At 38.5% G+C, this 115676-nt stretch overlaps 1 protein-coding gene across 1 annotated transcript; it reads right to left on the bottom strand.

Moving 5' to 3' along the window:
* Positions 1-9836: 9836 nt before the first annotated feature.
* On the bottom strand, positions 9837-102557 carry DPY19L1 (dpy-19 like C-mannosyltransferase 1). Its single transcript, XM_052638883.1, has 22 exons — positions 102260-102557; positions 83957-83981; positions 83235-83322; positions 79151-79288; positions 76276-76396; positions 75491-75584; positions 61624-61681; positions 50149-50240; positions 47916-48015; positions 45612-45689; positions 39790-39876; positions 37612-37671; positions 36990-37070; positions 31569-31670; positions 27803-27874; positions 26399-26448; positions 22122-22146; positions 21151-21270; positions 20303-20477; positions 19461-19560; positions 17961-18086; positions 9837-10046 (listed from the first exon to the last, which is right to left on the bottom strand). Exons 1-22 carry the CDS (start codon positions 102555-102557, stop codon positions 9890-9892), a joined length of 2247 nt encoding a protein of 748 aa, XP_052494843.1. The 3' UTR covers positions 9837-9889.
* Positions 102558-115676: the final 13119 nt, after the last annotated feature.

Here is a 115676-nt window from a genome sequence, read left to right as displayed (position 1 = left end):
CATACCACATATATTCTTCTACAAATTAGATTTTTTTTTTTGGCTTAGCAATATTTCCCCAAGTGTCATGCATGTTATTGCCTACAACTGTTTACATGTTCAGCGGGATGCTGTAGGATGACTATACCTCAATGTCTTTACCCATTCTGTGGGTGACTGCAGACACAGGGGCAAGTGATCTTCTGGTTGTCTGCTGTTGAGAACATTTGGCAGTGAACTTCCTAGATATGGCTCCTGATGCTCGTGTTTGTTTTTTGCTGGGGTATAAACCTAAGGAGTGGAGAAACTAGGTCATAGTATGTATAATCTCAAATTCATCAGGTAGTGCCATATATTTACAAAAGTTACCATCCGCAGGGAGTGAAGACGACTTCCTGTTGTCCCACCCTTTTCCCAGTCAGACTTCCCTGGTGGCTCAGACGGTAAAGTGTCTACAATGCGGGAGACCTGGGTTCAATCCCTGGGTTGGGAAGATCCCTGGAGAAGGAAATGGCAACCCACTCCAGGGTCTTGCCTAGAAAATCCCATGGACAGAGAAGCCTGGCGGCCATGGGGTCGCAAAGAGTCGGACACGACTGAGCGACTTCACTTTCACTTTTCCCAGTACTTTAAAAATCCAATCAATGTTGTGAATTATAAATGTTGTCACTATGGTTTCATTTTGCATTTCTCTGATTATGAACAGGTCGGATTTTTTTTTTTAAAGATGAGCCATCTGCATTTCTTTTTCAGGAAATGTGATGTTTTGGGCCAATTTTTCTTCGTATTTTTTTCACTCTTTGTTAGGATTTCTTTATTCTGGATACTGATATTTTTTGTCAGGTAGACAAGTTGAAAATACCTTCTACACATCACAGATTGCTTCACTGGTTTCATCGTCTTTTGGTGAACAGAAGTTATTAACCACAACACAGTGACTCATTCACTCCTTTCCTTTTACAGGTAAGAGTTTTAGGAAGTCCTTCTTTGAGGAAATCCTACTTGAGGACAAAAAGACAGTACCCTATATTGTCATCTAGACTTCATTCTCTTTAGGTTTTCTATCTGGGATTTTTTTTATGTGTGGTGTGAGGTATGGAAATAATGTTTTTTCATATAGATAACCAATTGTCAGCTTCATTTATTAAATATATGCACATGCTTGTTTTGGGCTATTAGTCAATTTTGATATTCCTGTGCTAATACTTATATAGCTGTTGTGGTAAATCTTTCTAGATGGTAAGGAAAAATGCCCTTATTTCATGTCCTTCTTCAGATTTGTCTTGATTATTCACCCATGAAAATTTTACATTCAGCTTCTCAAGCTCTATAAAGAGCCCTACTGGTATATTGAAATACAGGTCAATTTAAGGTGAACTAGTATTTTTATATCTTAAGTTCAGTTTATTGCTAGATTCTTGTTTGCATCTTTGTTCATGAATGTAATAGACCTGTGATTTTCCTATCCTGACTCCATCCTACCTACTCTTGTTATTTAATGTTCAGCTCAGTTCAGTTCAGTCGCTCAGTCGTCTCCGACTCTTTGCGACCCCATGAATCACAGCATGCCAGGCCTCCCTATCCATCACCAACTCCCAGAGTTCACTCAGACTCACGTCCATTGAGTCGGTGTTGCCATCCAGCCACCTCATCCTGTGTCGTCCCCTTCTCCTCCTGCCCCCAATCCCTACCAGCATCAGAGTCTTTTCCAATGAGTCAATTCTTCGCATGAGGTGGCCAAAGTATTGGAGTTTCAGCTTCAGCATCATTCCTTCCAAAGAACACCCAGGACTGATCTCCTTCAGAATGGACTGGTTGGATCTCCTTGCAGTCCATTGGACTCTGAAGAGTCTTCTCCAACACCTCAGTTCAAAAGCATCAATTCTTCGGTGCTCAGCTTTCTTCACAGTCCAACTCTCACATCCATACATGACTACTGGAAAAACCATAGTCTTACAGTTGCCCCAAAACTGGGGTTATTTCCTATTCTCTAGGTGTTTGTATGGGATTGATATTATCTGTACCTTAAATGTTTGGCAGAAGAAGTCTGTAAAACTCTCTGGATTTATTATTTTCTTTGAAGAGAGATCTTTAAAAATTATTAATTTGATTTCTTTGCTGGGGACAAGACTCCTAATTTCTATTTTTTCTTGGATTAATTGCATTTCTCTAGAAATTTAACCATTTATCTAACTATTCAAATTTATTGACAAAATTGTCATAACTTCTCCTCCACCTATTCTCTGCAGCTTCTGTAATTCACCATTCATAATTTTTATGTCTTGTTTTCCTTTCCATTAAGAATTTTTTTCAAATAACCAACTTTGGCTTTTTTGATATCTTTATTTCATCAAGTTCTGCTTGTATTTCCTTCAGTTTGGGGATGCGGTAGTCTGCTGTTCTTTGTCTATATGCCTGACATCGATATTTGAATTCATTTTTAGTTTAATATATGCATTTTGGACTATATAGAGAAAAAACATATTCCTAGATTTGCTTTAAATATAGCCCACAAGCAGTTTGTAGTATATCATTGCTCTATTTTCTCAAATTTTCACCATAGATTCATTGATTTGTGGATTATTTAAAACTTTTTAAATTTTATATTGATTTCTCACATTAAGGGGTTTTAATCATTACTTCGAGAATTGCCATGTGACCCCATTTGGGACCACTTCTTTCATTTAACCAATATTGAGCACCCACATATGCCAGGTATTGTTCTAGGTGCCTGGGTTACATCAGTGAAATACACAGACTGAAAATGTTTGCCTTCCTGGAGTTCATGCTTTGTCGGTTCTTGGAAATATCCCACATGCTGGAATAGAAGGTGTATTCTTCATTTGTTTAGTGTAGTTGTAGTATATAGGATCATTACATCAAGGTTCCTTTATTGCTAAAACCATGTATATCCCTAGTGACTTTTTTGTCTGCTTATTACATCAATTTCTAAGTCACATTTGTTATAATTTCCTGCTGTGTTTGTGAATTTGTCCACTTCTCTTGTTTTTAAATACCACCCTAGGAGGCATATCCTTTTTAAAGGTAAGAAGAATGAGTCTCAAATAATACCATGTCTTATCTTACAAGTTTGCAAAGAATGGATCCAGGATTCTAATTTAGTTGTTTCAATTATGGTAATATGAATTGTATGACTGCTGTCATGTTTTGTCTAATATCCTTATCTAGTGATAACATGAGTCTCTCCCCATCCTATGTGAATCTCCTCCTCCCAGACTAATTGAACTCCTAATCAGAGTTCCCAGCTTCCTGGTCAGCAGTGAATGTACACAGCACTGGCCATCATAGTATCCTGGGCCACACAAACCAAACGAGGCCAAAGACAGTGCTTCCTTTGGAGACAAACATATCCATCTTTGCCATAGTGCTTCCTAATAGTTATTGGGTTACCAGCCATTTCTGAATGTATCAAGGTAGCTAGTTAGGATATGGAGAAGGCAATGGCAACCTACTCCAGTATTCTTGCCTGGAAAATCCCATGGACAGAGGAGCCTGGTAGGCTGCAGCCCATGAAGTCGCTAAGAGTCGGACACAACTGAGCAACTCCACTTTCACTTTTCCCTTTCATGCATTGGAGAAAGAAATGGCAACCCACTCCAGTGTTCTTGCCTAGAGAATCCCAGGGACAGGGGAGCCTGGTGGGCTGCCATCTATGGGGTCACACAGAGTCAGACACAACTGAAGCGACTTAGCAGCAGCACGTAGGATATGTTAATGATGTTAATTTTTATTTATCAAAGAAATTTTTCTTCTACATATGATATTAATCTAATCTGAAGAGATCCTGCATTTCCTTATTATTTCATCTCCACAGTTGGGATACATAATCTTCCATTTCTTTTAGTTTAAAAAATTACAGTGCCACCTAGAATTTACTGCAATGTTGAATAAAGCATGTTTTATTTTAAATGATTAAGCATTACCACTTCGTAGGCACTGTGTTAGGAGGAATTGTGGATTTGGAATGGACTAAGACACAGGTCCAGTCTGAAAGGACATAATGCAGTACAAGTCATATTAAATGTGTGGAATTTAGGAGTGATAGGAATGTGGACAGTGGGGACAGTTCACTCTGCCAAGGGGAAGGCAGTTAGGGAAGTCTTCACAGAGGAGCTGACATTTGAGTTAAACTGCATCTTGAAATAAATACCAATCAAGAAAGTATAATCCAGGGAAATGAAAAAAAAAAAATCAGCAACGAGAAGAAACAAGATTCTCCACAACAAATATAAAGTGAATTTTAAATTAGTTTTATTTTTTTGCTTTTGGTTGTTGAATTCCCATTTCTCACTGGCACTCACATCAGGGTTTATAAATAAGCGGTACCTATGCTGTCGCTATCCTGCCTCTCATATCCACCATAGCAACTGCCTCTAACTGAACACAATTCTTTCCTCAGAGAGTCTGCTCAACACTAAGTTCCATGACTAATAAAGTATCAACAGAAACAGTCAATCATTATTAATATAAGAGTGTATATGAAGGAAATTTGCTTACCATTTCTAATTCAACGGGGCAGACACATGGGAAGAATGAACATCCAGACGTAAGGCAGGGAAGCCTGCATTTTTTAAAGGTCCAAATCTTAGGACTCCTCCCAGATTGACTAAATCCTAATTTGTGGAGATGGGGGAAAGGCTTCAGTATTTTTCAAGCTTCACAAATAATTTCCAAAGTATTGAAAAGCTTGAGGATGACTGCCATAAAGGGTCTGTGTTAGAAAAAGTCAAATTAATCACAGATTTAAAAGAGCTGGGAAGATTACTGAATTACAACTCCTAAGAAGAGAATGTTCTAGGGCAAGAGGGAGGTCTCTGAATCTGGACTCTGGTTAATAAGGAGATACCAAGAGTGAAGATCCAGAGGGCCAGGGCCAGAGATGTGAGCTGTGTCTATAAAGTTGAGCTGAAGAGCTGGCCTTCAGGTATCTTTTTTAAAAATCGGTTTTCATGACCTGATGCCAAATCTTAGAAATGGTCACTTCTTATTTTCATTTCTATGTTTTTTTTAGAAATGAGTAAGCACTAAAGCTTTAAGAGCAGTCAGCATCACAACTGAATGAGCTGAATTTTGCCACATTAAACTTTTTTTCAAGGTATTACATTTGCATATGGGGGAGCCCAGATACTTAGAAAAAATCAAGGAAATTACATTATGCTGAATTTAAAAGAACATGCCTGTGTAAACAATACTCCATAGTGCTACTATTTATTTGCAAGTTATTTTGACAACTCATTGTTTATTTAAAGTAATTAGAATTTGGGGTTAGCTAAAAAGAGTATAGAAAGCACTGCTCTGAAAGCAGAGCCATTATCAGTACTATCTGAATCTCTTACCTTTAATTATACTACAATGACTCAAAATCTTAAGCGAGAAAGTCTTCAGCTCTCAAGTTCATTCAGAATTTTAAAATCGCTCTCATGGGAGACAGGAAGGATGAAACAGTTTTCAAGACTTTCCTATACCTTAATGTCTTTTTAAACTTTGAATGTAAAAGCGTGTTTGTACTGACAGTACTGTGAAATAAAGATCAATTCAAGTCTGTAATGAAGTTCAAAAGCACCTCCTCTTTTTCTGCACAGGTAACACTTTTACTGATTTAAATTAGAAACTTCTAGTTGTGGGGAAGGAGAACAGGAAGGCAAAAGAGAGAAAACAGGTGATCTGTGGACCAGAGCTGATCCTTAACTGCTCCCTAATAGACAGAAAAGACTGAGGATTTCTGGAGCCAAACAAAAGTAATGAAGTGGAAAATGAAGTTTTAAAATTCACACACATCACTGAATTTATCTATTTTCTTTTAGGCAAAGTAATTTTACAAAAGTAAATTCAATCTCACATGATTTCACTCCTTTTCAATCTCTGAACTGAAAAGAAACAGGTCTAAGCCTAGTCTATAGTATACAAGTTCAAAATACTTAAATGGTCCATACTACCTGTTCAGCACAGTGCAAGTGAGCTATACTAATGTCTGATTAAAAATTACCTTATTTGTTCTTGGTTAAAAAGCACATTATCTGTTCTTTGCTCCCTGCAAATTCCACTGAAGCATGCTCCCTAAGAGGCAAAGAAAGAACTCAGTAAAATTCAGTTCCCGATATAGGGACCCTCTAGCCTGTCCTGGTGGGTAAGTACTGTCAGGAATGGAGCGCCCCCTAGAGGCCAGTATTCCAGATAGTCCCTTCTCATCCATTAGAACAGCTTTTCTCAAGAAGACTCCCTGCAAGAACAGCATAGCATTACCTGAGAACTAGTTAGAATGCAAATTCTGGGGTCCTATCTGGCTTACTACTTTTGGACTACTATAACAAGATACCACAAACTAGGTATCTTAAAAAGAACTGAAATTTCTTACAGTTCTGGAGGCTAGAAGTCTAAGATCAACGTGCCAGCTGATTGAGTATTTGGTGGGAGCCCACTTCCTAATTCATAGACTGCACCCTGTAGCTGTAATCTCACATGGAGGAGGCAGCGAGGAAGTTTTCTTGGGCCTCTTTTATAAGAGCTCTCATCCCATTTATGAGAGCTTCATCCTAATGACCTAATCACCCCAAGTGCCCCACCTCCTAATATCATCACCTTGGGGATTAGGGTTTTAACAAGTGAATTCTGGGGACACAAACATTCAGATGATGGCACCACCTTAGGCCAACCTTTGTTATGAGTAAGAAACCTTTGTGGTGAGGTGCAGTAGTTGGTTTTAACAAGCCCTCCAGGTGATTCTGATTCTCACACTTTCAGAATTAATCTCCTCAAACATGTCAGAGAATGAAGGTGTTACTGTGTAAAAACTTAAAGAGGCATGAATTAAGCTAACCTGTCTTGCCGCCTAGCAGATTAAAAAAAAAAAAAAAAACTAAGTTGATGCTTGTATCAAACTAATACAAGGAGTTATAATTTAGAAAATGTCATGAGGTCAAATTGTGGTTTAATGTACGAAAAAAAAGCTTTCAGCAACTCTGGAATTACCCTGAAAATATGACTTTAAAGAATGATTGTGTCCCTTGACATAAACAATAAAGTAATGTTAATTGCATATAATGCCATAAACACGAGAAGAGTGTGGGAAACCTCAACAGCTATTCCACCACTGATGAAGAGGATTGAGTAGCTCCTAGGACCTTTAACCCTTTCCCTTTATTCAGGACTGCAATCTTCCATAGACCAGTTCGTGGTTATCTGACTACAGAATGAGGCTAAACATATGTACAGCTAAGAAGGAAATGAAAATAAGAATTAAAAAAACCACTTTCCATATTTTTCATGATCTATTTTATTTAACATACATAGTACATGTAAACAACTGGCATAAAATTCATAAAAATACAATTCCCCTATGCATTATCAATTTACTCTTGATACATTCTTTCATTTTCTCCTTAGTATCACTGTCCTATTTTAACACTACACTGTTTCTGCTAAGCACTTTTAAGAGGCTTATCTTTTTTTAGGAATACTGCCCCAACTTTTTTTTTCCTTTCCTACTGTCATAGCAATAGCTATTTTTATCACTGCCTTGCCCATCCTAACCTTCCTCACACTAAAGCAAAAACATTTTTAAATGCTAAAAATGCATAAAATACTGAGCTCTAATACTGTTTATCATGTGTATCGAACTTACTACTACTCTGTGTTGCCATAAAAGATATTTATAACCTTCAGCACCGGCTGCTACAGATGTGACCAAGGCCGAGTGTGCAGTGTGGCCCAGGGCGTCTGTTCTAAACTGACTGGCCTAAAACATAATCATAGCTTGCTGGTGGAGCTACATGAATAAATACTGCTACGAAAGGAATCTTCTGAAAATAATAATTAAAAAAAAACTCTAATTTGACTAGTTTTACCTTTTCCCAGCATATAAAACAGTTATAACACTCTTTTAATGTTTTTCCTATGTGGAATTTCAAATAATGTAAACTTACTGGGAAGGGAATTATTTAAAGGTGGGAAAAATAGAGAATAACTTTAAAAGTAAAATTTAAAAAAGATAGTAAATTCTGGATGTACAAAACACATTTCTGTGAGAAACAATGGGAAATAAAGCAAAGCACACACTTGTCCTCTCCGCACCCACGGCAGCTTTCATCCTCCCAGGCCTCAAGTGCCCACTTCCCACTTTTCTGCATTGCTGCATCACTGCTTAAGTTCTACTCCTAATCCAAACTCCCCAGATGTTTCCTTGTTTTCTAAAACTGGCTAAAGACCAAGACCAAGAAATAAGTCACCCAGTGAGCAAGAAAGAGGGAGAGGCACCTGAAGTCACTGACCATCTCAGCCAGGAGGCTCCCTGGGAAAGATGGGCTCTGGGGCAGGCTTGGGGCTGCATGTGCCTCAGCCTGGGCTGTCTCGGCAGCTGTCTGTCCTAAGCAAGCTAGTGCTTCCCCCAGACCAGGCTTGTCCTTGGGCTCTGGAGAGAAGGCAGAAAGAGAACAGCTCTTCAGAGGCTCCCTGGAGAGGGCCCCGGAAACCACCCCTGAGGACTCAGGTCTCAAGAACAATCCACAATGAGGTTAATCTGCCTGCGGTTAATAAAGAGAACACTGTGTAACTAAATGTGTAGTCTGCCAGAGTCATGGTTTGCTTAGAATGTTAAATCTTAAAACCATTTCTCAGAACTATGAGGGTTCACTGTTTTGTAGAATCTCATTTCACACAAATTAACTTCTAAGAAACAAAAATTCATACTAGGAATTTAAAGCAGGTTGGAAAAGTTTCAAGATACAAACAAACAGATAAGAAAAAAGTAAAGAGGAAGACTGAATATATTAGTTCCTCATAGTGAAATGATGGTTTTTTAAACCAAAATTATAACATAAGGTTTAAGGCTTCGTCTTATTAAAGACAGGCAATTTTAAAAGTAAAATATAAAAACTCCATTCATTTATCATTATTTATTTACTGTGTGACCAAAAAACTAGTCATATTTTATGGTATCTTAATAATAAAAGAAAAATTACCATATACTACAGTCTTCCACTATAAATTATATCTACTCACATATACATTAGTTGCTAGATGCATCTGTAGTTGTTCAAAATAGCTTTTCTTAAAACAATTATACATGAAAAATTTTAAGTGGTTGAAAGTTATTAAAATATAAACATTCGAATACTACTAAAAATGCGAAAAATACACAATTGTCATTAAACTTTTTAAACCAAGAATAAGTAACTGATAAGCAATTAAATGAGTAAATAGCACTTATTTGACAAAGAATATTGAGAAAGAAACAGACAGGCCAACATACACTAATGCCACATGGCTGGCAGTTATAGGAATCTGGTCCTAATGACTAGGTCCAAGAACTTGCATTTATAAAGGGCAGGAAATGCTTTATTAACAAGGGTGACAGAGAACAGAGAATGTGAAGAAGGGAAATAAATTATAGGTCTACATAGCAAATATCCATATCTGCCCCAGCTATTCTTACTGAAGTTGATGACGGGGGCTGACATGACTGAGGAGCTTACAATAATCACTGAAATGTTCCAAAGACAAGCGCAAAAGGCAGAGAACAAAGCAAGGGGCATCAATAGTCCACAAACTGTAAAATCAGCCCCTACACAGTTCAGAAGTGACTGTATTTTCACATCACCCTTGTTATGACCCATCATATTTTTTTATACAGGTAGCTTTGCTCACTTTAGGGCAAATATTTAAGTCAAGTACAAGCATATACTCATTTGCATAGCAAATTTTAAGGGGTGCATTGAAATAGTAACCAACTGATAAAGGTTTAAGTATTTTTACATTCAGACTGACCAAATAAGACGTTTTCTATTTGAAAACAGTTACCTATAAAAGTTTTGGGAATCTGAATTAAAAACAAGGCATGAGTTATTAGCAAAACATGGAAACCATTACTGGTGGAATTCTCTGTAGGCAGCAGTCACTCCTCTATAACTTCTAAGACTTTGTAAACACTGTTCTGGAATACAGTGGTGAAGTGAGGCTTGGACTCCTTTACTAAGAGGTTACATAAGGGAGGTTTCCCAGCATTAGCAGGATCTTCCACATCCCAGATTTCAGGCATACTGCATCCAGGCCTAGAAAAATTAAATGTGCAGATTAAAAAAAAAAAAATCACTGTATGTTACCTAATGGAAGATAAAGGAACACACTTTGTATGTTCCTACCCTCATTTCTTTTTCCACTTAAAATAAATTAGCTTAAAAAAAAAACAAAAACCAAAAAAAACCCTACCATAGTTATTTTTAAGCTACCATAAATCCTTTCTAGAACAAGGTGAACACAGCAAAGAAAGACAATAAAGAAAGAAAAAGACATATAATACATGTGAGTTCAGGGGGTGGGGTAAAAGATCTCAGTTGAATTCTGCCTCAGCTACTTACCAAAAATGTGGTCTTGGGTAGTTCACTCAATCCCACTCTCCACATTGGTAAAATGGGACATACCCATGATGAAAGGGACTAAAGGAGAGATTGTATCCAGCATGATGCCCAGCACATAACAAGAGGAATACGGATGCAGATTATATGCTGCATATACTGATGCAGAAAATTATACAGGATGCCTCCAAGAGATCCCAGGTTTGGTTCCATACCACCGCAATAAAGCAAATATTAAAGTGAGTACCCAAATTTTTGAGTTGTATTGCCAAGTGCATGTAAACTTTGTTTACGCTGAATTCTATTAAGTGTGCAATAGAATTACATATCCTAATTTAAAAATTCTTTAATGCTAAAAAGTATGTTAATCATCATCTGAATCTTCAGTGATAAGGCTTCATAATCTTTTTGCTGATGGAGGGTCTTGCCTCAATGTTGATGGCTACTGATCAATCAGGGTAACGGTGGCAGATAGCTGGGGTGGCTATGGAAATTTCTTAAAATAAGACAGTATAATGATGCTTGCCACCTTAATGGACTCTTTCTTTCATGAACGATTTCTCTGTAGCACACAATGCTGTTTGATAGCATTTTACTCACAGTAGAATTTCTTTCAAAATTGGAATCAATATTCTCAAACCCTGCCACTGCTGTATCAACTATATTTATGTAATATTCTAAATCCTTTGTGGTTATTTTAACAATCTTCACAGCATCTTCACCAGGAGTAGAGTCCATCTCAAAAAACCACTTTCTGTGCTCATCCATAAGAAGTAACTTCTCATCTGCTAATTTCATCATGAGATGGTAGCACTTCAGTTACATCTTCAGGCTCTACTTCTAAAGCTAACTGTCTTGCTGCTTCCACCACATCTGCAGTCCCTTACTCTACCGCAGTCTTGAACCCCTCAAAGTCATCCAGGAGGGGTGGAGTCAGCTTCTCCCAAGCTCCTGCTAACTCTGAGACTTTGACCTCTTCCCAGGAATCACAAATGCCCTTAATGGTATCTAGATTGGTGAACCCTTCCCCAAATGTTTTTCAATTGACTTTTCCCAGATCCAACAGAAGAATACTGGCTATGGCAGCTATAGCCTTACAAAGTGTATTTCTTAAATTATAAGACATCGAAATGGAAATTACTTGAACTGTGGGGCTGCAGAATGGATGCTGTGTTAGAAGGCATGAAAACAACATTAATCTCATTGTACATTCATTCGAGCTTTGGGGTGACCAGGAGCATTGTCAATGAGCAGTTATATTTTGAAATGAATCTTTTTTCCCCAAGCAGGTCTCAACAGCTTATCACAGTCAGAAACCATATTGTAAACAGTTGTGCTGTCATCCAGGCTAGGAGCACAGGCAAAGTAGGTTTATCATAATTCAGTAGGGCCCTAGGGTTTTCAGAATGATAAATGGAGCACTGGCTTCAGCTTCAAGTCACCACCTGCTTTAGCCTCTAATAAAAGAGATCAAGCTCCAGGAGTTGGTTATGGACAGCGAAGCACGGTGTGCTACAGTCCATGGGGTTGCAAAGAATTGGACACAACTGAACAACTGAACTAACTGAAGAGAGACAGCCTGTTCTTGGAAGATTTGAAGCCAGGTATTGACTTGTCTTCTCTAGCTATGGAAGTCCTAGATGGCATCTTCTTCCAATAGAAGGCTGTTTTATCATTGAAAATCTGTTGCTTAGTGTAGCCACCTTCAATAATGATTTCAGCTACACCCAGATAATTTGCTGCAGCTTCTACATCAGCACTTGCTGCTTCACCTTGTACCCTGATATTATGGAGATGACTTTCTTCCTGAAACCTCATGAACCAACCTCTGCTGGTTTCAAACTTTACCACTGTGGCTTCCTCACCTTCTCAGTCTTTACAAAACTAAAGAGAGTTATGGCCTTGCTCTAAATTCGTCTTTGGCTTAAGGGGATGTTGTGGCTGGTTTGATCTTTCATCCAGACCACTAAAGCTTTCTCCATGTTAGCAATAAGGGTGTTTCACTTTCTTATAATTCATGTATTAACTGGCATAGCACTTTCTTTCAAGAACAATTCCTTTGTATTCACTATGTGGCTAATTGTTTGGCACAAGAGGCCTAGCTTTTGACCCATCTTGGCCTTTGATATGCCTTCCTTACTAAATTTAGTCATTTATAACTTTTGTTTCAAAGTGAGAGACATGCAACTCTTCCTTTCACTTGAACACTTAAAAGCCACTGAAAAATTATTAATTGGCTTATGTTTCACAGCATAGGGAGGCCCAAGGAGAAGGAGAAAGATAGGGGAACAGCTGGTTGGTGGAACAGTCAGGACACACACAGCATTCACCTTTGCCAACTTACATGGGTACAGTACAAGGTGCCCCAAAACAATTACAATAGTAACAGCAAAGATCACTGGTCACAGATCACCATGATAAATATAAAAATGAAAAAAGTTGAAATATTTTGAGAATTATCAAAATGTGACATGAAAGAGATGGGAATACCAGACCACCTGACCTGCCTCTTGAGAAATCTGTATGCAGGCCAGGAAGCAACAGTTAGAACTGGACATGGAACAACAGACTGGTTCCAAATAGGAAAAGGAGTATGTCAAGTCTGTATATTGTCACCCTGCTTATTTAACTTCTATGCAGAATATATCATGAGAAACGCTGAGCTGGAGGAAGCACAAGCTGGAATCAAGATTGCTGGGAGAAATATCAATAACCTCAGATATGCAGATGACACCACCCTTATGGCAGAAAGTGAAGAGGAACTAAAAAGCCTCTTGATGAAGTGAAAGAGGAGAGTGAAAAAGTTGGCTTAAAGCTCAACATTCAGAAAACGAAGATCATGGCATCTGGTCCCATCACCTCATGGCAAATAGATGGGGAAACAATGGCTGACTTTATTTTGGGGGGCTCCAAAATCACTGCGGATGGTGATTGCAGCCATGAAATTAAAAGACGCTTACTCCCTGGAAGGAAAGTTATGACCAACCTAGACAGGATACTAAAAAGCAGAGACATTACTTTGTCAACAAAGGTCCATCTAGTCAAGGCTATGGTTTTTCCAATAGTCATGTATGGATGTGAGAGGTGGACTGTAAAGAAAGCTGAGCGCCGAAGAATTGATGCTTTTGAACTGTGGTGTTGGAGAAGACTCTTGAGAGTCCCTTGGATTGCAAGGAGATCCAACCAGTCTATCCTAAAGAAGATCAGTCCTGGGTGTTCGTTGGAAGGACTGATGTTGAAGCTGAAACTCCAATACTCTGGCCACCTGATGCAAAGAGCTGACTCATTTGAAAAGACCCTTATGCTGGGAAAGATTGAGGGCAGGCAGAGAAGGGGATGAGATGGTTGGATGGCATCACTGACTCAATGGACATGAGTTTGAGTAGACTCTGGAAGTTGGTGATGGACAGGGAGGCCTGGCGTGCTGCAGTCCATGCCGTTGCAAAGAGTCAGACACGACTGAGCGACTAAACTGAACTGAACTGGCATGGAGACACAAGGTGACCTTTTATTATTTACCAAATCCATTCTTACCTCCACTAAACAGTAACTGATATATTATTTTCAAATCTATTATATTACCGGTTTTATAATCACCAATGTATTAATAATAACTGATTCAGGAAAGTGTAAGAAGTGGATGAGTGGATTCAAGAACTACCTGGTGAAAGGCTTTGATTATAAAGGACATTTATTTGTCTCCTTAAAATGGAGAGAGCTGGGGACATTCTTTAATCAAGTTATCAAACTTACCATCACCAATAACAGAACAAAGTGACAGTTATCTCCAAAAGTGACATAATGGAAAGTACACAACACCATCTATACAGTGTTCTTGTCAAATTTTGCCAGACTGAATCTAATAATGTGGAATAAGTTAGACAAATTCAAATGTGGGACATTCTTGCAAGACAACTGGCCTGGACTCTTTCAAATAAAATTTTCCATTTTTAAAATGTTAAAACACAGAAAAACCAAGGAAAAATTACAGAGATATGACAACAGCTTGTGTTTTGTCATAGTTGCTTCACTTTTCTCTATAAGAGAAAAAACCATTTCCAACAAGTCCCTTTAATTCCCAATGGCAGCCCCATGACCCTGCTCTTTACCACGAGGCAAGCACTAGACAGGAATGTACATGCTTTCTCCTTTTCAATAACATCTTTAATTTAAAGGGAACCTTCACTCAAAAGGTGTCAAAATACGAACCTATCAAAATAAACAAGTAGGCACCGTCACCTTCAATGCCCTTCCTCAGAGATGCTTCTGTAAACAATCAAGCATTCTGCTTGACCTTTTTTATTCGTGTTCAGACATACAAACACACAAAAACATAGGCACCGACATTTATATTCACAGGTGCTCCTGGGTTGCTCTTACAAAACTGAGATTAACCTGGGACTCCTCACTTAGCAATAGAAAGTGGTCACTGTCCCATTTCATAAAGACCTACCTTATTCTTTTTCATAGGTGTAGTACTTTTATGTATTATTTAATCACTCTTTTATGGACAGATACCTTGTTTTTCATTTTTGTCATTATAAAACAATGCTGATATAAATAATTTTGTGCCTTTATCTTTCTATAAGCTAAGTTTTTAGAAGCAGTGCTATCACCATGTCAAAACACTATTCAATTTTCACTATGCGTCTATCAAATTATCTTCCAAAAAGGTATTACCAGTGAGTGTTCCCACAAAAGAGTGTTCAGGGCACACTTTTCTTCACACCCTCGCTGATATGAGATTCTATTAACCTATGAAGATATGACTGGGCTTGGGTTTTCTATCTTTTAATTTCCTCACACATACCAAGGCCAAACTGTTATTATACTGCAGGCCAATGATAGTAGAGAATGAAACACACATGAAGCACCAGCTACTGAGTTCAACTGCTTTCAGGAAAAGAAGAGGGCAAAGAGCCGCCTTTGTGAGCTCTCAGTATAACATCCTTTAGTCCTTATCTCAGTTTTCTAAAGTTTCCTGAGGCCAGTCAGCTATGTATTTAAAACAGCATTAGTGAAAATCTCAATAATTTTCTTCTGAATCAATGTATTTTAATTTTATGTCAACTCTATTATGGGAATTAATGAGAAAGAGCAGAGAACTGAGAATAATAAAGGAGCTAATTAAAAACTGAATCTATAACTTGTATTTGAGTATATTTTCCTACTTGTATTTGAACACAGGGTATGAAGTATTTCAAGAATAATCAAGCACACAATTAAGCCACTCTGTGAAGGAGAACACATATATATAGTGCCCACCATGGCAGATATTAGTTCAAGCTCCAGGTGGATTAGTCCCTCTTCCTTTTCTTCTCCTATACTAGTTCCCCATTTGCTCCCCCTGTTTGGGCATATTTTTCTTTTCCAACCACATACAACTGTCTTAGGCTGGCATGACAGAATTGGAGAGTGAGGGCCAAGGCAGTAAGGAAGGTTCCAACTCTGGTTGACAGCTCTGGCCAGAAACTCAGTTCTTCCTACTGTGAAAGTAACAGTACTGAGTATTAGTCCTTCCCTTCCCTCTTCTGAGCCCTCCATTTGCTTCTCTGTCAGCACAGAGAGCTCAGCTGTGTTTTGTTTCAAGCTTTGAGCAGAGTGCACCTGCCTAAGATTTCCTGAGACTTACAATCCTGTAGAAGATGGAGAGTGTCGTTACTGAGGGGTAAACCAGGTGAGAGGAAGCTACTTCCTCTCTTTCCACTCCTGCTGCCCCGAACACAACAAGGGCAATCAGTGCAGCAGGGAAACCCAGCACAAACCTCCACCCCACCCAACTCTCAGCCTTGTCCCTGGAGGTGAGCTCCAAATGAAGATGATCAGAAGCCAGTTAATTCACTGCTGACTTTGTGCAGTGTGCAAGATTTATTGCCATACTTCCTAAATCTGTCTTTTGATCCTTTCTTGTGTACAAAAACCAGTGCTCTGCCCATCAGAACATGAGACTACAGCAATTATGCAACTCCAAGGAGCTCCATCAACATCTAAGAATAAAGGACGCTAGCCTCTGCAATTGTCACATATTCAAATATGCATGGGTCTAGGGGACAATGAAGACTCTTGAATCAAGGTTCATCATTGGCTTGGGGAAGAGAACTCACAAAACAATTTTTATGTTCCAGTAACCTACAGGTGTTTCAGGTCGGCATCACTGAACTGGAGAGTCAGAAGGCAAACCCTGAGACAGTAAAGATCCCAATGCTGGCAGAAATCCCTGCCAAGAAACTGAGTCCTTATGACTGCAAGCATCAGGCCAACATTCATTCATTACAATGTCATCATCAAGTTGTTATGAGAGATGCTTACAACTTTTTGTCCTAAGTTTATACAACAAAGTTAAAGGCTATGTATATAAGTTTCATATATATCCTTATGTTCATAAAGACGTGGAGCATTTTCTCAATTATGACTCAATAACATTTTCTGTAGATCTTGATTAAATTCCAGTCACTTGGGACATATTCACTGGAAAATCATTCAACAATAAACAATTATTTGAGTTTCTTTGTGGGCAACACTTGACAGATACTGCCTCAGAACTATTTTTACTCCTGAGTCAATATTTAATCATTTTATCTTAACACCTTCATGTATCACTGAAATACACGGTGAATGAGATTGATTAAGGCACAGATATAGCAATCTCCTGAAGATTTCTGTTTACTTAAAGAGCAATGAAAATTTTTTTTAAATAATAGTGTTCCATAAAATATCCTTGATTTCTGATAAAAACTACTTTCTATATTCCTTAAGGGATGATGCTTCAGTATTTTAATAACAAGCTATCATCTGCTATCGAATCACCTAAGTGCAACAGTTCTAAACAGTCTACTTTAGAATTTACATTTGCTTTTAAAATCTTACCAACTCTTACTGCTCTAATCTGCTTAGTGAACTTCTCTGTGGAAATGGAAAAAATTTAAAATATAAACCCAAGAGAATAGGGGTTGCTGTAATGTTAATCATTTTCCCACTCAAATAAGATATAAACAGTAAGACAGAAGTTTCACTCTAAGTCAGAAGTTCCCCAACCTTTTTGGCACCAGGGACCAGTTTCATGGAAGATAACTGTTCTACAGAAGCGGGGCAGAGGAGGGTTTCAGGATGATTTAAGTGCATTACACTTATTGTGCGCTTTATTTCTACTACAAAGCTCCAACTCAGATCATCAGGCATTAGACCCAGAGGTTGGGGGTCCCTGCTCTAAGGTGATGCTGGGAGAGGGTCCCCTCTATTCCAGGATAAATGCTGCAGAGATGTGGCATGGACAAAGCTGCTGCACTTCATTACAGTGAGACTCTCCATTACTTGGTTTCAACTCTGCAAGTCTTTTGAAAGAAAATACACCCAACTTTGAATTAGAGTTTTTCAAAAAAAAATCAAAGGCAAATATGAACAATTTGGGAAATTATCAATAAGTGCACATGCAAATCATTATAAGTTAAATAGATATTTATAATGATTTGAAAAGAAAAAAAACTCCAAATATTTATCAGAAAGGTTTTTCGGCTTATACTTTGCTAAATATACAACTAGTAAAGCACTTGCCAGGAGACTGAATTAACTTTAATGTCTTATGAATACAAAGTACTGTTGCTGAGTACTCACTTGGATCTTCTTATACACCACGATTCTTCCAGAATGTAGTAATTCACTTGTAACTTTATCAATTCTCGCTTCACTTCTTCAGCTGATTTTCGACTATACATCGAATATACTATTTTTGTTCTGGCTCTTTAAAGAAAAATAATTGGGCAGAAGATTTTCAAGATCAAAAGAATGCAATCAACCTACTTGGACAGAAGTACTGAATGGAACTAGAAGACTCTATAGAAAAATCAGGTCAAGAGAACATTCGTCACAAGAGTTCCTGGCTCAGGGGCATTGGGGAGGTCAACCAGAAGAGGCACACTAGCACAAGAGTCCTGAGAGAAAAAGTTCAGTTTAATGAATCCTTTCATCTCCAAACTTAGTCTTTTGGTTTGTTTGATTGCTTGTTTTAAATTTTCCATCACTCTATCACTGATAAGAGTATGAGCTACACAAAGACAACTAAAGGACTACTTTAAAGGTGTGTTGTTAACTTTAAAGGTACGACAGTCCTAACTCTGATAACCAACAATTAGTATTAAATGGCTCTCCATTTTATTCATAATTAAAACAAAAAATTAAATTTATTCAACACAATTGCTCCAGAAATTAGTTTGCTAAAATTGATTTTTTTAATGAAAAAGCTTTTTATTTATAAAAGGTAGGTCCCACTGTTACACAAAATAATATATTAATAAGATACACCAATCACTTAGGAAATGACTAGCTGACGAACCTAGAAATTAAAATGAAAGTTTAATCTTTTTCCTTTTCAGACAGAACACGGGCTTCCCTGGTGGCTCAGACAGTAAAGAATCTGCCTGCAATGTTGGGAGACCCAGGTTCGATCCCTGGGTTGGGAAGAACCCCTGGAGAAGGAAATGGCAACGCACTTCAATATTCTTGCCTGGAGAATTCCATGGACAGAGGAGCCTAGTAGGCTACAGTCCATGGGGTTGCAAAGAGTTGGACATGACTGAGCACTAAACATTTTCAAAGAGAATACAACATTCTAACTTATGAAAAAATAGTAGAAACAAAAAACATGATCATTCCAGTAGGGCTATATTGGTGAAAATTAGAGAGTAAAAAATAAAACCTTTCCTTGAATTAGATTCCATTTCAACTGACTCCTCAGAATTCAAGAAAAAATACCCTATGAGAAAACCTTAATAAAAACTATAGGCTAATGAATTTTCTGGAGGAACTTAAAGGTGATGATAACTAATAAGGACCTGGGTGTTTTGGAACCCTGTATAACACAGACACTGTGTGATTTCTTTATGCTGCTAAGTAGAGAAGAGAACCCCAAAGACTGCAGCTTTCTCATCCTATGGGGTCTTAACAGTTTGTACTGAACTTAACCATGTTATCTCAGTATTCTTTGTCCCCAGCCTCTATATACTCCAGTTTACCATATCCTTTTTGAAACACTTCTTGTTATGCTGCTGGTTCCCTCACTCATTTTCTATTTGTATGAAAAACTTGTTCTCAACAATGTGCTAATTGTGTACTAACCTTAAACCCGCATCTTCATAATGTGGATGATTCACAATGGGCCGAAGTGCGGAGAGTTTAACACTTGCCATTGTGGGCATGGCACCTGCAAACACTGCATCTGCAAAGCAGGAACAGAGGTCTTAGGAAGACACCTGCAGGATATGACAAGCAGTCTCCCTCTGGTCAACTCAGTTACTTCCCAGGTAAAAAATTTGAGGCCTGAATCGTGACATAAAGATTCAGTAACAGAACCAGAATGAATTGGGTAGCTGATAAAATGGTGGTCAGCAACCAAGTCTGGATAAAATATTTTCCTTGTAAGACAAAGCCTCATCACTGAAGATTTCTGTTTCTTTCGGTTGTTTGTTTTTAGTATCTTTTCCTGATTCTAAGAAGAAGTAACACATTGACTAGAGAAGTTTTACGGCACCAAGGAATTCTGGAAGATGATTTAATATTCAGTCACTTGATATTCAATGACAACAAAAAGTTCCCTTTGGATACATGAATCAAGTATCATATTCCTTGAGCTTATTTCAAGAAGGAATGTGAAGGACTGAGATTAAGAATTTATCAGGAAAATAAGCATACCATAAATCATTTTAAACTGTGCCATGCAAAACTTTGGAAACATTTTTTAAAATTAGAATTTATGGAAAACAGAAATAAATTATTAAGAAAGTACAACACTTATTTTGCAAATTTCATAAGCAAGATGAACATTTCTCTCTTTCTGGATAATCGAGAAACCGGGTTTCTTAGAAAGATTAAAACCATTGGAAGTAACGTGAGTTGAGGATTGTGCAGGTGTATATAAAACCATCGGGAAAACCACAGCTAAATAATAAGACTTTTTTTACCTGGTTTAGTACTATATTTAATCCATTCTATAAGTTCTTCTTGTGGCAAATTGCTGAATTCCCCTACAATATTCCACTGGGTTTGTAAATTTGCAGAACCTTGTATTGACATTGCTGCTAACACAGCAAAAACAACAGCACCAGGATGCACTTTGCAAAAGAGCCATCCGAATAGCTGAAATCAAATTAAGAACACATTGACAATGGTTAGTACAAAGCAGCCTGCATCCTGAAATAAGCAAAAGTTCTTCCCAGAGAAGAATATAGTCTCTGCTAGCATCCCAGATACAGGACTAATAATTCGAAGGAAAAGTTCCAGAAACAATAACCTGGGGGGTCAAAAGAATTCTACCATTAGCTTTACATAGGTGGGACATGATTTAAGAAATTCTTCTCAGTTTGCTCTCTCTACTTCCAGATTCCAGGAAGGTCAGGCCTACCTAAATAATTTGCCTAACTCAGTGCAAAATAAAAACATGGGTTTGTTGTCTGACAATTTTTAAGAAGTTCAAAGCAGTGAGATAGCAATGCATCAATCTAGGTGCACAGTCCTTCTGAGTGTGGGCCCCTGTGTGATCACTGCTTTCTGTCAATATCTACATTCATGAATTTAGCCTGCACTGAATGAGTGTTTGTTGTATGCCTTGGACCATTTTAGAAGTTAAAAGGATAAATAATCTTCTTTGGCCACTAACCTTTGGAAAGATTATAACAAAACCATGATGAACTTTAATTATAACAATTTAAAGAACTTTGGGCAATTTAATATTATTTTAGAGCCACTTAATAACAAAGCCTGGGGTAAAATGATCATAGCAGCTATAATACCAACATAACAATCATCTCACCTGTCTTGAGCAGATCAAGGAAGCCATAACGCACATGTGTGGTGTCAAGAAGAGTTTTAGTCTCATAATTAAAACACCAAGGACTGTATATGCTAGCAGTTGCAATGCGTGATAAACCAGCTGAAAGACAGAGAACGTATTTTTTACTCCTAATATTCATGAAGTTAATATATTGTTAAACTGAAAAAGAGTAAAAAATTAGAAAAGAGTACTTTTTGTTAGAAACAGTATTTTGATTTCTGAAATAAACAAGTCTTAAAATTCACTTTCAAACTTCTCCATTATATTAGAGGGCTAAAATTATAAAATCCTTAAGGCAAGTGGACCTATAATTCCACTCAGAATCAAGCCTAGGGTTAATAAAGCCAACACTTCTGAACCAGGTAGAAATATGAAATACAGTGTCATCAACTATAGTCACCACGCCATTGCTAAGAAGAGGATCCTAAAAGTCTTCATCACAAGAAAAAAATTTTGAGTAACTATGTATGGTAACAATTTTAACTAGACTTACTGTGGTGATCAATCCACAAAGTATGTAAATTCAAATCATTATGTTGTACATTTGAAACTAGCATTATATGTCAATTATACCTCACTTAAAAATAAACAGGCTGAATCACCAGGAAATGGGAACAACAACCAGTCACATCTCTGAGGCCTCTGGGCAAGGTGAGCAGAGAGGAAAATGATCTCCAATCATATGAAAGATACTCTGCAAAAGTGCCTAAATGGACCCCAGCAGTGAACTGCTATTACCTTGATGATGATCAAAACAGACTGAGTGAGTTTCCTAGCCACCTACTTTAACAAATGAATGGTCATGTTTGCAGTATTCTCATAAAAACACATACAGGCCTATTTTGAAGATGATTAGCGACTTACCAAAAGTGAGAAAATGAACTAGAAAGAAAGTCCAAATATATACAAACATTAAAACAAACCACATTTTGGTGATATTAAGTCTTTACCTCTCCATGATCAAACTGGTGTTTTCTGAAATGGAAAAAGAAATACTACCATTGAATCACCATTGAAGCACTTCAATCATGTGCATTTTTACCTGACAAATATGAGTTTTACAACTTCTATAATATTCCCTCAGAACACATACGTGTAAACCAAAAGAACTAAAAGTTATAAACCAAACTGGTGCTACAGTCTTAAAACAGCTTATTTTGCACATCCTACATATCTGACTACACGGGTATTTTTAGGCCAACAAGACTTGCTGGCCGCCATGTATCACATACCTCACGAGTAACAGCCTGACAAAGGAGAGAGTGGAAAGAAACTCTGAAGCCCTTGCAGTCCCAGAGCCCTACTTCCTGTCCCCAGCGGTCCCTCAGCTCCCACATAAACTATAAACGCCACAGAGACAATGTAGGAAGCCACATGCAAGACTTTTTTACAGCAGCAGTTTTGAAACAAAAAATAGCCACAAAATGCCACCTTTAGTTTTGTTTGATGGTTTTAATTTCCTAAGAAAGGATACATCTTTATAGGCCCATCCTCCCCGCAGCTCACTCTGGTCCCCTTCCCAGCACCCCAACCCTGTGTTGAGTCTCATCACAGCACTGAGAGCAAATTTCAAAAACGGGAATCCAGATATGCCATTCTTTACTTAAGACTTTCTAGGTCATTGTGGGTTTGGGTTTCTTTTTTTTTTTTTGGTAATTACACATAGTCTTCTTTAGATGGTCCCCATCTTTCACCCTTAAAATTCACCTTCTACTGTGTTCCCTCTTAACTAACTGTGCTCCATCACACTAGATTCATTTTACGCCTTAAAACATCAGACAGCTCCTTTGACTCCCTCCCATATTCAGTGCCTCCCACCTTGATCACGCACACTCCATTTCCCTGTTTTATCTTCTCATAGAAAACAAAATGTTCAATTATAGGTTTACTTGAGTATCCTCTGAATTCCCCTACTGAGATGAACCCTTCAGGAGGACAGGGTACAAATCCATCCATCCACTCAATTCCACTGAACACTGAAGACACAGCAGTAAATAAGATTGGGGGTGGGGAAAAACTGTGCCCCAGAGTTTACATATAAGTTGAAGGAGACAAACAGAAAGCAAATAAGCAACCATTACATGGCAATAAATACCATGCAGAAAAAAGGAAACCAGGGAAAAGATGCAGGGAGTACTGCGTGTCCAGGGTGGTATATATTAATCTGTGTGGTCACCAACTGAGTGAACTCTGAGCAGAGCCTTGAGGACCCGAGAACTGGAGCCTGAGGATCCCCAGTGGAAGAGCACTTCAGGCAGAGAACAGACATGACAAAGCCTCATGGTAGCCGGCTCCTTGGCAGGCTGACAGTAAAGACAGCATGATTAGGGAAGAGGGAGCCAGGAGGAAAATGAGCTGAAGAAGATCCCGCAGAAGTGTGCTGACAGGGAAGCACATTCAGAGGCTCAGTACTGCGTTCACAGAACTTGAGATTCTCACCAGACACCCAAACAGAGATGACAAACAGTGAGTGTATCTATAAATCTTAAATTCAAGGGAGAAGTCTGAATCAGAGATACAAATATACAACTTGATAACACATGCCTTCTCTATCCTAAACACTGAAATATTTCAAGACCTAAACAATGCCCAGCAAATACAGTTCAATCTCTTTTTTTTTTTTTGAATGAATGAACAAATGATTCAATTAACCCCTAATCTAGGTAATCTGGGTTACATAAAATCTGATTGGACGATCTGGTTTCAAAAATTCTGATGTACTAGCAAAGAGTAAACATATTAGGCAAATGAAGGAAGTGAATGGGTCCTCCTTTATTCTTCTTTCATTCCAAGTACAAATAATCCATTACCATTTATTAAGCACTTAGAATGTTAATATGACCATTAACATTACATTAACTCTGATCTTACAACTATTTATTATCCCAACTGACAGCTAAGGAAAGCAAGTCACAGGGCTAGTAAGCAGCAAAGCCAGGTCTATATATTGACTGGTTTCAGAATCAATACATTTTCTACTTCACAATGCTATCTTTATCCTCCTTTAACCCCTAAATCCCTGAATAAAGGAGACCCTGGTACTCACATCTTGAGAATTAAAATGTGTATCCTACCCCTCCCCTTTTTATATTTGCATATGACTTTGGTACTTAATGCAAAACAAAATGTCAATGTGCCTTTCTCCTTTCCAAAAAGCTCTGATCCTACCTAGATTGAGAGCCCCATGAAGCTCAGTGTTTTTCTATAATTATTTCTATAGTTGAGTTATTATTGAAAAGACTCTCTTGTTTCTGTGAAAAGTTCCACCTTTCTCTTCTGGATGCATATTATAGTTATAACCTTTAGCCCTTTTCTGAGCTCTTAAAAAATTTTCATCTCAATCGAAGATAAATTTTGGCTTTATGTACTAGAAGCTTTTTCCTTTTCCCCAGCCCTCAAAGGTGTCAGGTAGAAGCAAGGGTACAGTTACAATAAATTGCTTCTAAATGAGAACAAGGATTGTCTCAAGAGTACGTGCAATAATTTATCACTGGGTAGAGGTTAAAGAACAATATATAAGGCTGTGTGTTATAAAAGAAAATATACAGACACACAAATTCAACAATCTCTACTGCCCCCAAAATAATTCCACAAAAGAATGAAACTAGAATTAAAACTTCCTTTACTCCATCCTCTAATCCCATCCCCTACTAATAATTATAAGTTTTATCTTTCCACATCCCTATGTACAAATAAACATATAAAATCTTCATATTTAAAATAAAAGTTTAATCATCCTTTATATGTTTTATAATTTTTAATGCAAGGATGTATGATGAAATATCTCTATAAGGAATTCTACTTTCTGACTGGGTCATAATTAAACCAATACTACTGAATACTTTGGTTGTTTTCATTTTCACATTATACACACCACCACAATGGGCATCTCTATACCATCACCTCTGCATTTCTATGAGAGTTTCTAGGGGACATACTTGCACCAGTGAAACTGCTGGGTTAAAGGACAGGCCCACCATATGTTTTGCTTTATTGCCAAACTGCCTTACCACCCTTGCAAGCACTGGGTATTAATTTTTACAAACCTGTCAAGTAAAAAGGTTTCCACATTATCATGGGACTGAGCACTTTTTCATGTATCTATTTACTCATGCACAAGCCTTTATCACTCAACTACTATTCTTTCCTCATATGCCAGGCACTGCATATAAACTGCTGAATTGAACAGAAATGGCCATCTCCCCTTTCAGGAGATATAGGCAACAACCCAGCAGTTTGTAAACACATGGTGATAAATGCTGAGAGAAAGAAAAGGGGTGTGATGGTGGAGAATAACAAGCAAGGAGACAAGGGATCTACTCAGAGATGACTGGCAGAGAAGGCTTCTTATAGGAGGTGACATTTAGGCAAGGATTAGAGAACTGAGTCATGCCAAGACAGGCTGTGGGAAGCAGGGGGCACAATCACGGGCTTAGGGTACAACCACTGCAAGGGCAGGAAACCAATTTTCATGGTCAAAGAGCACAAAAGAGGTTAGTGGGACAGGAGTGTAGTGGGATAGGGAAAATGGGAACGTGTTTTCTCAACTGCCTGTGTGTACCTTTCACTCATTTTTCAAATGGGTTTTTAGCATTTTTCTTGTTAATGTATAGTTCTTTATGTGTGATGGTCATTATTACCTTGTTATGATCTGCAAATATTTCCCCCAAGTTGTATTTGCTTTAAATAACGCTTATGGTATTTTACCAAAGAATTTATCTGATCAGCCATATCAACCTTTCCTTCTAGCTTATCAGTTTTATGCCATTCTTAACAAGGCCTCTAACCCTAACATTATAATAAACTCTTGGTTTATTTGGGAGTTTCATTTTTCTCTATATTTAAATCTTTGATCTATCTGGAATTTATTTTATGTAAAAAGTGAGGTATGAGCCCACTTTTACATTTCCCTCTTCTTCTGCCAAAAGGCTGTCCAGTGACTCTAAAACCATCAACAGAGTAATTTGCTTTACCTGCCAAACTGAAGCACAAAGCTGTGTCCTCCAAGTAGAAATAAGTGTAGGGCTACTGTCAGAGCATACTGGATGGGACTTAGAGACAAGTAAGTGATGTGCTTAGCTCTGCTCAGAGAGGGAATAAGGATAAAAGCAGAGAAGGGGGATGGCAACAACTGAAACATCAGTTCACATAACTATAAAATTAATACACTGTAAATACCTACTTAGTAAACTGGAGGAAGTAACAAAGGCATTAATGCCATATTTACCTTATATGTGTCTGTTGTTTAGTTAAGACAACCCACATGTCACTCACAACCTGCAAATAGATTTTTAAACACTTTATAACAGCTGTAGTGGGGAAAAAAATTCAAGTAACATATGTTCTAGACTTTCAAACTTTTACTTACTCTAAAATACAGAAGTATGGAGATAAGAAGTAACTCAGAAATAGTAATTATGACAACAAAATCTTACATTTGTATAATCCTATCTATAACCAACCCTGTTCAGATAGGTTTTACTACCATGTTATAGAGGAGCAACAGGCTCAGAAGGATTAAATGATCTTCCTGAAGGTGGACAACAACTAAGAAGGGTCTTGAAACCTGACCTTTCAGCTTCTAATTCACCTTTAGTGAATTCCACCATGTTCCAGTTTTTGGTAGTGCCCCTACTTAACTATACACATACAGGAATGATAACTATGATGCCCAAAGAGGAGGGGAGGGTAAAGGGGCCATCTGATTCTCACTCTTCCCTTGCTTTTTAATGGAGATGATGTGAGGCCAGTAACAACCTCTCCGACCTTCCAATTTTGCATTTGCTAAAATGGTAATAATAGTATCTGTACCCTAGAATGTTATTGAAGAACCAATTGAAATAAGGTATGTGAAATATTTAGAGTGATTATAAATATATGATGTGAATAATAATTACAATACAGAATATTCCACAAATACATGACATTGTACTAACACAGAAATAATAGCTCTGAATTAGAAAACCTTTAGGGTCTATGATTTATTTTTCAATCACAGACTAATCCCAAGTCATTCACTTAAAACATTTGTAGTTATAAAGTTCACTAACTCTTGAGAAGAAAAAAGAATATTATATCACTCTTTGCTAAAGATTGGAACTTCCTTGGCCTGATTTATATCTGGACTTAAGATTTCATTATCAAAGCTAAGTTGGGAGTCTATTTCTTTAGGTTTAGTAATACATTGTTAATATTCTATTTTTCCTTTTGATTAATAATAAACTCTATCCAGAATTTAATGAATACTGCACAAATGACTTAGAAAGGCATATGTTAAATATTTTAATAAAAAATTACATAAAAGTTAAAAGTGAGTCAGTAATAGTTTACATAAACAGAAACAATTGTATGTGGGTCAATATGATCTCTCTGATCCTATCTTTCAAAATACGTGACTATCAAAATGTAAGTGTCCTTTTCTTAGGTTTACTTTATGCTGGTAACTAGCACAATATTTTTTAAGATTTATAAATATTCATCAAAGGCTATTAGTAAGAAAATAATGTGTTTCAATAGATCTATATAAGTATTGTGTTAGATTAACATGTAGCCTTGTATATGTAACTACTATGAAGAAATAAGAACATGTTTTATTATGAGAAAGTACTCATAAGGTAAAGGATAGACTTACCTTTCTAATGATTACAATAAACACAACAAGAACAACTGGAAGCAATAATGTCTTTGTATACCTCAAGGGAGTCTGAAATTCAAAGAAGTGTTTTGTTAGAGAAAAATGTTATTCCAAATGAAACTGCAAAGCATGAACCAAGTGAATTTTAAAACATGTTAAGAAACTTGTGCATTCACCAATCTACCCACTGATTCCCTTCATAAAAATGAAGATACATTTCCATAGAAATGAACTTCCCCAAAATGCTGAGTTGGAAACACTAACAGATACAGTTCCCAAACACTTGTAGTATAAAGCGCAACTAGAAACATTACTATTCACTTTTGCACAGTACTGTTCTAACTAGAGAGCCCAATATTCAACGAGGGTCAGCAGAATGGCAGGAGCTTTACTGTGCATTTTATCTCGAATAAAAATCACAAGCATGATGTCCACATACAAACACACACACACAATAATGATCAACGTTTATAAAAGGAGTAAAAACATTTTTACATTTTCTTCAGTAATAGGTAAAAAACTAAAAAAGAAAAAAAACAACTTTTTTTAACTAAAAAAGCCCTACACATTGCAATCCTATACACCTCTCAATAATTTCAAATCACAGTCGCCAATAATTCTCAGCCTGAAATTTCTAAATTGCAATCGATTTGCTCATTATCAACACATTCCCTCACAAAAGTTTTATCATTACATGAAATTACGCATGCTTTCCTCAATATGTTTATAAACAGAAGGCTAGATTCAACCATATTAAAAATACTGGTACATTTTAATTCTACAAAACATAAGGTAAGTAGCATTTCCTGATTTCCCTCTCCTTAGTCCAATTTTCTCTCTTTCTATCTGTATTAGACAAGCAATTTTGATGATTTACAATAACTATTTTATTATTTCAAAAATTAGACATTTGCTAATAATAACTAACAATAAATATAAGAAAAGTAGTAAGATTGATGTTTTCTTTAAAAAAGAAGTATTTAAAAAATCATGTTAAAAATACTAAGCAAAGTTTAATAGAGCTCAAACAATTTTAACATTATATTCCAAGAGTTTATTAGCGTGAAGTATGTCAGAAAGAGAAAAACAAATATCATATATTAATGCACATATGTGCAATCTAGAAAAATGGTACCTATGAACCCATTTGTAGGGCAGAAATAGAGATGGAGATGTACAGAACAGACATGTGGACACGGGTGTGAGGAAGGGGGAGCGGGGTGAGTTGGGAGATTAGGATTGACATACATACACTGCTATGTATAAAACAGATAGCTAGTGGGGAACCTGCTTGAAGAGAGCTCAGCTGAGTGCTCTGTGGTGATCTAGAGGGGTGGGACTGTCGGTGGGGGGGTCTTAGAGGGAGGGGATATACATATACATACAGGTGATTCACTTTGTTGCAGAGCAGAAACCAACACAATGTTGTAAAGCAGTAATACCTCAATTTAAAAAAAAAAAAAAAGAACAAATGCAAAGGAAAAAAACCACAGTGAGAGATGTGTGCACATGTTTGTTCTATTAGAATTATAACTTCTTTTATTTTAATATTTCTCATAATTATTGATTTTATTCTAAGCATAAAAGTTACATATGCTCATTGTGAACACTAGAAAACGGAGAAAAAATAAAGGAGACAATGAATTTCACATTTTAATCAGTTATCAGCATTTCCTCCCTGATGGATTGTATATGTTCACGTCCTTTGCCCATTTCTGCATAGGTGGGTAGGGGAACAGTGTGCGGCTGTACTTTTAGTGCTGAGAAAGAGTGAGGGTCCTTGATAAACTTCTATTGATTTGAACACTCTCATTAATCTCTAGTTTCATTGATTTTATTTATCGCAAGAATCATCCCAGTTAGTCATTTGATTTTAATTTTTATAACATTGAATGTACAAAACTGTACATATAACAGTTTTAAGTAATATGCAGACAAATCTATTAATCATTCTCATATGCATTTTGTACTAATATGATGCTCATTAAAATATGAAGTTAAGAAATGTTTCTCAAATTAATTTTTCAAGCTTCATTTATATTTAACACATCAACTGAAATGAAGTTTGGCATATGATACAGACCTGATTTCCCACCCCAGTTCAATTTTTCAAATAATATTCATGAAAAAAATGCATCTTTTATCATTTACCTGTGCTGCTCTCTGCTCTCTTCATTTCATACCAAGTACACACACAAAAACATAGTTAAGTATATACACATGGGGTCTATCCAGCATTGCCTATTTTTGGCCATAACGTTCCTGTTTTGATGTCTTTGTACTTTAAATACTGTTGCTTTCCATTTTCATATCTAAAAGGCAAAGATCTCCCTCACTGGTTTTTACTATCTTTCAATAGTACAATTCAATTAAAATATGACTACTATAGAAAATTTAGAAAACGCAAATTACAAAATAAAGTTAATCACTAATTACCTCTTCACCAAAAAAAAAAGAAAAGAAAACCAGTGTTAAAATTTTGCTGACACTTTATGTGTGCTAATCATAGCTCAATAAGATCACAGCATGTTGCTTACCCTATTATACATCTTAAGTGTCTTTCCATACCAGTATAATATTGCGTTAAATTGTTCCCTCTTCCCACCATGCACCAGATGCCCTCTCTCTGAGCCTGCACTGTGCTCTGTCTCTACAGCACAGTCCCTGTGAAGATACCTATGGAGATGAAGAATGGCAGGCTGGACACGGCTTTGCCATTTTCTTCAAATTGGCTGAAGCCACGCTGTGCCTTAGTAAACTATTTCTTCTGTTACATAATTGATGATTCATACTCTCAAGGCTATGTAGTGGCATGTTTATTTTCAACAATGTTAAAGGATTTACACTGAGCCCTACTTTCTCTGTTGATGCCTATACTTCCTTTACCATCTCCTTGAATGAGTCTTGATCTGCTATAGGCATGCATTTTAATGTTTTGCAAGATACTTTTCCCTATTTTCTTTCAGCAGGCTCAACATTATCACTTGTACACTTTTTATCAGCCATTATGTGTCAAAACCACTTGCCAGAACACAGGAAATGAAGACGACAAGTCACTGGAGTAAAGAGTCATCTGCCATGTGGCACACTCTCTTCCAACTGGTCTGCAATTCAATGGCTGACCCAGTGGGGATCAGGGAAAATGAATGTGTCAGCAGAGGACTGTTGGCTAGTTCCACACACACACACACACACACACACACACACACACACAGCTTTGAAGAAAGTCTCAGAGATAATTAAATAGCCTCATAAATCAGGGCCACATGGGTGGTGTGTGTGTAAGTAACACTGCAGACTTCTGTCTGACAATGCACTTAACTACTCTCAGATTTCCTTCTAAACACACAAATACAGTTTTAGAAAGACAAATGTTGTTGGAATGAAAAACCGGTATTCAATGATATTTCAAATCAATGAGATTATTCAAACAATCACAAAGCAAGTGGAAACTGAAAAGCTTGAGAGTTTTACTGAATCAATGCTATCCTTGAAAGAAAGCAACTTGAAGTGCTTCTGTGTTTACTCATCCTAAAAACTATTGCTAGACTGAATGTATGTTTCTAAATTATCAAAATGAGAAGAGATCATATATTTCATGAGGCTGTGCTAATGTAAACAGGAACATCTTGGTTTAAGCTGCAAGGTTTTCCTTTTTCTTCAAACTGAGATAAGAACACAGAGGTAAGAATCTGAGTAACAGGAGCACCCTTTATGAAAAATGAACAGACCAAAACCTAGAAAAGGATAAATTCCACCTTACCTCCTTCTCCATAAAGTCAAACTCTGCTGCACATGTATACAGTAAAGTGTCAAAATCCTTGTAACTGAAGAATTTTGATGTTAATAAGTTGCCAATATGAGCCTAGTAAGGAGTAAAGGGAGGCACCATTAGATTAGGCCGTACATTGCTATAACTCATTTCAATCTTAACAGTACCTAAAAACAGCTTCCAATGCATTGCAGAACTTGTTGTTCTAACACATGGCTGGTTTTGGACCCTCCAATTTCACAGTCTCTGTTCTTTGGCTAACAAGTGATAGCTCCAACAACACCCTGCCTTCCATGCACCATCAACAACATTCCACAGGCTTTTACCCTTGGGTTTTCCCTGCGCAAGGTGTTAAATCTTGTGAAATACACTACAAGGTATCCACTGGGCTTGGTAGCACACACAGGCATCCATCAATCACAAAGGGACATCATGTTTTAGAGTAAAGAAAAACAAACATAATTCAGAATTTCTGAAAGGCAGACTGAAAAGACTTTTTGAAAGAAGCAGACAATGGGCAGACCTTGGAATAGCATCTGTGTATTCTTCACATATCACCAAGTTCACACTTACATCACCTCACTTACTTCCCACAACGAGCCATGAGAGGAAGCTGGAATTATTTTCATTTAACGAATGAGAAAACATTTGCCTAAGTTTCAATTAATTATTGTCTAAAAGAGCAAGAACCGTAGGAAAGGGGGTAAATTATATCCAAAGCAAATCATGACTAAAATGATAAACGATACATAAACGAAGTGTGTGTGTGTGTGTGGGGGGGTGTGGTCAGGGAGTGAATAGGAACTCAATGGCGATGGGATATCCTGAAGAATCTCAAATGCTGTGTCTCCTGGGGAAGAAATGTATGCTAATAAGTTTAAGAAACCAATAGGGAGAATACCTTGGCCTAAAATTGCATATGCAAACCACCAATCCAAGGAAAGGGAAAAGAATCTAAAAGGAAAGCAAATGCTTGGAAAATCTCAATAAAAGGAAAGGAAGAAGTCACAAAATAATGATAACTGCCATAAATGTAAAGACTTTTAGTTCACTAATTAAAGACAGATGCTCAATTAGAGTTAAGGGAAAAAATTCAGTATCATGTTGTCTACAAAAGATATGCTTAAAAGTTTGCAGAAAGGCTAAAAGCAGAAAAAGAGAACAAGATATACCAGATACAATAAACCACAGAAACTTGCATTAGCAAATGTAACGTCTCACAAAACCAAATTCAAACAAAAACACATGAAGACAACAAATGACATTATATGCTCATAAAACGAACAACAAAGGAAGATTATACATATCATAAACATCTTTTCAGTGAATGGTATAGATTCAAAGTGTATAAAAGCACAATTGAAAAAGTCTCTAGGAAGAAAAAATAAGTTCACAGTATTTGTTGGATATGTGAATGTCTACAATGCAAATTATATTTTTCTAATCACAAATGCAGCAGAACTGGAAAACAATAACTAAGAAAGACTTTAAAAGTCCTTTCAGCTAGATACTGAATAACATAAAACTTATCTTTGGGTTAAAAAAAAAATCACAAAATAGTTCACTTGTAAGATGCAAAAGAGGTACTACTTATAGGGAAATTTAATAGATTTGAAATGTGTTTATCATAATATAAGAGAAGTGAAAACAAAAGAGCCAAGCACTTTCCCTCAAGCATCAGAAAAAGGTTCAGAGCAATCCCAAAGAAATAAGAATAAAGGAAATGAGGATGACAGATTTAGTTACAAAGAAAAATACAATAAAATCAAAGAGGAGTTTTTAATAAGTGGTACTTTGGAAATATTAATATAATAAATAGAAAGTAGAAAACATAGCAAAAAATAAAAGCACCTCCTTATAGATTAATATAACATTGATTCTAAATCCAAAGAAGGAAAGTTAAAGAACATAAAAGACAATTTCACATATAAGTAAAAAATTTCAATAAGAATTTTTTCACTAACTGAATCCTATAATAATTTTTTAAAAACATGACCAATTTGATGACATATATGAAATGGGTGAGTTTCTACTAAAGATATAAACTACCAGTAACTTCCTAAAGAAAGTGGATTTGTAGTAGAAAATCTTCCCATGAACAAAACTTCAGATCCTGAGGGCTTCATGGTCAAATTCTAACAAACATTTAAGGAAGAAATAATACCAATTCTATATAAATTCTCACTGAGAATAGGAGATTGAACATTTTCCAATAATTTTAGCAAGCACAGCATTACCTTGAAACTAAAACCAGGCAAAAACATTATAAGAAAATAAAACTACAGATTAATGTTCTTAAAATCAACAAAAGTCCTTAAAAACATTAGCTAACCAAATCCAGCAATATTTAGAAAAACTAATACATTGTAAACAAGTAAGGTTATCTGAGAAACACAATGTCGGATCAACACTCAAAAATCAATGAATGCAGGGACTTGCAGATACAGCAAAGGACAACATTAGTAAATACCCTTCTCCAGTAACAACTATGAAATTGGACAAAACTGTCAAAAATAATATTAGGTTCAAGAAAATGATCAAAAGGAAAACAAATGTAGAAAATTCATTTATTTTAAAAAAAGGAAGAAAAAATGACCTCTGTGTGGAAATAGTGGGAGTTTGGGGCACTGCTGCTTTGGCCACTGGTATAGTGGCTACGTTGTGTTCAACTCTTGTGAGCCCATGCCGTGGACTGTACCCTGCCAGGCTCCTCTGTCCATGGGATCTTCCAGGCAAGAATACTGGAGTGGGTTGTCATTTCCTTCTCCAGAGGATCTTCCTGATCCAGGAATCAAACCCAAGTCTCCTGCATTGATAGGCAGTCTCCAGCCATGCAGGCAGATTACCACTAAGCCACCAGAAATTCCCACTTTGGCCACTAACACCCAGCATTACATCACCACTGCTTCCCTGAGCTCAGTCAGCCCAATGGTGGTAACTGGATGGGGCTGACCATGGAAGAACATCTGAAGGAGCTGACTTGTTAGGGGGCAGAGAGCAAAAAAATCTGTGCACTGTCAGGAAAAGCAGCAAAGGGTTACAGTGTCAGTTTCAGTTTGGTGAACAGCAGATTTACAGACTAGCTAGAAATGTTAGAGTCTACAAAAGAGACAATCCATGAGGGGTAGATAAGTTCTCCCATCCCTGATGAATGGTAAGCTGTCCACAGAGGCTGAGGGATCTAAGAGAGCCCAAGCTCTCTACACATCCAATGACCGTCTGGAAGGTGGTATGCACATTCACGCAAGATCCAAGAAGGTGGGTGGGCACGGCAGAGAGGAAAAGAAGAGACAAACTCAACATTCAGATGAGAGTCAACAGAGCAGGTCTGAAGGGTATCCTTTGAAAAACCTGCTTGCAAGGTGGACCCCTGGCTTACATCAAGGAACCTGGATTCTGTAAGGACCCCACCACCCTAAACGATACTAGTGGCTTATACTGAACACCTACATTGCTTCTGGGAGTTTGGAATTTTGATATGTGAGAGGCAGAGGGTGCCTGTGTTACCAGCCCCCAACAAAAAGCTTGGGGCACTAAGTGCTAAACTTCCCTGTTGGACAACATCGGTTTTTACCAAGGATGAGAAATCCAGGATAGGCCAATAAATGCCTCCTTGGATTCCTAAAGGACAGGAAAGCATGTGTCTTATTATCTTAACAGAAAAAAAACCCAATGCTTTTCAACAGCTATACGGCTTTGCCATTCTCTTTCCTCTGACCAATGTCAAAATTAAGAATTTATGAGCTGATTTTCCTGATCAGTGTTACATATTTCCAGAAATACCAATGCTGCAACTAAATTATTTCTGATTTAGACATAACTTTTTATATTTTTTTTACCATGGTTCAACACCAGGCTGTTGACAGAAATGACAACAGTCACTTTAAACTGAATTAACAGTTTAAATGGATTGTCTTCCCCCGGTGAGTAGTCAGATTCCATAAACCTAGGATTTGAGCTATTTCCCATTTCTTCCTGCTCATTCTCTGTGTCCTGGCTGACTTAATCACCTTTTAGCACTCATCTTCACAGCTGACTTCTAGGAGCCTTCCTTGACTCCTCCTGTGTATTTGTGCAGCCCTCTGTACCTGTTTTTTTTTTTTTTTAATGAAGTTTTAAAAATACATTTTGCAGTTTTAAATTTTTTATTTATTTATTTTTGGCCATGCCACACAGCATGCAGGATCTTTAGTTCTCCAACCAGGGACTGAACCCATGCCCGCTGCAGTGAAAGCTCGGTGTCTGGACTGCCACAGAGGTTCCACTCTTTTTATCACGGCTTCTACTACACTGTTTTATAGTTGCTAGAAACTGTCCCTATATCCCACTAGACTGTGTCTTACTCAGTTTCGTATCTCTAGGATGCATCTGACTGCCAGGCCCAGAGCAAGTACACTGAATAACTGAATAAATGCATTTTAGGCTATGCTTTTAAACTTTTAAAATATCTTTCCACAGGTTGTAGACTACCCCTTTAATAGTCCAGTGGTTCTCAATCTTTTTTAAGCAAACAATTCTCTTGTTCATATGAAAACGTGTATAGATGTCCACTATGTAACAGATTAAAGCTAGAATATCCTGGATGAAAAGAATCAACAAGGAGACTGGGAAGTAGACGGACCTCACCAAAGAGCCTGTGAAGTCCCAGAACTTCACAAAACTCAGTTTCAAAACCACAACTTAAATCTATTACAGGAGGAAGAAAGACAGTCAATTAAAATAAATTACAGAAAAAAAAAAAGTGTGGTTTATGTTACTCTTTCCACGTTGGTTAGTGTCCTCTTTTAAGTAATGTACTCACCAAAATATCAAAATAAGCAAAATTACACATAGGGTGAATCTTTTGAATTATAAAACAGACTTCTCATTTTATTATCTCTCCTACCCAAATACCAAAGAAAGTAAAACCAATAACAAAAATAAAAACGTCTCTTGCAAGACTAACTTGGATTAAATCATCTATAAAAGCTTATAAATAAACCTTTCATAAGCGGTGACCAGAAAACTGGAAAAAAAAAAAAAAAAGGAATGAGTCTATAATACAATTTATTATTTACGAGGCTCTGAAGGTGGGTGGTGTCTTTGTCTGTTGCAAAAGGGGATTATAAAGAAACCAGAGGAAAATAACTGCATAGGTCTTAACATTTAAGCTTAAGTCTCTAGGGCTTTCTTTAAAATTTTAAAACCTTTGTGATATAGAAAGACCAATAAAATAAGAGACTGTGTCAAAAATTAATTTTGATGAATAGACTATATACTTAGTCACATTTACTTTCTATTAGATAGATAAAATAACAGGTGAATAGACCCCACCTTAAAATTTAGCTTAAATAGTGGCACTTGGCAACTCTGGTAATGCATTCTAAGCCTGTTTATTTTAAGTCTTTCAAGTTTAAGCAAAAATATACTTACATCATCTGCAATACCAAAGATTTTAGATGTCAAATACTTTAGTATGACAGTTCCAAATAACCAAAAACATCCTTGGACAACCTACAAAAAAAAAATATAGCAAAACAAAACTAAACCAATGCATCATACAGCCATTGCATAGACATAGCCTAGTAAGAAAAAAATAAATACTTTAATCACATGTGAAGTTATTATCGCTATAGCCAAGAGAAAATGCTGAAACACATGCACCTTAAAATAAAGAATGTTACTTCAAAATCAACGGCTGATACCAGAAAGAAAAATATATACAATCTTCTTATCAAAGTTAATATATTATAGGAGATTTACACAGCAATTGCAGTTAAATTCCCCTTCTACTGAAAGTTTCTTACACACGTACTGCTCCTCAGAAAAAGCATAGGTAATAAAATACAAAAATTGAAATTCTTTAACTACCTATCCAATATTAATCTTGCTTCACGAAAAGAGTAATTTGGCACATTAAAATTGAGCCCTAATATGTTATAAAACTGTTAGACCTCCTGCATTATATAGATCAATTCCTTGAAAGTAAAACATAAAACCAATGATATATTTTAGAGAAGGAAGAATGTATACATTCAAATAAATTGATTCTTACCCATAAACTAAGTTCAGATACATTTATTTTCAGGAAATATGGTTTCATTGCCAGTAAACCCTGCATGGAGAAAATAACATAGCATAAAGTTAACAGTTACAGACACAAATTCAGGTACCAAAAAAATACTTATAAATAACATGACCCTCAAAATCTAAAATTCAGCACAATTTTCATTGTTTCACATAGAATCAATACAAGCTTATTTGATTTCAAGAAGCCCTGTTTTGTCCAGAATATTTTAGGTCAGTTAGTCACTTTGTAAAGTTGAAAGAAAAATCTCCATATGTTAATTTCTATAATTGACTTCTATGACTGGTTCTGATTTACCTAAGAACCAAGAAATAAATAACAATTTCAGAATTTTAGATAGGTGTCATATAAGATTTTCCTTAAGTTAAAATATTACTAACTCCTTGAATAAACTATAAATGAGTTTTTAATGAACCAACTAAATACTTCTCAACCAAATCTGATTTTTTTCCAGATACACAGCAAACTTCCAAAGCATAGTATCTATAAAGAACTAAATCTACTTCCAACTTGGCAAAAATATAGAGATCAAAACATAAATACATGAACCCAAATTAAATCTTTTCAGAAGTTTCCGAGTATCTGAGAATATAAAATGTGTTACGATTAAGGTTTCAAAGTGATAACTAGAAATAAAAATAGACAAATGTGCATTTATAGGTAAATATACAAAAACAGTCTACATTCTGTACCTGTTGCCATCATTTATTTTTATACATCAAAATACTGATACATGAAATATGCATAGCTTAATCTATACCTGAGACACACTTCAGTATCAAGCACCCAGTAGGAAGCCTAACACACTGTAGGTGTTCAACAGAACTGAAGAGAATTTCCTGCAACATGTACTTAAGGTTAGATTTTATTGATAGGCAATCTTCCATTCAATGGCTTTCCTGTACACAAGTACCAACAGTCATGTACTTCACCCTAAGTAATAGCAGGACATCCCCCGTGTACACATGTAAATATAGAACTGAGTCCATGGTCACATTTCCTAATTATAAGCAGAATTCATGATTGTAAGAACTATCAGTAATAGCAAAGCACAGCAATTCAGTTAATGAGGGTGTGTTTTAGTCATTATTGAAAACAGAGCATCAAACACATGCTGATTGCTAATTTCTGTGCCAGAGTATACTCAAGTCACACAACCTGAAAGGGATGGTGGTCTAGACTGGGAAGAGGTATTTGGGAAACAGAATCTTAAAAAAAAATTTACTTGTAAAATTGGACAAAGAAATAGCAGATTCCAAATTTGTTAATGGGTTCTAGAAATCAGGAAAGACAAAATGATCTGACTTACTTAAATGACTATTCAAGAAGTGGAATACATTTCAGTTAAGACAGTGCAATATGCTTTCATCTCCAAGAAACCAGTCTAAAACTAAAGCACATGTCTGTTAAATATAAGGAATATTTTCTTTCCTCTTAGGTATGCAAAACATTGTAATAGAGAAATCCATTGACAAAAAAAAAGAGTAACCACCTCTGCAAGCCTTTAAATTTAGAGAGACATATTATATTTAGAAAATCTTTCTAATGAAACTGGCAGAAGGTGTTAGATGACCCGTTACCCTAATTCTGTAAGAATATCTCTCCATAATCTACATCTGCTCTTAGTGATCTAGAAAAATATAACTGAATCATTACCTGATTTAAATTATCTGAATAAGTCACACAAATAGACATCAAGGGAAAAAACTAAAAAAAACAAGTCCTGAAGCCTCTCTCTGACCACAGTGGAACAAGAAGGAGAGACTGCTGTGAGATGCCAAAACGAGGAAAGGGGGTAACAAAGTGGCGAAAGAAGATAATAAACTCTGAAAAGAGGGGAGGAATCAAGAAAAAGAGGAGAGCATAGAAATTATTCTAAGATAAACCCTGGGCCAAAATTTAGGTGACATGAAAGATTAGAGAGAAAGGACAGATTGAGAGTACAAAGCAAAGCGCTATGTTTTCAGGCATTAATTTTTGTTGTGTTTCTTTGGAAGTGAGAACTTAAATACATTATCACATTATATGTATTTAGTAAGACACTTGAAACAGTTCTTGAAAGATAATCCCTCATGAATCTCAAGCCAGCGATAAACTGGTAAACCATTAGTTTCAAAAACAGACATTTACTTAAGGAACACTTACCCAAATAATTACCAAAGAGGAAGCATAATAAGAAGTTAATAACATTGAGTTTCCAAACATCAAAACAAAACAAAGTGCAAGAGAAATCTGAAAAAATCCAAGAAAAATATAATTAACATACAGAAAACCAAAAAAACGATTTTTATTCTGAAAACTGCACATGCCCATGATAAACAAAATTTGAACCGTTCAAAAAGGAATATACAAGGAAAAGAGCCCGCATTCTATGCCCCACTTCAAAACCCCAGAAATCACCACCACCACCACCTCCCTGTGCATCCTTACATTCACATATAGAAATTCCAGTTTATAACTTTTTAAAACCAGAAATGAAAAGTTGGCCCAGAAGCTATGCTATTGCTTGGTTTTATTCTCAGTTTGTTTCAAAGAGCTTTACATATCAATTTAAACCAAGTTAATTCATTCTGTTGAATAACTGAAAAAAGTACCCTACTCTATAGATACGCCATAATTTATGCAACCAGTACTCTGAACACTTCAGTGCTTTCCAGTTTTGTCTTGCTGTTAGTTTTGTTTTTCCTATTATAAACACTGCTGAGAAAACATCCTTATGTATCTGTCCTACATATTAGTACATGTCAACACATTTATGGGATAAATTACTATTGTGGGTCAAGGATACAAACATTTTAAAATTTGAGAAAATACTGACAAATTTCCATACAAAATACCATACTCTCCACTAGTAGGGTATGAGAGTTCCTGCCAATACACACTCCTACCAATACCATGCATTATTCTTTTTAAATATCTGCCAATCTAACAAACAAACAAAAAAAGGTTACTTCATTGTTTCATTTTTTTCTATTCACTTTTCCATTCTTAGGGATGAGACAGACAGCATCTTTTCCTCTATTTACTACTTACATTGTTTGGCGTGTATATGAATTGCCTACTCCTAGTGTCCATTTTTCTATTGGGTTTTTGAAATTTCCTAAGCACTCCATATATAATAGAGCATAGCTTCTTACAAAGCAAACATATTATAAATATTTTCCCAGTTCATTTTTATCTTTGTTTGTGATATTTATTATAACTGTTGCCTAAATTTTTACATTAGTCAGTTTATCATTCATTTCCTGTAAGACTTGAGAATTTACCTCCATTATAAGAAAAGCCTTTAAAAATAAAATAATCCATGCTTTCTTTCAGTAGTTTTATTTTTGATCCACATACATAAAATTTACTTAAGAATTTTATAATCAGCCTAAATTTGAAAAAATGACATTTGTCTTAAAATTGCTTTATCCTATAATGTACATTACACTATATTTTAGCTACATCTGCCCACTATCAAATCTTTAGATTTAAAAATAGTACACATTGTTTCCATTTCTTTAAGTCTTCTTTTACATATATCAAGTGTGTAAAGTTTTCTTCATATAGATCCTGCCTATTAAGTTTATTTTAAAGTATATTATCTGTGTTGCTATTATATCAGAAATCTTTTCATATTTTTTGATTTTTTATATTTAGAAAAATTATATTAAGTATGAATAAATTAATATAAACTTCCATTGTTTCTAGTAGTAATTACTTTATTAATTTGGTTCTTTTAAGTATTTGGAAGCATATCAATTACAAACAATGATACTTTTATATCTTCCTTTTCTATCTGAGACTCTTATTTTTTAGTCAGTTGTATTAGTTAACATTTATACAACAATGTTAAGAGTGGCAGAGATATATTTCTTAAATTTCTGGCATTAATGGGAATAGTTTTATTGATTCATCATGTTGCATGATACTAGCTTTTGGCTTAAAGTACATGTATGTATCAAAAGTTCAATGAAACATCCATCTATTTTCATTTAATTAAGATCTTTAAAATCAGAAACAGATGTTGACTTTATCAAATGCTGTTATAATATCAAAGGAAAAGGTGTTCAATACCATTAGTAAAGGCAAATCAAAACCACAATGAGACATCACCTCATAATCTCACACCTGTTAGAAAGACCATTATCAAAAAGCCAAGAGATAAGTATTGGTGAGGATGTGGGGAATAAAAAGCCCTTTGGCCCACTATTGGTGAGTTAGTACACTATGGAGGACAGTATGGAAGTTCCTTAAGAAATTAAAAACAGAACTATCATATGATCCAGAAAATCCACCCCTGGCATATACCCAAAGGAAACAAAAACAGGATCTCCAAGAGATATGTGCACTCCCATGTTCACTGCAGCATTATTCGCAATAGCCAAGACATGGAAACAGTCTAAGTTTCCACTGATGGATGAATGGATATGGAAAATGTGGCATATACACAATAGACCAAAACTCAGCCGTAAGAAAGAAGGAAGTCCCTGCCATTTGCATCAGCATGGATGGACCCTGAGAACACTTACACCAGGTGAAATAACCCATTCAGGAAAAGACAAACACCACATGATTCCACTTATATGAGGTACCTAGAGTAGTTAAAAGTATAGACATAGGAAACAGAACAAGGGTTTCCAGGGCACTGGGGTGGGAGACGGGGGGAAGGAGTATAGGGAGTATCTTGCTTCATTTTTATAAAATTAAAAGAGTTGTGGAAATAGATGGTGGTGATGTTTGCACAACAATAAGAATGTACTTAATATCACTGATGTGTACACCTAAAACAATTAAGATGGTAAAGTTTATGTGTATGATATTATTTTATAATAAAAATGAAAAAAATTCATTTTGGAGGCAATTTCACATTTTCTTCCTTTATGTAATTATGGAGATTTAGGAGTTTGTAAAGCAAAGATAGTCCATAGTATGTAACTGATTCCACAGTTAGTAAGTGACATGATAAAGCATTTATCATTTACCCAAGATAGGTTCTACTATAAACTAAACCTGTGTCATGTTAGTACTTTTAAAACTAAAACTTTAAGTCAAAGTCCTCATCCATAGCTGCTTATGTGATGACAGACTAAGGGCTTATCAATTATTCTAATTTTTACTGCAATATAAAAAAGAAAAAGCATATTAAACACTTTGGGGGAAAAAAATCAAGTGTGAAAAAGGTTAAGTACTGTCCAATCCCATTCATACACAGGTTTGAAACCCTAACAAAATAATAGTAAATGAACCCAGGAATAAATAGTTTTGCTTAGCTCAGAAAAGCAAGGTTGCTTAATGTAGAAAATCAATCAATGTAATTCTTCATAAGGTGAAGTCGCTCAGTCGTGTCCGACTCTTTGCGACCCCATGGACTATAGCCCACCAGGCTCCTTCCATCCACGGAATTTTCTAGACAAGAGTACTGGAGTGGGTTGCCATTTCCTTCTCCAGGGGAATCTTCCCGACCCAGGGATCAAACCCAGGTCTCCCGCATTCCAGGCAGACGCTTTACCGTCTGAACCACCAGGGAAGCCCATAATTCCTCACAGTAACATATTAAAGAGGGACATATACACAGGGTCTCTAGAAAGATGTAGAAAAGCATTTGATGAAACTGGGCCTTTACGGATTTCTTCGAAAAAGTATGCAAAGCATAATGAGAACAAAAGACAAAGAAGCCCCAGAAAGTAGCTGGTCAAATCAGGACCAACACAAGCATCAAGATAAATAATGAAAGTAGTGGATTACACTGCAGTGAATTAAACAAATGACGCTTTTTCTTGGACACAGAGAGAAATTGATGAAAATTTGAATAGGAATGACACAAAGAGAAAAGACAAAGGGCCAGAAACATACCAAAACATGTTCAACTTTACTGAAAACCAGAGAAAAATGTAAATTAAGGTCATAAGATACCATTTTAAATTCTCCAGATTGACAAAATTAAAAAAGAAAAAAAGATACAGAATAACAACGACTGTTAAATGTTATTGTTCAAAGTAGTCTAATCACTTTTGAAAAGCAATGTAATATTAAATTGTGAAACTGAACATATATTTAATTTACCACCTAAAAATTCTACTACAAGGTAAATAGCTCTATATTTATGTCCCAGGAGCTATGTGGAAAAATGCACAGCATTACTCATAAAAGGAAAAAGAGGAAAAAAAATCTAAACATCTTTCAGTAAGAACATGGATAAACTGTTTAATTTATACAATAAGAAACATAAAGCAAAGAAAATGCCCAAACTCCAGTAACATACAAATTTCAGAAATCCGAGTGAAAACATATTTCACACAAAAATTAAACCATTTTATAACCTCAAAAACAATACAAAAACTTAATTATAAAAATCTATTATCTATGCATAAGTATATATATATGGTAAAGTTATAAAGGAAAACAATCATAATTTGAAAGGTCAGGCTCATGGTTATCTCCAAGAGAAGTGAGGCGGCTATATTCAGGACACAAGGGCTTCAAAGTAATGATGGTTCCAGTTTTCAGCTGGAGGGTAGGGTCATGATTGTTCATTTTATAACTCTGTTCATAATTTATATTATAAATGTCCTTTTATAGGTACCAATTATTAGAGAACAAAAAATATATGGTTGCAGTATAAACCCTGATAGTTGGGATTTTTTTTCTTTTTAGTAATACAAGTGCCTGACTTAAGCTTTCATTGCAATCCACTTCAAATACGGCTATCTCTTGAATAAACATACTGCCAGCCACAGGACTAGATAAAGTCAGGTCACTTGCCCCTACTGAGGCTCCTTTGTTTCAGAGATCTTTGTTAATTTCAATACCTGACCTCTGGGTCAGTCTTTTCCCTTCCTGTGATTTAAATTCCCACTCTTCTGTTTTAAATCCACCAAAAAGAATGAGCCCTCAAAACCCTAGGCCATCATCCTAGATGTCAACAAAGAAAGAATCCCAGGTGCACGCTGGCTCCCTCTCTCTCCTATACCTCCCCTTGTCCCCATGACCTAACTGCACGGTCCCAGATGTGCTGTGTAATTTCCAGGTCCTGTAAGTAATAAACCTTGATTATTTTTTCAAAATTTCCTGGTAATTATTGCTAAAAGGCATCTTTTAATGATAATAAGAACCACAAGTACCTGTCAAACCACAAAATCAGTTATTGATAGGCTAAGACTGGCACAAACCCATGGCATATTGTACTTACATTAAAATTATAGGAAAAAGAAAACAAAATTGTAAGAATTAATGATGGAGACGGCAAATGTTTTTTAAAAAATCAGTATTCTTCAAAATCAACCATCCAGCCTTAAGACCTTTGCTCTATTTCATCAACCTGGAATAACTACTTAACTGACTTCCTCGCCTCCTTCCGGTCTTTGCTTCACTACCCTCCCCTCTTCTCAGTAAGACCTCTCCTGACCACCTCATTTGACATCTCAATCTCCCATCCACTGACAGCTGGCCCTCTTGACCTCCTTGGGGTATCATGGCTTATCCTTCTCTATAGTCCATACCACCTTCTAAAATACTATATAATTTACCAATTTACTATGTTTATTATTTATCTTCTGTCTTTTCTCCTTCCTCTACTCTTCTAGGATGTAATCCACATACATGCTGGGATCTTTGCAATTCTATTCACTGATATGTCCCATGTGCCTCAATAGCTGGTGCTCAATAAATGGATATTCCATTTTATTTTAACAGAAGGTTCCTGGATAATATACCATTCCATGGTCTCTTTCACGAATTATCTTTTTTACTGATAATGTATAAGTTGGGCACAAACTCAAATCAGGTAATATGACCCAAAATAAAATTTTCAGGGTGGCCTACTTAAAAACAAGATTGGTTAATTATATCAGTTTTTGACTAATACTTGTTTTAGTTATGGAACTATGTTAAAACCAGTTTCAGCCATGAATAAATCAAATATTAATCAGGAGCTTGTTTTAAGGTCAAGATATATGGGAAAAAACAAATTTAAAAATCTTTACCATGTGCATATAAATGATCTTCCGTAACTTGCTTATGTCAATGTATCCCACAACATAGAGTGCAAATAATGATGCAATCTGAAATTTAAAAAGTTATGTGAAAATTTAAAATTATACATATATAATAAATAGATTAAAAAATTAAGAAAGGATTATCTTTATTCTGCCTCAAATTTGTATTTATATAGAAAGTTCTTTAGTTTCCTTCTTACCTGCTAATTTATTATTAAACAAAGTGAATACATTAATATAGCAAATATCAGTTGACTATTCTCTCTCAATTAACCATGTAAATTATCTGCTTTGCAGATTATCCAAAACAATACTCCTTTTAATGTCAGAGTGACTCTACTGCCGGCATGTACAATTACAAAGTGCCTTGCTCAAACATTATGAAAATGCAATTATAATGTGACAATTAATACATAATTGGGAAAGATACATTAAAAGCTAAAAAATAATTATTTAATGCATGTGTGTGTAAAAATATATTAGGTTCTGCTTGTTAGTCACACTTAAAAAGTATCTCCACTAGTGTTCTCCTTCATACTTGTACAAATATTCCAGTGTTGGCTATAATCAAATTTATCAAATTTCAAGTTAGAAGTTCTTGTATTATAAAGGTATTAACTTTTTTTAAGAGTTTTGAAGAAAACTGTGAATGTATTTTCCAAGAATTCTAAGAGTACTAGAGTTATTCATATGAATTAATTGATTATATGAATAAATTGATTAAATAATATACCTCTGAGTAAAATGGCTCAGCTAGTAAAGAATCCACCCGCAATGTGAGAGACCTGGGTACATTCCCTGGGTTGGGAAGATCCCCTGGAGAAGGGAAAGGCTACCCAGCCCAGTATTCTGGCCCTGAGAATTCCATGGACCATATAGTCCATGGGGTTGCAAAGAGTCGTACACGACCAAGCAACTTTCACTTTCACTTTTTTAGGTAAAATAGAGAGGTATTCAAACAGTGTCTTTCTATCTTTCTTCATGGAAAAAGCAATTCAAATTAAATTCCATGCGTCTCTCACTACACAAATACTTTTCAAACAAACAGCAAAATAGCTGAATACTTATAAACATGTATCTTAAGTTTTATTCATCAAGTTTTTAATCGCCAAGTAATCTACAATAAATTTTCCTAAAAGCAAGAAAACAATGTTTCCCTTTACCCAGATTTCTCCATGGGGACACATCATTGCTGAAGGGTGACTGATACAACACAACAACTGTGGACGAGTGTGCTATTATTCAGTGTAAGCCCCCCAGGGAAGCATATTACTGCCTCCTCTCCCTCCATGCAACTCCCCCACGTTCCCCCTCCCCCAGATAGAAACCATAAAGCTGGCCATCTCCACTAACTGGAGGGTAGGAACTCTCCCTTTCCATTCCAGGGGTTAAGCAATACACAACAGGCCTACGGGGTTTTAAGGAGTGACCCTCAGGGACATTTTAAACCCGAAACATTTAAAATGTCATCAAACTATAGAAGACGAGAAAGTCTAAAAGGTAAGATCAAATAAAGAATTAAGTACAAACAGAGCCACCTGCAATGCAGAAGACCCAGGTCCAATCCTTGGGTTGGAAAGATTCCCTGGAGAAGGAAATAGCTATGCACTCCAGTATTTTTGCCTGGAGAATTCCATGGACAGAGGAGCTCAGCAGGCTACAGTCATGGTGTCACAAAGAGTTAGACACGACTGAGCAACTAACACTTTCACTTTTTCAAAGCTTCTCTTAAAAAAAAAAATGATAGAAACAGCTAACCTGACATCCTGTTAAGTAGTGGTAATGTGTTAGGAGTCTTATAATACATACATGACCCCATTTGATCCTAATCACAACCCAATACAGTAGGTTATTTCATTTTCTCTACTTTATATATGAGAAAACTGAAACTAAGAAAAGTTAGGCTGTCTGTCCAACTAAGAAGCTAGTGAAGAGAGTTAGGTCTCAAGTCCAGGCTTGACTTCATTTCTCAAGCAAGACATTTCAAAGGACATTAAAAAAACAACTCAAGTTGCTTTCTATGAATAGGAATAAGGCCAGTGTAAGAAAGAATCAAAGCAGTGGGTGCAGGGAAAAATGAGCACACAGTCTACTCCCCATTCTCAAAACTCATTAATAAATAAATAAATCTTATTTATTGCCCTATCTTGAAATTTCTTTCAAAATATCAACTGAAAAAAACATTTTAGGACTTAGAATCATGTAACATATCAGTTCTATAATTTTAGATAATTAAGTTCTTATAATCAAATATACTAAACTTAATTCAGTTTACAAATGTAAGCACCTTACCTGAGTAAGAAGTACAAACTGAGCAAACTGCCAGGGAAGCATAAAAAATACATTGGAAATGCAGAGTGCAATCAAGCTTCCTCTGTAAAGTTTCGTAGCCCTTAAAAAGATAAAATAAGTTTAACCAGAAAAGATCCCCTGGAGAAGGAAATGGCAGCCCAGTCCAGTATTATTGCTTGGAGAATTCCATGGACAGAGGAGCCTGGCAGGCTCTATAGTCCATGGAGTCACATAGAGTCAGACACGACTGAGTGATTAACAGACACACACAACCAGAAAACATTCTAACATGGCTCCAAACTGCTACAAATTAGACTCTCTAAACACAATCTGGTTGTAACGTATAAAATGAGCCGATGGATTAAAAATTATGCCTACTGACAGCCAATTACAACAATTTCCTATGAAAAGTAAATACCCAGTAAAACTGTAACAAAGGCTTCCCAGGTGGCTCAGTGGTAAAGAATCCACCTGCCAATGAAGGAGACATGGGTTCAATCTCCGGGTTGGGAAGATACCCTGAAGAAGGAAATGGCAACCCACTCCAGTGTTCTTGCCTGGGAAATTCCACGGACAGAAAAGCCTGGTGACTACAGTCCATGGATTTGCAGAAGAGTCAGAAAGACTCAGAGACTAAACAACAGCAATAACTGTAAAAAAACAAAGTTTCCAAAGGAGAGAGGGGGAAATCAGAGTCAGTGCATCCACTGAGTTTTTTCAAACTATATTTTGGTGAATTCACAACCAAATATATATATGTAAAGCTGCATTCAATAGATTAATTTGGAGAGATAGATGATGTCTATGAAAAAAATCACAGAAGTAGCAGATTTTAAGCAATAAGTATTCTGCAGACAAGCAAGCAAGTGTTTAGGATATGGGCTGAACAGCTGACAGAGGTTTCCTGGAGGAGATGGATAAAAGCTGGGTCCTGCATGAACAGGACACAGAAAAGAGAAGAGGAGGCAAAGGCAGGGGCGTTTGGATCTCTGATCTGAGCAGCTGTGGACAATCAGAGCATATTAGCAAGGGAATGAGAGGAAGAAAAAGTTTGCCAGCGCTGGATTTAAGACCGAAGCAGAGAGGTAGGTGAAAAGCAGAAAATAAGAGACTGATGGGCAGTCTACTGTGTGCACTGTATTAGAGAAAAAAGCCAAGATCAAGAGTGTGGCTGTGGAGACACAGCACGTGCAGTGGAGAATCAGAGGTTATGAATTCAGAGTTCAGCTTACTTGAATATGCTGAAGAAGCTCTCATTTCCATAATAAAAGAGGAATTTAAGGCAGAGCAATCAGGCTGGAGTTGCAAAGACTTTAAAAGCTAATACAAAAGCTGCCACCCATCCCATATTTTGTGAAAGGCCGGTCTAAAAACACTACCCAAGAGACAAAGCCACATATTCCTGCAAAGCTCATCATGGGGAAATGGATCACCCAAAGGGTTTGATGTAACAGACGTCAACCAGTTCTCCTGAATTCTGCACTGAATAGAGTTAGACTAGTCTGAGTCATCTCCATATTTTCATCATGCTTTGTTCTGTTGTTTCCTACACTCTATTTTCTTTTATCATCACCCTCTGAAACAAGGCAGCATCCATCTAAATTCTGTATCTGTCAATAGAAGGGGAGGGAACTATCCTCCTCTAAACTCTCTACCAGTGTGGTGCCTGCATCTCTATCAGGTCTCTAACTGAAGCCCAGAGAAACAGGGATGAGCCCAATCCAATCCTGTGTTTCTAGCAGGAATTCTCCTAGCGTATCTTTATCTTTCTATCCCTGCTATTCAGTTCTCAGGGATGCTAAACAAATGTAGAGGGAAGAACTACACATGACAGTTCCTGACCTCGCCTGTTCTATGAACTGTTCTTGTGTAGCGTACACTCTACTGCCACCAGCTTCCCCACTTCTTCCAGTTTTCGGAAGGCTGCTGTGGTGGCAGAAAATGACTTGCGGAAGCGGAGATGGCAGAAGTGGAAGCAGACTTGCTGCTCCTCCAGCAGTATCTGTGGACCACTAACTAAAGGAAAGAAGACTAAAAGGCAGATTAAGAAAATGTTTGGGGTAGTAATATATTTTGAAGTTATATTCTTAAAATACCTTTATGAAAGCAACCTAGCAACAGCATCATCTTAATTATTTTATTACATTGTTTTCATAACGGAAGTTTAAAAAATTCCAGCTTAAGTTATTCAATGCAAAACAAACAAGAACCTCTAAAAATAAGTCATAGTTACCTGAGAATGTGAGTCACAAGCAACATCTGAAGTACAAGGAATGGATATGAGAAACTTTCACGGAGAGGAGGTGTCCACATCACACGGGTACACTAAAAAAAAAAAAAAAAATTCATAGTGTATGGTACCTTTGCTAAATGTGTTGAGTAAGACATACCAACTGAAAGCTGCTATTAAGCTTTTCTCACAATGTAATGGTGTGCTAGAAACCAAACTACTGATATTGACATTTTTACCAACAGCCAAATTAGGAGGAAGGCACACATGGCCTAAGACCTTATGAAACAGTAACATCATGAATTGTCAACAGCAAAGTCCTACAAAGCTTCACCTGCAGCTTAAAAGGAAAAGAGGGAAAGCACCAGCAAGAAAATGTTCTGTCAAAACTAAAAACACTACATTTGAGTTGACTATGAAAATTAACTATAGTTTGTCTCCTTTCACATGAATTTCAGCAAAACTATTCATAACTAGTTCAATAACCTCAGATATAACCTCAGATAACACAGATGACACCACCCTTATGGCAGAAAGCAAAGAGGAACTAAAGTGCCTGTTGATGCAAGTGAGAGTGGAACAGCTGGCTTAAAACTCAACATTCGAAAAACTAAGATCATGGCATCCAGCCCCATCACCTCATAGCAAACAGATGGGGGAACAAGGGAAACAGTGACAGACTTTATTTTCTTAGGCTCCAAAATCAGTGCAGATGGTGACTGCAGCCATGAAATTAAAAGACACTTCCTCCTGGGAAGATAAGCTATGACCAACCTAGACAGCATATTAAAAAGCAGAGACATTACTTTACCGACAAAGGTCTGTATATTCAAAGCTATTGTTTTTCCAAGTCATGTACAGCTGTGACAGTCATATCACAAAGAAAGATGAACGCCAAAGAATTGATGCTTTTGAACTGTGGCGATGGAGAAGACTCCTCAGAGTCCCTTGGACTGCAGGGAGATTCAACCAGTCCATCCTAAAGGAAATCAGTCCTGAGTCTTCATTGGAATGACTGATGCTGAAGCTGAAACTCCAACTGGAAAAGACTCTGATGCTGGGAAAGATTGAAGCCAGGAGGAGAAGGGGAAAGAATGAAATGGTTGAATGGCATCACTGACTCGATGGACATGAGTTTGAGCAAGCTCCAGGAGTTGGTGATGGACAGGGAACCCTGGCGTGCTGCAGTCCATGGGGTCACAAAGAGTCAGCCATGACTGAGGGACTGAACTGAACTGATTCATAGCTAATATTTCAAACTCTCTGGGGACATCACTGTTAGTATTTTTATTGACAATGCCACTTAAAAGGAGCAGTCCACTTTTGTTTTTACTTCTTTGACCTGAGCTGCCAAGTATTTATAAAAAGTGGTACAGGAGATCAATAAAATAACAGAAATTCTAAAATAGTTATCAGCCTTTCTGAAAGCTAACTTTAGATTTGATTAAGTAATATAGTAGTCCAGTTTTAGTACTCTATCATGTTTCTGCATATACATTAAATATATTAATAAGTCCATGTTTCAGTTTGAAGAATACAGCACTGGATTAAATGTAAAACAATCTGATATCACTACTACTAAGCTAGTCACACTAGAAGAAATCATTGCCTCTTTCAAGTCAAGCAGGGTAAATTTAAGGAATATATAGAATGACAAAGATCATGATGGAAACAAGCCTTTATTTTAGCTCTGCCTTAGACTATTAGATATCTCTACTACCCATATAGAAAGTTTGAGTCAATTTATTTCTCTTTTTCTACCAAAACTCACCATTCCCTATGAAATTAATATAAATATAAATTTGTCAATGAACTTACATGGAAGAGAATATGAAAAGATTGAAAGTCTTTAAAAATGCATATTTGTTGTTGAGATGCAATTTTTAAAAATGTTAGTTTATTAATTAGTTTATTAGAGATTTCAGTATGATTGATAGAAGAAATATATAACCAAAATTTATAAAACTACCAATCTCTATGTAAAAACCAGTAAAAAAATATTCAAACTATATAATACACAATTTTAAAATTTTCCTTAGACTGTTCACCCACATTTATTTCATTACTAAATTCAACTACGTTGTCATCTCTTAGAAATTCATTTCTCTTAATAGCAATAGTCACTCAGTTTGCTAAAACTCAATTACATCCTCTGTAAAGTACGGATAAGAAAGCTCAATTATAAATTATAACAAAGAGCAAGGTTTTCTCCTTCTAAAATGTTAAGAGTGAATGAATTCAAATGTATGTGAAAGTGCTTCTTGTTGTTTCTCCAATAACACAGGGTGCTTTTCTAAATCTGATACAAACATAACTGCTGATCCAAATGATACCATACAACATGAAATTTTAAAAAAAGATTTATTTTAATCATACCTTAAGTAACAATAAATAGGTATTTTTATTTAACTATAATTTTAAGTGGAAAATAAAAATCTATAATTCTCTTTATAGGTTGAAATGTAAGAATTAAAGGAAGAAATATATACATAACTGCTTCAAAAAGGATTGCAGAAAAGCATTCTGCACTCTGACAAAGAATAAGAAATTCTTTAGTTGTGAAAATAAATTCAATAAAAAAATCTTGCACTGTTTAAACTGTCCTCATCCACTACATAATTTTTAATCTATTTTGGCTTGGTAAGGGCTAAATCCTTTAGTCGTGTACTCAAGAATCAAAAACAAAGGAATTTCAGCAATAAACAGCTTTATTTTTCAACCTCTCTTTTCAAACAGTTGATTTATACCACTAGAGATTTGAGCATAATCTAACTGATTTCTTTTCATAATTTAAAAATATAAATAGAACTGACTAGTCAATTATAACTTATAGTTAGTATTAGTATCAAACAGATCATGTTTAAGGCTTGTTCCAAGAGTTTTAATTAGAATTAACATATAAGGTTTGAGCTTAAAACAATGATCCTACCTCTTGACTGCTGCACTGTTGTATTAGCTACAATATTAAACACTATACAAGTGATTCTAAAATGATTCCTGACCTCCATGGGTTTGGCTACTCCTTTTCTAAGAACGGTATAGGTTTAGTATTCAACTATCCAGATGTCAACCATAAAAGTGCTGGATGCAACAAAAAATGCAGCAGCCACACGACATCATCTAGCTGATGTTACCTGGGCAGTCCCATTGTTTAGGCAGACCCTTAGCTTGGCATTGGCTTTATGAGGCTGGTGGGACTGCACCTTTATAAGTCAGGTAGGTTTCTTGGAGCATCTATCTCTTTCTGTACCAGGTACTGATACACTGCCCAATTAAACTGTCAGTTATTGATACATACATCAATTTGAATTGGTAATACAATTTTGCTTACACAAAAGTTAATGCTTCAGTGCCATATAATTGCTATTAACAGGCTTTGGGTGCTTGTGTGCTTAGTTGCTCAGTCATGTTCCACTTTTTAAGAACCTGTGCGCTGTAGCCTGCCAGGCTCCTCTGTGGGATTTTTCAGGTGAAGGTTGTCATTTCCTCCTCTAGGGGATCTTCCCAACCCAGGGATCAAACCCAGGTCTTCCATGTCTCCTATATTGCAGGCAGATTCGTTACCCACTGAGCCATCGGGGAAGCCCTTACTATCTTAATAAAGTATTTCTACTGGTTCTATGGAAAGAAATGTTTATCAATTTTTCTCTCTGATCTTCCAGGATATCAGCATATCCTACCACAAAGTTTTCAAAAAAAAAACTTCTGTGAAATGAGTCAGCTTTGTTGGATAAGCAATAACTTACATCGTCATGACTCCATCCTTTGTAGCAATAACTCAAACCTGACCTTTCCTTACTTATTTAAACATAGAAAAAATCTCTGACAAGGTATTATCAACTCTACCACCTTTACTATGTGGTTGTAAACTACACTCCTCAAGGTTATCAACATGCTCAATATTCTGTATACAGTATGAAAGTATTCGTCATGACACAAAAGCAATATAAATATAAAATGAAACAAATGATTCCAACTGCACTGAATGGTAAACCTAACAGAGAAGCAAAAATAATTTAGGTATATATTGAGCTATTTTACTTTTGAACTCTGTATTCCTTAGCAGAATATGATCATAGGAAACAAAGAACAGCAAAGAAATCTTAAACTTTACTTAGTAGGTGTGTTGTTAGTAATCGTATTAGTGTACTAATTCTGAAATTATTTTGTATATACTACAGAATAAAGCAAATAAGTAAATACAATTACACTATGGGGAGGCAGAAGATACAAACATGGAGTAGGGGAAGGCAGAGTTTATAACACTGGATTACTAGATCAGAATTAATGGAGGAATCAGTGTGAATTAATGGTTTTTGCTGAAAGAAGCTAGAAGTGATTACATCCAAGCAGTAATAACTACACCAAGCACCCTGCTTTTGGTCTCTAAATACCATTTTCCACGCAGGATCTAAGATTCCTTGGAAAATAGCTGATCCCAAATCTAGGGACGGGAAAGTACTAAGTGATTTTGAAACAAATTTTTGGGCAAGAAAGTAAGTGTTCAAAGAACACTGAGGGAAATAAATAAAGAACACTGGACATATCAAAAGGGCAGAGAATAGTACCAAAATACACATGTGCCTACACACACACACAACTTAGGAATTAATCTAACAAAAATCTACAATATAAAAAATATTGCTGAAACAATAGAAAGAAGACTGATATAAGTGAAGAATAGCTATGTTTACAGATGGGAAGATTTGATATATTTAGAATGCCTCTTCTCCCTAAATTGATCTAGAGATCAAGGCAATACTAAAGTCCCAGCAGGTTGTATATGTGCTGAGGGAAGGAGGCATCATGGAAAACTGATTCTAAAATTCATATGGAAATACAAAGAACCTGGACTACTTAGAGCAACACTGGAAAAAAACAGAGTTAGAGACTTTTACTACCAGATATCAAACTTTTAAAGCTACAATATTTAAGATAGCGTGATAATGACTTAAAGATAAACAGCCAAACTGGAACAGATTCAGGAGTCTAAAAACAAATCTACCGATATTCAGTCACTTGATTAATGACAAAAGCATCAGTACAATTCAATGGAAAAAGAACTGTCTTTTCAACAAACAGAACTAAATTAATTTAATATTCAGATTAGGGTGAAGAAGCAGAGACAAACAGAGACTTTCCCTGGCAGTTCAGTGGTGAAGACTTCACTTTCCAATGCAAGGGTGCAGATTCTATCCTTGGTTGGGGAACTAAGATCCTACCTGCCTCATGGCCAAAAAACCAAAACATAAAACAGAAGCAATATCGTAACAAATTCAATAAAGACTTTAAAATTTGGTCGACATTAAAAAAAAAAAAAACCTTGAAAAAAGAAGAAGCACTGAAGAACAGTCAGGAGGCAGCGAGAAGTCACAATCTCATGTTGTGTTTAGCTTCCAGAAGACTGCTGAAATTGAATCCAGTGATGGACTGATAACTAAAAAGCTAAAAATTAACCTCCTCCAAATTCAACTGCTTGTAAGGCCAAAAAGCTCATACCCTGGAGTGAGCATCTGGGAAACTGGAGAGTGAGCCACAGGGCAGAAATTTCCTTCATTCATTTGAAACTGGAGGAAAATTTAAATTCAAACTACAGCACTGCCCAGCTTAGCAAGACTCATGACGGGATCCAATTGCTTGGCTCTTACCCCACATGCCCAATACAGGAAAAGATAGTCCCTCTCTGATGGGGAAAAACAAAAAGCAAAAACAATTATTTAATTCAGGCTTTATCATTCTGTTATACAAAATATCTTGCATTAAATAGAAATGTATGAGACATGTAAAATCAAATATATAACCTACAATTAAAAGGTAAATTCTAGTCAGAAAATTTAAATCCATAGAGAACATTAATGTCGGAATTACCATACAGAGAATTTAACTATAATCATTAGATTTAAAAATTTACAGAAAAAGATGGATAAAATGGGTGAACTGACAGGAATTTTCAACAGAGAAATAGAAGCCCAGGGAAAAACTGAAATTTATAACATCTAAAATAATAAATTCACTAGATGGGCATTAAAGCAGACAATGTATCAGAATAAAGTAACAATGAACTCAGGGACAAATAATATATCCAAACAGAGACAAAGAGAAACAAACAAACAAAAAGATGAAGGGAGTACCAAAAACCTGTGGGACAACATCAAAAGCTGAACATACATGGAACTGGAATCCTCAAAGACAGTAAGAAAGAGAATGGGGAAGACAAAATATCTGAACAAAAGATATTTGCTAAAGTTTTCTAAAAACTGATTTAAAAAATCAACCCACGGAACAAAGATGTTCAGTAAAATCTAAGCAGGGTAACATACAAAGAAGACCACATTTAAGTTCATCACCACCAAACCAAGAGAAATCAAACACAAAAAGAAAGCTTCAAACCACTATAGAAAACATATTACATTCAGGGAAACAACAGTAAGTGTGATAGATGACTTTTCAAACAATGGAAGACAAAAGACAAAGAATGACATTTAAAGAGCTTAAACATAAAGCTTTCAACCCAGAATTCTTATACAGGAAAAAAAAAAAAAGCACTTAAAAAAATAATGAAGGAAAATAGGATGTTTTTAGAAAGGCAAAAGCTAAGAGAACTTATTGGCAGCAGATCTGCACCACAATGCTAAATAAAGTTCTTTAGACTGAAGAGAAATTACACCAGATGGAAACCCAGATCTGCAGGAAGAAATGAAGAACACCACCGAAACCCAAATTGAGACATCCAGCTATGAGAGATGACTAAGAGTTAACCAGGCATAGATTAGGAGACACGGAGAGGGAAATACGCAGGATACAGGAGAGAGCATGTGCAAAGGCCCTGAGATGGGAAAAGGGGGCAGTCCCTTCTGGGAACTAGAGGAAGGAAGGACACAGCAGGACTGAGGCAAAAATAAAACGCCCTAGAGCAGAGAGACCCAGAAAGGGCCAGGGCATGCAAGATGCGGTAGGCTGGTTTTCTACCACACTAGAAGCTATTACTAATCTTTAGACTACATCAACAGATTCACCTCCAACTAAGACTAGCACACACTCTGTTTATGGACTTTGGGAGTTAAGCTTCACAAATACACACAGCACTCAATAGCCTGAATAAATAATACATCTTGCACTTACACTATCTACGAAATGAATGCAAAAAAAATTTAAATCATGTCACTCATCTGCAGGTAACCTCCATGGCCTTTCCATCTGCTCCAAATGAACCTTACAATGACTGACAGGACTACAGAATCAGCTCTTTCCACATCCCACCTTCCACCTTTCACTGTCTGGCCTTATACCTTCCACTCTCTGCTCCTCCAAAGTGGCCTCCTTGCTTCTCCCCAAATAAATCAGGAAACCCCCCACAACCCCCCACCTTTAGCAGAAGACTGTTCCACCTTCACATCCACAAGGGACCTTTGTTTTACTACTGAAACATCTGCAGCCTCTACAGATCCTGACATAGGGTAGGCCCTCAGTATATGCTGTTGTTATTTTTTTCCCTATTTATTTTTTTGAAGTATAGTTAATTTACAGTGTTGTTAATTCCTATTACACAGCAAAGTGATTTGACTATATATGTTGTTTTAAATGAGTTGAATAAACACAAGACTCAGAACAAATATCCTTACCATTATTAGGAATGAAAGGGAGGAAGGAAGAGGAAAAGAAAAAAGGTTCCTTAAGTTGGCAAGAAAAGATCTCATCATAAAAAGCTAAACAAACCTATTGTACATAAAAGGAATTTTTAACAGTCAAAACTGGAGAAAAGTACTGCATTTAGCTTTTTTTTAATGTACCCATCTAAATGCTTTTCAATTAACATGCAAAAAATCAACCAATGCTATAAATATCTTATAATAAAAAAACATTTTAAAAGCAAAGCAAAATTGTTAGTTTTCATCTTAGCAAAAATTCTCAATAGGAACAGAATTAACATTTAATTAAAAAGTTTGATAAAACATCTGCATAGTTTTTATTATAAAATAAAAATTTTATATATAGGCTCAGTATTACTGATTATTACTATGAGCCACTAATAGCTTCTTTATTGTGTTTTCACATTTTTCAGATTTGAGGGTTTTAAATTTTCCTTTTAAATAATTTTAATCATTTATGCTACATAATTTGTAGTTCTTCTTTTAAAGCAAAAATTTTCCCTTGTAAAACCATCTGAGAAAGGAATACTTCAGAAAGTACATCATATAAAGAAATGGCAACCCACTCCTCCAGCATTCTTGCCTGGGAAATCCTGTGGACAGACGAGCCTGGTGGGCTATAGTCCATGGGGTTGCAAAAGAGTTGGGCGTGACTTAGCAACTAAACAACAACAATGAAAACAAAAATACCTATCTTAGACTCAATTACATAGCTAATTAAATAATGGAAATAGAGAACTTAAAAGCAGGAAACAATTCACAACTGTTTTTTAGCACATAAACCACTCACTCACATGATTTAAATAACTCTCCTAAGAAAGAAGGGTACCAGTTAGAAAACAGCCAGATATTCCAGGGCGACACACACTGTGATTCTCTGGAAAACTTCACTAAATACATGAATAGTTACAACCAGAGTAGATGCTGTGTCCCGGCCCCCCCAATATAAAAACTATGTACTTTAAACAACACTTTTAAAAATCAGAAGAAAACAAGGATCTGAAAATCTTACAATCTGAAAACCAAAATAAATAAAAAAGTATAATAAAATCATTTTCAGTTACTTGTGATCTCACAATTATTTTATCCAAAACTACAGTTTATGTTCTCAATTAATGTCATTACTCAAAATGGTCACATATACTTTAAAGCTACAGTCATTGCTGCTGCTGCTGCTAAGTCGCTTCAGTCGTGTCTGACTCTTTGCGACCCCATAGATGGCAGCCCACCAGGCTCCGCCGTCCCTGGGATTCTCCAGGCAAGAACTCTGGAGTGGGTTGCCATTTCCTTCTCCAACGGTCATTGATATAAGTACAGTTATTTACTTAACTAATTCAGGAAAACTACAGTTTTAATTCTAATCTCATTTAGTTAACCTTTCCTAAGTAGAAAGTAATCCCTAGGTATGTTTCAATATCCCAAGTAGCTGAAAAGTATTAAACTAAAAAAAAAAAAATCTATCAACCTGAAAAATGAACTGAACTATTTCACTGCTGAAAACTGAAAAGACTGCTAAGAAAGATGTTCATGTTACATGAGTATCAAAATTATTAGAAAAATGTACAATCAAAAATTAATAACCCCTAATGTCTAGTCAAGGCTATGGTTTTTCCAGTGGTCATGTATGGATGTGAGAGTTGGACTATAAAGAAAGCTGAGTGCCGAAGAATTGATGCTTTCGAACTGTGGTGCTGGAGAAGACACTTGAGAGTCCCTTGGACTGCAAGGAGATCAGTCCTGGGTGTTCACTGGAAGGACTGATGTTGAAACTGAAACTCCAATACTTTGGCCACCTGATGCGAAGAGCTGACTCATTGGAAAAGACCCTGTTGCTGGGAAAGATTTAGGGCAGGAGGAAAAGGGGACAACAGAGGATGAGATGGTTGGATGGCATCACCGACTCAATGGACATGGGTTTGGATGGACTCCGGAAGTTGGTGATGGACAGGGAGGCCTGGCATGCTGTGTTTCATGGGGTTGCAAAGAGTCAGACGTGACTGAGCGACTGAACTGAACTGATTATACACTGAGAGTAACACAGTAGACCTTTCTGCTTCAGAGATGGTAATATTTAAAACTGTGCCTTGGCTTCAAAATTTTCAATAATCTCTTTCTTCTCAACATCTCACTGTGAACACCCAATGCTCCTTTCTTCCACTGTTAAGCAATTATTTCCTATTTCTTTGGGCATTCTCACAGATCTGTGCTTCCAAATGTTTTATGGTCCACACCAAGGCACTAAGCAGCATCCACAGTCAAAAAGAGCCAAATAATTCTTTTATTTCTTTGTTTAAACTTCAGACCAAATCAATTAACTGATGTCATGTTGCAATCAATTGTCAAATAACTCTCATCTATAAAGTCACTCTAGCTTTAAATTTCTGTGATTTTAAATACTATGCATGTGCTAGTTTAAGTCTCATTAGTAATCCACTAAATGATAAGAAAAGTAAGTTCAACCCAGAGTCTACAGTTTAGTTTTTGTATGACTACACTCAGAGCTTTGTAACATGTATATATTCAAATATTATAGACAGTGTGGAAACACTTAAAAGGATTAAGTTACTTCACACAAAACAATCAGACCTTTTATATGAGAATTCCCCTCATAGAAAACTTCCATGAAAGAAAACCAAACATATATATATATATATAAAACTAGAAATTCATTTATAATTATAATTAAGTTAGTAGGATTTTATTGGCATCTTGAATTTATATTAAAATTTAGCCTAAAATAAGTTACCAATAATAATACAAACAATTACACAAGCTAATAATTACTTAGCAGCAACTATGTGTCAAACATTGCTCGAGACACATTACAGATATGAGCTCATTTAATCTCCCAATAATCCAATGAGATGGATAACATTATTTTTCCAATTTACAAAGAGAAAACTAGGGTGGGTGAGATTAAAGGGCTTGCCCAGGTCACTCAGTCACCAAATGGCAGAGTCAGGATTTGAACACAGGTAGCCTGGATGCAGAGTCAATGCTTTTTACAATGTTATTCTCTTTAGAAAGAACTTGGATACATGCACAAATTTATAGATACAATAAAACATTCTGCAAAGGACACTTAAAAGTATATCAAGGTTTAATATAAATGCATTAAAATAGAAACATATACTATAGCTCCTACATCAAAAAGTTAACCCCCACAAGAAGTTAATGGATACATGGCTAGCTTATTTTTATTACAGTTAAAACAAGAGTTTTCACAATTTTAAATTATATACAGAATTAACACAGACCCACTATTTCTTTAAGCCACTAAGAGATATATCAAAAGATAGAATGGTTATAAAATTTAAGATAAATGCTAGTGTTTAAAATTTCAATCAAAATAAGATTAAACATTTAAAGTCTGCTGCTGCTGCTAAGTCGCTTCAGTCGTGTCCGACTCTGTGCAACCCCATAGATGGCAGCCCACCAGGCTCTGCCATCCCTGGGATTCTCCAGGCAAGAACACTGGAGTGGGTTGCCATTTCCTTCTCCAATGCATGAAAGTGAAAAGTGAAAGTGAAGTCACTCAGTTGTGTCCGACTCTGCGACCCCATGGACTGCAGCCTACCAGGCTCCTCTGTCCATGGGATTTTCCAGGCAAGAGTACCAGAGTGAGTTGCCATTGCCTTCTCCTATTTTAAAGACTGCTACTATAGATTAAATTTAAAGAAATTTAAATTTCTATATATTTCTATATTTTATATTGGTAAAATTTTGTATTAGTAAAATGTCTTAAAATTTTAAGAAATACTTAAATGAAAATCATTATTTCTAGAAGTAAAACCCCTAAACAGTTTGAAAATATTTGTTTACTACCTACCTCTCCATGATTGAAAAAGAAGCACAACACTGTAACCAAGCCTCCTAAACGGCTGCCGCTGGAAAAGAATATAAGAAAATGTAACTCCAGTAACAGAAACCAGGTCGATCCTAATAAAACCCTGAAATAACATAGCATCTGCTAGTACTACAAAAAGTTTTAGCCACACTAGAACTCTATTATTTACAAAACAACTTATTTCCTCTGATGTATCATTAGTTTAAAAAAAAAGTTTTGTTTTTTTTTAAAAAAATCATTCTCCATGCTTAAAATGTACAGAAAATCAGAAACTGACAAGGAATAAAAAATTCTTATTCGTCATGTTATTGTGTACCATGCAACCTGATCTTTCTTTTTTCATTTTTTAAACTTCTTTAGTACCAACTATTTTTCTTTGTATATAATATATATTCAGGAGAGAGGATGGACGCTAGTACAGAAAAGTCCTTTATGGTCAGAAAGCTGGAAATCATCATACTGCCTCCTGCTCTTGCAAATTCACAAAGTGTGTTAGCACGTTAAAGATTTAACTAATTTAGTACTTCCCAAATCCCATCTCCAAGCTACCTTTATACCTGCTTGTGAAACACTTGTTTACAGATTAAGTTTTATCATTCATTTTCAAAAAATTGGGAAACACAACACAAACATCAAAATAAGAGAATCTGGCTTATACCTCTAGCTAAGAAACCACAACGGTATAGTTTGACAGTCCTAACAGTTAAAGCTTCACTTGCTCAGATAAGGGTGAAATACGTCCCCATTCTACTCTGACCCTGACCAAAAGCATCTGGGCAAGGGAAAGGAAGGCTCTTTTCAGGTTTGTTTCACCATTTCTTTCATCTCTACTCTTGAGGTCTTTGAGTTCTCTTTAGCTCATGCTGCTTCCCTGTAATTTTATCCAGATATCCTTCCTTCCTTCTATCCACCCAGAAATATGTGTATATCACAGAAAAGCAACAAAGAATCAGACACAGGTATTCCAGGCCATTATGTTTATTCTTCAGGGTGTATGAAAGAGGAAACACAGGGGAGATACATGAGATGGCAGGGATAATTCATGTATGGAGAACATACACCCTCCCCAACATCCCCAGAAGCAAACAGGAAGGGCTGGGACAGTCAGCCTTGGCTCAAGAGGGAAGTGGAGTCTGCATGTTTAGTGGCACGGAGTTTACAGAGTTGCTATTTTCCCCATAGAGTTAGGGCACAGAGCTACTTGCTGTTAAAGAGAACAGGGAGCAGTGCTAAAGGTTGAGGAAAGTGGAGGAGGAGGTATCTGAAATACCACTTGCACTTAGCAGAGAGGTAAGGAGGGAAAACAGAAGGGCTCTAGAGCCCTCTTTAAGGGATCAATAGAAGTTCAAGATCACAAATTGTCAGAGACACTAACAGTAAGGCTGTGTGATCTTTCTCCACTGGTTATTAACTTGGACTGGCACAAATGAAATATAAAGGGGCAAAGAAAGCATGCTGGCCAGACAGCAGTGAAGTGATGGATTACAGAAATAAGAAAGGCAGATAAAGGAGCTAGAAAGGGTACAGGACAGGGGTTGGAAGTTGGGGTTCTCTCCTCAAAAGGCATAGCATGGCTACTTCAAAAGACCAGCAAACAGGCAAACTCTAGGCTCACTTAAGTGACGAGACTTTAGGAAGCTTACGAATGTATTATGGGGACTTCCCTGATGGTCCGGGTGTTAAGAATCTGCCTGCCAATTCAGGGGACACGGGTGTGATCCCTAATCTAGGAAGATTATGCATGCCGCAGGCAATTGAGCCCATGCCCTGCAACTACTGAAACCTGCACACCCTAGAGCCCGGGCTTTGCCACTAGACAGCAGCCCTGCTCACTGCAACTAGAGAAAGCGTGCATGTGGCAATGAAGCACCACTGAAAATAAAATTTTTTAAGAAAAAGAATGAGTTATGGATTTAAATAATTAAATGTTTAAATATTAGATATTAAAGAGACAAATATATTTTAACAATTTGAACATATTCTAACAAGACAAAAAGCCATAGATCTATATATTTTTAAAAAATGGTTTCCTGCCAGCAACCCTCCTCCAATCCTATTCACCAAAGATAATCAATAACATTTGTTGCGTGTCCATCCTTCCAAATTCTCTCTATAACCATACAAACACATATTTTAATGTTATTACTATTAACATCCCTCCAAAATGTTCCTTTCCTAATTAATCTGTTATTCCTAATCCATACATTTAACCCAAGGCATTCTTTTCAACAGATGTCGTATATTGCACAGTACAAACACTTTGCAATTTGTTCCACCCTTTCCCTGTTATTGGTCATACAGATGTTTTTCAGTTCCTTGTTTTAATTTTTTAAATGATCAAATAAAATCTTTGCACATGTAAAAAATAGTGTTTTTACTTCTATCAGATAGACCTGCGAGACTGTCAAGTCAAAGAATGTGGACTTTCCAGAAAACCCACTCCAGTCCACACCCTCAACCAGTGTATGAAGGGTTGATTTCACTATAACACAGAAGCCAATGTGCCCAGACCCTTTTACATTTTGCCCATAGAAGGGTGGAGATTTTTTCTCACTGTTATTTCGATTTGTTCTTCCTGCCTATTTGTACAAAGCATTACGTCAGTGGGTTGTTTCATTTTGCTTTCTTCATTTACTTTTCTGTGAACTGTTCTGTTCACATTCTTATCTGTTTTTCTACTGGATTTTCTGTTTCCCTATTTAAAGATTAGGGATATAAATTTTTTTACTGTTATATATGTGACAAAATCTTTTGCTATAACTTATGATTTATTCTACAATAAAAAATTTAACTTTATGTAGCTAATTTTATAGTAAAATGTCAGTATTTTTTCTTTTTTCCTTCTGCATTTCCTGGCTTGTCTGTGAAGGTCTTCCCCATCTCAAAATTATACAGTGTTCTCCTATAATAAGACTATAGTACAGCATCTTTTGATTACAGACAGCTTTGCTTGACCAGGCAGAGAGGCAGATTTTCTGGTATATTGAGGCTCTGCATAGCCAAGAGCAGAGAAAAAACTGCTTATCTACAAGGAATGTTCTATGTTCCAATCATTAGGAAATGATATGACTTGCAATAAATCCAAAACTGTGTTCCCAGCGTTTAACTTCCTACCCTCTGATGTTTAAAGACTATCACATAGGTCATTTTATTTTGCTAAACAGAAAAGATGTAGCAACCAGAATATTTAAAATCATTTTTTTTTCCATTACAGTTGATTAGTTGATATTTCAACATTCCCTAGTGGTTAAAAAAAGTTTCTTCTGCAATATTACCACCAACTGTCAGAAAATATGAAAGCTCCTATTGTGCAAATTTTAAAGCATTCTAAGCTGGGTAAACATTTGCCACAGTTATTCATACATCCCAATTAACCTTGGACCTTAATTTCCCTCGATATAAAATAAGGGGATAAGAATATAAAAAATCTTAAAAATACTTTTATCAATTCTAATGTTTAATGATCTTGTAATTTTCTTCTTTCCCAAATCTTTCTGTAAAGTGGATTTAAACCAGTCATCACATTTTGGTAGGCTCTGTTTATCATTGTGGTTTTTACCTCTATATACCAAAGAATTATGAAACATGCAAAGTTCAAAATAAAGAAACAAAAGTAATCATTGTTGTTGTTTAGTCACTAAGTGGTGTCCAACTCTTTTCTGACCCTATGGACTGCAGCCTGCCAGGCTCCTCTGTCCATGGGATTTCCCAGGCCAGACTATTGGAGTGGGTTCCAATTTCCTTCTCCAGGGGATCTTCCCGACCCAGGGATCAAATCTGTATCCCTTGCACTGCAGGCATATTCTTTACCGCTGAGCCACCAGGGAAGCCTGACATTAAATTACCCTGCATAAATGCTTAAGAAAGAGAATATAAAAGAGTAATTTAGAAACAAATCAATCAAGAGGATTTCAAGTCTTGAATTTGAGATGTAAAGCCTCAGCACCTGCTAGACCACCAGACCTGACTGAGAGCAGAGCATCCTCCCTTGAACTTTTTAATTGTTTAGTCCCTATGTTGTACATGACTCTTTGCAACCCCACGGACTGTAGCCTGCCGGGCTCCTCTGTCCATGGAATTCTCCAGGCAAGAATACAGGAGTGGGTTGCCATTTCCTCCTCCAGGGGATCTTCCTGATCCAGGGATGGAACCCGCAACTACTATTTGGCAGGCGGATTCTTTACCACTGAGCCACCAGAGAAGCCTTCTCTTAGGGGCAGCGATATTTTGAACATTAAGAAAAGAAAAAGTAAAAGGTGAGAAAGAGAATGAGAATCAGGAGGGCTGAGAAAAGTTCTAAGCTTGGTCCTGCCAGTCTGTTATAAGCAAATAATCAATGCCTTTAATTTAACTCTCTTGGTCTGCTAGGACCAAGAAAAAGAGTTTTATTTACAAGATTGTGAACTTCTTGATACATCACTGCAGCTGTTGTAGTGCTAAATATTGAGCCTCTCCTAAGGCAGAGATTCAAAAGGTATCTTTAGAAAAAGTGAAAACATGAAAAGTCTTCAATCAGAACACGGCTGGCATTCATTTTGGGGAACCTTGTGGTTAAATATACATTTCCTGTCATTGGTACTGGGACCTCCACTCCATGATGCACAATTTCCTCTCCATCAGCTCAGCCTCTACCCAGATGCTTCCTTCCCCTCCTGCCTTGAAACCTCACTCTGCTGGGAGAGTCACTCTGTCAGACTCCTACATGGTTCTAGGCCCAGAGGTGAGGCCAGCAGCCTCCTCTATTGTCATCTTCATTAAACCCTGCTCATCAGAGCTCATTTCTCTCACATGCTCTCCTCAGAGCTGTCATCTCCCAACACTCTAGCTCATTCCCATTATTCACAGCTTTCTCCTACCTCAAAGGCACACCAAGTTTCTTAACCCTCTGCTGAGCACCACTGGAGAAAATTATACCAATGTGCAAACCTGTGCTGTCCTGAAATTATAAAACAAAATTTTAAAAACCTGTCAATCACAAATCCTCATGAACTATGCCTCCCAAATATCTTGGAGACCATCTGCTTCTTTCCATCCCACCCCCACTAAACTAGCTCAGGCCACCTCCCCCTTCCCCATGGACAACTGCAACACCTTCCTGCACAGCTTCATTAGGCTGTGCATCCATGCTCACTCCTACAATATATTCTCTACATTATGCCATCGTTACAAATAAATGAATACAACCACACTAACTATCCACTCAATACTTCACTGGCATTCCACTGTTCTTCGGAGGAAATTCAAACACCTAAACATGTCTAGGATGCTGTGTGGGATCAGGTTGTGTATATACCCCCAGACCCTTTCACTATTCTTCCTTCTACCCCAAAACCTGTGCTCCAGTTGCACTGTACTGCTACAGTCCCTCAAATGGAATCACAATGACTGCAGCGAGCAAAACAGCCTGGTGGGGAACAGGACTGACGGCAGAGGAAGAGAGTCTAGGCAGAGAGAGGCCTACGGGAGAAAACCATGGTATCCTAGGAAGAGTGGTGCTGGGAGGTCCCAGAGATAGAGAGAGAATGCCAGACTGTCCCAAGGAGACAGAATGCTGGGGGGGCAAAGAAAGAAGTACAAGGATGCCAGAGATATTCTGAAGAAAGAAACCAGCGGGGTTTTGTGACTACTTGGACGTCAGAGGTTAACAAAAGGGGATAGTCATGGATATCTTCTCAGGCTCAGACTTGGACAACAAACAGTGTGGTTAGTGTCATTTGCTGAGATAATGACACAAGAGGAGGCAGATTTTGTAGAAAAGACACCAATAATTTCAACTAATAACTTTCATCAATTTATGCATGCTGAAGAGAAATACTTATCTTTTAAATATTCATATACAACTGTTATACCAAATGATTAAAGACATGCTAACCCACCAAGCTAATAGAACATTCAAAAAAAAAAAAACAAAAACAAAAAAACAAGGAGCTGGAAAAGTTTGAGCTAATACAATTCACAGCCTATTTAAGATACATTTTTAACCAAAAATCCAGCCTGTGTAAACAGTAAATGCTGATTTATTAATGAAGAACAAAAAATGTCAAGTAAAATAATGAAAAATAATTAGCATAAAGGATAAGAAATTCAACTTCTCCTTAAAACAGGTGAAGGGCTAGGGAAAAGTAAAATCTTGATATAAAATCTTAGTTCTGCCACAAAGCCTAAAAAGAAAAAAAAAAAAAAAACCCACTGAATCACTTCATAGGTGACTTGGTCATGAGAAGGACATGTACGAAAATTGGTTATATTAACTACAACTATTCACTTCAGGACAGAAAGTGAAAGTTGCTCAGTCGTGTCCAACTCTTTGTGACCCCGTGGACTATACAGTCCATGTAATTCTCCAGGTCAGAATACTGGAGTGGGTAGCCGTTTCCTTCTCTGGGGGATCTTCCCAACCCAGGGATTGATTCCGGGTCTCCCATATTGCAGGCAATATGGGAGCTGAGCTACCAGGGAAGAAAGGAGGGCATTAAGCAAAATTAAAAGGGAGGTCTGACATACAGACTAATCTTCCAGGTCCTCAAGGTGTCTGGAACCTATTTAGAAATAAAGCAGTTTTAAAAAAAACCAAAAACAATTCTAGTATCAAGGAAGCCACTGTGAATCTCCAGTGGCCAAAGAAGATAACAGAAAAACAGAAAACCAGAAGAGCATTTTCTTTGCACTGTGTGACTGGTTGGTTCCTCATGTGAAAGAAAAGGCATTTTCTGATGAGTAGCTATGGTCTACAAAAGAATGGCCAGGCTTTTCTCACAATGCAAACCGAAGGAGGATCTGCAGGTAACAGACAATGCAAAAAACAAAACTTCAAGCTCAAAACTCTTTAGAAGAGCTGGAAATTTCATAGAAACTACACTAAAACATAACAGGTAAAATAAGGGAGGGGAAAAAAAAAAACCCAGAAAATTATATTTCAATCCAAGAGTCCCCTATCCAAACCATAAGATTTTGAGGAAAAGAGAGACAATGGAGAAGAGAAAGTCATCAAAGAAGTAATACAGAAAGTTTCCCCCAGAAGAATGCACATGTCCAGAGGAACAAAGCCATTAGAGTATCTGATATAAAGAATGAAACAAAATCTACTACATCACGGCCTTTACTTAAGATATGGAAAAAATAATCCCAAAGCTGCCAGAGAGGAAAAATGAACCAGGTAAAAAAGGAACTGATGGCAGAACAGCACCTAACTTTTGAAAAGCTACAGTGAATCTTAGAAGACAGTGGAATAAAGTCTAAAGAAAACTAAAGTACTGAATTAGCTAAAAAGTTTACTCAGGTTTTTTTAGGAAAAATCCAAATGAACTTTTCTAAAACCAGTCAAACTATTGACCAGTATAGTGTGGAGCCAAAAGACACAGGGTTCCAGGAGAGAGGCCCCAAGGTTTAGGAGTGGGAGAACTGAAATGGTGAATTTTATATATTTGGCAACATATAAATTATTTTACAGTTTACTTGCAGACTGTGAAGAAAGCTGAGCACCAAAGAATTGATGCTTCTGAACTGCAGTGTTGGAGAAGACTCTTGAGAGTCCCTTGGACTGCAAGGAGATCCAACCAGTCCATTCTAAAGGAGATCAGTCTTGGGTGGTTTGGAAGGAATGATGCTAAAGCTGAAACTCCAGTACTTTGGCCACCTCATGCGAAGAGTTGACTCATTGGAAAAGACTCTGATGCTGGGAGGAATTGGGGGCCGGAGGAGAAGGGGACGGCAGAGGATGAGATGACTGGATGGCATCACCGACTCAATGGACGTGAGTTTGAGTGAATTGTGGGAGTTGGTGATGGACAGAGAGGCATGGAGTGCTGCAGTTTATGGGGTCGCAGAGTCGGACACGACTGAGCGACTGAACTGAACTGTGGTTAATGGACACGACTGAGCGACTGAACTGAACTGTGGTTAATAATTAATCGGTATACAAAAAGTGAAGGAAAACAAAATAATAGATGACTCTTAACTACAAGAAAAAAATTGTTTCCATGTAAACAACTATTTACCCTACCAGACTCAGGGCTTCCCAGGAGGGACAGCAGTAAAGAATCTGCCTGCCAATATAAGAGACACAAGAGATGCAGGTTTGATCCTTGGGTTGGGAAGATCCCCTGGAGGAGGAAATGGCATCCCACTGCAGTATTCTTACCTGGAAAATTCCATGGACAGAAGATCTTGGCAGGTTGCATTCCACAGGGTCATAAAGAGCCAGACACAACTTAGTGGGCCAAGCACAGAGCACAGCACTTGACTAAGCAGTGTGCAATGTTTATATGGTCATAACATAAATATGGACTACTGTCTGAAAGTGCTTTCTCCGGACAAAGAAATGGATGGGCGATGGGGACAGACAGGGCAAGGGACTGGTGCTTCATTTCATCACAAAAGCCAACAGAGAAAATAACGACAATTAACTTTAAAATCACACTAAAAAGTCTCATACCCAGCTGTAGAATAGAATAAAAAAATAGCTCAATAAACTTATTTGGGAACTTGCTGATTTTCACTGGACAAAGAACTATAAGTAAAACAATCATAAAAATTTCCCAGGTAACAGGAAAACAGACATTCTTATTCATCACCAAAGGAAATAAAATACTACATTGTACTGTTTTTTTAAGCGAGGATAGTGGGTACTACAGAAGATAATCACAGAGATGCATGAAACATAAAATAAGGGGTTTCATATAGCTGTTTCTTATAAAGCCCTAAAAGAAAAGTTCAGTAAAAGTATTTTCCATGGAGAACACCAAACAAAAGCCCAGGGAGAAGGCAGGGTCTGGAGAGGTAACAGGCAGCTTAGGCAGACTCAGAGTCAACTTTACTCACTGCTCACTGTTTCCTACAGAAGATCTGCTCAGATGATGCTTGATCTAAAATAGAAAGCCAAATGCTGAAGGAGCGCCAAAACCAAGAAGAGGTATTTTCTGGGCACCCTGGAGAACACTGAATGGAAAAGGGCTCAAAGATTCTATAACATGATCTAAAAATCATACTCAAAATCAGGGGCTGTAATGATTCTATTTCTTGTCTTATGAATTGTGGGGAAAGGATTTTTATCCATCCTCCAGCTACAGTTTCTCTTTGTTACAGAAGCTCTAAAGATGGTGGCAGCCATAATCATAATCAGTGAGAGACTACAGAAAAAATTAAGCACAAAAGTGCTGGGCACAGCACTTCTCTGTGAAGACCTTGAATGGCTTCATGTCATTATTTTACCATCCTTAGACTAAAAGCAGACAAAAGAATGGCTTGGCCTGGATGCCAGATAATCTCCATAGGAAGGGGCTGGCGGTACAGGCGGATGAGACCACATTCTCACCACCGGCGCGACCAGACTGCAGTAGAGGAAGGAACAGGAATTTTAAAGCTTAGACTGGGGGTGACAAGGACACTCAAGCAGTAGTCCAATCAAAAAATCTTGTTTCCATTCTGTTCTCTGAGAGGAAAATGAAGAGATGTTCCTTGGCAGAAGGGAAGGAATCACCTAACAGACTGAACGACAGTGACGAATAAAGAATACTTTGTACAAGGAGGGATGAACTCTATAAAACCAACAGGGGGATGAGCCCTAAAACAAAAACACATCTTCTAAGGGACATCCCTCTTCCAGGGCTAACTCTGTCCTATATTAGTTTTCCACTAATAGAAATATTCAAGGTTTGCTTTGAACTCCTCTAAATTTCAAAGGAAGGCAAAATGATCAAAGGCAACAAACTTGTGAAACAGATGTACTTCTGGAGTACACACACACACACACACCCAGACAGACACCTGTATCAGAGAAGTAATAGAGACAGAAGACAAGTCCAGTAGGAGTGAAAAGGAGAGTGAGATGATATGGAGAGGCTAGGCCTCCTTGGGTAAAAGGCCTTTCAAATTCCCAGTTTCAGTTTTTACGAGGCCCAAATAGTTGGGTTTCCTGTTCCCTAATTCCACAAGACCTCTGTATCCCAGGACCACATCCCTCTTTTATTTGAATTAGTCAGAGTATCTCTGGTGAGCTATTTAGAAAAAAGAAAAAAGAAATCCTGTTTGGAAACTCTCTTATTATTTGTATACATCTTTTATATAAATAAAATTTATAATAAATTTTATTTAATATGTATTTTTTTCCAGAGAGCTGGCTGTTAAACATTTACCAGCACACCATAACTTCAGGGTGAATAAAGTTATATGTACCATCCAATCTATTCTTACTTAACAATCTCAATTTCCAGAATAATACTAAAATCAAACAACAAAGAAGAAAAGGATTAATATTACTTGCATGACATCTGCCCTTCAGGTCCAACAAGAAAAGCTTTTGGCATTTATCAATAAGAGAATTCCATCTCTCAGGAATGAATGAATTTCCCCAAGAAGCAATGAGGACTTTCCTAACTGCCTGCTAACTACTCTCACATGTTCCAACCTCCCTGCAGAACAGAGACATGCGGGGTCTTGAGAAACTGGCCCCCAGAAACTTAGTCTGCAGCTGAGAAATATTAGATTATCTTATGAAATACATAACTGTAACTATGACTTAACAACACAGCTTGTAGAAAATAATTAACAATAGGTATTTTGAAGAAATACTAAAATACTGAGAATTCCAGACAAAAAGGTATATTATGAATAGGTCGTGTTTGCAAAAATACCTTACTTCATCTCCTCAAGTCAGAGCTTGGCAGCCCAGCCCCATTTCACCGCTTGTCTATGCTTTGTTTTCCCTTCCACTTCCATTTCTGCTGAAATGAACTGGCTTACTTGACTTCAGAAAACTTATATATGTATTATTTTAAAACAAATATACTTCTGGATTTAAAAACACCATACTCAATTTACCTATACATTTCTAATCTGCTCAAGAAATTTCAACTTTCATTTCTCAATAGAAACATAGTTTTTATAAAAAAAGATTCTAAATTCAATTAAGATATACTCTTTATTCTTAACCCACATGGTAAGAAGTCTGCAGCTTTATCCCCCTTTATAAAATTAGAAGGGTGGCAAACCTAACAATCAAGGAAGAAAACATTAAGAACAACCTAGTAATTTGAGACTTCTAAAAATATTCATGTCAAGAACATTTAAAAATGCAATGAAAAAAAATGATAGAAAAAGTGATAGAAGACTTGATTCACCGTAATATAAACCAAGGTCCCTGCTAGAGTATAATTTACACACCTGGGCCCCCAGGGTGCAGTATAACTGTCAAGAGAACAGAAGTGACTCCACAATGCTCATTTGGGGATGGGTGAGGCTAGGAAGATTCTAGATTTTAGGATGTGTTTGGACAGGACTAAAGAGATTATGCAGGGAAATGAAAACATGTGACACTAGTGTGGTCTCTTTACCCAAGCACAGCTCCACAGGGCAGGCCACCAGGCACAAGAGTCAGACAACACCAAGGGGGCCAGCGGGGCTCAGAGCAGTGAAATGGGTGCGGCTGAAACAGGACGGAGCACTCAGAGCTGGGGGAAAAACCAAAGACAGCTATTTGGAAAGACCCAAATCCTCTTAAGGTAAAGTCACTCCCTCCTGCTACCCTAAGCAGTAAGTGGTCTATAGATTTTTTTTTTTTTAAGCCTAAAACTACAGTAAGAAATAAGACTTTACACCACAACTCAGCACACATACATGTATATACATATATACCATAAGCAACAAACAGAAGTTTCTCTAAATAACATCTATTTTATAAACTATGGAGAAGGCAATGGCACCCCACTGCAGTACTCTTGCCTGGAAAATCCAATGGACAGAGGAGCCTGGTAGGCTGCAGTCCATGGGGTCGCTAAGAGTCAGGCACGACTGTGCGACTTCACTTCACTTTATAAACTATGGTATGTGTTACTATTTATATTTGTATTCTTTTTTCACGTAAGTAGGAATTGCTGGTCCCAACTCACTAAACTGATCTTAAAATCCCCTATGAGGTAACGCCCTCTCGTTTGACGAAGTGGTCACTGGTTGACTTTGGGGTGAGGTGGGTGTCAAAGGTCACATGAGTTCATAGCTCAGCTTTGAATCTTGTCCCTCTATTGGTCACATTTCTACTTCCTTCACTTGCTTGGAAGAGGTTTCCAACCAGTCTGGCATTAAGGTCATTCATCAACAACCCCAACTCTTTGCTCCAATCTGATCTTCCACAATCCCTCCTCAGTCATTTGTATCCCAGGGAAACTGATCTGCTTTCTACCCCCTCCCTATCCCAAAATGTCCACCTATGCCTCTCCCCAGGGTTCTTTTCGACTCCACCTATCCACGGTGCTCTGATCCTCCAAGACAGAGCTAGATCGACTGCTCCACACAGAACAAATTTCTCCTGCCTCCAGAACTGAAAGCACTTTATCCTTGCTGTCTATCTTCTACTGACACACGCCCACCACTGCTGCCATCTCCAACCTCACCCCACCCCCATGCTCTCAGAACCCAAACATGCAGTCTCAGAAAGGGACCACTTAGTATGCACTTCAGGTCCAGACTGAACAAATGAACATGGAGGGAGAATACTGCTCTCTGCAGACTAAAAAATTTCTGGCCAGGGCCCAAAGCACCAAGAATCCCTCAACCAAACCCAGAGCCTCATATTCTCTGCAGCAGATATTATGTCTTCAGCCTTTGAAATAATTGTCATAGTAAGCATTATAAGAAAATGATATTGCATGCTTACTTTTAATGTTTAGAAATTCTTCTTTCAATTAAAAAAACAGCATAACTATAGGTTAGCAATTTAGTAAGAATGTCACATTCCATGTTTTAACTTCTCTTAAAGTCTGATTTCCCAAATGTAATAAAGACAGCTGGGTACTACTCAGCAAAATGAATAGATCCCCCCCTCCCCAAACTCATCTAACTTTGGCTCCTCATGAGACAAAGCACCCTGGCTTTGCTTTCCTTCAAAAGTCAGCTTCCTCTCCTGCTTACCAGATACTTCTGTTAAGTTAGTTCTGTGTATCTTGTTTCAAAAACAAAATTTTTCACATCTTTTAATCATGAATTTTCATTTCAGTCTCCCCTAATTACATAATTCAAAGAACTTACTTAGAGCAAAGTCAGAAATATTAGCATCAAAGTATCTTAAATCTTTATGCAAATATATTTTAAGTTGATCTTCTAACAGCTTCCTCATTTGACAAATATTTATCAAGCAGCTGGTATATACTCAGACACTAAACTAGGATGCAAGAGATCTTTGAGGTATTAAACTGAAAATCCCACACTTCCAAAGCAAAGAAAACAGGATAATAGCAGATTCGCATGCATTAACCCAAATTGAAAATTACATACATATGCTATACTTCTGGACCTCAAAGAATCAGGAAGAAGTCAAAAAAGAAAATACTAAAAATACTCTGAAGCTAAAATAATTCAAACAAGTAGTAGAAGGAATGGTCAAAAAAAGGAGAAATAGAAACACAAAACTCAGAAAATATGTTAATCTTTTAGTTTTAGAAATGTTGCTCAACCATGAAGTAAATGAAGGCAGTTATTAAATATCTGTATAGACTATATTTCTGTTTAACATTAGCAGAATAGTCACTAACACCATTTGACAATAAATGGTCCTTTCCCTTATGTTCCCAATATTTTAGGTAACCAATATATACTGCTTATGTACAAAAGCCCATGAATATTTAATATTTATCAAATATCCCTGCCCTCCTCTACTTTATCCTTTAAAATTATGTTAAAATGTGGCTGGCTATGCCAATGGTGAAATCAATCAATAGGAAATAATTTTTTATCTACTAATAGATATATCAGAAATGACACTGTTATAAAACTGAATGATAAGTCAATCATTATCTCACTGTTCTTACTATTCTGGTATACAGTATAAACCATACATATTAAAAATGAATAGTCTTACCTTAAATATGTGCCATATATGAAGAACAATGCCATCATTAGTCCATTTAAAATAAAAATTACAGCAACATAAAAGCAAGCAGGATCTCCCAATCCTTTAAAAATTAAAAAACAAAATGCTTTAACTATAGATTACTTTATGTGTCTGACAATTCAGATTAAATTGTGACTATTTTGAAAATGGTTGCCAGACACACTAAATGGTTGCCTGGGTTCCCATCTGAACACATGACACCAGTGTGAAACATAGGTGAGACCAGAGAAGTAGCTGTAGTGGTTATAAAACAGGGCTGCAAATTCATGGAGACTCCTCCTGCAGAGGTCTGGGGCCTGTGCCCCTGCTTTTAAGTCTGGCTGGGCTTGTGACTGCTTCAGCATGCCATGGCAGAAGCCGTATGGAAGAGGCCACGCAGTATCCAAGTTGGAGCCCTCAGCAACCACATTAGAAGCCTAACTACCCTGAGATACTAATACAAAAGCACAAGACGCATGAAAAGGGCACTTGTAGGTGTTCCAGTGAGGCTCAGCTGGGCTCAGCCTTGCAGGTACCCCAGTCAAGCAGCCAGAATGTAAGTGAAGTAGCTCCAAGTTAATTCCAGTGTTCCCAGCCATTTGAGTCTAGCAGAGTCCTCTGACATCGCAGAAACAAACCAACCATTCTATACCCTGCCCAAATTCCCTACTAGCAGAAACCATAAACACAATAAAATTGCTATTTACACCACTAAGTTTGCCGTAAATTTATTGTACTGCAACAGACAACAGGACAATATCATAGAAACTTGCCTTCACAGCTTTCAATAGGGCTGAGTCCTTCTCCTCTGGTAACTGTCCAACATATCTTGGTTTGAATACCAATCAAATCCATTATTTTGGTATAAATCCTGTACCAGCTGGCTAAGATTACCTAATTGAAAAAGAGAGGGAGACATTTTAAGAAAAAAGTATCCTCAACAGTTTCCTTACTAGAATATTTTTGAGATATTTTGACAATTGACAAATTTTCCCTTCCTGTACCATTCCCATCTGGGTCTCTTTAAATCTAGTAAAGGAGCTTCACAGTCCCCTATGTAGATTCTTTACTGGTCAGTCTTCACCTGTTCACCCATGGCTAAGAATAAGATATAACAAAAGATATACAATCTGTAATCTTCAAAAGCTATAAAATTCAACTAAGGGACATAAAACAAGAGCTGAACAAACAGAAAGATATTCTATCTTCCTGAACAGATTTAATTTTTCAAGATGTGAATTCTTCCTCAAATTAATTCATAAACATAAAACAAAGCTGAGCAAAATCTCAAGTGTCTGCTGAGATGTGTTACATGGAAAAATGACAAAATGGAGATAACTGAAGAAAATGTCCTAACAGATAATAAAATTTGCTACTTATATAATTAAAACACTGTGATGCTGGCACAAGAATAGCCAGACAGATCAAAGGAACTATGGCAGACACAGTGGAGTGCCACAGGTCTCTCTTGGGGCTGAGGCACTCATTCCCTGAGCAGTTGGGAGGGGTGGCGGCTGACAACCCTCAGCTGCGTCTCTCTCTGGGAGCTACCCTCTGCAGTAGAGAGTAAATTCACTAAACGTCACCCTCCCCAAGGGTAACTGCAGCCATAACTAGTCAACAGGGGGGAATATAAAGGTCAGAGGCCCTTGCTTCAGGTAGGACAACTCTGTAGGGTCATCCCAGTTCCAGAGCTTCCCCAGAGATTGGCTGAGGCCTCTGCTGTGGCTGGATCACAGCTCAACTCCTCCGCCTGCCTCCTCCTAATTCCTTCATCCCCCTTCAGATACTGCCCCCAAGGGAGTTCCCCTATATACTTCAGGTACAGGTCTCCATCTTAGAGCCTATTTCTCAGGACCTCAACATAAGGTAACACTAAACAGAAAGTCCAAAAGTAGTTGAAAGCATATGTGTATAATAATTTTGGAAATAATAAAAGAAGCAGGCAGAAGATGGACCACTCACCCAAGTGTTAGGTTACACAGAAGACCATTTTGAAAAAATAAAAGGTTGGATTCCTGCCCCAAAACTGAGTATTCAAACAAATTTCAGATAAATTAAAACTGTAAATCTCAAAAACATAATTATAACAATTAAGAATAAGTTTTGTTTACATATATGAATGAATAAAAAACATAAATCTTAAAGATTCATAGACATGATAGCTCTGACAAGAAAAAATACATTCACATCATACTGTACCAAGCTAAAGGGCAAACAAAAAGCTGGAGAAAATGTCGTATCCATATAGCATAGTATTGACTTCCTGCATATAACGAGCTCTTACAAAACGTCAATAAAAATATAGACAAGGGCATGAATAAGCAATTAGTTTTAAAAGTGGAAGTGCATTTAATACATAGCACTGAAAATGTACATGTACATACACAAACATATAGCAATGAACAAAATGCATCACATGATCTTAATTTTTTTAGCCATTAAATTAGCAAGGATCCAGAAAAACAAGCATTTTCAAAAACACTGCCTGTGGTGATTTTCATTAATAAATCCTATCCAGAAAGCATTTTGGCAACATGTACCAAAATCATCAAAGCCTATATTCTATTGAACTAAATAGTTCCACATCCACAAATTTATAGTTTAAAAAAACATAAGTATATGTGTATCCCCATCCACAAATTTAGAGTTTAAAAAACATATGGATATGGGTAAAGATTTTGCTTCAAGAATGTTTATTGCAGCTTTAGGATATTTTAAAAGTTGAAAACAACCAAAATTTTCATAAAAGATGAACTAAATAAACAATGGCAGATTGTATTACTGCCATAAAAAATGATGCTGTTGAGAAAAGATGACTTAGGAAGATGGTTTTAAATATTCTTAAAAGACAAAAAGCACTTATAAAAAAGTGTTGTGTGATCCCATTGCTGGAACAGTAAATGCAGACATGTACAGAAAGTACTCAATAAGCACTTTGGTGGTTATTTATTGGTCTCTATCTCCTCCATAATTAAGCAGGCTAACTCAGTTCATCTGGAAATTAGCCTCCTCTTACTCAATGGGAAATGACCAAGAGCCCTGATTAGTGCTGATACTGAGCCCCAGCTTCAGATCTCACAGCACCAAGGTAGCCATGGCCCTGCTGCAGCAGGCAACACACCTTCTAGCAGCATCAGCATGCTATGAAGGGGGGCCAAGGGGAAGCATGCTTAACAGGAGAACCTCAAGAAGGATGTCACTGAGGAAGTCACAACCCAGGTAGGTCCTGGAGAATGCCTAGGGATGCATTAAACAGTTACTGATAGCACTGCCTTCCTATCTCAGCTCCTTTCTTCCACTCCCACTAGCGGAAAAGTGCATCTGATTAAATGAAGAATCTCAGATAAGGAAGAAACAGTATTTGGCAAATGACATGTAAAGGTAATGTAATACATATAAACACACAAATCTAGTTTTCATATTTTCTAAACCATGCAATCATAATACTCATTTCCATAAAATCATTAAAGACCCCCCAAATTAATAATGATTTTTTTCATATTCCTTTCTAAGAAAAGATACCCATTTACTTTTTTAAAAAAGATAAAATTTAATATATTGAACTAGATCTTAGATTTAGAATCACCATTTAATATAAGCAATACTTTATAAAGTAAAAAAATCATAATTGAAAAAGTATCTTACCTCAGGGTAAAGATTGAACCTTTTTAATGTATTAATAACAAGGGGATATTCAGTCAGTTTATCATTCATAATCATCCATACTCCATTCAAAAATGAGGGTGCTTCCACAATAGTCTTAAAGTAGGAATAATATAGTCCCTGAAACAAGCACATGTTATAATAAAAAGTACATAATTACTATGTCTCGTATTAGCTTAAAATAAAACTTAGTATACTGTTTTTTAAAAACAAAGCAATCCACGCATGTAACAGCTACAATTAATTTCACAGGATTCTGATCACTAATAAATGCTCAGGTTGTAAAAAACTTACATATTTTAGCATGCTGCTGCTGCTAAGTCGCTTCAGTTGTGTCCGACTCTGTGCGACCCCATAGATGGCAGCCCACCAGGCTCCACCTTGTCTTAACTGAACAACTGATCTCAAAACAACTTAAAAAACAGCTTTAACATTGAAAAAGTCATATAACTCAGACAGCATGCTCATTTAGGAAACCCCTATAACCCTGGTGGGCTGCAGTCCACGGGGTCGCTAAGAGTCAGACATGACTGAGCGACTTCACTTTCACTTTTCACTTCATGCACTGGAGAAGGAAACGGCAACCCACTCCAGTGTTCTTGCCTGAAGAACCCCACGGATGGGGGAGCCTGGTGGGCTGCTGTCTATGGGGTCACAGAGTCAGACACGACTGAAGTGACTTAGCAGCAGCAGCAGCAGCAGCAGCAGCAGCAGCATAACCCATACTAATCGAAGAGTTAGAAAAGGCTTCTTTCAGAGTTAGAAAAGGTTCTTCTCAGCTCAGCGTAAGGTAAGAAGCCTACAGAACTGGGGCTGTGAAAACAGAAGAGAGGGACTGTGGTAGTACTCCCATTTTGAGGAAAAAAATGCTTTACTAGTAGTTATGTATGGATGTGAGAGTTGGACCATAAAGAAGGCAGAGCACCGAAGAACTGATGTTTCTGAATTGTGGTGCTGGAGAAGACTCTTGGACAGCAGGGAGATCAAAAGCAATCAATCCTAAAGGAAATCAATCCTGAATACTCTTTGGAAAGACTAATGCTAAAGCTCCAATACTTTGGCCACATGATGTGAAAGGCTGACTCCAAATGCAATATAACTGGTATCTTTATAATAAGAGGGAAATTTAAACTGAGATATAGGGGAAAATACTTCATGAGGACAGAGGCAGAGATTGGAGTCATGGTACCTTACAATGCAAGGCAAGGATTACCAGAACCATGAGAAGCTAGAATGAAGTCTCAGAGAGAACACGTTCGGCCATCACCTAGATTTTAGACTTCTAGCCTTCAGAACTGTGAGAAAATAAACTTCTGCTCTTTTAAGGTACAAGTACTTTGTTATGACAGCCCCCCAGGAAACTACAACCTACCTTGTTTATAGGTTTGATTTTGGAATCACATAAATATCTTATACAATTAAAATTTAAAACAAAAAAGTTTATATTCCTAAATATACAAAAAATATATAAGAATTATTTATTAAATTGGGAAAGGATTTCAAACAAATTTAAGGTCAAGGCTGTATACTGTCACCCTGCTTATTTAACTTCTATGCAGGGTACATCATGAGAAATGCTGGGCTGGAAGAAGCACAAGCTGGAATCAAGATTGCTGGGAGAAAAATCAATAACCTCAGGTATGCAGATGACCCCACCCTTATGGCAGAAAGTGAAAAGGAACTAAAAAGCCTCTTGATGAAAGTGAAAGAGGAAAAGTGAAAAACTTGGCTTAAAGCTCAACATTCAGAAAATGAAGATCATGGCATCTGGTCCCATCACTTCATGGCAAACAGATGGGGAAACAGTAGAAACAGTGTCAGACTTATTTTTTTGGGCTCCAAAATCACTGCAGATGGTGACTGCAGTCATGAAATTAAAAGACGCTTACTCCTTGGAAGGAAAGTTACGACTAACCTAGACAGCATGCTGAAAAGCAGAGACATTACTTTGCCAACAAAGGTCCGTCTAGTCAAGGCTATGGTTTTTCTAGTGGTCATGTATGGATGTGAGAGTTGGACTGTAAAAAAAGCTGAGCGCTGAAGAATTGATGCTTTTGAACTGTGGTGTTGGAGAAGACTCTTGAGAGTCCCCTGGACTGCAAAGAGATCCAACCAGTCCATTCTAAAGGAAATCAGCCCTGGGATTTCTTTGGAGGGAATGATGCTAAAGCTGAAACTCCAGTACTTTGGCCACCTCATGCGAAGAGTTTACTCATTGGAAAAGACTCTGATGCTGGGAGGGATTGGGAGGAGGAGGAGGAAGGGGACGACAGAGGATGAGATGGCTGGATGGCATCACCAACTAGATGGACATGAGTTTGAGTGAACTCCGGGAGTTGGTGATGGACAGGGAGGCCTGGTGTGCTACGATTCATGGGGTCGCAAAGAGTCGGACACGACTGAGCAAATGAACTGAATTTTACTGTACACTCCTAGTTGAATATATATTAAAGTCAAAAATAAAACCACAAACAAGTTTTAAATTATTTCTAGTAATCATTTTTAACAATATATGATACTTTTATGCTTCAAATATAGGTAATGTGAAACCAAGATTCTCAGGCTAACAAAAGAGATACAAATTTAATATCAAAAAAGTAATTAATCCTAAATTTGAATGTAGAAATATAAATAAATAATTTATTTTTTCTATTTAAAAAATTGTTTCCTAATTCTATCTACTAAAAAGGCCTAGGCACAATGGCCAATCTAGTATAAAATACTAGCAATGAATACCTCTATCACCAAAATTGTGGCCTCTAAATACCATTTGCTACTGGAAGGAATCAGGGCTCCTTGGAATACTGGATGATTCCAGGTCTGGAAAGGAAATGTTTTGCAGTACCAGAAAGTTAAGGAAGCTACAGAATACTAGTGAGGTCATATCAAGGAAAGTGTGTGTGTGTACATGTGTGCGTATGTGTATGCACACATGCTCAATCATTTCCAACTCTTTGCAACCCCATGGACTATGGAGCCCACCAGGCTCCTCTGTCCATTGAATTTTCCAGGCAAGAATACTGGAGCAGGTTGCCATTTCCCACTCTAGGTGATCTTCCCTAGAGGGAAGGGATAGGGATCAAACCCATGTTTCTTATGTCTCCTGCATTGGCAGGCAGATTCTTTACCACTGAGCCATCTGGGAATCCCATATCAAGGAATCACAGAGCCAAATGCAAGGGCCCTCACCAGCGAAAGACAGGTAAGTTTAAGAAATCTGTTAAAAGCTATCAGGCCATAAACATACACCCAAAGACAGAACTCTGCTTGTCACCATTAAAAGATGCTCGAAAAGCAACTCATGTTTCCAAAAAGTTGTAATAGAAGGAAAGCATCAAGCATTTTCCTGTCTTTCTTGTATAAAGTGTAGCTCAGAGAAAAAGTCCAAATAAAGAGGAACATCAAAAGTTCTTCTTTATGGAGTTATTATGCTAAAGCTGAAACTCCAGTACTTTGGCCACCTCATGCAAAGAGTTGACTCATTGGAAAAGACTCTGATGCTGGGAGGGATTGGGGGCAGGAGGAGGAAGGGGATGACAAGAGGATGAGATGGCTGGATGGCATCACTGACTCGATGGACGTGAGTCTGAGTGAACTCTGGGAGTTGGTGATGGACAGGGAGGCCTGGCATGCTGCGATTCATGGGGTCGCAAAGAGTCGGACACTACTGAGCGACTGAACTGAACTGAACTGATGGTTAGTAAATGCCCATTCCCCCAGGTCATTTAAACTCTGATTGATATTTGAGGATACTGAGTAACTGGTCTTCAATATTTTCAAGTATGACAATGATACTGCAGTTAACAAAAAAGTCCTTTGAGACATACATGAAAAATATTTACAGATGAAATGATATGGTATCTGAGGTTTCCTTTAAAAAGAGATGGTATGAAAATGTAGATGACAGAAAAATGGCTATGTGTCTTCAGTTGCTGAAGCTAGAGGAATGGGTAGGGGGAGTTGGGTCTACTCTTTCTACTTTAAAATATCTTTGAAAATTTCCATAAGAAGCTTAAAATATTTAGGTTATTAAACTACTACAATAAAATACTACATGAAAACTAACCATTTCAGTGCGAAAAGCCATCTCTCTTTCCAATGTTGAGAGGTGAGAAAAATGACGATCATTTTCAAAGAGGTGTGTTATATGACTCCTATAAAACAAAACAGTAACAAAGCAACAGTGTTGAAACTTATACTAAGTATAATTTTTAAAGAAACTCTAAAAGCAAAAATAAAATATTAATACTCTACGTATTTGCACTTAATTTTGTGATAAAACTCAAACAGAACAGTATCCATATTTGTTCTTCCATTCAATACATCTTACATTTCCACTAAAATTTCTCTCTATAAGAAAACACATCAAATTAGATTTTAAAATTAGAATGAACCAGAATAATGATACTATAAGCCAAAAACAATAAAATTATAGATTAAACTATAAATGTCATTGGGTTACTATTTCAGAAATGTCTGATTTATGAAATTCATATTTCTTCCTATCCAGATTAAAAAACTTAATCTTCCCAATATGAACACTATATTAATGTTAAACAGAGTTTCAAATATAACCTCATTAATAATAGATCTCTTTTTTATTAAAAATTGCATTTTCTGGCTCTGATTTATCAATTAAACTACATTTGCATACTAGTTTGCTGCATGTAATACATATTCATCCTTATACTGGAATTATTCATATATATATATATATATATATATGAAATAGGATGATAGGCTGTAAACATCTGCCTAAAATATACCATAGGAGAAAAACGTTCTTACCAGTGCAACACTGCTGCAAAGGCAGCTGCAAGAAAAAAGAAACATAAATCATTATTTTAGCATTAAAAGTGTTTTCACCTTACAGAAAAGCACTGCAAAGATAAACATGATAAAGTCTGGGAACTGTAGATCCTGAACTCATAGGGAGTGGATAAAGAATAGGGACTCTTCAAAAAAAGTCCCAGAGCTCTGCTTAAAATACCAGTGGACTAAATTATAAAAGAATTAAGCATATAGCTATAATTTTCATTCACTCAACAAAATAAATTAGGAGCTATTAATATTATTTGCCAACAACCATACAAGAAACGTTTGGATGGTAAGTTCCACAAACTCAACTGCAAGAAGGATAGAACCAATGGTGAGAGGCAAAAGAATAAAGATATGGTAACTTCAGGGAACAGGACTGGAGAGGGACAGAAAAAAGGAGCTATCACTTTGATACATGCTGCAATATCTGAATTTTTATAATAAGTTTTAATATTTTTAAATAAATTTAAAACAAAACAGGAAGGAAGAAAAAAAGGTGGAGAAAGAAAATAGACAAATAGAGAGAAAAACTGGTAATAAAACAAGTTTCGTACAAGAATCAATAGTTTGCCTTCTGTACAAGTACAAAGAACACATTAAAAAGAATCCAGAAAACAGTATTCTTATATCACAAGATTCATCCTATTGTAGGCTTCTGATTAAATAACTACAAGGAAACCAACTATGAAATACTCTTAGAAATTAAAGACAAACAGCTCAGATCTTATTATCTTATTTTTATAGAGGTATTTCTATTTAAAATTTTTAAAATTCATTTTACCTAGAAGCTACTAATGGTTACAAAAGACAAAGAGTTACTCTTTCTAGATCATTGAAACTACAAATATTTAACTAGGTTTATCATTTGACATTTGTTTGTAAAGGGTTCTTTGAGCTTTTGAAACTTTGATTTCTTGTTGAGCAATCTACTGTCCACTTCCTTTAAAGATGTCATACTACCATAATAAAATTTGGGCTTTATTTTCTTAATGTCCTAACTATTATGTCCTGAATAAATCATTCTTCTGTCATAGAATGTAAATACCACCTTTATCATTCTGAAGAACTGTTACACTTATACTTTGGTAATCCCTTAGAGATTATAATTTTCACTTCATTGATAAATAAATATGGGAAGAATCTACATGTTTACAGCACATATATGTTATTATCCATAAACATATAGATTCAATTATTCGAACTCTCTTTACAATTGCCCCTGACAAAACTCCTATCAGTAGAGCTAATAATATAAACTTAACTCATATTTCTTATTAAGTCTTTCCTGGGAGTTTTAATACTTTCTCCCCTTCTAATAAACATGAAATTTTGTTTTCATTATACTTCACTGGATATTGTTAATGTATTTAGTTTTGAAGTGTATTTATTTGTAATGTATTTCCCTTGCTATACAATTGATTCTTTTAGGGTTTATTTTTGTTTGTTTATCATCTCTAATTCTCCATTTTAAGTAATATTTTAAAACGATAATTTTGTTCCTGTTTAATAATTTTACTATTTTAGTTTATTCTTCCCATGTGACAATAATAATAAACTTCTAGAATAATACTAAGTAATTTTGGTAAAAGAGGGCAAACAGTATTCTGGAGACTTTAACAGAAATGCATTTTATATTATGCCTTTAAATTAGCCTCTGACCTTCACAATTCTGCAGTAATACATATGATTTTTCAAGATCATCAGCTCTCTGCTCCCTCAGAATACTATAATTTCTCAGAAGGAAGAAGACACAAAGTCCTTTTGGTGCCTTCCTTTAATTTAATCCTGGCAGCACTAGTCAATTCTTGGATTTCTCAGCATCTGAATGACCCTCTTTCAGTTTCCAAGGTTGATTCATAATCTGCCTTCAATTCATAATGTTTTAAATTCCTGTTTTCATTTCAATTTAACAATAACAATAGTTAATTAGTAGCAGTAGTAGTAATAAAGCAGCTAACATTTGAATTCTTATTACCTGCCAGGCATTTTTAAGTGCTCTACTTGAACTAACATAATAAGTCCTCACAAGCATCCTATGTGTTAAGTACCAACACTTCCCTGGTATACAAATAATAAGGGCTTCAGGCGGCTCAGTGGTAACGAATCCACCTGCCAATGCAGGAGACTCACGAGGTGCAGGTTCGATGGGGAAGATCCCCTGGAGGAGGAAATGGCAACCCACTCCAGTATTCTTGTTGGGAAATCCCACGGACAGAGGAGGGCAACAGTCCATGGGGTTGCAGAGTCGGCAGGACTGAGCGACTTAGCATACAGCACACATATAGATAATAAGTTGATTCTCAGGGAACTTTAGAAACTAGCCCAAGGAACAAAGCGGATCAACAGAGAAACGGAAGTTGGAAGCAGGAATTCTGACCTAAGACCCCTGTACTGTGTGGCCTCTTGTGGAGGACGGAAGGGCTGCAACAAAGGCCTCCAACAAAGATTCCCCTTCCATCTTTCTTTTATTATTTTAAGAAAAAAGAAAAAAAAGCTACAATTCATCTGTTGATAACGGGCAGTGTATTCTACAGAAGCTATTTTTATATAAAAGTATAGAATTATGCTTTAATTTATTCAATTGAGATAAATTCTATGTATATGTCATCTGAAAATGAAAACCCCAGTAAGTAAAGCAGATACTGCCTTGTGAGCACATAATTTAAGCATAAAGACATATAATGACAAAAACTTCTTAAAACATCCCCAAAGAGCTTTTCATGCCTTCTTGCCTACAAAAAAGATTATGATTTTCTCTAAATATATTCTGGTGATTATTAATCCTGTGTATAGTCTTTGGGGAGTTCACAAAATTGATAACCAATTTTTCCAGTTTAACACATATGTTATTTTTGTCATTCTAAACATCAGAACATTTTAAAAAAAAAAGCTCTCAAAAATTCCAAAACTAGTCTATAAGAAAAATGGTGTTCAAAGAGTGAAGGTTTGCTTTGTAATCTAACTCAAAAGACTGCAATCCTGTGACTGAGAATTCTGTAAGGCTCTTAAGTTTTGCTGGAAGCACACAAATTACCAATACTCTGAAACTAAGCTGGCCACTCCTTCCACTTTCTGATAAAAGAAATTTCATACCAGATTATATGTCACATTACATCAATTTTCAGCCTTACAGGATTTGAGCTCCTTCTTCATTGAAAATTATTATTCTCCAGTTATTAGAATCTTGTTTAAACAAAATAGAATGCAATTCCCTGAGGGGAAAAACAATGTTTTACTGAATTCTACCATAGTAGTACTTAGCAAGAAGCTGAAAACAAAGTCCGACTCAAATGCTGAATTAATGCATATAAGGGGGAAAATTTAATAATCCTAAATCATGTCTACATAATAAACCAAAGTTGAATATACTTTGGTAGTTAGCTACACACACACACACACACACACACACACACACACACACACAGTGTGCATGTAATTGTTTTGTTTTCAAAAATAGAGTCCCCGTGATCAGTGCAAATCAGACCCTTTGCCCAGGTGCAGCCTGCTGCCTAAGCCTCCAGGTTCTCAGTCCTGAACCCCAGCACAGTGGAGTTTCAGAGGCCAGCCCCAGCTCTGCTCCCACTGACACTCCTCTGTCCAGCCACAGCTCAGAAAGTGCGGAGGAGGTGGCCCTTGTTGCTCCCCACCACATCCATGGCCTGCATCGTTTCACTGATGTGACGAGGGCAGAAGGAACAGAGAAAGAAACAGAACAGGAGGTTATTCCATGCTGTTCTGCTCAGTCTTCAAGGGCTCCTGAATCCCATCCCCTCTCCAACCAGGGGATCCCCCAGATCTCTCCCCAACTCTCACAGTCTCTCCCTTCCTCCAGGCTGCCTTGCACTAGCAGGTGGCTCAGAAGTCCTGGTCTCTTCCACAGACCCTCCCTCCCACCCACCCAGTTGGGATTCCTCGGAAGTGGAGCTCCGCAACCTGCTTTCCTAAGGTTCCTCAGCCGAGTCTTCTGCACGCTAAAGCTGGACACCCACCGTCCTTTCTCTCTTCCTCCTCCTCAAGCTAAAAGCAAGAACTGTGAAGCTAGGGTGCTGTGGCTCCCTTCACCCCTCTGTGACAATGGGCTGGCCACAGAAAGTGAAACTGAAGTCGCTCAGTCGTGTCCGACTCTTTGCGACCCCGTGGACTGTAGCCCACCAGGCTCCTCCTTCCATGGGATTCTCCAGGCAAGAATACTGGAGTGGGGTGCCATTTCCTTCTCCAGGGGATCTTCCCTACCCAGGGATCGAACCCAGGTCTCTCCCAGACGCTTTAACCTCTGAGCCAGCCATAACTGCAGTTGCCCACCCACACTACACTGAATCCCTTTGGACTTCATAACTAGGACTTGCCTTAATTCTCAGAATACCTTCACAAGCTCTCTTGAGTCTCACAACAATCTTGTATTCATTCTCATTTTACAGATGAAAAACTGGGCCTCTGAAAAGGTATTTCCCCCAAAGCAAGAACCTAGACACAGCCTCCCAACAGCCTCCCTCCTGAGCCTCAGTTTCTCTCCGCAGTGACAGAGCTGCCTCCCTTTTGATCTTCATGCACTTGATGACTCCATCTTGTAACAATATTCATATGGAGAAATACATTCTAAGTCCAAAATGACTTGCAAAATTTAAAAATACAACTTATTCCTAAATTGAGGTTAATCCGTACTTAAAACATTCTGCAGTTTTGGCCTCCCTAATGCCCAAGTGACAAAATGACATAAAAAGAAGTTAAGAACTTTTCTTAAATCCACTGGACAAGATTTTCAAATTAATCCTGACAAGTTCCATATTAAACCTCTTTCTAATAGTAATAACAGTTGTTTTCAAGGGACCATTCAGAGTTTAAAAGTTTCTTTTCAGAAGCTGAAGTCACTAAGAAGTAGTCTACCTGTGTCACACCAACAGTCTTTCTAGAGAAGGAAGTCGATTTCTAAACATACAGATTTAAGCATCTCCTCCCCATGTCTGAAGTCCCACTGGCTTTTCCATGGCTCATACCATGGAGCCCACATTCTGTGTCCCACCACACACCCTTCACATAGGCTACACAGGGCAACGATCCTCTGAAATACCTAGCATTTTAATGATGCTTCCTGATAGCTTCCCTGATAGCTCAGTTGGTAAAGAATCGGCCTGCAACGCAAGAGACCCTGGTTCGATTCCTGCTTTGGGAAGATCCCCTGGAGACTGGACTACTGTCTATGCGGTTGCAAAGAGTCGGACATGACTGAGCAACTTTCACTTTAATTATGCAATATGCCTGAAAACTCTTAATTCGTCCTTCAAAGTTAAAGGCATTCAAAAGTGGTATTTAGAGAAGCCTGTCCTGACAATAGGTATTAAACCTTGCTTGTTGTATTGCTGTTGTTTAGTCGCTAAGTTGTGTCTGACTCTTTGCGACCCCACAGATTGCCCGCCAGGCTCCTCTATCCATGGGATCTCCCAGGCAAGGATACTGAAGTGGGTTGCCATGTTCTCCTCCAGAAGATCTTTTCGACCCAGGGATCGAACCTGTGTCACCTGCATTGGCCGGCAGATTCCTTGCTGCTGAGACACCCGGAAAATTCATTACACCTTGTTAGGGAAGTTAAAATGGAGGATATCTTGTTCAGGCTTCAGAAGCAGGAGAGCAGGTCTCTGATCTGCTTCTAACCTGCTGGGCACTGCCTGGAATCCATGCCTGCCTGCAAGAACAGCAAGTCTGGAAGCACTTTAGGTAAGAAAGGGAGTAGGTCTTAGAATTTTCTTGAGCCCCTGATTGTCTGGCCAATCCCCTCTTCCCTGCTCCGTCTCTAAGATGTCTTGTGACTCACAAGATGAAACAAACGGCGTTGTAAAAGAGCTGCTTTTTTGTATGCAAACTAATGATGGTATCGGTTTGTGAGTCAGAATTATAGTGGGATCCCTCAAAGCTGCAATTTGAAGTCTCACCCGCAGTCTGGCCACTGCCTGGGACCTTTGCTCAGCTGGGACTCCAGATTGCTCTCATTCAGGACTCGCCAGCGCTGTTCAAGTCTGGATGTTGGTGATGTATTGTTGTTACACATGTATGTTTCACATATATGATAGTGAAGGACAGGGAAGTCTGGTGTGCTGCATTTCATGGGGTCTCAAAGAATCAGGCACAATAGCAACTAAACAACAATGCTATTACTTCTCTCCATTGTTTCTAATGTTTTTTCTTTTAATGAGTGAATGAGTGTATATTTAAATTAAGTCAAATAATCTATATAAGGTTGAAATTGTTTGTGTGTTTGTAAGGCACTCTTTCATTAATGAATCCTTCAAACCTAAAAGCGGAAGTAAAAACTTTCCACCGAAGTTACCTTTATCACAGTTCCCTATGCTAGAGTACTTGAGACTAAAATATAAGCCAGCATCTGCGCCTTTAAAGATAAAATCTTCGACAGATAAGATTTAGGTACATAAAATAACGAGAGAACATCCGCACCCAAGCAAATAGCACAAAGTCTATGAACTGTAAGAAATCTGAGATGGCAGATCAATAATGGCCACTCAGGGGAGGGTTTATTAAAGTGGGATTGGGTGGGCAGAAGTGAGGGGGAGAGGTTGGATTCAGGACACGATTACAACTTAGGTGAGGATTTATGTTGAGTAGCCAAGACAGCTACAGTAAAGCTGGATGTGGACTCTGATCCAACATAGCAAAAGAGTTCCCATCACTGATACTGATGATACAGAATACACAGGATACTCACAATAATGAGGTATCAACTGAAGGCTCGCTCACTATATATACAGTGTGTCTGGCTCTCAGAGCTCTATGAACACCAGTGGCGTAGGGAATGGGGGGGGTGGTATTGTCATAGCTACTCAACCAGTGGTACCAAGAATGGGAGCCAGCAGAGTACCCCCTGGGTGAGACCATTTACCCTCACACTCATGCCACACAAACATTATCATTTTTTACTGTGCGCCACGATGTACAAAAACAGGTTCAGCAGCACTTTCAGTCAGTAAATAAACAGAACAAGATTCAGAAAGAACATCATAAAGCAGCAACATAGCACAAAAGTGATCTAAACCCTGGGATTGCACTAGAATCATCAGTGTTGCTAAATAAAACTAGAGATGTCTGAGTATTAATCCAGGGCTTCTAAATCTGAAACTCCAGGTTTATTTTAATACTTAAATGATTCTAATATACAGTCAAGGTTAATTATCACTGGTACAGAAACGGCTGGAGCAAAATATTCATACTTGTTCACAAAATGTAAGCATTGGCTGCTTTGTATTCCACATGTTTTCTAGCAATAATTAGGTCACCTGGGAGCTTATCAGAAATTCAGACTCTCAGGTCCCATTCCAGATCCCCAGACCCCTGAGCTGATTTATAAACACTTCTAAGGGCAATATCTCAACACTGAGAGCACAATGAATCATCGCAGAGCTTTGGACATTGCTAGATCTGGTACTGGGGATGATTCTAACATGCAACCATGGATGAAAACACTGATGGCAGTGGAGCATGTTAAGACTGCATTCCTGAGCCCCCATTCTCAGAGATCCTGATGCAATAGATCTCACTTGGGGCTTGGAAAGCTACATTTTTAACAATTGTTATTATGAAAAGGGAAACATAAATTCAAAAGGTATTCTGAAGGAAAAACTGTCAAAATCCTGACAGCTGAGAATTAAGAAAGGAAAAGAATTAAAATTAAGAATCAAATTATTTTTTACATTCTTAAGAAGAAATATTCCTTGGATTTCATATGACTTATTTAGCCTCAGTCTCATTTTCATCAAATGTGAAATGAGGGTTTTTACTTGGTTATCTCTACTCCTAGCATTTAATAACTCTGCATAGCTACAACTGGGGACTTCCCTGGTGGCACAGTGGTAAAGAACCTGCCTTCCAATGCAGGAGACACAGGTTCAATCCTAGGTTGGGAAAATCCACTGAACAAGGAAATGTCAACCCACTCCAATATTCTTGCCTGGGAAATCCCATGGACAGAGGAGCCTGGTGGGCTAGAGTCCATGGGGTCGCAAAGAGTCGGACAAAACTTAGCGACTAAACAACAACAATAGCTACAACTATTAACACTAATAAGGACTTCAGATTCTCCAAAGGGCCTCCATGATTATTTTCTGTTTTCATTTTGGATATTTCTGCTCCCCAAACTAAAAGCCTTGGCAGGTTTGACCCTTTTTATTTGTTTTCTTGTTTCAGTAGGCAAAAAATGCACTCAATTGATTAATAAGACATTGACTCTCAAAGTGAGAAGCAGGATTATTTTAAAATTCAGTCATGACTGGAAGAAAACTATTTAGCTCCTAGATAAGATCAAGAATTCACAGTGGTCTATGTAATTATACTTGTAAGGTTGACTATAGTTAATTTGAATCTCCTCCATATATTTGACACTGAGCAAAATAGTATCTTACAACAGTTAGGGGAAAATTCAGAAATTTCAATTATCATGAATAAACCTAACTATTTATCAGTTGCAGTTCACTGAGCACTTTTAAAGATTAAGCAAAAAGACCCAGAATTCCTTTTGAGGCAAAAAATGGCTCTTATTTTCCCATGAGGCCCAACGTCACATGACTGGGATAAACCAAGGCTTCCAGGAAAGCCTGGGTTTCATGCCTCTGGTTTCCTTCTCGTTGGAAGCTCAAGTACAAAAAAATGCCAATAAGCAACACATTTAACCAAAAGGATGTACTGGCATAAAGAAGAAAACTCCTGAGAAATAATTTAAAAATCAAGGACAAAGGTTTACTTTGAGGTGAATGAAAACAGAACATGGAATGTAAATACCACCAGCCCCAAAGAGTATAAAAATTAGACTTCTAAACAGAGAATTATACAATGTAAATTTTCACACTTTAAAAATATATATGTATACACATACATTAAAGTGTGTTGCTCGCTCAGTTGTGTTTGACTCTTTGTGACCCCATGAAGCCCACCAGGCTCCACTGTCCATGGGATTCTCCAGGCAAGAATACTGGAGTCGGTAACCATTCCCTTCTCTGGGGGATCTTCCCAACCCAGTGATTGAACCTGGGGTCTCCGGCACTGCAGGCAGATTCTTTACTGTCTGAGCCACCGGGGAAGAAGCCAAATATTAAAAATATTTATGTATATACATATATTAAAGCAGGCAATACTTAATACAACTACCCAATACATGTGTTTTTAAAGCAATAAATTCTAGCTTCCTTTTAAAATCATATCTTCACCTAACATGGACAAAAATATTTCAGAAATCAAAGAGTAACATACATTAGCAATTTTAATAAAGTGACTTTCTCTTGACTGAAAAAAATGCATTTCAGGTTTTAAAGAACAAGTAGCCGGATAAAATATACACCTGAAATAATATGCTAGGCTCACTAAACGCTTCTGAGCAATCAGTGAAACTGTAAAGCTTCAGTAAATCTAACAACAAAAAAAATGTAGAAGCTGCATCTCTTCCCTAGAGAAAAAAAAAAAAAGATCCATATATATACACAGTACGCCCCCAGGCCCGTCATATGAAGCGAGAGATTTTCACCAGTTCATTAATCAATAAGCCATTTAAGCTTTAAGGTTATAGCTATGGATTCTCAAGGCTAAGTATTCTCTCCAAATTTCAAACTGCTCTTGGGTAGCACGTTTTGCTTATCTGTTAAACGATTAAGAAAACTATGACACTGATTTTTAATATTTTGCTCTTTTTTTAATGACAATCCCAACCAACCAATCAAAAACAATTCAAAATTTAGTAGTTTCCAAAAAAAAAAAAATAGTTATGCGAAGACAAAATGGAGGCTGACAGGTTGACCATAAGGATTTAACAAACAGAGCAATTCCCTAAGTGAGCATAAGCCACTAAAGTAGGACTCTTGCTAAAAATGTTATTACGTCTTGGAACATACAATCAGGTGTTGGGACTACTAAATATGTTCCCATTACAGTATCTTTGACAGTTGCCTTAGATTGTAGATCTGAAACCTACAATTTGACAGATGTATCAAACAAGTCAAGATAACTGTTGTTTAGTTGCTAAGTCACGTCTAACTCTTTGTGACCTCATGGACTGTAGCCCACAAGATGACTCTGTCCGTGGGATTTCCCAGCCAAGAATACGGGAATGGATTGCCATCTCCTTGTCCAGGGGATCTTCCTGACCCAGGAATCGAAGCTGAGACTCCTGCTTGGCAGGCAGATTCTTTACTACTGAGCCACCCGGGAAGCCCCAAGAAGCCAAGATACCTTACCTTTAATCTCCGACTTCCCTCAGTGAATTCACAAGAGATGTCAGGCCATTCACCTCTCTCACTTTAGTTTCCTCACATATAAAACTCCAGGAGTTAATTTTTAAGTTTTAGATTTTCATGAAACTTCCAAGGAGATCAAAGATGAGAGGAGGGAGAAATCAGGTCTTTTGTTAGGGACATTAAAATGGAGGAAGTCTTGCTCAGGCTTCAGGAGACCAGGCCTCTGACCTGCTTCTGACCTCCCTGGACACTGCCCAGATTCCATACCTGCCTGCAAGCACAGTTAAGTCAGAAAGCACTTTAGATAAGAAAGGGAGTAACTCTTGGAACTCTTGAGCCCCTGGAGGTCTGGCCAACCCATCACTGTCTAACGAAATCCTACAACTCACAAGGTAAAACAAACAGCATCAGTTCAGTTCAGTCGCTCAGTCGTGTCCGACTCTTTGCGACCCCATGAATCACAGCACGCCAAGCCTCCCTGTCCATCACCAACTCCCGGAGTTCACTCAGACTCACGCCCATTGAGTCAGTGATGCGATCCAGCCATCTCATCCTCTGTCGTCCCCTTTCCTCCTTCCCCCAATCCCTCCCAGCATCAGAATCTTTTCCAGTGAGTCAACTCTTCGCATGAGGTGGCCAAAGTACTGGAGTTTCAGCTTTAGCATCATTCCTTCCAAAGAAATCCCAGGGTTGATCTCCTTCAGAATGGACTGGTTGGATCCCCTTGCAGTCCAAGGGGCTCTCAAGAGTCTTCTCCAACACCACAGTTCAAAAGCATCAATTCTTTGGCGCTCAGCCTTCTTCACAGTCCAACTCTCACATCCATACATGACTACTAGAAAAACCATAGCCTTGACTAGACGGACCTTAGTCGGCAAAGTAATGTCTCTGCTTTTGAATATGCTATCTAGGTTGGTCATAACTTTTCTTCCACGGAGTAAGCGTCTTTTAATTTCATGGCTGCAGTCACCATCTGCAGTGATTTTGGAGCCCAAAAAATAAAGTCTGACACTGTTTCCCCATCTATTTCCCATGAAGAGATGGGACCGGGTGCCATGATCTTCGTTTTCTGAATGTTGAGTTTTAAGCCAACTTTTTCACTCTCCTCTCTCACTTTCATCAAGAGGCTTTTTAGTTCCTCTTCACTTTCTGCCATAAGGGTGGTGTCATCTGCATATCTGAGGTTATTGATATTTCTCCTGGCAATCTTGATTCCAGCTTGTGTTTCTTCCAGTCCAGTGTTTCTCATGATGTACTCTGCATAGAAGTTAAATAAGCAGGGTGACAATATACAGCCTTGATGTACTCCTTTTCCTATTTGGAACCAGTCTGTTGTTCCACGTCCAGTTCTAACTGTTGCTTCCTGACCTGCATACAGATTTCTCAAGAGGCAGGTTAGGTGGTCTTTTATTCCCATCTCTTTCAGAATTTTCCACAGTTGATTGTGATCCACACAGTCAAAGGCTTTGGCATAGTCAATAAAGCAGAAATAGATGTTTTTCTGGAACTCTCTTGCTTTTTCCATGATCCAGCCGATGTTGGCAATTTGATCTCTGGTTCCTCTACCTTTTCTAAAACCAGCTTGAACATCAGGAAGTTCACAGTTCACGTATTGCTGAAGCCTGGCTTGGAGAATTTTGAGCATTACTTTACTAGCATGTGAGATGAGTGCAATTGTGCGGTAGTTTGAGCTTCTTTGGCATAGCCTTTCTTTGGGATTGGAATGAAAACTGACCTTTTCCAGTCCTGTGGCCACTGCTGAGTTTTCCAAATTTGCTGGTATATTGAGTGCAGCACTTTCACAGCATCATCTTTCAGGATTTGAAACAGCTCAACTGGAATTCCATCACCTCCACTAGCTTTGTTCGTAATGATGCTTTCTAAGGCCCACTTGACTTCACATTCCAGGATGTCTGGCTCTAGATGAGTGATCACACCATCGTGATTATCCAGGTTGTGAAGATCTTTTTTGTATAGATCTTCTGTGTTATTCTTGCCACCTCTTCTTAATATCTTCTGCTTCTGTTAGGTCCAGACCATTTCTGTCCTTTATCAAGCCTATCTTTGCATGAAATGTTCCCTTGGTATCTCTAATTTTCTTGAAGAGATCTATAGTCCTTCCCATTCTGTTGTTTTCCTCTATTTCTTTGCATTGATCGCTGAAGAAGGCTTTCTTATCTCTTCTTGCTATTCTCTGAAACTCTGCATTCAGATGCTTATATCTTTCCTTTTCTCCTTTGCTTTTCGCTTCTCTTCTTTTCACAGCTATTTGTAAGGCCTCCCCAGACAGCCATTTTGCTTTTTTGCATTTCTTTTCCATGGGGATGGTCTTGATCCCTGTCTCCTGTACAATGTCATGAACCTCATTCCATAGTTCATCAGGCACTCTATCTATCAGATCTAGGCCCTTAAATCTATTTCTCACTTCCACTGTATAATCATAAGGGATTTGATTTAGGTCATACCTGAATGGTCTAGCAGTTTTCCCTACTTTCTTCAATTTGAGTCTGAATTTGGTAATAAGGAGTTCATGATCTGAGCCACAGTCAACAAACAAACAGCATGGTAAAAGTTAAACCAGAGCTGCATTTTTCAATGAAATCAGTTTGCAGCCTGAGATTATAAGCAGGAGCTCCCAAAGCTGCAATCTGAAGTCTCATTGGTGGAGTGGACACTGCCTGGGACCTTTTCCCAACTGGGACTCCAGATTGCTGTCATTTGGGACTTCCTAGCACTGTTCAAGTCTGGGTGTAGGTTGGCCAAATTTGGTGAGGTATACGCTGTTACTTCTTTCTATTATTTCTATTTTTCTTTTAATGATTATAGATTTAAATTAAGTCAAATAATCTTCTATTAAAAAATTGAAACTTTTTTTTGTGAGTAACGAGTGGTTTCTTTCATTAACAAATCCTTTGAATCTAATATGAAAGTAAAATTTTGGCAAAACGGTCTTATTTTAAAAAAAACAACAAACTTTTAACATACTAGAAAACAGTAGCACTCTGCTAGTTATGTAAGCACTTTATGATTAGTATGAAAACATGGGGAAAAGAGTCTGAGCTGCGGCATCTGCAGCACAACACAAAGCAGTGGTTGCTGTTAGGAAGTAACAGGAAAACACAATGCAGAGCAGTAGCTTATTAGGCAAACTGGAGTTGGTGGGAAAATAAGCATAAATCCTCATTCTTCTCAATCGAAACAAGATTCTCAAATTAAAAGTCTGTCAAGGTGGCAAGTTTTCCTAAGTTACTGGCCAAGTGATTTATAAACTTCATTTTAAGATATAGTTGGTGCTACTGTAAACTAGAAGATAAACCCTTGGTCACTACAATGAATCACTCAGAATTTCTGTGACTGATTTTGGTGACTATGCTACTGGTTAACATTTGCTGCTATGATTAAAATTATAAAATGCCATCCAAGAATCAACTACATGTAGTGAAAGTACTGAAAAACACACTTGATAATTTGTTACTTTGGAAAGGAAGTCAAATATGAGGAAATATGTCAGGCAAACATGAAGATAAACGAGCTCTTAAACGCACTTACGAGGGGAGTGGGGGAGACAGTAATAATGCTAAGAAAATAAAAATTAGTATTAAAGCAAAAATAAAAGTTACAATAGTTGTAGATTTATGCACTCTAAAAATTAATTCTTCTGGTTTTTAAACTTGTTCCTGCTCAAGGACTGCTTTTTATAGGATTAACCATAATGTTTATAAGTAGTGTTTAAGAGCATGAACTCTGGAGCCATACTGCTTGGGTTCAAGTCTTGACCTTTCCACATTCTAGGGGTGACCTTGGGCAAGTTATTTAACATCTGTGTGCCGCACATTCCCCATTTGGTAACATGGGTATGACAATCAGTGCAATGGTAAGGACTGAGTTAGTAGTAAAATGAGTTTGAGATAAGTCAGTTAATCTAAAGTAGCTGGAACTATGCCTGGTACACGGGGAACCGCACATATGCAGAAATGCTATCATCAATTTCCAAGAATTTAGTATCACCCATTTGCTGAAGACTCCCTATTTTAGGTTCCCATTCAGCCCTTTTATGTCTCTCACCTACTTGACATTTGTACTTGGGACTTCTCACAAAGCTCTCAAAGGTAACATGTCCAAGATAGAATGAATTCTTGACCTTCTCCCTTAAATCTATGCCCTCACCACATCCCTAGTCTTCACCATCTCCATGAATCTCCAGTTAATACAACAGACATATCAGATGATAAATGGCAGCCCACAGTCCATGTTGGGAAAACAATAGAAATTAAAAGAAACCTTGGCAAACTTTGTTGTCTGTGTCCACGTTTAAAAGAACGGAGGGGCAGTTATACTAGTTCCAGGGGACTACTGCCAAATAGGAATGTCAGCTCTGTGATAAGGGATATAGATACTCAGATGCTCAGTCATGCCCGACTCTTTTGGACCCCATGGACCACAGTCCACCAGGCTTCTCTGTCCAAGCAAGCCTGTGATGAGGGACAGACTGTTCCTAAAGGGAAGCAGAACATCAGATTTTAAAGCTACTGACACTTCCTTCCACGTCATCCCACCCGATTCTGATTTGTCTGACCTGTGGCTTAGCTATCAGGATTTTTTTTAAGTTTCCAGGTGACACTAGTATACAGCCAAGATTGAGAACTAGTCTAGTCCAGGCCTCCCATTTTAATATGTGTACAAACTGAGACTCAGAAAAGCTACATGCTTAGCTCAGGCACCAACAAGTTTGAAACAGGTACAGAATCAGCAAACAGTTCTTCCAAGGCTGTTTACAAACAGCATTTTTTGAAAAAGGACAGAACAGAAAATCAGGGTGTACTGTATATTACAGGGTGAGTATAGTACATGATCTTTTAACTTTAAATATTGTGTGCATACTGATCCTTAGTCTCCATTTCCCTTTTCAAATTCATTCTCCTCCCTTCTCTGCCTTGTTCCCAGCCCCAGGAAGCTGACTCTACACAATGATTCAGCTGGGCCTCTTGCCAAAGGTCAGCCAGTGAGAGGCACCAGTGGGAGATCAGAGGGTGGGCAGGAGTGTCTGGGATCCCTCCTCTTGGATGATCTTGCCCCCACTGCACAGCTTTCCCTGTGAGCTCCGGAGGGAGCCTCCTTTCCATTTCAGGTCCAGAAGTAGTAGCATCTTCCCACTGGTGACAATCCCTGGGTGCTTCAGTGTCCTTTGTGGGTTCCTTAAACCTGCTCATACTTCTGAAAACAGGCCACTTATTAAATCTGTTTCCTGCCAGGACATTGACATACACAAATAGTTTGACAGACAGACACATAAATGTACAGGGTTGGATTTTCACAATTGTGAGCAGGTTTAATGGAACTTATGTTGCTTACTGAAGGTCATATCAAAAAAGTTGGAGAAACACTCATGGTTTTTTTCTACTACACCACTGCCTCCCCTGGCTGATAAAGGGAGCTACTAGGTTGAAATTTCTAAAAATAAACATTTCAAAAACCTTCATGACTGTTACCATTACCATTCTTTATGACTGTAAACAGTGCCTAAAAGAAAGACATGTTTAATAAAACGGATTTTTTTTAACAGAGCTTATACTGCTGAACAGTGGAAAGGGCCACTTTGACAAGAAGTGAGTTTCCCACCACTGCTTTGCACATGTGGACGAAATGAGAGACTAGGAACGCCAAGTCATTCTCTCTTTAAAATGTGTGCTTCTATCAGGGAGAACCAAATGGTTAAAATTTCTTCCAAAACATAACTGAAGCAATTTTTGTCATAGCAAAATACTGTACTAAAAAACCACACCATGTCAGCTCAACTATCACTGATTTGTGGAGGGGAAAGAAGAGTGAAATGAGGCAGCTTTCAAAAATGTCCAAACCCTGCTCCTTTTCATAGGATCTGAAAGTACAGATCCACAGAAAGAACTAAAGATCCCAGGTCCAACTATTCTCCAGAATCATCTTTCAACCATCTCTCAGAAACATAAGCTGCCCTATGGCCTCATGTAAACAGCTATCAAGGACAGAAAGTCTCTAGACCTTGGTCTGGTCATCCAACCTCCATCCATCTGATGGCCGCACTGCCCAAATACATCCAAAACTGTGGGACCTTCACTATACCTCCTCCTAATACCCGAACTGCCACACTGCCACAGTAATATAAAATTGTACTTAGGTCTGAGCATTACTAGATCTAAATACCCATCCGATATAAGATTCAAAGGAAACGCAATTAGGAGCAAAGAAAATATGCACAAAAATGGCAACAGATATTCTATGGTTTGTTTGCATAACCTCCCTGAAGGAGTGATACCATTCCATATTTTGCTACAAAGTGGTTAATGTTTATAGCAGATAGTCCAGAAAAAAAAAAGCAATTTCATCCTGTTGTGCATTCGTGCTAAGTCACTTCAGTCCTGCCCGACTCTTTGGGACCCTAAGAACTGTGGCCCACCAGGTTCCTTTGTCCATGGGATTCTCCAGGCAAGAATACTAGAGTAGGTTGCCATTTCCTCCTCTAGGAGATCTTCCAGATCCAGAGACTGAATCCCACGTCTCCAGCGGCTCCTGCACTGCAGGCAGATTCTTCACCACTGAGCCACCAGGGAAGTCCCCTTTATCCTGTCACCAGATATCAAATCAGTATTATGCATGTGCTTTTATAATAGCAACTAAAACTTGTTAAATGCTTAGATACAAACTGTCTAGCCATGCTGTACCCCAGCTCCTTTGGGTTATGCTCCTCAGGACATGCCCTGGAGTAAGCAGGGCAGGTGATAATCCCGTGTCATAGAGAAGGCAACACTCACAAAGGAAATAACTTCAAACTTAAACCAAACTTAAACACCTTGAACTGGATCAGGAGCCTCTGTCTCATCCACTGTACCATGCTGCCTCCCCAAGGTGAATTTATCTAACCTGCACACTGACAAGATTTTTCATGCTCACTACTGAAAAAAGAGAAATATACTGAAAATACTGAATTTTTTAAGCTTGAATCTATCACAGAAAAAAAAAAAAAGTACCCCAATAGCAATATCAACCTACCTGCACCCATTAAAATGTGTGTGTGATGACTGTGGCTTTTTATAATTGAGTGGCTTCTAGTAATGCCTGTGATCTCAGGGGAGGCTGATATGCTATATTTTATTCCCTGATCTATACTGAACTCCAAATTCTTTGATATCACTAAGGGAATTAGAAAGGACAAAGAGTTAAATAATTCAGTAGCCAAAGTCCATTAATGACATTATATAGGAAAGGCAGAGTTACATCTTTTTACTAGCTGACTTAGAAAAATCAGGCCTATCATTCAAACTGCTATAACTTGCCTTATCAGAATGTCAATCAGGAAACAAAGGAAATCTGAAGTCGTTCCACAACACGTGAATGTTTCAACTTTATTTTTTTCAGCATATCATTACACATTATCCGTTCGGTCAACGCAGTGGATGGAGAGGAGAGCCGTCCATACCAATCATTGCTAGGTCAGCAGGGTCCCAGCTTGGGCGCCCCAAACACAACGCGACCTGAAAAGTACTTGCGGAGGGGAATCACAAAGTGCCATCGACGGTGTTTGCAGTCAAGACGAAAAAGGCACGCTAATATTTAACGATAAGTTTAGCAACTTTCTAGAACAGCGGACGAGCTTTTGCTTTGAGCTCAGCAGAATCGCTTCCAACCCAAAGCAAACCATCCTCCCGGACAGGGGCCGAGATAACGGGAAGGCGGCAGGTCCGCGCCAATCAACAGTGCCCGAGTCTGGTTAGCGCAGACCTGCCAGTTCGCAGCCAGGCCGGGCAGCTGTTGAGCTCGGGGCCATTTTTTTTTTTAAAGCAGAGACAGAGAGCAAGTAGGAAGGGAGAGAGGAAGGCTGAGCCTGAGGGAGGAGGAGTGAAAGAAGAGGTAAGGACGTCCCAGGAAAAGTCGAAGAGGGTTGCAAACTGGCGGGGACCGACCGGCGGAGCTCGGCGGCGCGGAAGCCGGAGGAGAGCGGAGAGAAAGGGTAGAGGGGGCCCGCGCCTCAAAGTTGCGCGTCCCGGCGGCGCCCGCGCGCTGGGCTGCTCACCTAGCAGGAGCGTGGTCCAGGTTCGGCCGCGCCCCGAGCGCCGCAGGCCCAGCGCCCCGCGCAGCCCGGCCGCCAAGCGCCCCCCGAGGCCGCCCCAGGCGGGTGGCGCGGCGGACTCGGCTCTGGGCCCCTTCTTGCCCGCGGCGCCCTTGCGCCGAGGGGACGGGGGCGCGCGCTCGGGCCCGGGCTCCCCGGCGCCGACATCTGGCGACCCCCTCAGCGGTGACTGCGAGGCGCGGGGCGGCTGGGGCGGCTTAGGGGCCGCCTCCCGGTGCTTGTTCCGCGCCTGCAGGACCATCTTGGCATAGTCGCGCCCGCTCGCTGCGCGCGCCCGGACGGCGGCCGGGAAACGCCGGGCTGGCGGGGCGGCCCCGGCGCCGCTCACTCTCCGGCAGGCGGGCGGGCGGAGGGCGGGCCGGTCCCTCCCCGCGAGAGGGGAGGCGGGGAGAGCTGCAAGGCCGGGCGGCGGCTGCCTGCTGGCGGTGCAGCCGGGAGGCGGCGCCGGACTCAAGCGCCTGCAGCCGTTGCCGCCGCTCCGGTTGTCACGGCGACCGCGGAACGCCGGGGGGCGGGGGCGGGGACACTGAGCGGCCGCGGCCCCGCTCCCGCCGCCCCACCGCGCCGGACGCGCGCTCCCGGCCGGCCAACGCGCACGCGCGGACTTCCGGCGGGGGCGGGGGCCAACCTGGGGCCGCCCCGCGACCCGTGCCCTGCTTCGGACCCGCATGGGGCTCGGCCAGACGAGGGCACGAACCGCCTTCCGGGAGCAGCTGCCCCTCCCATTGGCAACGGCCGGGAAGAAGAAGGGGCCCTCTGGGGGAGTGGGCCGCTGGTGGAAGTTTCGGACCCGATTAAGGCTGAAAGTGGAGCCCAGGGAAGCCCCGGTGGCCCCAGCAGCTCGTAGCGGGAGCGGCTGGACGGGGTGGAGGCTGCGGGGGCGGGAAGGCGCTCGGGAATGACCACGCGGGGGCGCTGTGCGAGCGCTCTGGCGCCTCGGTGGCCCAGCCGCTGGAAGAAGAACCTAACAAAGTAGAGCCCCTGGATCACGTTACTCCACGACGTGTGGCCTCCCAGTTTAGATTGCTGCTGAAAGCAGCTCTCTCGCTAAGGGATGCGACAAGCAGGGCAGCCTGATTTAAAATGGCATCAGAGTACCTCCAGGGGAGCTGATAAGGATCGAGACCCAAGTGTGTGCCTGACATTAAAACTGAAGAACCGGGGTAGGAAGTGACAAAATTTAATGGACAGAGAAGAAAAAATGATCAACAAGTGTGTTCTGTTAGTTTCAAATGCTGTAACCTTGAGGCTTGAAAGAAAGCAGAAAAACTTTACTTGCTGTTAAAACACAAAACTAGTCGAAAACCCATTTTTCTTTCGCTTAGCAAGCGGAAGGCATGACTGATGGGAGCCTAGGAAAACTAGGCAGATCCCAGTCACCCTTCTCCCGCCACCCTACCTTTGCATTCTTTGCACAAAACCCTACAGCCACGTGGATAAGTTCTTTCCTTGCAGTGTCCAGTGGACTTGTTCCAAAAAATTGTCCTTAATTTCCAATTTTGTAAATGAAGCCACATCATTATCTCCGTTATAATTCCAGGTGCTTCACGTGGCTATGGATCCTTGCCCTTACGTGTTTTTGTCCAGTGATTTCGTTATTTAAGGAAGTTAATATCAGCATTCATTCACTGTTATGCCTTTTTAAGGGCAATTATTTTGTAAAGGGGAAAAAATTGCCATGCTAACTAGTAATCCCTCATATTCTATATTTTGTGAATTTAAATTTTCACTTGTCTTTCATCGAAGCAGGGAACAACTATTTTTGGACTCTTTTAAAAAAATTATTGAAGTGATATTACAGAAATCGTAGATTCTGAAATAATGTGTCAGATGATCCAGTGTGCTACCCTCTGGATTCAACTGGTACCGTTTTTGCCAGAGAAAACACTTGTTGAATGAATGAATGAGTGATTGGGGGAATGAATGCAGGGGATAACAACCAGATGAAGGTGGATTATGCTGTGTTCTGCAGTGCGTCTGACAGTTACTCAGTTCCAGCCCTCCTCTCCCTTGGTCTCTTAATTTCTAGAGGACAAAGAAACTTTACTTCTCAGCCTCATATTGTCCCACAGAGCCTGACTGTGAAAGTTCGTTAAACCGAATTAAAAGAGGAGCACCTGTTGTTTAAGACACACGCAGTGGGTTTTGACCAGTGCTGAGTCCCTTTGCCAAGTGGAGAATCCCAGAGAAAGGCAGTCTGGTGTATTAGTCAAGACACAGGCTAATGATAGGCCCATATTTCAGCCTCTGGTCTGACATGTACCAGCCCTAAGACCTTGGCTAAGTTACCAGACCTTTTAGAGTCTCCATCTCCTCATCCCTAAGATAAGAGTAATAAAGATGTCTACCTTACAGATCTGTAAAAAAGAAATAAATACGACAGTGTATGTAAAGTGAAGTCGCTCAGTCGTGTCCGACTCTTTGCGACCCCATGGACTGTAGCCTACCGGGCTCCTCTATACATGGAATTTTCCAGGCAAGAATACTGGAGTGGGTTGCCATTTCCTTCTCCAGGGGAACTTCCCAACCCAGGGATCGAACCCGGGTCTCCCGCATTGTAGGCAGATGCTTTACCGTCTTCCATCAGAGTAACTATTCAGTAGATGTCCAAAGCAGTGGATGCTGTCTATAGAGGATGGTAAGTCCTCTGTCCTCCCGAAGCCTGAGGCTGACAGTCCAGAATGGATGTGAAGATGCAGGGGAGTACAGTGCGGTCTGGGCTACAAGTTTCTCAGCTATCTGAGCAGTTGCTCCTCCCCTTGTAAGTTCCCTGCTTCCCACAGGTTCTTTACAAATAAGGACCATCTTTACAAATAAGGACCATCTGGTGGATCCTTAGGCTTGTATAAAATGGTAAGCAACTCCTCTTACTTCTCTCTCCCCTCCCCCAAGAAAGAAGGCTGCTTCACACAGGGAGGGTGGTAGAGCAGAAATGGAATAGTCATGAAGGTTATGTGCCAGATTTCATTTTGTTGAAATGCACAAGAGCAGGCAGTGCAGTGTATTCATATTCATGTCTTTAGGCTAAGGACTGCCACATAGTGGTGAATGCTGGAGAGATACAGAGAACTGAAAGCTGCACTTAAAAAAAAAAGTGTGTTGTGTGCTGATGATCCTATGAATTCAAGATTATAATGAATATAGATTAAGTATTATAATTACTGACCAACTTTAATGCCTTTTTCCCCAGGAGTTCCAGATGTACTGGGAAAGTACTTCCTTATATGACCTTATAGAAATACTGGATCAAAGCAGACAAATTCTGAGGAGAGAAACCCCACAGAGCAGGACTTCCTGGTGGTCTAGTAGCAAGGCGGGCCTGGGTTCAATCCCTGGTCAGGAAACTAGATCCCTCGTCCTGCAACTAACACCTGATGCAGCCAAATGAATAAATAAATACGTTTTTGTTTTTGTTTTTTTAAGAAAAAGAAACCCCACAGAACAACCACAGGTGAATTCCTCATCTGGTCACCAAGGTATAAGCCCAATCCTTTTCCTACTAAAAGCTACATTTTGTACATTTGAAATAAAACTTTAAATCAAAAAAGTAATTTTGTAAAAAATGTTGGGGATGGAGAAATAAGAGATTAAAAGAAGGAAATGAGCATAGAAATAATAAAGACAAGTAAATGCCCCCAAATAAAGTTTAGCAATATTATAGAGACCAGGGAAATACTGTTAAATGAACCACAAAAAGTAAAATTTGGCCAAAGGAAGGCTGCTGGGAACCAATTTTCTTATTTGTTTCCACTGGCATTTTCAAAGCCCTATTAAAAGCCCTATCCAAATTTCCCCCTTTTCCTCTCACTCCCTCTCCTACCCGCAGAGTGAGAGCAAAGGAAGAATCTTGATCGGGCATCTACTTCTCATTTCCTTAGAGTAAGTCACTTGATCTCCTTTTGCAGAAGTGTCTGGGGCTCAAGTTCTAGATTCTGACAGCTGTGTCCCTCAGTGGTTGCTCCTATAGAGGAACCTGTGTAACCAAGGCACACTTTACAGAAGCCTAAAACGGTTGCAACAAAGTACATCTGTATAACATTCAACTTTCTACAAAGCTCCAACATTAACTTGTCACTGTGTTATAATGTATTCCTTTAGGCTCTGGTGAGAACAAATGTAAATTGCCACTTTATTGCTTTTCAGATTTTATCTTCTGTCTTTCTGGTAGCTGACCTTGTAATTTTAACTGTTCATACTCCAGTGAGTGTTCCTGGGAAACTCAGAAAGTTCATCATTAGTCCTAGTTCCAGTGCATCATCCCTCTTACACTGTTGGTGGGCATGCAAACTAGCACAGCCACTGTGGAGAACAGTGTGGAGAGTCCTTAAAAAACTGGAAATAGAACTGCCTTAGGACCCGCACCCCACTCCAGTACTCTTGCCTGGAAAATCCCATGGACAGAGGAGCCTGGTGGGCTGCAGTCCATGGGGTCGCTAAGAGTCGGACACGACTGAATGACTTCACTTTCACTTTTCACTTTCATGCATTGGAGAAGAAAAAGGCAACCCACTCTAGTGTTCTTGCCTGGAGAATCCCAGGGACGGGGGAGCCTGGTGGGCTGCCGTCTATGGGATCGCATGGAGTTGGACACGACTGAAGCAACTTAGCAGCAGCAGCAGCAGCATGACCCAGCAATCCCACTGCTGGGCATACACACCGAGGAAACCAGAATTGAAAGAGACACGTGTACCCCAATGTTCATCGCACCACTGTTTATAATAGCCAGGACATGAAGCAACCTAGATGTCCATCAGCAGATGAACGGATAAGAAAGCTGTGGTACATATACACAATGGAGTATTACTCAGCCATTAAAAATAATACCTTTGAATCAGTTCTAATGAGGTGGATGAAACTGGAGCCTATTATACAGAGTGAAGTAAGCCAGAAAGAAAAACACCAATACAGTGTACTAATGCATATATATGGAATTTAGAAAGATGGTAATGATAACCCTGTATGCGAGACAGCAAAAGAGACACAGATGTATAGAACAGTTTTTTGGACTCTGTGGGAGAGGAAGAGGGTGGGATGATTTGGGAGAATGGCACTGAAACATGTATAATATCATATATGAAACGAATCGCCAGTCCAGGTTCGATGCAGGATACAGGCTGCTTGGGGCTGGTACACTGGGATGACCCAGAGGGATGTACAGGGAGGGAGGAGGGAGGGAAGTTCAGGATGGGGAACACGTGTATATCTGTGGTGGATTCATGTTGATGTATGGCAAAACCAATACAATATTGTAAAGTGATTGACCTCCAATTAAAATAAATAAATTTATATAAAAAATAAAGTAAAAAAAGAAAGAAACACTCCATTACAGAGGGGCATGTCTCCCTAAAATGCAGTTCCTATTACTGAGGGCTTACTATGTCCTTGGTGTCTTAGTGGATTTTAGAGACATTAAAAATTCAGATAAACTCTTCATCCCCAAAGGGCTTGCAGTTTAGATGGAGAGGCAGGGTAAGCCAGGAGCACATTTGATTGTGCAGGAGAATGTGTGATTCAGAGCCGAAGTACTGAAAGAGTTACAAAGAGGAGAGACCACGTCTGACATGATTTAGGAGTTTTCAGGGAGCAGATGAACCTTGTCTAGGCATTATTGGAACAGATCTTGCTTAAACAGAAGGAAGCTTGGAAAACACATTATAGACAGGGAACAGCATGTTTCTGAAACCCTTGTGTGCCTGCCCATAGTAAGTGCTAATAGGAACATCTTAAATCCTTTTCAGAATGAGGAAGGGAAGAAACAACTAATTTAAGGAATAAATAGATTAAAAAGACTGGAGCATGAAATGCTTAGAATTCTCACACATGGATTCTGGGTCCCAGAGCCCCCAGATCTCTCTGCAACTGAGCAGACTACTTGCTAAAGGATGCTGAGCATTCCTGCCTCCATCTACCCTCCATTCCACCACCCCAGTGCCCTACAAACACACCCAGGTGGACTTAGAAACACTGGAAGCCAATGAATTCCACCATTCGCCTCTAATTTGGGCAGAGACTTGCTAGTATCCAACAGGACTTTGCTGACTCATAGCCTGAGCCTCATGCTCACCCGCCTCCGGATGCAGATAAGGTGGGGGATGGTTCATCTGGACACTGAACGGCCAGTGCTTGAGCCCATTCTCCAGGATAAGCAACTGAATATATCACACAACTTATCTGCTCCCTGCTAAACTGTTTCCTTGCCCCACCTTATCTTGTGCTCCCTGAGGCTGACAATCCATCCCTCACACACTCAGCTCATCTCAGTAGTCTCAAAACCTTGGCTCTTTTTAGAGGTCCTTTCTCCTACGACAGGTTCATTCCCTCATTAAGGCCACCCCCTCCTTTTCTTGGGTCTCCTTTCTGCCTCCGGAAAACTCCTCCGGGGCCCTTGCCGTCTTTGCCTTTCGTCATTGCTTTTCTCTTCAGGCAGCGCCATTTACTCTAGTCCTGGCCCCCAGTCCTCTTAATCCCTACCATTGAGCACCTTTCTAACACTGAGCCTCTCAGCTCCTTGATATTCTCGCCTCTGGTGACCTGCATTCCTACTCTATGTGACCCCCCACTCTTATAGTCCTACCCTGCTCTTTGTCATCACCCCAGTCTGGCTTTACTCCTGCAGTTAAAATCCAAGCAACCCAGCTTCAAGTGCCTCTGAGTCTCCTTGTTATTCCACCCCAGTCCATCACTGCAACTCCCTCTGTCAAGATCCCCACCCACGCCCCCTGCATGGTCCTTCCATCTCACTCACCTGGCAAAATCCCACTGTCTGACTTCAGATCCCATGCTGCTGAGGAATGCTGGAGAAATCCCACAGCCTGGAAGGCAGGAACTCCTATGAATTCTTAGTTTCCACTGGCAACTGGCCCTGAGTGCTGCCCGGAAGTCGTCCAACATGCCCCTGGTCCCATTCTCCATAGCAGATACAGCAAATGTTCGCTGCTCAATGTATAATGTATAATTCCTGCTCCCCAGATTCATGGGTTAAAACCAAATCCCCAGTGTGATGGCGTTTGGAGCTGGGGGGATGTAATTAGAACCTGAAAGCAGAGCCCTCAGGAAAGGGATTAGTGCCTATGAAAGAGACTTAGAAATCCTTCTCCCCCTTCCCTCATGTGAGGATACAGTGAAAAGAGGGCCGTCTTTGAATGGGGAAGGAGGCCCTCACCAGACACTGAATTTCCCAGCACCTTGATAGACTTCCCAGCCTTATCTCTCTCCATTCCCCAGTCCCCTCTGCCCTCTGTCCCCCTGGACTTCTTCACATGCTGTTCTCTTAAACTGTCACACTTCTGTTCTGCCCAGCCCCTGGCAGTTCTAGACAACTGAAATCCTCAACCCCTCACTTAGAAATCATCTTCTGCAGGAACTTTCCTCTCCTTTCTCCCCTCACATCCTGAGCCATACATCTAGTAACCTAAACTTTCCCTTGTCATACCACTTACCACTGTCAATTTGCCTGTTTATTTGTCTGACATCTCTGTTAGACTATAATTTTCTTGAGGGAAAGCTCTGTATTAGGTCAGGTTCCCCAATAATCTCTAAGATAAAAATTTGTATGCAGGTGGTTCCAGAGTTGGGGGAGGTACTTTCAAGAACAAAGCTTTTAAGGGAGTCAAGAAAGTAGAGTTAGACAAAGAGAAATTGAACTGCAGACCAAATGCAGCAGAAGCCTCGATCAATCCAACAGGGAGCCCTGGAGCTAGGGTGGCCCTTCACAATCATTCTAAATTGTGGCAAGGGTCCCAAGTCTGTGACACCACACCAATTGGCTATTGGAGGTGGCCTCTTGCAAGGAGTGAGAAAGACGTGGGCAGGCAGCTCCATAGAATGTGTACGACTAAAAGCCAGTCCCCAAAGGGGTTCAATGGTGAGCTCTTAGCGACCTACACCCCTGGCATTAACTCGGGGGAAGTCTGGGTAGCCTACCGTAGCCCCCTCTGCTCTGTGCTATCTCAAGGCCTGACACTCCAGAGGTGCCCATTCTCTTTGTACATAAATCATCAAATGTATGATTAAATGAATTAATTAAAATAGCAGAAAACAAGGTAGTAGATTAAACAAGTAGATTAAATATATTAAGATTTAGAGCCTTACAGAAGGAAGGACATTTTCTATTCGAAAACAATGAACTCTAGTGCTCAAAAGATTGATGGGTTGTAAATAAGATTTGAAAAAATAGCAAGCAGACATGCTCTGAGGATATGAATTTGTGGCGTGTGGATGGTAGGGATGGCTGAGATGATAGCAGTAATGTCTCTGCTTTTTAATATGCTGTCTAGGTTTGTCATAGCTTTTCTTCCAAGAAGCAAGCATCTTTTAATTTCATGGCTGTAGTCACCATCTGAAGTGATTTTGGAGCCCAAGAAAATAAAGGCTCTCACTGTTTCCATTGTTACCCCATGTATTAGGTATACTTGATCTCATATATTAGTTATAAGCAGAGAGTCACCATTTGAAATGTCAGGACTATAAATCAGATGTAAGTCTAACCTTCAAAGGTATTCACTGTACATTTCTAAACTATAATTTTTGATCAATTTAGTAGATATATTTAAAAACTAAAATATTTAGTTGTTTTACTTCCCGAGCAGCTATTAATTCAAGTCATCTCAGCCCTTGCCACTAGTCCTGGTTTGTTTTCAGAAACTAATATTAAAGGCAATAGCTGGAGACTGTTTGTAGCCATCTCAAGATGACCTGAAGCCCACAATACTCAGCAATGTTGGAAATTCCTTATTTTTTTCCTACCTGAAACTCCACATTGCTATGGTGTCCATTTTGTCCCAGGCAGTAGTTTAGGGAGGAGGAAAAGGTAAGGAACCTTTGGCTCTTCAGAGGAAAGTGGCATGGGTTCCAGCACCTGATTTTGCAACCAGATAAGGGATGTTGTGTCTGGACTCAAGACTACTCTTGTGAGCGCTAAAGTGCAAAGTTTGGTGAAGCAGAGCACTAGCCCTGGCATCTTGCTGGAGATGTGGTACACATCATGCTGGGTTGCTGGAAGCTTTGGGAGGCTCTGCAGTATGGATTCTGTGCAGCCTCAGGAGGAATCAAGATCCAGTTGTCATCGGCCCCAGGGTACTGAGAGAATGGGGCACAGAAAGAAAGAGCTTACCCCAATCCTTTCTGACTGAGCATACAGCCCCAGAGTCCATCCTCGGGCCTATGACTGCACAGTCCATGAACTGCTATACATATCTGAGGAGTTTCCAACTCAGGATTGGGGGCACTGGTACCAGGTGCAGTGGTGTTTGTGATGCTTTGGGGCCAGTGCTTTTCCTGACACTGTTCAAAGTGTGAAAGTCAGAGAGGGTTAAGCTGGGCGTCCAGGGTCCCCTGAACAAATGCCACAGCAACCCACCCAGTGCTTGGCCCAAGTGCCTCATCTTGCTTTGTGCAGCGTTTCATCACCCTTGGGTATAGTACAGCCCTGTAAGCGGTTTTGCACAGCATACTCTGCAGTTTCTTTGGCAGCTTGTCTCAGCACACTTGGTTCACACGCTAGACTAGGTGTTTGCTTGTCTTTCTTCATTTCCCAACACGAGTTAACACAATCAGTCCTTTAAGATTATCTGCAGGCACTTAATTCCTTCGTTGTCATCTTCAGACTTCTAATCTGCAGTATTATTTTGTTCATGGGAGTGAAACTTGCATGGTAAATCCGATACAAGTTACCTGATAAAACACAGAGAATGAAAGAATACAAGATCAGCTCTCCATAACAGTCATGGACAACCAGAGCAATGCTTGAGCACACTTTTAAGTCAACTCCAGCCAGACTAGATGCACGATGAAATGAGAACACTGGGAAGTTACACACCTTTATTATTCATTACAGCTAAGATAAATAAGCTACAAGGATGCATTGTATAGCACAGGAAATAGACCCAATCTCATATAATAACTTCAAGTGGAGTATAATCTATAAAAATATCGAATCACTATGTTATATACCTGAAACTAATCTAATATTGTATATCAGTTACACCTCAATTAAAAAGAAACCTTTTACAATTCAGCAAGTTAAATGAAATATTTTTAAAAATTAGTTCATCTTCCTAATACCTTACCACGTTCTAAATTTCTTTTCTTCTGTGGCTATCTGGACCAATGCATGTGTTTCAGAAGCCACTTAGTGAATCGGTTGGTTTAGGAAGAAAGAGTATGGTGAGACAAGAATTGTTCCAAGGAGGATGATCCTTGGAATCGAGAGGAGGCAGAGGCAGAAGGCGACAAGTCAGGGAACAGACAGCTCAGTAGAAGCACAGAGACAGAGACAGCGCTGATGTCAGGGGCCCTACAAGCAGCTGGATCAGCACCTCTGGGAAGCTGCCCTGAACCCCCAGGACAGGCCACCTGTTGAACTCCAGACCTGCCTCGTCAATATTTTCACTGGAGGAGTTAACCTTTACCAATTTATTTACTGGAACTAAGTGCACAGTTTTGTTTTAGAGATAGCATTGCTGCCTTAAAAAGTAGAGCCAAGCAAAACACCTGGAAGTTTGTTTTCCGGGTTGGTTTTTGGCTCTGACGGGTCTTCAGTGCTGCACAGGCTTTTCTCTCTTTGCAGCAAGTGGGGGTAACACTCTGGGTGTGATGCATGGGCTTCTCATTGCGGTGGCCCCTCTTGTTGCAGAGCACGGGCTCTAGCACTCTGGCTTCAATAGTTGCGGCCCATGGGCTCAGTACTTGTGGCTCCAGGGCTCCAGAGCACAGGCTCAGTAGTTGTGACCCGTAGGCTTAGTTGCTCTGTGGCAGGTGGGATCCTCCTGGACCAGGGATTGAACCCAGGTCTCATGCATTGGCAGGCAGATTCCTCACCGCTGAGCCACCAGGGAAACCTGGAAGTTTGTTTAAAATGCAGATGACTGGCTCATGCCCCTAGAAAGTGAGAAGTTGGAGTTGAAGCCACAGGTAACCTGTGTGTCTAGCCAGGAGGCTTCTGACAACACATTATAAAACCTGGCCTGAGTGATAGTATAAGAGTTACTTGCTTTATATGAGTTCATTCTGAGTGTTTGGCGGTTGCACTTCCCAGTAAATTAAGATTGTTTTGCTTCTATTTTGCATTTTTTGAAGACAAAGGTTTTCTCAAATCCCTCTATTAATATTTATATTATTAGTATTTAATAATCTATTAGTATTAGTATTTAGTATTAATTGTAATACTAGTCTAATAGTATTACTATTAGTATTTAATAATCTGTACATTTGAGAAGGATAAGCAAATAAATTGTGCCTGTAGAAAAAAAATGGACAAAGCAATAGAGATTCATCTTCATAAAGTTTTTTCTTCATCCTTCTTTTTGGGGTTATATTTTGGATGAATAGCTATTAATGTCCATAATAATTCTTCTTTAGTAGTTTAAGATGGATCTTGGAAATAAGTCTTGAAAATACTGCCCAGAAAATGAGTAGGTAACAATAGGCTATGTACGATTAATAAAACTTTCCTGAAAGATTACACAGTATATTATTATGAGTCCTGCCGGAAGCATCTATGGTGTCACCTAACCCTTTTCTTGGAACATGAGGTCGCAGGAAGGAGGTACAGGGAGTACCCACAGGCACTCAGTGTGGATCCACAGGCCTGCCAAGTCGCACCCTGGAGCTCTGGCAACATTAACGTTACCTGGGAGCCTTTAAGAAATGATGCCAAAGCCCAGACCTGACTCAGATCAATGAAATCAGAAGGAATGAGCATCTGTATCTTTTAGAAGCTCCCTGGTGACTCTCTGCCAAACAGTGAGGCTGAGATCCAAAACTTTAGGGAAAGAGGAAATTGATCTCTGTTTTTATTCCTTAGCTGCATGACATATTTTTAGCATATATTAATTTATCTTTATGCAGGGTCTGTGCAGTAAAGGAGAAAACACGGACATTCAGGGAATGCAGGATGCTGTTCTGATCAAAAAAAGCGGCTTTCCCACATCAGAGGCATATCTTGTCCATGGCACTCATCTCTACTTGAGTCCCTCTTCAACACTTAGATCAGCTCACAAATGTTCATTTAATTTGCAGAGAACAGTAGTACACAGCACTGGTTTGAAAACTCTTTGGAAATTCAACCTGGAAAGCCAGGGATTCATCTGCTAAACTCCTACTCTTCTGCTCAGCCCAGCCTTGGCTTTACTTCAGCTTGGAAACCTTGAACAGGAATCTCCCCTTCTCCCTGCCCCCTCCCTGGACTGGGCAGGAACAAAAGAGCCTGAAAATGATGGACATAGGGAAGGAGAAATGAATCAAGGTACAAGTATGAAGAACCAATAAAGAGAGTCATGAAGTATTTTGGAGGAAAGCTCCTTGTGCCAAATCTCATTTTTCCTGGAGCTACCCAAGCCCAAGACATATTTCTGGAGCCAGCCATAGAAGAGGCCCATGGAATTTTAAGTATCTTGAAAACAAAAGAAACCCAGGCTGAGATGTCCAATGTATTTATATTCAGGCAGAGTGCAACGCAGTAATGATATATTTGTTCTTTACATCCCAAAACAGCATGACATACAAAACATTGAGGAAAACCCTCAAAAAAGGAAAAGGCTCACAACAAATAATAGTAGCTGCTATAAAACTAGCCTTGGCTAGATTTCAGGCACTGTTCTGTGTCTTTTATATACATCATTTAATCCTCCTCACAGCAACCTACAGGGTGCATGCTTTTATTATCCCCATTTTGAAGGGGAGCAATCACAGAGAGGCTGAGTAACTTGCCCAGGGGCAGAGCTGGTTAGAGGGAGCTGGGGTAGGGACCCCATGGGGCCACCCTTCCTCACCCTCGAGTCCATGCAATCTTGTGTGGTGGAACATTCTTAAAAGACAGACACCGTGAATTGTGGTTTCCTTTAAGAGCTAAAAATTGCTTCCTTCCAAATAAAGGCTATCCAACAATTGCAGGCTTTCACAAGAAAGAATGTTCAGGGCAACTGAGTGTGGCAGATCACGGGGATTAACTTGAGTTCTCTTTAATTTGTATATTGTTTTCAGTGTAAGTCATTGGCAGACTTGGGAACCCTATTGTTGTAACAGATGACTTGCACCATCACTGACAGCCCACTGCAACACCCCAGCGGGTTGTAACACCACCATTGTGGGAACCACCAGCCTGGAAAATAGACCTAAGGAGGAAGATATTTATGTGACTGAGTTGGAAAAAGTAGCTGGAAGGTGGGTGAAACTAGATATCAGCAGTTTGTGTCAGGCCTCCCAGCGCAGTATTTTCTGGAAAAGTGGGCAAGTAAACGAGTTGGCTTTGGAACATACACATCACATTGTTGCAGCTGAGCCTGCAGAGATAAGCTTCGGGGCATCCTACCGCCTGCCAAGAATACAGGACAGAAGCCCCAGAAGCCACAGTATTTATAGT

Source organism: Budorcas taxicolor, chromosome 4 (assembly GCF_023091745.1).
Source record: "Budorcas taxicolor isolate Tak-1 chromosome 4, Takin1.1, whole genome shotgun sequence".
Lineage (NCBI taxonomy): Eukaryota > Metazoa > Chordata > Mammalia > Artiodactyla > Bovidae > Budorcas > Budorcas taxicolor.
This window is presented reverse-complemented; position numbering and strand designations above follow the sequence as displayed.

Bases quoted from the DNA above. Each gene is read 5' to 3' on its own strand.
- DPY19L1 (XM_052638883.1), bottom strand. From the start codon at position 102,557: ATGGTCCTGCAGGCGCGGAACAAGCACCGGGAGGCGGCCCCTAAGCCG. The intron at 48,016-50,148 runs GTAACTATGACT...TATCTTTTTAAG, and splicing joins CTTGTGACTCACATTCTCAG to GGCTACGAAACTTTACAGAG. The intron at 18,087-19,460 runs GTTAGTACACAA...TTTTCTTTAAAG, and splicing joins TATGAAGATGCGGGTTTAAG to AGCCAGAACAAAAATAGTAT.